A 121,896-nucleotide genomic window follows, 5' to 3' on the forward strand; every position below is an offset into this window, starting at 1 on the left:
CCTTCAGCTTTCTCAGAGATGTCTGTACTAGACTGTTCTGCTGTGACCACTTCTTCCTCAGCGGTGTTCAGCAATGGTATCTCTTCTCTGTCTCTTTCTTTACTACTTGAAGCGCACAGAGAGGAGATGTAAGAGTTCTCCTCCTCCTCCTCCCGGGTAACTTCTTTGTTGTTTACAGTAACCGTAGTCGTCGCTGTCTCGGGTTTGCTCTCCGGTATGAACCTGGCCGTTTCGTTGATGTCGACGGGCAGGAAGTCCCGTTTAGGCCTCTGGCGGATGATCAGACCCAGCAGGAGGTTGGGGCGGTTGTTTTCCAGTCCTGTTAAAGAGCAACACCGATGAAAAGCAGTTTAAAATTTAAATAAAATCATAAAATACATTAAAACTAATTTCATAAATGGAACATTGGTTGGCCACACCCATGTATTATTTAGATCGCCAAATAAGAATCTAATCTGAATGGACTAAGACAACCTAATAACATAAAAGTAGGAAAAGTAAATGTTTTACATTGTGAGGATATTGCACATGTTCCTTCAAAAGGTAAATGGGGTCATGCATCATCATGGGTTGGTTTCCCAGACCCAGATTATTAGCTAGAGCAGGGATGGGCAAATTTTTGGGCTCGAGGGCCACACCGAGATTTCCAAATTCAGAGGGCCGCACATTTTTTGATGGACCAATTTGTCTAAATCTATTTGCAGGCCAGATAAAGGGAAGTTATTTAAAAATAGATAAGTCCATTATAATTTCTACATACTGGCCACATCTAAAACTAGATAAAGGAGTGTTTTTTATTTTACCAAAATATATATATATATATATATATATATATATATATATATATATATATATATATATATATATATATATATATATATATATATATATATATATATATATATATATATATATATATATATGAAAGAATTTCCTCAACTATGTCAGACGGTGTTAGCATTGTCAGAAATGCTACAAAAAAAAGGTAGCACATCGTCAGTTCTTAAATAGACAGAAATAAAAAAAACAGCTGCACCTACAGAGCCTTCAAAAAGTATTGACATGACTTTTCCCACATGTTGTTGTGTCACTGGCCTATACACAACACCCCGTGATGTCAAAGTGGAATTATGATTTTTAAAATGCTGAAATGTCTTGAGTCAACAAGTATTCAAGAGTAAAAATGTCCTTTACAAGTCCCATAATAAGTTGGCTGGACTCACTGTGTGCAATAGTGTTTAACATGATTTTTGAACGACTACCTCATCTCTGTACCCCACACATACAATTATCTGTAACGTCCCTGAGTCAAGCAGTGAATTTCAAAACAGATTCAAAAGACCAAGGCCGTTTTCCAATGCCTCGTAGAGAAGGGCACCTGTTGGTAGATGGTTTAAGCTTGGTAAAATGATTATACACTTTGGATGGTGTATGAATAAACCCAGGTAAAAGCACAGGATAAATCCTAGAGGAAAACCTGGTTCACTCTGCTTTCCACAAGACAATGGGAGATTCATTCACATTTCAGCAGGACAATAATCTAAAACACAAGGCCAAATCTACACTAGAGTTGCTTACCAAGAAGACAGTGAAAGTTCCTAAGAGGCAGAGTTACAGTTTTGACTTAAATCTAACCATGAACGTCAACTAATTCTACTATTGTGTGAGCCATCAGACTAGAAAGAGCTTTGAACAGAGACAAATTGAGCCTGCTTTTCAGTCTAAGAGTAGTCTTGATCTGGGAAACCAGTACCAGATTAATCCAACATATTTTTTTATTAGGATCTCTTTTAGCCAATGAAAGTCTCTTCGCCCAATATACGTAGAGAGTAGTTGGTTGTTACCTGGGCCATCGAAGGGAACCAATTGGTGTGGGACTTTCTCAATAGCACCCAAGGGGATGAGATACATGTCTTTGACTTGTTTCAAGTTGTTGGCGACCACGCCGAAGCGTTTACGGCTACTGAAGTAGGCATAGAGCAGAGTGTAGTGGATCTCATCCTCGTCGGTCTCAGGGGAAAAACGAATCAAACACACCTCCTGAAAAAAGACCAAAATAAAAGGAGGAAAGAAATTCAATTTAACTCCTCAGTTCCTTTAATTTAATACATTTATTTAACCAGGTGGGAAAGTTAATAAATTCTTATTTACAATCATTGACTTAAGTGTCAGGGAACATGTACAAGAAAAACAAATCTCAGACTCCATTTTCTGCATTGTACCCCAAAACATAGCTACTATTCATCTCCAGTTCAGGCACAGATCGTCTTGGAAAGATGAATATACTTTTACTGCCCTCGGCCACCCATATGTAAAATATGTGCACACATGACTACGCTTTGGATAAAAAGTGTCTGCTAAATGGCATAATATTGGTATATCCTACTTGCACATTATGAGTCTTGGCCAGGTTACTGTAAAAGCTCTTTATGACAACTTCTGATGTTTAAATTAATTTATCATATTTCAAGCAGGTCGGCCTACACTTTGACGGTACCTTTGTTCCGGTGGCTCGGATCTTGTCCAGGTAGTCCCATACGATCTGTGGGGAGATCCTCCCACCCATCTGGAAACTCTCCGGCAGATCCTGATAACAGGGATTATCACCATCTCATCCGATTAATTGATTTTATATAAAAAAAGTGTCATATTCCTTTGAGCATGGTGAAGTTATTAATGACACTTTAGATGGTGTATCAATACAAAGATAGGAAGGATGTTTCTAACTCAGTTGCTGGAGAGGAAGGAAACCTCTCAGTCATTTCACGAGGCCAATGGTGACTTAAACAGTTACACGGAACCCAAACCGGCTGCACGCGTGCGCCATTGTGCATACATTTATTTTGCCCCTCCCACACCAAACACGATCACGACACGCAGGTTAAAATATCAAAACAAACTCTGAACCAATGACATTAATTTGGGGACAGGTCAAAAATCATTAAACATGTATAGCTAGTTAGCTAACGTTAATTTGTCCTATTTACTTAGCTTGCTGTTGGTTGCTAGCTAATTTGTCCTGGGATATAAAAGTTAAGTTAGTATTTTACCTGAAATGAACAAGGACCTCTACTCCGACAATTAATCGTTTCTAGTCATCTCTCCTCCTTCCAGGCCTTTTCATCGTTTAACTTATATGGTGATCGCATCTAAACGTTCATTGTATTACCACAACTACCGGCAAAACAGTTTGTCTTTCAGTCACCCACGTGGGTATAACCAATGAGGAGATGGCACGTGGGTACCTGCTTCTATAAACCAATGAGGAGATGGCAGAGGCAGGACTTGCAGCGCGATCTGCGTCAGAAATAGGAATGAGTTCTATTTTAGCCCTTGGTGTCGCAGACGCTCGTGGGTGTAATAATTGAATAACATGGATTTCTAAATTTATTTTGAGACATGTCCGGTCTGGTCAGCATGTTAGAGTTTAGTGGATGTGATATGAAAAACAGAGGGTGGATCAACCAAATTGTAGTTATGCCACAATACTAGCCTAATTGACAGAGTAAAAAATGAGGACGCCTGTACAGAATAAAAATTATTCCAAAACATGAATCCTGTTTGCAATAAGGCACAAAAGTAAACCCGCAAAAAATAAATTGGGTAAATAAATGTACTTTATGTCCTGTATACAAAGCGTTATGTTTGGGGCAAATCCAACACGTCACTGAGTACCACTATTCATATATTCAAGCATGGTGGTGGCTGCATCATGTTATGGGTATGCTTGTCATGGGCAAGGACTAGGGAGATTTTGTTTTAAATAAAAAGAAACAGAAGAGAGCTGCTTTCCAACAGATACTGGGAGACATTCACCTTTCAGTAGGACAACCTTAAAACAATGCCAAATGTACACTGGAGTTGCTTACCAAAACCACATTGATTGTTCCTGGGTGGCCTAGTTACAGTTCACTTGAAAATCTTTGGTAAGAATTGAAAATGGCTGTCTAGCAATGATCAACAACTAGCTTGAAGGATTTAAAAAAATATATATATATTAAATTGCACAATCCAGGTGTGAAAAGCTCATAGTAACCCAGTTTGTTAGAATTTCTCTTCAACTTTGGCAGAGTATTGTGTTGATCGTTGACAAAAAAATCTAATGAAATCAATTTTAATACCACCTTGTTTCAACAACATTTGGAAAACTTTGAAGGCCCTGTATTTCCAAAACGTTGGTATACTTAAATGTAGCTGTGAGCTAGGTGTTGATAGCAACTGGCTGACTCATTTAGTGCTAATGTAACATCAGCAGGCGGGCTAATGTTAGCAGGCTGGTAGGGCTAATGTTAGCAGGAGAGTAGGGCTAATGTTAGCAGGCTGGTAGGGCTAATGTTAGCAGGAGAGTAGGGCTAACGTTAGCAGGCTGGTAGGGCTAATGTTAGCAGGAGAGTAGGGCTAACGTTAGCAGGCTGGTAGGGCTAATGTTAGCAGGAGAGTAGGGCTAACGTTAGCAGCCTACTTGGCTAGCAACCTTGGAAATGGATTTGTAACAATAAATTCCTCAAGTATTTGCTTGTGGTTACGTTTATGCCATCTACCCTTCAATGTGATAGTTTGTTGAGTTGTTAATATAAATGGCATTTAGATAAAGGCATTCCATAACTAGAAAATCTAAATGCTGTGTTGTAACACGATCACTTCCATGAATAAGCATTAGAGGATTTATAAACACATGTACACTATTTAAAGCATTACATTTCATTAAAGCAAAACAAATATATGATGGATGCATTTATATGAATGAATAAACATTTATAGGCACTTATAAATAAATATCTTTGTGCAGTTTTACCTCTGTCAGGTGGTCCAGGACACCAGATACAGGGAAGGCTTTAGTGAGGAGCTTGGCCACAGCAGGCATGTTGACAAGCCCTCTCCATAGAGGCTGCAGGTTGGACAGGAAGGAAGCCTCGCCATCTCTGCCACTCATAGACACTGACCTGGAGGCCAGGAATACAAACAACTTTAGAATAACCCTGCACTTAATTCTGCTTTATTGGTAATTTAATAATAATAATACTAAACAGTACGAGTCAAAGGTTTGGACACACCTACTCATTCAAGGTTTTCTTTATTTGTGCCATGTTCTACATTGTAGAATAATAGTAAAGACATCAAAACTATGAAATAACACATGGAATCATGTAGTCACCCCCCAAAAAATACTAAACAAATCAAAATATATTCAAAGCAGCCACCCTCTTCCTTGACGACAGCTTTGCACCCTCTTGGCATTCTCTCAACCAGCTTCATCAAGTAGTCAGTCACCTGAAATGCATTTCAATTTAACCTTGTTAAAAGTGAATTGGTCTAATTTCTTTCCATCTTAATGCAATTGAGACAATCAGTTGTGTTGTGACAAGGTAGGGGTGGTATACAGTAGATAGCACTATTTGGTAAAATACCAAGTCCATATTATGGCAAGAAAAGCTCAAATATGCAAAGAGAAACGACAGTCCATCATGACTTTAAGACATGAAGGTCAATCAATCCAGAACATTTCAAGATGTCTTTTCTTCAAGTGCAGTTGCAAAAAACATCAAGCGCTATGATGAAACTGGCTCTCATGAGGACCGCCACAGGAAAGGAAGACCGAGTTACCTCTGCTACAGAGGATAAGCTCAGAGTTACCAGCCTCAGATTGCAGCCCAAATAAATGCTTCACAGAGGTCAAGTAACAGACACATCGACTGTGTGAATCAAGCCTTCATGGTCGAATTGCTGCAAAGAAACCACTACTAAATGGACACTAGTCCTTTGGTCTGATGAGTTCAAATTTGAGATGTTTGGTTTCAACCGCCATGTCTTTGTGAGACGCAGAGTCGGTGAACGGATTATCTCCGCATGTGTTGTTCCTACTGTGAAGCATGGAGGAGGTGGTGTAATGGTGTGGGGGTGCTTTGCTGGTGACACAGTCAGTGACTTATTTAGAATTCAAGGCACACTTAACCAGCATGGCTACCACAGCATTCTGCAGCAACACGCCATCCCAACAGGTGCTTAGTGGGACTATCATTTTTTTTCCAACAGGACATTGACCCAACACCTCCAGGCTGCGTAATAGCTACTTGACCAAGAAGGAGAGTGATGGAGTGCTGCATCAGATGGTCTGGCCTCCACAATCACCCGACCTCAACCCGATTGAGATGGTTTGGGATTTTTTTTATTTAACTAGGCAAGTCAGTTAAGGACAAAGTCTTATTTACAATGACGGAACAGTGGGTTAACTGCCTTGTTCAGGGGCAGAACGACATGTTTACTGGTTACTGGCCAGAACTCTCTACCTGTCGCACCACAGGGTCGCACCACAGGGTGAGTTGGACCGCAGAGTTAAGGAAAAGTAGCCAACAAGTGCTCAGCATATGGGGGAACTCCTTCAAGACTGTTGGAAAAGCATTCAAAGGTGAAGCTGGTTGAGAGAATGCCAAGAGTGTGCAGAGCTGTCGTCAAGGCAACTTTGAAGAATCTAAAATCTATTTTGATTAAACACCTTTTTTGGTTATAACATCATTCCATGTGTTATTACATAGTTTGATGTCTTCACTATTGTTATACAATGTAGAAAATAAAAGTGAAACCCTGGAATGAGTAGGTTTGTCCAAACCTGACTGGTACAGTATATTTTCTAAATACATTTAGAATGGCCGTGTAACTAACTCAACACCACTTTACTTTGTATGACAATTACATTGACAGCCTTTGTGATTCTATCACAAGGACGAGAATGCTGAAGTACAATATGGCCACTGTGCTTTGCCTTCTCTTTGGGTTGTAGGCCGTGTTCCTGGAAAATGACTAACATTTGCGGATGTAAACAGGGGTGACTGACTGACTGTTCTGGGTAATTGACTGATTGATCCACATACCTCCCCTTGTAGTTGGAGAAGGTTTTGGCGCTGAGGAGGCTCTCCTCTAGGACTTTGAGGTGAAGGTCGTCGTCCTTAGCAGAGGAGGACGGTGTCTCTCCCTCTGTAGAGGTAGTGGTGGCAGACGGTGTGTTCGTGGTCTGTCCCTCTGTAGTGCTGGAGGTAGTAGACTGTGTGTTCTTGGTCACTGCCTCTGTAGTGCTGGTAGCAGACCGTCTCCTCACTACACTAGTGGCCACTTTCACCACTTTGGTAGGAGCCTCCTCCACAGGTGGAGCCATACGACCTTCACCAATTACAATTCCATTTAGTCCAATACAAAACCACTGCTAAGACTTGACTTAAAGCCACAATCCTGAGTTTGTAGGACTCATTTGGCATGTTCACCTTTTCTCCTCCTAATCCATCTCCCACCTACTTCCATTCTATCTGATCAAGCATAAACACATATCTATAGTACTTCCACTATCCTTCAAAATAAAAGCAGAAACTGAAAGACCAGAATCAGGGCCTACCTGTGCAGATCTTACAGTTGAGGTCAAACAGGTGAGTCTTATGCAGACTGGTTGTATCTTGGAAAATATTGACGCTCTCGGTTGTTGTCGACAACGTCTTCTCTTGGGGAACTTCCACGGGCTCCTCTGTCACTTTGGAAGCAGCCACAGGCTCTGGCTGGAAGAGTTCAAACAACAACAGTGAGAGTTCATAAGAAATGTATGGAGGATAAACTGTATTTCCTTGATTCCTCATTGTCCTATCTGATGCATGTTGAGGAGGCGGCAAGGATAGACCAGTGTGTTAATTTGAGTAAATACAATTGAAATTCACCCAGAAATTCATAAAAAAGGTCTGAACTATTTCTTAGGAAGAGGACATGCTCAACTCTAAATCCTGTAGAACCAATAATTCAGGAGGTCCATAAAGGTGTTAACAGAACATCTGCAGTGTGTGGGCCTGTCTGGTCATGTCCCTTATTAACCCAGCTTCTACGTTTATAAAGACTATGACTAGAGCTGTGGTGGTAACACGGTCACAGTAACAGCATTACCTATGACCACCAACAATTCTAGAACCCAAAATAAATCACAGAAAAATAAAAAAAAGGACCAGCACTCACTTGAACAAGAAGCGTGGTGTTTCTTTACATGAGCTGTGTCTTACCTCGGGCTCTATGGCTTCTGGTGCCTTCCCAGACTCCTGGCTCTCAATCTCTATCTCTCCTTTGTGTGTGATCTTGGTGATGGGTCGCCTCTCCGCCTCTCTCTGCTCCTTCTCAATCATCTCAATCGCCTGGGGGGGGGGGGGGGGGGAACAAGAACATATTGGTGAATGAATCTCACACAGAAAGAGCAATGATCACAGTCCAGTTTGGTAAAAGGTTATTGATAGTTCAGGTCACACAACCCGTTTTAACTTGTCAACACTAAATCAATATGATTTGGTATGATGACTAAGTTTAAGTTACAGGGAGGGAGGTGTGATGAACCAATGAGGTAAGCTACATTCATTCTACAATGCCTTTTCTATACAGTGTTTTTAGGGCAGCTTTACCAGACATAGATGAAGCCTTGTCATGGAATAAAAACATACTCAATAGGGTCTCTCCACTGAAAGTCCTATTTAGTACAGAATTAAGATTAATCTGTCTGGGAAACCTGTCCTTACAGAATTAGTCAAACACTTCGGAGGAGGACAGGCAGGCAGTGCGTTTCAGTGTCGGGGGAGGACAGGCAGGCAGTGCGTTTCAGTGTCGGAGGAGGACAGGCAGGCAGTGCGTTTCAGTGTTCGAGGAGGACAGGCAGGCAGTGTGTTTTAGTGTTCGAGGAGGACAGGCAGGCAGTGTGTTTTAGTGTCGGGGGAGGACAGGCAGGCAGTGTGTTTTAGTGTCGGAGGAGGACAGGCAGGCAGTGTGTTTTAGTGTCGGGGGAGGACAGGCAGGCAGTGTGTTTTAGTGTCGGGGGAGGACAGGCAGGCAGTGTGTTTTAGTGTCGGGGGAGGACAGGCAGGCAGTGTGTTTTAGTGTCGGAGGAGGACAGGCAGGCAGTGTGTTTTAGTGTCGGAGGAGGACAGGCAGGCAGTGCGTTTCAGTGTCGGAGGAGGACAGGCAGGCAGTGCGTTTTAGTGTCGGGGGAGGACAGGCAGGCAGTGTGTTTTAGTGTCGGGGGAGGACAGGCAGGCAGTGTGTTTCAGTGTTGGAGGAGGACAGGCAGGCAGTGTGTTTTAGTGTCGGGGGAGGACAGGCAGGCAGTGTGTTTTAGTGTCGGAGGAGGACAGGCAGGCAGTGTGTTTTAGTGTTGGAGGAGGACAGGCAGGCAGTGTGTTTTAGTGTCGGAGGAGGACAGGCAGGCAGTGTGTTTTAGTGTCGGAGGAGGACAGGCAGGCAGTGCGTTTCAGTGTCGGAGGAGGACAGGCAGGCAGTGCGTTTCAGTGTCGGAGGAGGACAGGCAGTGTGTTTTAGTGTTGGAGGAGGACAGGAGGTGTGTAGGAGGACGGGCAGTGTGTTTTAGTGTTGGAGGAGGACAGGCAGTGTGTATTAGTGTTGCTTACGTGTCGATTCTCTCTCTGTCTCCATGCAGCCAGTTCTTTTGAGGCCAGTTCCTCAGGACTCATCCTTATCAAAGTGCCAGGAGAAATCTCCCCTTTCAGAACCCTCTTGAATAACACCTGAAATACACAAGTTATAAAGTCACATAGCTAGATGAACTGATATCAAAATGTATTTTAGATCATGTTTGCGTTGTATATATACACGTTTCATGTAGTTAACGTTCAAAACACATATCATTTCGAGACCAAGTACCTACTACAAGCTGGGACAAAATACAGTAGAACGTCCATAAAAGGTCAGCATCAAAGAGTCAGTATTGTCTAAAAGAGAATTCATGGCCTCAAATGTGTTAACATAACGACTTACATTGTTTTTGGTGTCTTTGAGGTTGAACATCAAGCTCCGGTACTTGCTCTTGTATTTGCAGTCGGTGTCTCTGTAGAAGGCAAACAGCTCTCTCTCAGTCTTCTTGGCCACCTCAGCAGCCTTCTCTGGTGACGCCTGGAAATCAGACTCCTTCAGCCTGAGACGATGTAGGGCACAATAGAGGATTAACACAGGAGGAAAATAGAGGATCACCACCCTTCTCTACAGGCAGATACACTACATGGCTAAAAGTATGTAGACACCCCTTCAAATTAATGGATTCTGCCATTTCAGCCAAACCTGTTGCTGACAGCCATGCAATCTCCACAGGAAACACTGGCAGCAGAATGGCTTTACTGAAGAGCTCAGTGACCTTCAACATGGGACCGTCAGAGGATGCCACCTTTTCAACAAGATAGTCAAAGTTCTGCCCAGCTAGAGCTGCCTCGGTCAACTGTATGTGCGGTTATTGTGAAGTGGAAACGTCTAGGAGCAACAACGGCTCAGCTGCAAAGTCATAGACCACACAAGCTCACAGAATTGGACCGCCGAGGGCTGAAGCGCGTAGCGTGTAAAAATCGTGTCCTCGGTTGCAACAATCACTACCAAGTCACAAACTGCCTCTGGAATCAACGTCAGCACAAGAACTGTTCGTTGGGAGCTTCATGAAATGAGTTTCCATGGCCGAGCACTACAGCATACAATGACATTCTAGACGATTCTGTGCTTCCAAATTTGTGGCAACAGTTTGGGGAAGGCCCATTCCTGTTTCAGCATGACAATGCCCCCCGTGCACAAAGTGAGGTCCATACACAAATGGTTTGTCGAGATCAGTGTGGTAGAACATGACTAGCCTGCACAGAGCCCTGACCTCAAATCCATCGAACAACTTTGGGATGAATTGGAACGCCGACAGCGAGCCGGGCCTAATCGCCCAACATCAGTGCCCGACCTCTCGAAATCTTTTGTGGCTGAATGGAAGCAAGTCCCCACAGCAATGTTACAACATCTAGTGGAAAGCCTTCCCAGAAGAGTGGAGGCTGTTACAGCAGCAAAAGGGGGGACCCCCCCAACTCCATATTAATGACCATGAGATGTTCGACAAGCAGGTGTCCACATACATTTGGCCATGCAGTGCATCATCAGACTGTTATAATGGTTATTAGTGTTGTTAAGTTACTGTTATAACGTGTTTAATGACCTCTTCAGGAGGATGTCCTTCAGGGCGTCACGGACGCTCCGTCTGATCTGGTCAACAGACACCGGTTTCTTAGAGGAGGGAGACGACACCTTGGGCCTCTTGGTCTCCTGTTTGACTGACACTCCTAACGGGACACAGCCACAGAGAGTAGGAGACGTCGCAGAGTAGGGCACGTTCATTAGGGCACCTTGTAGTACAACATTTTAAAATGTTTTTTTCCCCAATTGAAAACAAACGTTTCTTATTGGACAAATTCATATATTCCCTCCCCTTTTACAGTTTCATGCCTACTGAGCACGACTCCTGTGAGGGACATGGACAGCAGAATGTAGAAGCACACAACACTACAACACACCTGATTTCTGCGTAGAATCTTTGACTTCAGTCGACTGTCTTCTTTCCACAGAGTCCTGTTACAGAGTGAGACACAGCATATCGCCTCCGTGAGATTCTAAATGATCTTACAAGTTCAATGGTATATAAAATGTTTGTTTGTTTATCTTGTTGGGTAGAGGGTTGTGCATCGTGGTGCTGAAAACATAACCACCATTTTAAAATGTCCTTAAGACAGACGTTGAATAGAATCACCGTGGTAACCTAACACCCTTCCATCCATGTGTACACATGCAGGGAATAAAGAGGAAGTGAAAAGAGGTCAACCAACCCTTGAGTAGTGCCAACACTGGCTTTCATACATATCAGCTGAATAAACTGAGGAGGACAACATCTGCACCACTACATGTAGTCAATGGTAGGGCTTGTTGAAGATTATGCGTCTAAAACATTTGGCTGTTGAATTTAAGATTTTGACAACAGATAATATGCATATAAAGGTGTATCATCCAATCTCTTCTCATAGGCTTTAGTATCATAAATATGCACTGATGGTAATCCGATGTTATAGCTCCATTTAAGATTATTATAATATTCTTATCTGGTATTCAGGCCTATATTAAATTGACAAAAAAAAAAAGAATGATAATTAAAGCATGCATTGCAGGCTACTAGCAGAGTGAACCTTACCTTTCTGAAGGGCCTGACTCCCCCGGAGGTGACAGGATGTGTGGACGGCTGTTTCTGCTTTGCGGCCATCTTGTTGTCCTGGGTCTCAGAGGGCTTCTGCTGTCCCTCTGCCCTGGCCTCCCCCTGCACAGCACCGCCTGGCTCCTAATGGGGAGAAGATAAATAACATGAAATGTTAGTAATATATTTAACCACAAGTTAAAATAAACTTTGAGTTAGTGCAACTTAAAAAAATCAATCCATTGACCTTGCAGCACTTCAGAGAAACACACTCCCTTCTCCATTAAGATCTAAACCTATTCCTAGTGCAGTAGAAATCGATGAACAGACCTTGGTGGTGGTGTACTTGTCCTTGGTACAGCACTGCAGACAGACATACTCCTGGTCCCCCCCTTCCATCTGCTTCACCTTGGCCAGGTCCAGACCAACACAGTCGCCATGGAACCAGTCATCACAGTGCCCACAGCCCACCATGAACCTGAATGGGATGCACAAAACCAACCTGTTTAGAAGAACACAAGCTCACTTCCCAGGGAATATTCTACTTGTTCATTGTGGTAATTTAGCCTAAGATGTAACAACTTAGTAATAACAGGTTTACAATGTTGCTTAAGTACTACATGGTATATTCAACTCTAATCACTTTGGTGCAAAGAACACAATTCTTACTTGTTACTATGTGGTTTATTGCACAATCCACAGTTCTTGTTTGGATCCCACACAACGGTCTCACTATTTGCAGGTTCCTTTTCTGGTCCCTTCCCAGATTCTTTAGCCTGTTCTTCTTCACTGGTTTCCTTCTTCGAGACGGCAGGAGCGTTGTCGGGGATGAAGAGCTGTGGTTCCTCCACGGAGATGCTTCTGCTGACGTTCCTGCTTCTCTGTTTCTGAAGACACTTGTCTGGCTTCTTCACTTTAGGCTCGTCTTGCTCCTCCTCCTTCTCCTCCTCCTCCGATGTCTCCTTCTGAGGATTGGCACGTTTACACGGTGTCCAGCCAAACTGGGGTTGTGGTTGGGTGTCGGTCACGTGAGAGTTAGACGGTTGGGTTGTAATCGTCGTCCCTGCGGACATACCAGGAGGACGCTTTCCAGACGGCAGTGTTTTTTTGACCGGACCGCCGCGGCCCACGTCAGGTAACCTCTGCTTTAGTTTCACAGGACGTCCGTCTTGCGTCCTCCGAATCTTAGGGCCGGGTTGAGCTGGGTTGAATTCACCTCGCCTTTTCAAGGACACGATGACTTGTTTGGCTTTCATTTCGTCCATCTTGTGCATGTTGCCTCTCTGGTGGAGCTTCTTCCCCAGGGCTTGTTGTTGGGTTCCTTTGGGCCCCTTACCAGCTAACAGGTGCTTGTTCTTAGCGGAGGACAGTGTTGACTGCTTCAGCTTAGGCTGCTGCTTTTTGGCTGGATTATTAGTGGTAGGAACTTTGCTGTTTGGCAGGTGCTGCTGCGCTTCTTTCTTGATGCTGGCATCTTTCCTCACCACCGCTGGATCATGCTTCTGAGAATCACTTTGGTCGTCGAGTTTGGTCTCGACCAAGCAAGGACTACCTGGAAGCGCCCCGTTGGAGGCCTGAACGTCATTGGGGTTGACGTAAGGTCCTAGCCCTAGGGGCAAGTCATCAGCACAGTACTTCACGAAGAGCTGAGCAGCACCCACGCCCCCTCCACTCCCTGCAGTGGGATTCTGTATGTGTAACGGTTCCTCTTGCACCATAGTGTATTCCATCCCTTCACCGTACAGCGAGCCATCCTCATAACATTCGTCAGTGTTTTCAGCTGATGTGAAAGCGGTAAAGGAGGGTCCCGGGAGAAGCTCGATTTTGAAACCCCCGAAAGTGACCGTCAACCTCTGTAACACAACGACGGGGTTCATCGACGAGCCCAAGTCAAGGTCGTTGATATTCACCCTGCCGTCACCCAGGTGAAGCTCTCTCCTTAATTCATCAGCAGTAGTGATCTTCTCACTCAGAGTGGACTTCTTTCTAGGTCTCCCAGGTTTTCCCGGGGGCTTTTTGTTGTTTGAAGACCCTCTGCCTGCACTTCGCTCTGGAATTTAAAGTCACACTGACATTTCTCATTTGACAATATAAAACGAAGCAATAAGGCAACCAAAGTGAATTCTAAACTAGGCACAACATCAACTTTTCATACTAGGAAAATGAAAGTGTGGGGGGGGACCTTGAATTTGCATGGCTTTGCATTTAGTGTCCTATCTTGTCAATGATAATAGCTGTATTTAGTGTTAATCACAGTAATGCTCCTGGTGTAGTCCTATTGACATAAAATCCTCTCTCCCCACCAGAGGCCAAGGTTCAAACCTCGCTCCAACCCTTCAAACTGTTTCTCCCACCTGCCTGTCTCTCCGCTCCAACTCTTCAAACTGTTTCTCCCACCTGCCTGTCTCCCCGCTCCAACCCTTCAAACTGTTTCTCCCACCTGCCTGTCTCTCCGCTCCAACTCTTCAAACTGCTTCTCCCACCTGCCTGTCTCCCCGCTCCAACCCTTCAAACTGTTTCTCCCACCTGCCTGTGTCTCCGCTCCAACCCTTCAAACTGCTTCTCCCACCTGCCTGTCTCCCCGCTCCAACCCTTCACTGTTTCTCCCACCTGCCTGTCTCTCCGCTCCAACCCTTTAAACGGTTTCTCCCACCTGCCTGTCTCCCCGCTCCAACCCTTCAAACTGCTTCTCCCACCTGCCTGTCTCCCCGCTCCAACCCTTCAAACTGCTTCTCCCACCTGCCTGTCTCCCCGCTCCAACCCTTCAAACTGTTTCAACCACTTGCCTGTCACTACATAACAGCACAAAAATAATATATACATAAAAATACACTCCATTGTAAAAATGGAATTGTTGCTAACCTGGGGTAACTCCTAATGCGTATTTCCTGGGTCTGCCAACAGACCGTTTGACTGGCGGAGTCTCTGTACCAGCCAACCCACCACCAGCGGTACTAAGGATACCCTCTGTTGCACCAACATCAACATCTGCAACTACTGGGGGAGAGAAGATTAGAGATTAAATAATAACTTAGATTTATTTTAGAAGCATTAACAAACATCAGTAGTTACAAATAGTGGTTTCTATAAACACCCGTCAACATAGCTTGTACTGTCAATTGAAGTCGTACAAAAGTAATTCTCACTAAAAAATACCTGTTGCTTCGGCGATCTGGAAGTTGGCGTCTTCATTATCTAAGATATTGAAGTGTGAACTTGCAGATCCAAACATGGGATCTTTATCACTAAGCATGTTCCTCAGTGAGTCTCCCAGCTGGTCGACACCTGTTCCAAAGTCATTACTTGCTTCACATTCCAAGTTCTGCCCTATCAGCATGGAGTCATCCAACTGGTCACTGGGAATCAAATGGTTGAAAGTGTCCACTACATCCATGAATGCTGTTCCCTTCCTGTCAGCTCTGCAGGGATAAGAGGATAGGGTATTAATAACGTAGGCTACAGTACAGACAACAGAGATGGCTCAGATTTAGAACAATCTATTTCAATCTTCAGACACTCCATATCAAATAGGTCCCCTATACAGAAGGAGTCAACAGCCATGTAGACAAGATAGCTAGTACATTAACTATCATGACACTTCTAAAAACAGTTCCCGGGCAGCAAATGCAACATTGACAAGCTAAAGTTAACTAACATTTTTCAATAACAATCCATGGTGGATGACACTGGACATGTGTTGGACATTTGGGGCAGACAATAATGGCTGAAATAGTAGATATCTGCTGAATGAGCAATAACTAATGAGGATCCTAATAAACGAAAAGTATTTCAGAAGAACATCAGTTAACTAGTCAGCCAGCCAGGCTACTTTGCTATATTATTATATGACGCTGCTAGCTAGGTTACGTTAGCTAGCAAATTAATGAGAAATGAACTAATACTTACTGTCAGGACTGACAGCTCCAGATAACTTCATTACAGGACTGCAAACACAATGTGTTTAGCTCCGTTTATAATATCTAGAAAGAGTCTAAAACCAAAAACTTTAATCAGAGTGGCAGGAATCAGATGCAGACTGGTGCACTAGCTCGGGGTCGTTAGCAGCTAGCTACTTCCAGTTAGCATAACAATCCAGCTAGCTAGCGTACCTTAAATACATTTACTGAGGGCGAGGATATACATGTATGCATTTGCGCCAAAACTACTTCATCTTTATGGTTAGCTAATTCATGCTACCAATGGATGCATTTGTGCCATATGAATGACAGCCTTCGTTGTAAAGTTAGCTAGGCTAGTTCTGTAACTGCAGCTAACCAGTTACTGTAGCTAACTTAGCTAGCTGGCAAACAAACTAGTGCAGGCCTGACAGCGACATGATAAGCTTTCCTTAAAAGCACCATTCCCATAACAACATATTTAACTACTTGGTCGTACAACCACAGAATACACGTAGCTAGTTAAGCATGCACAACAAATCATAGCTCATAAAAATGGTCTCGTTTAAACACAAATAGTGAAGCTAGCAATTGTACATGTTAGTTAGTTATCCAGCAGCGAGGAACATGATAGGCCGCGAGTTTGTTTGTAGCCTGCAGCTACCTAGCACCACTGATCACGCCCCCTAATTCGTCTCATTGGACGCCTCCACTGAGGACGTTTCAATATTCACAGCGACATTCGTGTATAATGGCACTTACATTCCTCTACTGTGTCAACACCACTGCATTCCGGAGCGATTCTAGTAGCTTTACAGTGTTTTAGCTAAATCCCCAACACTTCCTCGCTGCGCACCGCCGCCATTCGCCCCTGCCTCCTGCAAGCTACTCCGAAGATTTTAATAACTAACCCAAGATAGACCACCGCGTGTCGTTTCCAATGGGAACTCATGAGTCATAGTGGGCAGAACAAGCAAGGAGGGGGGGCAGAGCCAAGAACGAGCTAAGAAGATACCATTTGCTCGTTCCTGCATGTATTTACATATTTCCGTTGGGGAACGCCTACTCTGTGTAGTGCGCGTGTACAAAAACTAAATTCGCCCGAGCACTCCTTCTGAACAACGCGATTTTAAGAAAACTTTGACAGAGGGTAAAGTTTACACATTCTAGTTTCGAGAACAGAACATTTTATTTAAATGTTTAATCGAAGAGAACATTTCCAGAATATCGGTCAAAATCCATCTTCTCCACTGACGGCCACTGGGCTTCCTTTCTCCACCATAGTTGGTAGTGATTGGAAATGCCAAGCGGATGCTTCACATTTATACATCTGGTGAAATATCTGTCTCGTTGATATGTTTGTGGCTACTCGGGCAAGTGACGTTGGTGTCACATGCCTCGTGTTTACAATGGCCCACGCAACAGGCGTCAACGTTGCGTGGAGTACAGAGTACAGTGTTGATCATCAATCAAGCAACAAAGGCATTTTTACATCAGCAGGAATTACTTTTACAGTAGCCTAATCCCAGTACTCCAAATAGCAAGCAGAAGCACAGTGGCCAGGAACAATTCAGTTAGTACATTGAAACTAAGAGACGAACCAGTGTCAGAGGGGAGGCCCTCCGGTGGTCAACGCATATAGCAGACAATGAAAGCCTTGCAATATTCGATGATTACATTTCTCTAAAACAAGCAATAGGCTACATGTGCACCACCAAGTCAAATCAAATTGTATTTGTCACAGTCGCCGAATACAACTGGTGTAGGTAGACCTTACAGTGAAATGCATAAGTACAAGCCTGTAACCAACAATTGCAGTTTGAAGAAAAATAAGAGTTAAGTATTTACTAAATACAAAAAATAAGAAAATAGAAAAATATCTCTATCTATCCTATATCTCTATCTGTTTTATATCTGTTCTATATCTCTATCTGTTCTATATCTATATATGTTCTATATCTGTTCTATATCTCTGTTTTATATCTGTTCTATATTTCTATCTGTTCGTTATCTCTATCTGTTTTATATCTATTCTATATCTATATCTGTTCTATATTTCTATCAGTTCTACATCTATATCTGTTCTATATCTCTATCTGTTCTATATCTACATCTGTTCTATATCTACATCTGTTCTTTATCTCTATCTGTTTTATTTTAAAAAGTCCACAGACCCACTCCAAAAGGCTTTCGGACCATCATCGACTCAGTGGGTTTTGTCCAACATGTCTCCGGACCTACTCACAAACACAGTCATATTCTGGACCTAGTTTTGTCCCGTGGAATAAATGTTGTGGATCTTGATGTTTTTCCTCATAATCCTGAACTATCGGACCACCATTTTATTATGTTTGCAAATCGCAACAAATAATCTGCTCAAACCCCAACCAAGGATCATCAAAAGTCGTGCTATAAATACTCGGACAACCCAAAGATTCCCAGATGCTCCTCCAGACTCCCTCTGCCTACCCGAGGGCGTCAGAGTAAAAAATCAGTTAACCACCTAACTGAGGAACTCAATTTAACCTTGCGCAATACTCTAGATGCAGTCGCACCCCTAAAAACAAAAAACATTTCTCATAAGAAACTAGCTCCCTGGTATACAGAAAATACCCGAGCTCTGAAGGAAGCTTCCAGAAAATTGGAACAGAAATGGCGCCACACCAAACTGGAAGTCTTGCGACTAGCTTGGAAAGACAGTACCGTGCAGTATCGAAGAGCCCTCACTGCTGCTCGATCATCCTATTTTGCCAATTTAATTGAGGAAAATAAGAACAATCCAAAATGTATTTTTGATATTGTTGCAAAGCTAACTAAAAAGCAGCATTCCCAAAGAGAGAATGGCTTTCACTTCAGCAGTGATAAGTTCACAAACTTCTTTGAGGAAAAGATCATGATTATTAGAAAGCAAATTACGGACTCCTCTTTAAACCTGCATATTCCTCCAACGCTCAGGTGTCCTGAGTCTGCACAACTCTGCCAGGACCTAGGATCAAGGGAGACACTCAAGTGTTTTAGTACTATATCTCTTGACACAATGATGAAAATAATCATGGCCTCTAAACCTTCAAGCTGCATACTGGATGGACCCTATTCCAACTAAACTACTGAAAGAGCTGCTTCCTGTGCTTGGCCCTCCTATGTTGAACATAATAAATGGCTCTCTATCCACCGGATGTGTACCAAACTCACTAAAAGTGGCAGTAATAAAGCCTCTCTTGAAAAAGCCAAACCTTGAGTGCTGCTGTAGTGCTGCTTTTGATACCATCAGTCACTACTTTCTTTTGGAGAGATTGGAAACCCAAATTGGTCTACACAGACAAGTTCTGGCCTGGTTTAGATTTTATCTGTCAGAAAGATATCAGTTTGTCTCTGTAGATGGTTTGTCCTCTGACAAATCAACTGTAAATTTCGATGTTCGTCAAGGCTCCATTTTAGGACCACTATTGTTTTCACTATATATTTTACATCTTAGTGATGTCATTTGGAAATATAATGTTAAGATTCAGCTGTATTTTCGATGAAACATGGTGAAGCCCCAAAATTGCCCTCGCTGGAAGCCTGTGTTTCAGACATATGGAAGTGGATTGCGGCAAATGTTCGGACAAAACAGATATGCTAGTTCTAGGTCCCAAGACACAAAGAGATCTTCTGTTGAATCGGACAATTAATTTTTGATGGTTGTACCGTCGTCTCAAATAAAACTGTGAAGGACCTCGGCGTTACTCTGGACCCTGATCTCTCTTTTGAAGAACATATCAAGACTTTCAAGGACAGCTTTTTTTCATCTACGTAAAATTGCAAAAGTCAGAAACTTTCTGTCCAAAAATGATGCAGAAAAGTTCATCCATGCTTTTGTCATTTCTAGGTTAAACTACTGCAATGCTCTACATTCCGGCTACCCGGATAAAGCACTAAATAAACTTCAGTTAGTGCTAAATACGGCTGCTAGAATATTCACTAGAACTAAAATATTTGATCATATCACTCCAGTGCTAGCCTCCCTACACTGGCTTCCTGTTAAGGCAAGGGCTGATTTCAAGGTTTTCTGCTAACTGTCATGACGTTGGCCTGGGGGTAGGTTTATGACAGTCATAAATACCTCTTCCCCCCCTTTTCCTCTCTCTACCCTACTGATTTGCAATCCCCTTTGGTTAACATAGAGATTCTGGGAACATCAGAAGGTGAGGGGAAATGAACTATATTCTGGTAATTTGAGATTTGGGTTTTCATAAGGTCTGCTCAATCAGTGGCCCACCCCTGTGAAGGGACATGGGCTATAAAACTTTTCAAACACGCCCTCCTCTCCCTTCCTATATAAAGCCTTGACGACAATGTAACCTCCTGTTCCGAGGATGTGAGGACGACGGTCCGATGTCAGAATGGTTCAGATAATAACTACAGAACGAAGCCAACATCAGAGTGAGATTTGGTTGCGAATGGTATGAACTTTGAACTCTTATTCACTACAGAAGTGATACCTCCTAGCCGTTGGGTTAGCAACAGCAGCTGCAAACTCAAGTTGGGAAGGAAAAGACAGTATCCCATCTACCACACAACGACGTTACTACAACGTATACAATTTACAACCAGAGACAATCTTCAAAGGACTAGGTTGGGCAACACGGCCTTCCATCTACCACCAACCTACCGAAGCGCAGCTCAGAGTAAATATTCATTGCATTTTCCTTTTCCAAATGGGCGGTAATTTAGAATGCATCAGATACTGTATTTACTATAGCACAGCTTCTCCCTTTGTTACTGAGTCTTCCCGCTCTTTCACTCAAACCCAGACCCTTTTCTTTTGTGTAACAAGCTGTCATATTTGCTCTGCCCGCTAGGGACGTTTTCCTTTATGACGTAATTTGTAATCAAGTTATGATTAATTATGTGTATGTGTAATTATTTAGGTATTTAGTAAATAAATAATTAAACCCAATTTTGAATTTCTGATTCAACTTGTTAGCCAGGGTTCGTGCAGATAACCAAGAATTTACAACTTTCAGATGAGACTGAATTAAGATGCCGATTAATATTGACTGCTATTGATGTAAAATATTACAAGGTCTTTAAGAGTTTGTTCTAAATCTATATCTGTACTATATCTGTTTTTTTAAATCTCTGTCTGTTCTTTATCTCTATCTGTTTTATATCTGTTCTATGTCTATATCTGTTCTATATCTCTATCAGTTCTATATCTGTTCTAAATCTGTCTGTACTATATCTATTCTATATCTGGTTTTTTTTATCTATATCTGTTCTTCATCTCTATCTGTTTTATATCTGTTCAATGTCTAAATCTGTTCTATATCTTTTTTTATTTTGATCTCTGTCTGTTCTTAATCTCTATCTGTTTTGTATCCGTTCTAAATCTATATCTGTTCTATATCTCTATCTGTTTTACATCTGTTCTATATCTGTCTGTTCTATATCTATATCTGTTCTTTATCTCAGTTATATTTCTCTATCTAATCTATATCCTACCTGTGTATTTCTCTATCTGTTCTATATCTCTATCTAATCTATATCCTACCTGTTTATATCTATCAGTTCTATATCTATATCTGTTCTATATCTCTTATCTCTGTCCTACCTGTGTATATCTCAATTTGTTCTATATCTCTATCTGTTCTATATCCTACCTGTGTAAATCTATGTGTTCTATGTGGTTGATGTTCTATGTGGTTCTATGTGTTGATGGTTTTATGTCTTTGACATAGTGCTCTTGAATGCTGGACACATTTCCTGTAAAAGGCCTAATAAATGAACTGACCTGATTATGGGGCTTAACACTGAGCCAACCATCTGTAGTAGGCTTTGCAACATTAAACAAGGTACAACGAGACTTGTAGCTGTTGTGGTCCATTTTAGCTAAATTGGAAGAGCATAGAGCTTGTACCACCAGGGTAGTGGGTTTGATTCCCGGGACCACCCACATATAATATGCATGCAGCAGGACTGTTAGTCTCTTTGGAATAAAGCATCTGCTAAATGGCATATAGTATTATATTATACAGTGCCTTCAGAACATATTCACACCACCTGACTTTTTCAAAATGTTGTGTTACATGGTGGGATTAAAATGGATTGAATGTCATTTTTTGTCAACGATCTACACAAAACACTCTGTAATGTCATAGTGGAAGAACAATTAACATTTATTAAAAATGTATAACACACCCCACTAATATTCAGTTTTTCTGGGTAAGTCTCTAAAAGATTTGCACACCCGGAGTGTACAATATTTGCACATTATTCTTTAGCTTTTCAAGCTGATTTAAGTCAAAACTGTAACTAGACCACTATATCTCTATCTGTTTTATATCTCTGTTCTATATCTCTATCTGTTCTATCTCTATCTGTTCTATATCTCTATCTGTTTTATATCTCTATCTGTTCTATATCTCTATCTGTTCTATATCTCTATCTGTTTTATATCTCTCTGTTCTATATCGTTATCTGTTCTATATCGTTATCTGTTCTATATCTCTATCTGTTCTATATCGTTATCTGTTCTATATCTCTATCTGTTCTATATCGTTATCTGTTCTATATCTCTCTGTTCTATATCTCTATCTGTTCTATATCGTTATCTGTTCTATATCGTTATCTGTTCTATATCGTTGTCTGTTCTATATCGTTATCTGTTCTATATCTCTATCTGTTCTATATCGTTATCTGTTCTATATCTCTCTGTTCTATATCTCTATCTGTTCTATATCGTTATCTGTTCTATATCTCTATCTGTTCTATATCGTTATCTGTTCTATATCGTTATCTGTTCTATATCGTTGTCTGTTCTATATCGTTATCTGTTCTATATCTCTATCTGTTCTATATCGTTATCTGTTCTATATCGTTATCTGTTCTATAACTAGACCACTCAGGAACATTCAATGTCATCTCCATTGTTGATTTGGCCTTGTGTTTTAGATTTGGCCTTGTATTTTAGGTTATTGTCCTTCTGAAAGGTGAATTTGTATCCCAGAGTTTGTATCCCAGATTTTTCTCTAGGATTTTGTCTGTGCTTAGCTCTATTCCTTTTCTTTTTATTCTAAAAAAACTCCCCAGTCCTTGCCGATGACAAGCATACCCATAACATGCCACCACCATGCTTGAAAATATGAAGAGTGGTGCTCAGTGATGTGTTGTTGGATTTGCCCCAAACGTAACGCTTTGTATTCAGGACATAAAGTACATTTCTTTGCAACATTTTCTTATTGTTACTTTAGTTCCTTATTGCAAACATGATGCATGTTTGGAATATTTTTATTCTGTACAGGCTTCCTTCTTTTCACTTTGTCGTTTAGGTTAATATTGTGGAGTAGCTACAATGTTGTTGATCCATCCTCAGTTATCTCCTGTCACAGCCATTAAACTCTAACTGTTTTAAAGTCACCATTGGCCTCATGGTGAAATCCGAGCGGTTTCCTTCCTCTCCAGCAAGTGAATTAGCAAGGACGTCTGTATTCTTGTAGTGACTGGGTGTATTGATACACCATCCAAAGTGTAATATATTCACCATGCTAATATTCAATGTCTGCTTGAAAATGTTTACCCATCTACCAATAGGAACCCTTCTTTGCGAGGCATTGGAAAACCTCCCTGGTCTTGTGGTTGAATCTGTGTTTGAAATTCACTGCTCGACTGAGGTACCTTACAGATAATTGTATGTGTGGGGTACAGAGATGAGGTAGGTATTCAAAAATCATGTTAAACACTATTACTGTACACAGAGTGAGTCCATGCAACTTACACTACATATTTTCATCCAAGCCTCATTGGGGCACATAACGCCACCTATACTCTAGTCTAGTCTAGACAGACAGGTTGCCTTCCACAATGTACCAATGTTCCAGCATAGGTCTGGGATTTCCAAGACTCACCTATAGGCCCACCTAAACATGTATTTATTACATATTTGACATGGGTACACCTCTAACCTCATCTCCAGTCTGATTCTGGTAAACCAACAGACTAGGCTACTATTCAGACAATCAGCAAAACACCAGCAAATCATCTCTGTTGCGTGAAACACATGTATATTTAACGTTAAAAGACAGAGACAAGTAAAAGAGACAGCTGTGTTACAAAGATAGACGTCATCATTGCACATGAAACAACGTAGTTATTCCTGTTGGTCAAAATACCATAAAACAAAATGGAGGACATACTTTATAGGCTGCGTGCCAGATCTGTTTGTGCTACCATGTCATGCCACTCATTGTCATGCCAACAGATTGTCTTGACAATTACATCGATGGAGTTGGCAAGAGCACAACCAGAGCTGGACCAGGCTACATACTTTAGGCTATTAGAAAAGTAGTTCCCCAGCAGAGAAAGGCGTTAGGAACAGATTTGGCAACTAGAAATTGAGAGAAAATACCTAAATCGCATTTCAAAAATAGAAATTATGCAAAATGTTAACACAATTAGAATAAATAAAAAATTCCTTCATATAGTTTATTCAAGTACATATCTGCGATTGTTCCAGATTATTTCAACATATTCTCACGAATACTTTCAATTCGGTCAGCTTCGGGGTAAAAGATTTAAAAGTCATTATAAAAGTAAAGGGTTGTTCGATTGAAAGAGGATCATGTTAATTAGAGAAAGAATATTTAAACTTAATAAGCTCCTTCTCACAACCAGTTTCTGCTTTCCAAAAAATACATCATTCACTGTCAAACTATGTAGAGCCTCAGTATTCCAATGACAGATTGGCAACCTTTTCACATTTTTAAGGACATTATAGTTTAGAGACAATATATTCCCAAAGATCCTGACAAATCAGGGTGCATACAGTTTTGTATAAAACAGTTAATAACATATAATTGTCCTTTCTAGAGGGACAACCTTCCATTTCCAACATCTAAAAACTGCTTCAACAAACAATTAGTCTGAGTAGAAGTGGAATTGTGGAACAGAGTTGATACATTAGTGAGTTAGTACAACATAATTCCCCCCCATAAATCAGAGTAAATCATTTCCAGCAAACAGCAATAGTGATTCATTACAAAGAAAAAAAGAAATACATTTGACCAGATAGATAAACGAGGCCACATTGGCCCATTTAGGATCAAATTAAATTAAAACGCTGTACTATCAAATGCCTGCTCCATTCTCATGTCAGAACTCAAAACATTGAGCCACGCCACCACTAGGTGGCAGCAGAAGCAATACGCCACACCACCACTGGGTGGCAGCAGAACCACTACACCACACCGCCACTAGGTGGAAGCAGAACCACTACGCCACACCACCACTAGGTGGCAGCAGAACCACTACAGCACGCCACCAATAGGTGGCAGCAGAACAACTACACAACGCCACCACTAGGTGGCAGCAGAACCACTGCAGTAATATGATAATTATTTTGTCAATTTGAACATTTTAGTCATTTGGAAAACATACACGTATCCCATAGACTGTATAAGATGCAACAGGAAAAGGCTGCTCTAACAACTTTGGCAGTTTCCTACATGTCCAAGGATTTCGATAAATACTATTCCGAGTCAATAATGAGAGCATGCCTTTATCAATGCCATGTGTCGTCCCAAATGGCTATCTATTCCTTACATAATGTCATGCTTTTAACCAGAGCCCTATGGGGCAGAATGTAGTGCACTATATAGGGAACAGGGTGCTGGGCTCAGGTTAAAATAAGTGCACTATATAGGGAACAGGCTACCATTTGTAACATAGCCCGTCTGACCATGCTTCCTCTCAATTCAAAAATAAAAAGTTCCAAAGAACATATGGTTGGTTTGGTTTCTTCAGTAAATGAAACCCATAGTAGCAAGGGTCTGGGACATCACTGATGGAGGCAACATCTATTCTCACAGCAATAGAAGGATAGTAGAAGGATAGTTGGCCTCGGTCTGCACTTTAACAGTTTAGTAAATGGAGTCTGCTCACCACCATATTTCTAACGTCCATTTAAGGCAAATGTCCACTTAGTCACGCATTGATGTCAATCTGAGACAAAGTGAAAATCTAATTTAAGTAGAAGTTAGGATTTGCTCTAATTGAACCTGCACTATATATCGACACAGATCCTTATGGTCCTGAATCCAATATTAGATACAGGCACCGTAGTAGGCCATTGGGTCAGTAGGTTCCCAGTACATAAACAGAAAGTTAACTGTGGCTCTTCCTCAATATTTACCCCAAATATTTGAGAGACTTTTGTCATTCGAGGGGTTAATGTTTCACGTTCTGGGTTGACTATCGACAGAAAACTCCAGGTCAGTTAGTAAATGATTCTCCTTCCCATCTGCCTTGTGAGGTCACAGCCATGTCACGGTTAGGAGAGATTCCCCTTTTTAGATTCAGACCACTCTCACCCAAAACCAGAAAGCAGCCTGGATTCATTCTAAAGGGCGAGGCTAACCTTCCTGTGGCTTTTACATACACTTATAGAATACTCCAAATAGGAAGTACCACTATATAAAACAAACTTTATCTAGGGCACTTTTTTCAGAGAAGTGAAATGACTCATGAACTGTTTTAAGAGGTATGGTAAAGGTGATCAGAGACGATTCGGGTTGACTCGGTCGTGTCACGAGTAGCAGCAGCAGCATCGTAACCTTAGACACCAGAGGGGGCTGGTGAGGGGAGGACGGCTAATAATAATGTCTGGAATGGAGTGAATGTAATTACATCAAACACGAAGAAAACCATATCATTGATGTGTTTTGATACCGTTCAATTCATTTCGTTCCAGCCCTTGCTATGAGCCCGTCCTCCGAATTGAAGTGCCACCAGCCACCACTGATTGTAACCATAGAGACAGAATTCACAGTTGTTTTACAACTGTTCACAGGACAGACTCAATGGCTTCCGCGGTCTCCCTGGGGGATTGGTCGCCTGCTGAACCCAGGGTTTGGTGCGTGACGAGCGGGGAGGTCTCCTCGTCAGCCTGGGTGTTTGCCACCGCTTCCACCAGGACCTCCGCTAGCTCCTCCCCCAGGTGTTGTTTCTTCATCTCCTGTTGGTTGATGTGGTGGAGGATCCCTGCCCCCAGGGCGTCTCCCTCCACGTTCACTACGGTGGTGGTGCGGTCCCTGAAAACACACACGCACATAAGTACACGCACATGTACATACGCACACACCCAAACACACACACAATTTATTAGGATACTTTATGTCAGAAGCTAAGCAGTATATCAAGCCTGCTAAGATGAATCAGGAGCTCTATTTAACTGTTAGCATACATCTAATGTAACATAACCACAGTGGATATGATGAATCAGGAGCTCTATTTAACTGTTAGCATACATCTAATGTAACATAACCACAGTGGATATGATGAATCAGGAGCTCTATTTAACTGTTAGCATACATCTAATGTAACATAACCACAGTGGATATGATGAATCAGGAGCTCTATTTAACTGTTAGCATACATCTAATGTAACATAACCACAGTGGATATGATGAATCAGGAGCTCTATTTAACTGTTAGCATACATCTAATGTAACATAACCACAGTGGATATGATGAATCAGGAGCTCTATTTAACTGTTAGCATACATTTAATGTAACATAACCAGTAACCAACAAGTTGATATGCAGAACACATCTATTTCTGTACAGGTCTACTGTCTACTGTACAGGTCTACTGTCTACTGTACAGGTCTACTGTCTACTGTACAGATCTACTGTCTACTGTACAGGTCTACTGAACAGGTCTACTGTCTACTGTACAGGTCTACTGTCTACTGTACAGGTCTACTGTCTACTGTACAGGTCTACTGTCTACTGAACAGATCTACTGTCTACTGTCTACTGTACAGGTCTACTGTCTACTGTACAGATCTACTGTCTACTGTACAGGTCTACTGTCTACTGTACAGATCTACTGTCTACTGTACAGGTCTACTGTACAGGTCTACTGTCTACTGTACAGGTCTACTGTACAGGTCTACTGTCTACTGTACAGGTCTACTGTCTACTGTACAGGTCTACTGTACAGGTCTACTGTCTACTGTACAGGTCTACTGTACAGGTCTACTGTCTACTGTACAGGTCTACTGTCTACTGTACAGGTCTACTGTACAGGTCTACTGTCTACTGTACAGGTCTACTGTCTACTGTCTACTGTCTACTGTACAGGTCTACTGTACAGGTCTACTGTACAGGTCTACTGTCTACTGTACAGGTCTACTGTACAGGTCTACTGTCTACTGTACAGGTCTACTGTCTACTGTACAGGTCTACTGTCTACTGTACAGATCTACTGTCTACTGTACAGGTCTACTGAACATATCTACTGTCTACTGTACAGGTCTACTGTACAGGTCTACTGTCTACTGTACAGGTCTACTGTACAGGTCTACTGTCTACTGTACAGGTCTACTGTCTACTGTACAGATCTACTGAACAGGTCTACTGTCTACTGTACAGGTCTACTGTCTACTGAACAGATCTACTGTCTACTGAACAGATCTACTGTCTACTGTACAGGTCTACTGTCTACTGTACAGGTCTACTGTCTACTGTACAGATCTACTGTCTACTGTACAGATCTACTGTCTACTGAACAGATCTACTGTCTACTGTACAGGTCTACTGTCTACTGTACAGGTCTACTGTCTACTGAACAGATCTACTGTCTACTGTACAGGTCTACTGTCTACTGTACAGGTCTACTGTCTACTGAACAGGTCTACTGTCTACTGTCTACTGTACAGGTCTACTGTCTACTGAACAGATCTACTGTCTATTGTCTACTGTCTACTGTACAGATCTACTGTCTACTGTACAGGTCTACTGTCTACTGTACAGATCTACTGTCTACTGTACAGGTCTACTGTCTACTGTACAGGTCTACTGTCTACTGAACAGATCTACTGTCTACTGTCTACTGTACAGGTCTACTGTCTACTGAACAGATCTACTGTCTATTGTCTACTGTACAGGTCTACTGTCTACTGAACAGATCTACTGTCTATTGTCTACTGTACAGGTCTACTGTCTACTGTACAGGTCTACTGTCTACTGTACAGATCTACTGTCTACTGTACAGATCTACTGTCTACTGAACAGATCTACTGTCTACTGTACAGGTCTACTGTCTACTGTACAGGTCTACTGTCTACTGAACAGATCTACTGTCTACTGTACAGGTCTACTGTCTACTGTACAGGTCTACTGTCTACTGTACAGGTCTACTGTCTACTGTCTACTGTACAGGTCTACTGTCTACTGAACAGATCTACTGTCTATTGTCTACTGTCTACTGTACAGATCTACTGTCTACTGTACAGGTCTACTGTCTACTGTACAGATCTACTGTCTACTGTACAGGTCTACTGTCTACTGTACAGGTCTACTGTCTACTGAACAGATCTACTGTCTACTGTCTACTGTACAGGTCTACTGTCTACTGAACAGATCTACTGTCTATTGTCTACTGTACAGGTCTACTGTCTACTGAACAGATCTACTGTCTATTGTCTACTGTACAGGTCTACTGTCTACTGAACAGATCTACTGTCTACTGTACAGGTCTACTGTCTACTGTACATATCTACTGTCTACTGTACAGGTCTACTGTCTACTGTCTACTGAACATATCTACTGTCTACTGTACAGGTCTACTGTCTACTGTCTACTGTACATATCTACTGTCTACTGTACAGGTCTACTGTCTACTGTACAGGTCTACTGTCTACTGTACAGGTCTACTGTCTACTGTACAGATCTACTGTCTACTGTACAGGTCTACTGTCTACTGAACATATCTACTGTCTACTGAACAGATCTACTGTCTATTGTCTACTGTACAGATCTACTGTCTACTGTACAGGTCTACTGTCTACTGAACATATCTACTGTCTACTGAACAGATCTACTGAACAGGTCTACTGTCTACTGTACAGGTCTACTGTCTACTGTACAGGTCTACTGTCTACTGTACAGGTCTACTGTCTACTGAACAGATCTACTGTCTATTGTCTACTGTACAGGTCTACTGTCTACTGAACAGATCTACTGTCTATTGTACAGGTCTACTGTCTACTGTACAGGTCTACTGTCTACTGTACATATCTACTGTCTACTGTACAGGTCTACTGTACAGGTCTACTGTCTACTGAACAGATCTACTGTACAGGTCTACTGTCTACTGAACAGATCTACTGTCTATTGTCTACTGTACAGATCTACTGTCTACTGTACAGGTCTACTGTCTACTGTCTACTGTACAGGTCTACTGTCTACTGTACAGGTCTACTGTCTACTGTACAGGTCTACTGTCTACTGTCTACTGTACAGGTCTACTGTACAGGTCTACTGTCTACTGTACAGGTCTACTGTATCTTACTGGAAATAACACCTGATATTTTGATATAGCAGCTGTCCAAAATGAGTGAGTACATTAAGAGTGTGTCTATGCGTGTGTGTTTCTACATATGTGCGCATGTCCATGCAAATGTACATAAATGTGTCTGTCCATGTGTGTGTGTGTATGCTTGTCTGTGTATGTGTGTGTGTGTGCTTGTCTGTGTATGTGTGTCTGTGTGTGTGTGTCTGTGTATGTGTGTCTGTGTGTGTGTGTCTGTGTATGTGTGTCTGTGTGTGTGCTTGTCTGTGTATGTGTGTGTGTGCTTGTCTGTATATGTGTGTCTGTGTGTGTGTGTGTATGCTTGTCTGTGTGTGTGTGTGTGTGCTTGTCTGTGTATGTGTGTGTGTGTGCTTGTCTGTGTACGTGTGTCTGTGTACGTGTGTGTGTGTGTGTGTGTGTGTGTGTGTGTGTGTGTGTGTGTGTGTGTGTGTGTGTGTGTGTGTGTGTGTGTGTGTGTGTGTGTGTGTGTGTGTGTGTGCGTGTGTTTGCTGTATTGGTTCTCTATACTGTACATGTGTTACTCACACGATCCAGTCGACGGCCAGCATGAGTGACAGGTCGTTGGTGGGCAGGCCGATAGCCTCCAGGATGATGGCGATGGTGATGATGCCCCCGGCTGGGATGCCCGCTGCACCCACACTGGACGCTGTGGCTGTCACACTGTGGGGACAGAGCCACAGCAGAGCATCAGACACAGGGTTTCAAAATTCCAACCCACCCTTCCTTCTGTCCCCACCCACCATTCCTTCTGACCCCACCCACCCTTCCTTCTGTCCCCACCCACCCTTCCTTCTGTCCCCACCCACCCTTCCTTCTGTCCCCACCCACCATTCCTTCTGACCCCACCCACCCTTCCTTCTGTCCCCACCCACCCTTCCTTCTGACCCCACCCACCCTTCCTTCTGTCCCCACCCACCCTTCCTTCTGACCCCACCCACCATTCCTTCTGACCCCACCCACCCTTCCTTCTGTCCCCACCCACCCTTCCTTCTGACCCCACCCACCCTTCTGTCCCCACCCACCCTTCCTTCTGACCCCACCCACCCTTCCTTCTGTCCCCACCCACCATTCCTTCTGACCCCACCAACCATTCCTTCTGACCCCACCCACCATTCTACCATTCCTTCTGTCCCCACCCACCATTCCTTCTGACCCCACCCACCATTCCTTCTGAACCCAACCACCATTCCTTCTGACCCCACCCCACTCACAGGATGGTGAAGATCTGACCGGCGTTGAGCTCTATGTTGTTGAGCTGAGCGATGAAGACAGCCGCGACGCACTGGAAGATGGCCGCCCCGTCCATGTTGACGGTGGCTCCGATGGGAAGGATGAAACGACTGATCCGCTTGTCCACTCCGTTGTTCTCCTCGACACACTTCATCATGGAGGGCAGGGTCGCCGAGCTGAGGAGAGAGATACAGGACACAGTGGTTAAATTACAGCATATTAATCTAGAACATTTGACTGTACTTTACTAGCAACTACTTTACTAGCAACTTCAGTTCCTCTGCTTTGACAATATTTGCAAGTAAAGATGTATTGAATAGCAAGAGAAGGAAGGGGAGAGAAATAGAGGGAGAATGAGAGAGAGAGAGAGAGACCTGAAAAACGTATTGTAGTGTAACTTGAACCAAAACCTTTCCATACAGAGAGAGGGTAAGGACCACAGAACTAAAATGAATAGAAGTCAGGTTACAAGCCATTCTACTCATTCTATTTCTATAGTAAAGACCCTCCAAATCAAATAAAATACAATTTTATTTATATAGCCCTTTGTACATCAGCTGATATCTCAAAGTGCTGTACAGAAACCCAGCCTTAAACCCCAAACAGCAAGCAATGTGTAGCAGGTGTAGAAGCACGGAATGTCCTGGCTCCCCATGGATTAGATAGAGAGGTGGTGGGGTCCAGAGTCTGAAGATTGAGGTTGGAACAACTCAGCCAAAGGTTTAGGTTACTTACAGCAGGTTACTTACAGCAGAGGATACTTGGAGACGATGAGTGTGTCCCAAATGGCACTACTTTTGACCAGAGCCCAGGTGTATGTTCAGGCTCTAGTCAAAAGTAGTGCACTATAGAGGGAATAGGGTGGGGTGTAGCCTTGGAGATAAAGCCTGCTAGCAATGCACTGCTAATGGACTGTGTTCATAGAGGTGGAGGGATTTACTGGGTAATCAGGTCACACTGGGTTAACAGAAGTGGAGGGATTTACTGGGTAATCAGGTCACACTGGGATAACAGAAGTGGAGAGATTTACTGGGTAATCAGGTCACACTGGGTTAACAGAAGTGGAGGGATTTACTGGGTAATCAGGTCACACTGGGTTAACAGAAGTGGAGGGATTTACTGGGTAATCAGGTCACACTGGGTTAACAGAAGTGGAGAGATTTACTGGGTAATCAGGTCACACTGGGTTAACAGAAGTGGAGGGATTTACTGGGTAATCAGGTCACACTGGGTTAACAGAAGTGGAGAGATTTACTGGATAACCAGGTCACACTGGGTTCACAGAAGTGGAGAGATTTACTGGATAACCAGGTCACACTGGGTTCACAGAAGTGGAGGGATTTACTGGGTAATCAGGTCACACTGGGTTCACAGAAGTGGAGGGATTTACTGGGTAATCAGGTCACACTGGTTTGTTCATGTTTATTAATGTGTGTACGCTGATTGGCTGCTTTGTGTGTTTGAGCTGATCTGAATCCTATGCAAAAAGCTCTTAAATGATGTGGAATGATAATTATTTTCCTGACACTGGTCAAAGACCCAAACAAGATTACTTTGAAGACAGCCAAAGGGAGCATGATGAGATAATTGTTGAGCAGTTGAAAAAGCATTTGATTGAAATGGATAACACGATTGAAGAGAGTACCTGGACTGGTGGAGGGATAGTACCTGGACTGGTGGAGGGATAGTACCTGGACTGGTGGAGGGATAGTACCTGGACTGGTGGAGGGATAGTACCTGGACTGGTGGAGGGATAGTACCTGGACTGGTGGAGGGATAGTACCTGGACTGGTGGAGGGATAGTACCTGGACTGGTGGAGGGATAGTACCTGGACTGGTGGAGGGATAGTACCTGGACTGGTGGAGGGATAGTACCTGGACTGGTGGAGGGATAGTACCTGGACTGGTGGAGGGATAGTACCTGGACTGGTGGAGGGATAGTACCTGGACTAGTGGAGGGATAGTACCTGGACTGGTGGAGGGATAGTACCTGGACTGGTGGAGGGATAGTACCTGGACTGGTGGAGGGATAGTACCTGGACTAGTGGAGGGTTAGTACCTGGACTGGTGGAGGGATAGTACCTGGACTGGTGGAGGGTTAGTATCTGGACTGGTGGAGGGATAGTACCTGGACTGGTGGAGGGATAGTACCTGGACTGGTGGAGAGATAGTACCTGGACTGGTGGAGGGATAGTACCTGGACTAGTGGAGGGATAGTACCTGGACTGGTGGAGGGATAGTACCTGGACTGGTGGAGGGATAGTACCTGGACTGGTGGAGGGATAGTACCTGGACTAGTGGAGGGTTAGTACCTGGACTGGTGGAGGGATAGTACCTGGACTGGTGGAGAGATAGTACCTGGACTGGTGGAGGGATAGTACCTGGACTGGTGGAGGGATAGTACCTGGACTGGTGGAGGGATAGTACCTGGACTAGTGGAGGGTTAGTATCTGGACTGGTGGAGGGATAGTACCTGGACTGGTGGAGGGATAGTACCTGGACTGGTGGAGGGATAGTACCTGGACTGGTGGAGAGATAGTACCTGGACTGGTGGAGGGATAGTACCTGGACTGGTGGAGAGATAGTACCTGGACTGGTGGAGGGATAGTACCTGGACTGGTGGAGGGATAGTACCTGGACTGGTGGAGGGATAGTACCTGGACTGGTGGAGGGATAGTACCTGGACTGGTGGAGGGATAGTACCCAGACTAGTGGAGGGATAGTATCTGGACTGGTGGAGGGATAGTACCTGGACTGGTGGAGGGATAGTACCTGGACTGGTGGAGAGATAGTACCTGGACTGGTGGAGGGATACAGTAACAGAGGCCTACCTGGAGCAGGTGGCGAAGGCGGTGGTGAAGGGCGTGATGAGGCCGGACAGGAAGCTGAAGGGGTTCTTGCGTGTGAACCCAAAGTAGATGAGAGGCAGGATGACCCCCCCGTGGATGATATGACCCAGGACGGAGGCAAATATGTATTTCCCCAGACTGGTCACCAACAGAACCACATCCTCCATCTCCACTATCTTACTACCCACCAGGAACATGATGCCGAACGGGACGTACCTGAGGTAGGAGAAATATAGAATATATACAATTTGGTGAGGTGATGACTTAACAGAATATCTATTTTTGCTGCAGATTTATTTGAAAGGAAAAGCTAAAACATTTATCAGAAATGTAATTAAATGTTTCATTTGATTCTACATAAGTAGGCAGCTTCCCAGTCAAAAAGTAGCTTCTCATTTCAGTGTCAAATGCATAGCGTCAGCAGCCTACAACACCTCCTGCAGTTCTTAAGGAATAAACAGTACAGACTTTATCTAGTGAGCCATCAGAAGCTCCTCTTGTTTTCCCGTTGGGAATAGTCTTGGGAACCAGGAGAGGCTAATCACATGATCTGGGTTGTTTAAGGTCACTCACCACATGATCCAGGACACCAGCACCATGGTGGCTTCATTGAAAGCGTTGAAGAAGCGTATGAGCTCCTCCCCCTCCTCTCCCAGCTTCCTCAGTGCCACACCGAACACCATGGCAAAGAGAACCAGGCCCAAGATGTTCATACCATCTGGTTCTGTGCCCACAGGAACCTACATAGAACACATAACACAGTTTTGTTTATGTATGGTTGTTAGTTTTTAAAAAATATATTTAAAAAACACAGATCATAACATTTGAACACAGAAAATTACAACACATAAAATAGAACATTAGAACATAGAACATCAGAACACAGAACATGATAACATCAGAACATAGAACATGATAACATCAGAACATAGAACATCAGAACATCATAACATCTGAACACAGAATATCAGAACACATAAAATAGAACATTAGAACATCATAACATTAGAACATCATAACACAGAACATCATAACACAGAACATCTGAACATCTGAACATAGCCTTTCAGTTTATTTTATTCAGTAGGCTACTATTTATATAGTCTCCTCAAATGATATTCAGAACATAAAACATAGGACATCAGAACACAGAACATTAGAACATCTGAACATAGGACATCAGAACATAGGACATCAGAACACAGAACATAGGACATCAGAACATAGAACATCAGAACATAGAACATCAGAACATAGAACATCAGAACATAGGCCATCAGAACACATAACATAGAAGATCTGAACATAGCCTTTCAGTTTATTTGATTCAGTAGACTACCATTTATATAGTCTCCTCAAATGATATTCAGAACAGAGAAAAGAGCTATGCTCCTATTGACCCCTTCAGGGGGAACCACCATTATTGGCACTGGTCAGAGGAGGGTCTACCGTGTCTGTTCATCAGTACCCCTCATAGACTGGTAATTCTCTGCCAATGAATGAGCCAAGCATTTCTATGGGAGCGTCCCAAATGGTACCATAATCCCTATAAAGCGCCATATGGCCCTGGTTAAAAGTAGTGCACTATATAGGTAATAGAGTGGCATTTGGGACGCATACCCTTGTCAGTCTGACAGCTGGGTACAAGGGGGCGATTCAGAAAACTACCCAGCTGAGTGACGACATGGCTGGGCTTCCTTCCAGCCTCGCTTGGAGGTCAGGCCAACAAGTCAGAAACATTGTCACGTTCCAAGCCGACTACAGTGCAGTCGAGCTGCGCACATTAACCATTGCATGGTGGTCATCTGTGTATTTTATTCCATGTTCATGGTGAACCGACATGTCACGTTTGTTGGCGTTTCGTTTCTTTGGAACACCATCCCCTGTGAAGCGCTGTGCCTACATGTTTTCACCTCATGAAGCTCTCTGGGATCAAAACGTTGTCAACAGAGGTGATAGTTGGCAGCATCTGCAGGAGCAGGGTGTGCAGGCCTTTCTGTTCTTTTTACACCTGTAGGCTTTTAAAATGGTAGACTACTGAATCTTCCTCAGACAGGTGGGTGGGAGCTCATATCATCTGTGCTGACTGGACCATGACATAAGTATCTTGGTGATACAGAATTTGTTCTCTTTTTTTCTTTTTTTCAAAAGTCTTCTGAAATTCACACAGAAAAGAAAACAGAGAAAAAATTGTGTCACCACGTTTTCCTGTAGCGACGGTTGACCTTCTCACCCCAGCTCTGTACACATGCACACATACACACAAACACTCTGCAATGCCAACCAGCCACTACATCTGAGTGTATCTGGACAAAGGTCGCTCCAGGAATATATCCTTGCCAGGAATCCATCCTCGGACTGTGCCAGACCAGTGTTCCCTGTTTGGACTCTCTCTCTCTTAAAGGCAGAGTCGTTGGTCAAACTAACATGCTAGTGGGCCAGCAGTCCGGGCCTGCCTGGCTACATAAGGGCTGAATATGACACTTGGCATAACTGAACAAACACAGGACAGTGACTGACATTGACGTCACAACAGAGTAGCTTGGTCTGATCAGACTTAAGGATGTGGATGAATACTGATCACATTTTAAAGAAAGAACTGTTAAACTTGTATTGAGTCCTTTCTGTTTGTTACCAGGCTCCAGGGATATTGGTATGTGTGTTGCTATGGAAGCGGCTGGTCACTTGCGTAGCGTATCGTGACAAGTGTCTTCAACATTGGACAGTGAATCATAGAACAGTGTGAGTGTGTCCAGTACGTTGTCCAGTACGTTGTCCTCCCACTGGTCTCTCATAGCTGTTTGGGACGTACCCCCAATACCAGACCCGGGGCTGTTTGGGACGTACCCCCAATACCAGACCCAGGGCTGTTTGGGATGTACCCTCAATACCAGACCCAGGGCTGTTTGGGATGTACCCTCAATACCAGACCCAGAGCTGTTTGGGACTAACCCCCAATACCAGACCCAGAGCTGTTTGGGATGTACCCTCAATACCAGACCCAGAGCTGTTTGGGATGTACCCTCAATACCAGACCCAGGGCTGTTTGGGATGTACCCTCAATACCAGACCCAGAGCTGTTTGGGATGTACCCTCAATACCAGACCCAGGGCTGTTTGGGATGTACCCTCAATACCAGACCCAGAGCTGTTTGGGACTAACCCCCAATACCAGACAAAGAGCTGTTTGGGACTAACCCCCAATACCAGACCCAGAGCTGTTTGGGATGTACCCTCAATACCAGACCCAGAGCTGTTTGGGATGTACCCTCAATACCAGACCCAGGGCTGTTTGGGATTAACCCCCAATACCAGACCCAGGGCTGTTTGGGATGTACCCTCAATACCAGACCCAGGGCTGTTTGGGATGTACCCTCAATACCAGACCCACGGCTGTTTGGGATGTACCCTCAATACCAGACCCAGAGCTGTTTGGGATGTACCCTCAATACCAGACACAGGGCTGTTTGGGATTAACCCCCAATACCAGACCCAGGGCTGTTTGGGATGTACCCTCAATACCAGACCCAGAGCTGTTTGGGATGTACCCTCAATACCAGACCCAGGGCTGTTTGGGATGTACCCTCAATACCAGACCCAGAGCTGTTTGGGACTAACCCCCAATACCAGACCCAGAGCTGTTTGGGATGTACCCTCAATAACAGACCCAGAGCTGTTTGGGATGTACCCTCAATACCAGACCCAGGGCTGTTTGGGATGTACCCTCAATAACACACGCAGAATATGGTGACTAGGATCTTCACTCCATTTCCACTTTCTTCCTGTCGGTTTCGTTATTTGCCCTGTCTGTGGACCAGATCCCTCCTGTCTGTGGACCAGATCCCTCCTGTCTGTGGACCAGATCCCTCCTGTCTGTGGACCAGATCCCTCCTGTCTGTGGACCAGATCCCTCCTGTCTGTGGACCAGCCCCCTCCTGTCTGTGGACCAGATCCCTCCTGGCTGTGGAACAGCCCCCTCCTGTCTGTGGACCAGATCCCTCCTGTCTGTGGACCAGCCCCCTCCTGTCTGTGGACCAGATCCCTCCTGTCTGTGGACCAGCCCCCTCCTGTCTGTGGACCAGATCCCTCCTGTCTGTGGACCAGATCCCTCCTGTCTGTGGACCAGCCCCCTCCTGTCTGTGGACCAGATCCCTCCTGTCTGTGGACCAGCCCCCTCCTGTCTGTGGACCAGATCCCTCCTGTCTGTGGACCAGATCCCTCCTGTCTGTGGACCAGATCCCTCCTGTCTGTGGACCAGATCCCTCCTGTCTGTGGACCAGGCCCCCTCCTGTCTGTGGACCAGCCCCCTCCTGTCTGTGGACCAGCCCCCTCCTGTCTGTGGAACAGATCCCTCCTGTCTGTGGACCAGATCCCTCCTGTCTATGGACCAGGCCCCCTCCTGTCTGTGGACCAGCCCCCTCCTGTCTGTGGACCAGGCCCCCTCCTGTCTGTGGACCAGCCCCCTCCTGTCTGTGGACCAGCCCCCTCCTGTCTGTGGACCAGCCCCCTCCTGTCTGTGGAACAGATCCCTCCTGTCTATGGACCAGATCCCTCCTGTCTGTGGACCAGATCCCTCCTGTCTGTGGACCAGGCCCCCTCCTGTCTGTGGACCAGCCCCCTCCTGTCTGTGGACCAGCCCCCTCCTGTCTGTGGACCAGCCCCCTCCTGTCTGTGGAACAGATCCCTCCTGTCTGTGGAACAGCCCCCTCCTGTCTGTGGAACAGCCCCCTCCTGTCTGTGGACCAGCCCCCTCCTGTCTGTGGACCAGCCCCCTCCTGTCTGTGGACCAGCCCCCTCCTGTCTGTGGAACAGATCCCTCCTGTCTGTGGAACAGCCCCCTCCTGTCTGTGGAACAGCCCCCTCCTGTCTGTGGACCAGATCCCTCCTGTCTGTGGACCAGATCCCTCCTGTCTGTGGACCAGATCCCTCCTGTCTGTGGACCAGATCCCTCCTGTCTGTGGACCAGATCCCTCCTGGCTGTGGAACAGCCCCCTCCTGTCTGTGGAACAGCCCCCTCCTGTCTGTGGACCAGATCCCTCCTGTCTGTGGACCAGATCCCTCCTGTCTGTGGACCAGATCCCTCCTGTCTGTGGACCAGATCCCTCCTGGCTGTGGAACAGCCCCCTCCTGTCTGTGGAACAGCCCCCTCCTGTCTGTGGACCAGATCCCTCCTGTCTGTGGACCAGCCCCCTCCTGTCTGTGGACCAGCCCCCTCAATCTCCAACACAGACACCTGTTATTTTATAGTGTATGTTTCCAATGTGTCTTTGTTCTTACTGTACTGTGGTTGTAATTCCACTTCCTTAAGTTGTCATTCGTTTGGTATTTCGGTCTTTCTTGGACGAATAGCCTATGACAGGCTAAATGAGACCCTAACAAACAATCAAACAAACAAACCAACAAATATGAGGGATGTCATAATAAGCACCTTCTGGTAGAGGATGGTTCCATTGGTGTCGTTTCCCACGGCGACCATCTTGTAATCAGTGGCATACTGTGACACGGAGGAAGAGACAGAGAAAACATCAATAGAATATTTTTTTTAAATTATAACTTTATTTAAACAACAATTATTTGGAAGTACATGTATGTTAACAAAGCCATTCATAAACAAGTAACTAGCTAAATTAAAGTACTTAGGATCAAGTATTTATTGTCAGATGTATTAAGTGTTTACACCTGTGCAAGGTTTGCTCCAATGTTCTTCAGATCAGGTGGGAATGAAAGCTAAAACCATGAGTCATTTTTACATTCTAGCTCTATGATTGTGATCCTTCTGAACTCTACGTGTTATACCCTTCAATAAATAACAGGGTAGCACCAGTACATGCAAACACTAAGCAGACGAGACCCTGTTTCAGATGTGTCTTTAGTTCCTGTGCTGATGATTGCCTGTTTCAGAAACGTGTCTTTAGTTCCTGTGCTGATGAATACCTGTTTCAGAGATGTGTCTTTAGTTCCTGTGCTGCTGAATGCCTGTTTCAGAGATGTATTTAGTTCCTGTGCTGATGAATGTCTGTTTCAGAGATGTGTCTTTAGTTCCTGTGCTGATGAATGTCTGTTTCAGAGATGTATTTAGTTCCTGTGCTGATGAATGCCTGTTTCAGAGATGTGTCTTTAGTTCCTGTGCTGATGAATGCCTGTTTCAGAGATGTGTCTTTAGTTCCTGTGCTGCTGAATGCCTGTTTCAGAGATGTATTTAGTTCCTGTGCTGATGAATGTCTGTTTCAGAGATGTGTCTTTAGTTCCTGTGCTGATGAATGTCTGTTTCAGAGATGTATTTAGTTCCTGTGCTGATGAATGCCTGTTTCAGAGATGTGTCTTTAGTTCCTGTGCTGATGAATGCCTGTTTCAGATATGTTTCTTTAGTTCCTGTGCTGATGAATGCCTGTTTCAGATATGTTTTTTTTTAGTTCCTGTGCTGATGAATGCCTGTTTCAGAGATGTGTCTTTAGTTCCTGTGCTGATGAATGCCTGTTTCAGAGATGTGTCTTTAGTTCCTGTGCTGATGAATGCCTGTTTCAGAGATGTCTTTAGTTCATGTGCTGATGAATGCCCTTTTCAGATATGTATTTAGTTTCTGATAAAAAAAAAAGTTTTAAAAATAAGATTTTAGTAAGAACTGACTGTTCTTTATGGGGCCAGAGATCAGCAGAGCCACAAAGCAGCTTCAGAGCTGTGGTGGAGAGGACCTGGCAGGACCTGGCAACCAGAGACCAGCAGAGACACAAAGCAGCTTCAGAGCTGTGGTGGAGAGGACCTGGCAGGACCTGGCAACCAGAGACCAGCAGACAATGGCAGAGACCCCTCTCCCTGTTCTCACACACACTCCTTTTTCCTCTCTGTCCATTGAGGCCCTGCGCTCTGAAAGATCTGGACCCCCACTGCTGTTCAGCTGGCCCCCTACCATTCGCCAAAACAACACACACACACCTTTTCCTCTCTGTCGATTGAGGCCCTGCACTCTGAAAGATCTGGACCCCCACTGCTGTTCAGCTGGCCCCCTACCATTCGCCCAAACACACACACACACACACCAATAGCACTGATGCCACTAGCCAGCCCAAACTGGTGAATATTAATGTTTATTTTAATGGCATAGAATGATCTTCTTGATTTATCTCTGAGCTAATTTACCGCCATGCGAAAGATACTTTTGTATATATAGTGTATCTATATATAGTGTATGTGGACACCCCTTCAAATTAGTGGATTCGGCTATTTCAGCCACACCCATTGCTGACAGGTGTATAAAATCTAACACACAGACCTGCAATCTCCATAGACAAATATTGGCAGTAGAATGGCCTTACTGAAGAGCTCAGTGACTTTCAACGTGGCATCGTCATAGGATGCCACCTTTCCAACAAGTCAATTCTTCAAATTTCTGCCCTGCTAGAACTGCCCCAGTCAACTGTAAGTGCTGTGGTGAAGTGGAAACGTCTAGGAGCAACAACAGCTCAGCGACGAAGTGGTAGGCCACAAGCTCACAGAATGGGACCACCAAGTGCTGAAGCTCGCAGAGAGTAAAAATTGTCTGTCCTCGATTGCAACACTTACTTCCGAGTTCCAAGCGGCCTCTTGAAGCAACGTCAGCACAAGAACTGTTCGTCGAGAGCTTCATGAAATGGGTTTCCATGGCCGAGCAGCCGCACACAAGCCTAAGATTACCATGTGCAATGTCAAGCGGCTGGAGTGGTGTAAAGCTCACCGCCATTGGACTCTGGAGCAGTGGAAACACGTTCTCTGGAGTGATGAATCGCGCTTTACCATCTGGCAGTCAGACTAATCTGAGTTTGGCGGATGCCAAGAGAACACTACCTGCCCCAATGCATAGTGCCAACTGTAAAGTTTGGTGGAGGAGGAATAATGGTCTGGGGCTGTTTTTCATGGTTCGGGCTAGGCCCCTTAGTTCCAGTGAAGAGAAATCTTAACGCTACAGCATACAATGACATTCTAGATTCTGTACTTCCAACTTTGTGGCAACAGTTTGGGGAATGCCCTTTCCTGTTTCAGCACGACAATGCCCTCATGCACAAAGCAAATTCAATAAAGAAATGGTTTGTTGAGATCGGTGTGGAAGAACTTGACTGGCCTGCACAGAGCCCTGACCTCAACCCCATCGAATGCCTTTGGGATGAATTGGAATGCTGACTGCGAGCCAGGCCTATTCGCCCAACATCAGTGCCCAACCTCACTAATGCTCTTGTGGCTGAATGGAAGCAAGTCCCCACACCAATTTTCCAACAACTAGTGGAAAGCATTCCCAGAAGAGTGCAGGCTGTTATAGCAGAAAAGGGGGGATCAACTCCATATTAATGCCTATGATTTTGGAATGAGATGTTTGACGAGCAGGTGTCCACATACTTTTGGTCGTGTAGTTTTTGGTGTTTTCTAAAAGAACTGTGTCCAAGTAGAATTTGTATTTATAATCCTGATTTCCTTACCTCTCTTGGAATATCATTATATTTGTTTTCTTTAGGTTAACGGTCAGAGCCCAGGTCTGACAGAACCTGTGATTAACGGTCAGAGCCCAGGTCTAACAGAACCTGTGATTAACGGTCAGAGCCCAGGTCTGACAGAACCTGTGATTAACTGTCAGAGCCCAGGTCTAACAGAACCTGTGATTAACGGTCAGAGCCCAGGTCTGACAGAACCTGTGATTAACGGTCAGAGCCCAGGTCTGACAGAACCTGTGATTAACTGTCAGAGCCCAGGTCTAACAGAACCTGTGATTAACGGTCAGAGCCCAGGTCTGACAGAACCTGTGATTAACGGTCAGAGCCCAGGTCTGACAGAACCTGTGATTAACGGTCAGAGCCCAGGTCTGACAGAACCGTCTGACAGAACCTGTGATTAACGGTCAGAGCCCAGGTCTGACAGAACCTGTGATTAACGGTCAGAGCCCAGGTCTGACAGAACCTGTGATTAACGGTCAGAGCCCAGGTCTGATTAACGGTCAGAGCCCAGGTCTGACAAAACCTGTGATTAACGGTCAGAGCCCAGGTCTGACAGAACCTGTGATTAACGGTCAGAGCCCAGGTCTGATTAACGGTCGGAGCCCAGGTCTGACAAAACCTGTGATTAACGGTCAGAGCCCAGGTCCACCTCTCTGTTACCCCCCCCCCCCCCCCCCCCCTTACTCCACCACATCCCATCTGCCTGACGCTACTTTGGGGGTCTAATTCTCTGGGTAGTCAGTCTGCCTCCTTAGCCTGTCACTCCGGCGGTTTGTCCTATGTTGGCTGACATAGTTTGTGGAAGTGGGGGCCTCCAGACTTAATTTAATTAAGTCTATCCCACACCAAAAGAGAGGGGAGTTGGTTTAACCATGATGTAGTACTACAGTAGATGACAACAGGTTTAACCATGATGTAATACTACAGTAGATGGTGACAACAGGTTTAACCATGATGCAATACTACAGTAGATGACAACAGGTTTAACCATGATGTAATACTACAGTAGATGACAACAGGTTTTACCATGATGTAATACTACAGTAGATGACAACAGGTTTAACCATGATGTAATACTACAGTAGATGGTGACAACAGGTTTAACCATGATGCAATACTACAGTAGATGACAACAGGTTTAACCATGATGTAATACTACAGTAGATGACAACAGGTTTTACCATGATGTAATACTACAGTAGATGACAACAGGTTTAACCATGATGTAATACTACAGTAGATGACAACAGGTTTAACCATGATGTAGTACTACAGTAGATGGTGACAACAGGTTTAACCATGATGTAATACTACAGTAGATGGTGACAACAGGTTTAACCATGATGTAGTACTACAGTAGATGACAACAGGGTTTATCATGATGTAATACTACAGTAGATGGTGACAACAGGTTTAACCATGATGTAATACTACAGTAGATGACAACAGGTTTAACCATGATGTAATACTACAGTAGATGACAACAGGTTTAACCATGATGTAATACTACAGTAGATGGTGACAACAGGTTTAACCATGATGTAATCCTACAGTAGATGACAACAGGTTTAACCATGATGTAGTACTACAGTAGATGACAACAGGTTTAACCATGATGTAATACTACAGTAGATGACAATAGGTTTAACCATGATGTAATACTACAGTAGATGACAACGGGTTTAACCATGATGTAGTACTATAGTAGATGGTGACAACAGGGTTTATCATGATGTAATACTACAGTAGATGGTGACAACAGGTTTAACCATGATGTAGTACTACAGTAGATGACAACAGATTTAACCATGATGTAGTACTACAGTAGATGACAACAGGTTTAACCATGATGTAATACTACAGTAGGTGACAACAGGTTTACCATGATGTAATACTACAGTAGGTGACAACAGGTTTAACCATGATGTAATACTACAGTAGATGACAACAGGTTTAACCATGATGTAATACTACAGTAGATGACAACAGGTTTTACCATGATGTAATACTACAGTAGATGACAACAGGTTTAACCATGATGTAATACTACAGTAGATGACAACAGGTTTAACCATGACGTAATACTACAGTAGATGACAACAGGTTTAACCATGATGTAGTACTACAGTAGATGACAACAGGTTTAACCATGATGTAATACTACAGTAGATGACAACAGGTTTAACCATGATGTAATACTACAGTAGATGACAACAGGTTTAACCATGATGTAATACTACAGTAGATGACAACAGGTTTTACCATGATGTAATACTACAGTAGATGACAACAGGTTTAACCATGATGTAATACTATAGTAGGTGACAACAGGTTTAACCATGATGTAGTACTACAGTAGATGGTGACAACAGGTTTAACCATGATGTAATACTACAGTAGATGACAACAGGTTTAACCATGATGTAATACTACAGTAGATGACAACAGGTTTAACCATGATGTAATACTACAGTAGATGACAACAGGGTTTACCATGATGTAATACTACAGTAGATGACAACAGGTTTAACCATGATGTAATACTACAGTAGATGACAACAGGTTTAACCATGATGTAATACTACAGTAGATGACAACAGGTTTAACCATGATGTAGTACTACAGTAGATGACAACAGGTTTAACCATGATGTAGTACTACAGTAGATGACAACAGGTTTTACCATGATGTAATACTATAGTAGATGACAACAGGTTTAACCATGATGTAATACTACAGTAGATGATGACAGGTTTAACCATGATGTAATACTACAGTAGATGACAACAGGTTTAACCATGATGTAGTACTACAGTAGATGATGACAACAGGTTTAACCATGATGTAATACTACAGTAGATGGTGACAACAGGTTTACCATGATGTAATACTACAGTAGATGATGACAGGTTTAACCATGATGTAGTACTACAGTAGATGACAACAGGGTTTAACCATGATGTAATACTACAGTAGATGACAACAGGTTTAACCATGATGTAATACTACAGTAGATGACAACAGGTTTAACCATGATGTAATACTACAGTAGATGACAACAGGTTTAACCATGATGTAATACTACAGTAGATGACAACAGGTTTAACCATGATGTAATACTACAGTAGATGACAACAACAGGTTTAACCATGATGTAATACTACATTAGATGACAACAGGTTTAACCATGATGTAATACTACAGTAGATGACAACAGGTTTAACCATGATGTAGTACTACAGTAGATGACAACAGGTTTAACCATGATGTAATACTACAGTAGATGGTGACAACAGGTTTAACCATGATGTAATACTACAGTAGATGGTGACAACAGGTTTAACCATGATGTAATACTACAGTAGATGACAACAGGTTTAACCATGATGTAATACTACAGTAGATGACAACAGGTTTAACCATGATGTAATACTACAGTAGATGACAACAGGTTTAACCATGATGTAATACTACAGTAGATGACAACAGGTTTAACCATGATGTAGTACTACAGTAGATGACAACAGGTTTAACCATGATGTAATACTACAGTAGATGACAACAAGTTTAACCATGATGTAATACTACAGTAGATGACAACAGGTTTTACCATGATGTAATACTACAGTAGGTGGTGACAACAGGTTTAACCATGATGTAATACTACAGTAGATGACAACAGGTTTAACCATGATGTAATACTACAGTAGATGACAACAGGTTTAACCATGATGTAATACTACAGTAGATGACAACAGGTTTAACCATGATGTAATACTACAGTAGATGACAACAGGTTTAACCATGATGTAATACTACAGTAGATGACAACAGGTTTTACCATGATGTAATACTACAATAGATGACAACAGGTTTAACCATGATGTAATACTACAGTAGATGGTGACAACAGGTTTAACCATGATGTAATACTACAGTAGATGGTGACAACAGGTTTAACCATGATGTAATACTACAGTAGATGACAACAGGTTTAACCATGATGTAATACTACAGTAGATGACAACAGGTTTAACCATGATGTAATACTACAGTAGATGACAACAGGTTTAACCATGATGTAATACTACAGTAGATGACAACAGGTTTTACCATGATGTAATACTACAGTAGGTGGTGACAACAGGTTTAACCATGATGTAATACTACAGTAGATGACAACAGGTTTAACCATGATGTAATACTACAGTAGATGACAACAGGGTTTACCATGATGTAATACTACAGTAGATGACAACAGGTTTAACCATGATGTAATACTACAGTAGATGACAACAGGTTTAAGCATGATGTAATACTACAGTAGATGACAACAGGTTTTACCATGATGTAATACTACAGTAGATGACAACAGGTTTAACCATGATGTAATACTACAGTAGATGACAACAGGTTTAACCATGATGTAATACTACAGTAGATGGTGACAACAGGTTTAACCATGATGTAATACTACAGTAGATGACAACAGGTTTAACCATGATGTAATACTACAGTAGATGACAACAGGCTTAACCATGATGTAATACTACAGTAGATGACAACAGGTTTAACCATGATGTAATACTACAGTAGATGACAACAGGTTTAACCATGATGTAATACTACAGTAGATGACAACAGGTTTAACCATGATGTAATACTACAATAGATGACAACAGGTTTAACCATGATGTAATACTACAGTAGATGGTGACAACAGGTTTAACCATGATGTAATACTACAGTAGATGACAACAGGTTTAACCATGATGTAATACTACAGTAGATGACAACAGATTTAACCATGATGTAATACTACAGTAGATGACAACAGGTTTAACCATGATGTAATACTACAGTAGATGACAACAGGTTTTACCATGATGTAATACTACAATAGATGACAACAGGTTTAACCATGATGTAATACTACAGTAGATGGTGACAACAGGTTTAACCATGATGTAATACTACAGTAGATGGTGACAACAGGTTTAACCATGATGTAATACTACAGTAGATGACAACAGGTTTAACCATGATGTAATACTACAGTAGATGACAACAGGTTTAACCATGATGTAATACTACAGTAGATGACAACAGGTTTAACCATGATGTAATACTACAGTAGATGACAACAGGTTTTACCATGATGTAATACTACAGTAGGTGGTGACAACAGGTTTAACCATGATGTAATACTACAGTAGATGACAACAGGTTTAACCATGATGTAATACTACAGTAGATGACAACAGGTTTAAGCATGATGTAATACTACAGTAGATGACAACAGGTTTTACCATGATGTAATACTACAGTAGATGACAACAGGTTTAACCATGATGTAATACTACAGTAGGTGGTGACAACAGGTTTAACCATGATGTAATACTACAGTAGATGACAACAGGTTTAACCATGATGTAATACTACAGTAGATGACAACAGGTTTAACCATGATGTAATACTACAATAGATGACAACAGGTTTAACCATGATGTAATACTACAGTAGATGGTGACAACAGGTTTAACCATGATGTAATACTACAGTAGATGACAACAGGTTTAACCATGATGTAATACTACAGTAGGTGACAACAGGTTTAACCATGATGTAATACTACAGTAGGTGGTGACAACAGGTTTAACCATGATGTAATACTACAGTAGATGACAACAGGTTTAACCATGATGTAATACTACAGTAGATGACAACAGGTTTAACCATGATGTAATACTACAGTAGATGACAACAGGTTTAACCATGATGTAATACTACAGTAGATGACAACAGGTTTAACCATGATGTAATACTACAGTAGATGATGACAACAGGTTTTACCATGATGTAATACTACAGTAGGTGGTGACAACAGGTTTAACCATGATGTAATACTACAGTAGATGACAACAGGTTTAACCATGATGTAATACTACAGTAGATGACAACAGGGTTTACCATGATGTAATACTACAGTAGATGACAACAGGTTTAACCATGATGTAATACTACAGTAGATGACAACAGGTTTAAGCATGATGTAATACTATAGTAGATGACAACAGGTTTTACCATGATGTAATACTACAGTAGATGGTGACAACAGGTTTAACCATGATGTAATACTACAGTAGATGACAACAGGTTTAACCATGATGTAATACTACAGTAGATGACAACAGGTTTAACCATGATGTAATACTACAGTAGATGACAACAGGTTTAACCATGATGTAATACTACAGTAGATGACAACAGGTTTTACCATGATGTAATACTACAGTAGGTGGTGACAACAGGTTTAACCATGATGTAATACTACAGTAGATGACAACAGGTTTAACCATGATGTAATACTACAGTAGATGACAACAGGTTTAAGCATGATGTAATACTACAGTAGATGACAACAGGTTTTACCATGATGTAATACTACAGTAGATGACAACAGGTTTAACCATGATGTAATACTACAGTAGGTGGTGACAACAGGTTTAACCATGATGTAATACTACAGTAGATGACAACAGGTTTAACCATGATGTAATACTACAGTAGATGACAACAGGTTTAACCATGATGTAATACTACAATAGATGACAACAGGTTTAACCATGATGTAATACTACAGTAGATGGTGACAACAGGTTTAACCATGATGTAATACTACAGTAGATGACAACAGGTTTAACCATGATGTAATACTACAGTAGGTGACAACAGGTTTAACCATGATGTAATACTACAGTAGGTGGTGACAACAGATTTAACCATGATGTAATACTACAGTAGATGACAACAGGTTTAACCATGATGTAATACTACAGTAGATGACAACAGGTTTAACCATGATGTAATACTACAGTAGATGACAACAGGTTTTACCATGATGTAATACTACAGTAGGTGGTGACAACAGGTTTAACCATGATGTAATACTACAGTAGATGACAACAGGTTTAACCATGATGTAATACTACAGTAGATGACAACAGGTTTAACCATGATGTAATACTACAGTAGATGACAACAGGTTTAAGCATGATGTAATACTATAGTAGATGACAACAGGTTTTACCATGATGTAATACTACAGTAGGTGGTGACAACAGGTTTAACCATGATGTAATACTACAGTAGATGACAACAGGTTTAACCATGATGTAATACTACAGTAGATGACAACAGGTTTAACCATGATGTAATACTACAATAGATGACAACAGGTTTAACCATGATGTAATACTACAGTAGATGACAACAGGTTTAACCATGATGTAATACTACAGTAGGTGGTGACAACAGGTTTAACCATGATGTAATACTACAGTAGATGACAACAGGTTTAACCATGATGTAATACTACAGTAGATGACAACAGGTTTAACCATGATGTAATACTACAATAGATGACAACAGGTTTAACCATGATGTAATACTACAGTAGATGGTGACAACAGGTTTAACCATGATGTAATACTACAGTAGATGGTGACAACAGGTTTAACCATGATGTAATACTACAGTAGATGACAACAGGTTTAACCATGATGTAATACTACAGTAGATGACAACAGGTTTAACCATGATGTAATACTACAGTAGGTGGTGACAACAGGTTTAACCATGATGTAATACTACAGTAGGTGGTGACAACAGGTTTAACCATGATGTAATACTACAGTAGGTGGTGACAACAGGTTTAACCATGATGTAATACTACAGTAGGTGGTGACAACAGGTTTAACCATGATGTAATACTACAGTAGATGACAACAGGTTTAACCATGATGTAATACTACAGTAGGTGGTGACAACATGTTTAACCATGATGTAATACTACAGTAGATGACAACAGGTTTAACCATGATGTAATACTACAGTAGGTGGTGACAACAGGTTTAACCATGATGTAATACTACAGTAGATGGTGACAACAGGTTTAACCATGATGTAATACTACAGTAGGTGGTGACAACAGGTTTAACCATGATGTAATACTACAGTAGGTGGTGACAACAGGTTTAACCATGATGTAATACTACAGTAGATGACAACAGGTTTAACCATGATGTAATACTACAGTAGATGACAACAGGGTTTACCATGATGTAATACTACAGTAGATGACAACAGGTTTAACCATGATGTAATACTACAGTAGATGACAACAGGTTTAACCATGATGTAATACTACAGTAGGTGACAACAGGTTTAACCATGATGTAATACTACAGTAGATGACAACAGGTTTAACCATGATGTAATACTACAGTAGGTGGTGACAACAGGTTTTACCATGATGTAATACTACAGTAGATGACAACAGGTTTAACCATAATGTAATACTACAGTAGGTGGTGACAACAGGTTTAACCATGATGTAATACTACAGTAGATGACAACAGGTTTAACCATGATGTAATACTACAGTAGATGACAACAGGTTTAACCATGATGTAATACTACAGTAGATGGTGACAACAGGTTTAACCATGATGTAATACTACAGTAGGTGGTGACAACAGGTTTAACCATGATGTAGTACTACAGTAGATGACAACAGGTTTAACCATGATGTAATACTACAGTAGATGACAACAGGTTTAACCATGATGTAATACTAAAGTAGGTGGTGACAACAGGTTTAACCATGATGTAGTACTACAGTAGATGACAACAGGTTTAACCATGATGTAATACTACAGTAGATGACAACAGGTTTAACCATGATGTAATACTACAGTAGATGGTGACAACAGGTTTAACCATGATGTAATACTACAGTAGATGACAACAGGTTTAACCATGATGTAGTACTACAGTAGATGACAACAGGTTTAACCATGATGTAATACTACAGTAGATGACAACAGGTTTTACCATGATGTAATACTACAGTAGGTGACAACAGGTTTAACCATGATGTAATACTACAGTAGATGGTGACAACAGGTTTTACCATGATGTAATACTACAGTAGATGACAACAGGTTTAACCATGATGTAATACTACAGTAGGTGGTGACAACAGGTTTTACCATGATGTAATACTACAGTAGGTGGTGACAACAGGTTTTACCATGATGTAATACTACAGTAGATGACAACAGGTTTAACCATGATGTAATACTACAGTAGGTGGTGACAACAGGTTTTACCATGATGTAGTACTACAGTAGGTGACAACAGGTTTAACCATGATGTAGTACTACAGTAGATGACAACAGGTTTAACCATGATGTAATACTACAGTAGATGGTGACAACAGGTTTACCATGATGTAATACTACAGTAGATGACAACAGGTTTAACCATGATGTAGTACTACAGTAGATGACAACAGGTTTAACCATGATGTAATACTACAGTAGATGACAACAGGTTTTACCATGATGTAATACTACAGTAGGTGACAACAGGTTTAACCATGATGTAATACTACAGTAGATGACAACAGGTTTAACCATGATGTAATACTACAGTAGGTGGTGACAACAGGTTTAACCATGATGTAATACTACAGTAGATGACAACAGGTTTAACCATGATGTAATACTACAGTAGATGACAACAGGTTTAACCATGATGTAGTACTACAGTAGATGACAACAGGTTTAACCATGATGTAATACTACAGTAGATGACAACAGGTTTTACCATGATGTAATACTACAGTAGGTGACAACAGGTTTAAACATGATGTAATACTACAGTAGATGACAACAGGTTTAACCATGATGTAATACTACAGTAGATGACAACAGGTTTAACCATGATGTAATACTACAGTAGATGACAACAGGTTTAACCATGATGTAGTACTACAGTAGATGACAACAGGTTTAACCATGATGTAATACTACAGTAGATGACAACAGGTTTTACCATGATGTAATACTACAGTAGATAACAACAGGTTTAACCATGATGTAATACTACAGTAGATGACAACAGGTTTAACCATGATGTAATACTACAGTAGATGACAACAGGTTTTACCATGATGTAATACTACAGTAGGTGACAACAGGTTTAACCATGATGTAATACTACAGTAGATGACAACAGGTTTAACCATGATGTAGTACTACAGTAGATGACAACAGGTTTAACCATGATGTAGTACTACAGTAGATGACAACAGGTTTAACCATGATGTAATACTACAGTAGATGACAACAGGTTTAACCATGATGTAATACTACAGTAGATGACAACAGGTTTAACCATGATGTAGTACTACAGTAGATGACAACAGGTTTAACCATGATGTAGTACTACAGTAGATGACAATAGGTTTAACCATGATGTAGTACTACAGTAGATGACAATAGGTTTAACCATGATGTAGTACTACAGTAGATGACAACAGGTTTAACCATGATGTAATACTACAGTAGATGACAACAGGTTTAACCATGATGTAGTACTACAGTAGATGACAACAGGTTTAACCATGATGTAATACTACAGTAGATGACAACAGGTTTAACCATGATGTAATACTACAGTAGATGACAACAGGTTTAACCATGATGTAATACTACAGTAGATGACAACAGGTTTAACCATGATGTAATACTACAGTAGATGACAACAGGTTTAACCATGATGTAATACTACAGTAGATGACAATAGGTTTAACCATGATGTAATACTACAGTAGATGACAACAGGTTTAACCATGATGTAATACTACAGTAGATGACAACAGGTTTAACCATGATGTAATACTACAGTAGATGACAATAGGTTTAACCATGATGTAATACTACAGTAGATGACAACAGGTTTAACCATGATGTAATACTACAGTAGATGACAATAGGTTTAACCATGATGTAGTACTACAGTAGATGACAACAGGTTTAACCATGATGTAATACTACAGTAGATGACAACAGGTTTAACCATGATGTAATACTACAGTAGATGACAACAGGTTTAACCATGATGTAATACTACAGTAGATGACAATAGGTTTAACCATGATGTAATACTACAGTAGATGACAACAGGTTTAACCATGATGTAATACTACAGTAGATGACAATAGGTTTAACCATGATGTAATACTACAGTAGATGACAATAGGTTTAACCATGATGTAGTACTACAGTAGATGACAACAGGTTTAACCATGATGTAGTACTACAGTAGATGACAACAGGTTTAACCATGATGTAATACTACAGTAGATGGTGACAACAGGTTTAACCATGATGCAATACTACAGTAGATGACAACAGGTTTAACCATGATGTAATACTACAGTAGATGACAACAGGTTTTACCATGATGTAATACTACAGTAGATGACAACAGGTTTAACCATGATGTAATACTACAGTAGATGACAACAGGTTTAACCATGATGTAGTACTACAGTAGATGGTGACAACAGGTTTAACCATGATGTAATACTACAGTAGATGGTGACAACAGGTTTAACCATGATGTAGTACTACAGTAGATGACAACAGGGTTTATCATGATGTAATACTACAGTAGATGGTGACAACAGGTTTAACCATGATGTAATACTACAGTAGGTGACAACAGGTTTAACCATGATGTAATACTACAGTAGATGACAACAGGTTTAACCATGATGTAATACTACAGTAGATGACAACAGGTTTAACCATGATGTAATACTACAGTAGATGGTGACAACAGGTTTAACCATGATGTAATACTACAGTAGATGACAACAGGTTTTACCATGATGTAATACTACAGTAGATGACAACAGGTTTAACCATGATGTAATACTACAGTAGGTGGTGACAACAGGTTTAACCATGATGTAATACTACAGTAGATGACAACAGGTTTAACCATGATGTAATACTACAGTAGATGACAACAGGTTTAACCATGATGTAATACTACAATAGATGACAACAGGTTTAACCATGATGTAATACTACAGTAGATGGTGACAACAGGTTTAACCATGATGTAATACTACAGTAGATGACAACAGGTTTAACCATGATGTAATACTACAGTAGGTGACAACAGGTTTAACCATGATGTAATACTACAGTAGGTGGTGACAACAGGTTTAACCATGATGTAATACTACAGTAGATGACAACAGGTTTAACCATGATGTAATACTACAGTAGATGACAACAGGTTTAACCATGATGTAATACTACAGTAGATGACAACAGGTTTAACCATGATGTAATACTACAGTAGATGACAACAGGTTTAACCATGATGTAATACTACAGTAGATGATGACAACAGGTTTTACCATGATGTAATACTACAGTAGGTGGTGACAACAGGTTTAACCATGATGTAATACTACAGTAGATGACAACAGGTTTAACCATGATGTAATACTACAGTAGATGACAACAGGGTTTACCATGATGTAATACTACAGTAGATGACAACAGGTTTAACCATGATGTAATACTACAGTAGATGACAACAGGTTTAAGCATGATGTAATACTATAGTAGATGACAACAGGTTTTACCATGATGTAATACTACAGTAGATGGTGACAACAGGTTTAACCATGATGTAATACTACAGTAGATGACAACAGGTTTAACCATGATGTAATACTACAGTAGATGACAACAGGTTTAACCATGATGTAATACTACAGTAGATGACAACAGGTTTAACCATGATGTAATACTACAGTAGATGACAACAGGTTTTACCATGATGTAATACTACAGTAGGTGGTGACAACAGGTTTAACCATGATGTAATACTACAGTAGATGACAACAGGTTTAACCATGATGTAATACTACAGTAGATGACAACAGGTTTAAGCATGATGTAATACTACAGTAGATGACAACAGGTTTTACCATGATGTAATACTACAGTAGATGACAACAGGTTTAACCATGATGTAATACTACAGTAGGTGGTGACAACAGGTTTAACCATGATGTAATACTACAGTAGATGACAACAGGTTTAACCATGATGTAATACTACAGTAGATGACAACAGGTTTAACCATGATGTAATACTACAATAGATGACAACAGGTTTAACCATGATGTAATACTACAGTAGATGGTGACAACAGGTTTAACCATGATGTAATACTACAGTAGATGACAACAGGTTTAACCATGATGTAATACTACAGTAGGTGACAACAGGTTTAACCATGATGTAATACTACAGTAGGTGGTGACAACAGATTTAACCATGATGTAATACTACAGTAGATGACAACAGGTTTAACCATGATGTAATACTACAGTAGATGACAACAGGTTTAACCATGATGTAATACTACAGTAGATGACAACAGGTTTTACCATGATGTAATACTACAGTAGGTGGTGACAACAGGTTTAACCATGATGTAATACTACAGTAGATGACAACAGGTTTAACCATGATGTAATACTACAGTAGATGACAACAGGTTTAACCATGATGTAATACTACAGTAGATGACAACAGGTTTAAGCATGATGTAATACTATAGTAGATGACAACAGGTTTTACCATGATGTAATACTACAGTAGGTGGTGACAACAGGTTTAACCATGATGTAATACTACAGTAGATGACAACAGGTTTAACCATGATGTAATACTACAGTAGATGACAACAGGTTTAACCATGATGTAATACTACAATAGATGACAACAGGTTTAACCATGATGTAATACTACAGTAGATGACAACAGGTTTAACCATGATGTAATACTACAGTAGGTGGTGACAACAGGTTTAACCATGATGTAATACTACAGTAGATGACAACAGGTTTAACCATGATGTAATACTACAGTAGATGACAACAGGTTTAACCATGATGTAATACTACAGTAGATGACAACAGGTTTAACCATGATGTAGTACTACAGTAGATGACAACAGGTTTAACCATGATGTAATACTACAGTAGATGACAACAGGTTTAACCATGATGTAATACTACAGTAGATGACAACAGGTTTAACCATGATGTAATACTACAGTAGATGACAACAGGTTTAACCATGATGTAATACTACAGTAGATGACAACAGGTTTAACCATGATGTAATACTACAGTAGATGACAATAGGTTTAACCATGATGTAATACTACAGTAGATGACAACAGGTTTAACCATGATGTAATACTACAGTAGATGACAACAGGTTTAACCATGATGTAATACTACAGTAGATGACAATAGGTTTAACCATGATGTAATACTACAGTAGATGACAACAGGTTTAACCATGATGTAATACTACAGTAGATGACAATAGGTTTAACCATGATGTAGTACTACAGTAGATGACAACAGGTTTAACCATGATGTAATACTACAGTAGATGACAACAGGTTTAACCATGATGTAATACTACAGTAGATGACAACAGGTTTAACCATGATGTAATACTACAGTAGATGACAATAGGTTTAACCATGATGTAATACTACAGTAGATGACAACAGGTTTAACCATGATGTAATACTACAGTAGATGACAATAGGTTTAACCATGATGTAATACTACAGTAGATGACAATAGGTTTAACCATGATGTAGTACTACAGTAGATGACAACAGGTTTAACCATGATGTAGTACTACAGTAGATGACAACAGGTTTAACCATGATGTAATACTACAGTAGATGGTGACAACAGGTTTAACCATGATGCAATACTACAGTAGATGACAACAGGTTTAACCATGATGTAATACTACAGTAGATGACAACAGGTTTTACCATGATGTAATACTACAGTAGATGACAACAGGTTTAACCATGATGTAATACTACAGTAGATGACAACAGGTTTAACCATGATGTAGTACTACAGTAGATGGTGACAACAGGTTTAACCATGATGTAATACTACAGTAGATGGTGACAACAGGTTTAACCATGATGTAGTACTACAGTAGATGACAACAGGGTTTACCATGATGTAATACTACAGTAGATGACAACAGGTTTAACCATGATGTAATACTACAGTAGGTGGTGACAACAGGTTTAACCATGATGTAATACTACAGTAGATGACAACAGGTTTAACCATGATGTAATACTACAGTAGATGACAACAGGTTTAACCATGATGTAATACTACAATAGATGACAACAGGTTTAACCATGATGTAATACTACAGTAGATGGTGACAACAGGTTTAACCATGATGTAATACTACAGTAGATGACAACAGGTTTAACCATGATGTAATACTACAGTAGGTGACAACAGGTTTAACCATGATGTAATACTACAGTAGGTGGTGACAACAGGTTTAACCATGATGTAATACTACAGTAGATGACAACAGGTTTAACCATGATGTAATACTACAGTAGATGACAACAGGTTTAACCATGATGTAATACTACAGTAGATGACAACAGGTTTAACCATGATGTAATACTACAGTAGATGACAACAGGTTTAACCATGATGTAATACTACAGTAGATGATGACAACAGGTTTTACCATGATGTAATACTACAGTAGGTGGTGACAACAGGTTTAACCATGATGTAATACTACAGTAGATGACAACAGGTTTAACCATGATGTAATACTACAGTAGATGACAACAGGGTTTACCATGATGTAATACTACAGTAGATGACAACAGGTTTAACCATGATGTAATACTACAGTAGATGACAACAGGTTTAAGCATGATGTAATACTATAGTAGATGACAACAGGTTTTACCATGATGTAATACTACAGTAGATGGTGACAACAGGTTTAACCATGATGTAATACTACAGTAGATGACAACAGGTTTAACCATGATGTAATACTACAGTAGATGACAACAGGTTTAACCATGATGTAATACTACAGTAGATGACAACAGGTTTAACCATGATGTAATACTACAGTAGATGACAACAGGTTTTACCATGATGTAATACTACAGTAGGTGGTGACAACAGGTTTAACCATGATGTAATACTACAGTAGATGACAACAGGTTTAACCATGATGTAATACTACAGTAGATGACAACAGGTTTAAGCATGATGTAATACTACAGTAGATGACAACAGGTTTTACCATGATGTAATACTACAGTAGATGACAACAGGTTTAACCATGATGTAATACTACAGTAGGTGGTGACAACAGGTTTAACCATGATGTAATACTACAGTAGATGACAACAGGTTTAACCATGATGTAATACTACAGTAGATGACAACAGGTTTAACCATGATGTAATACTACAATAGATGACAACAGGTTTAACCATGATGTAATACTACAGTAGATGGTGACAACAGGTTTAACCATGATGTAATACTACAGTAGATGACAACAGGTTTAACCATGATGTAATACTACAGTAGGTGACAACAGGTTTAACCATGATGTAATACTACAGTAGGTGGTGACAACAGATTTAACCATGATGTAATACTACAGTAGATGACAACAGGTTTAACCATGATGTAATACTACAGTAGATGACAACAGGTTTAACCATGATGTAATACTACAGTAGATGACAACAGGTTTTACCATGATGTAATACTACAGTAGGTGGTGACAACAGGTTTAACCATGATGTAATACTACAGTAGATGACAACAGGTTTAACCATGATGTAATACTACAGTAGATGACAACAGGTTTAACCATGATGTAATACTACAGTAGATGACAACAGGTTTAAGCATGATGTAATACTATAGTAGATGACAACAGGTTTTACCATGATGTAATACTACAGTAGGTGGTGACAACAGGTTTAACCATGATGTAATACTACAGTAGATGACAACAGGTTTAACCATGATGTAATACTACAGTAGATGACAACAGGTTTAACCATGATGTAATACTACAATAGATGACAACAGGTTTAACCATGATGTAATACTACAGTAGATGACAACAGGTTTAACCATGATGTAATACTACAGTAGGTGGTGACAACAGGTTTAACCATGATGTAATACTACAGTAGATGACAACAGGTTTAACCATGATGTAATACTACAGTAGATGACAACAGGTTTAACCATGATGTAATACTACAATAGATGACAACAGGTTTAACCATGATGTAATACTACAGTAGATGGTGACAACAGGTTTAACCATGATGTAATACTACAGTAGATGGTGACAACAGGTTTAACCATGATGTAATACTACAGTAGATGACAACAGGTTTAACCATGATGTAATACTACAGTAGATGACAACAGGTTTAACCATGATGTAATACTACAGTAGGTGGTGACAACAGGTTTAACCATGATGTAATACTACAGTAGGTGGTGACAACAGGTTTAACCATGATGTAATACTACAGTAGGTGGTGACAACAGGTTTAACCATGATGTAATACTACAGTAGGTGGTGACAACAGGTTTAACCATGATGTAATACTACAGTAGATGACAACAGGTTTAACCATGATGTAATACTACAGTAGGTGGTGACAACATGTTTAACCATGATGTAATACTACAGTAGATGACAACAGGTTTAACCATGATGTAATACTACAGTAGGTGGTGACAACAGGTTTAACCATGATGTAATACTACAGTAGATGGTGACAACAGGTTTAACCATGATGTAATACTACAGTAGGTGGTGACAACAGGTTTAACCATGATGTAATACTACAGTAGGTGGTGACAACAGGTTTAACCATGATGTAATACTACAGTAGATGACAACAGGTTTAACCATGATGTAATACTACAGTAGATGACAACAGGGTTTACCATGATGTAATACTACAGTAGATGACAACAGGTTTAACCATGATGTAATACTACAGTAGATGACAACAGGTTTAACCATGATGTAATACTACAGTAGGTGACAACAGGTTTAACCATGATGTAATACTACAGTAGATGACAACAGGTTTAACCATGATGTAATACTACAGTAGGTGGTGACAACAGGTTTTACCATGATGTAATACTACAGTAGATGACAACAGGTTTAACCATAATGTAATACTACAGTAGGTGGTGACAACAGGTTTAACCATGATGTAATACTACAGTAGATGACAACAGGTTTAACCATGATGTAATACTACAGTAGATGACAACAGGTTTAACCATGATGTAATACTACAGTAGATGGTGACAACAGGTTTAACCATGATGTAATACTACAGTAGGTGGTGACAACAGGTTTAACCATGATGTAGTACTACAGTAGATGACAACAGGTTTAACCATGATGTAATACTACAGTAGATGACAACAGGTTTAACCATGATGTAATACTAAAGTAGGTGGTGACAACAGGTTTAACCATGATGTAGTACTACAGTAGATGACAACAGGTTTAACCATGATGTAATACTACAGTAGATGACAACAGGTTTAACCATGATGTAATACTACAGTAGATGGTGACAACAGGTTTAACCATGATGTAATACTACAGTAGATGACAACAGGTTTAACCATGATGTAGTACTACAGTAGATGACAACAGGTTTAACCATGATGTAATACTACAGTAGATGACAACAGGTTTTACCATGATGTAATACTACAGTAGGTGACAACAGGTTTAACCATGATGTAATACTACAGTAGATGGTGACAACAGGTTTTACCATGATGTAATACTACAGTAGATGACAACAGGTTTAACCATGATGTAATACTACAGTAGGTGGTGACAACAGGTTTTACCATGATGTAATACTACAGTAGGTGGTGACAACAGGTTTTACCATGATGTAATACTACAGTAGATGACAACAGGTTTAACCATGATGTAATACTACAGTAGGTGGTGACAACAGGTTTTACCATGATGTAGTAATACAGTAGGTGACAACAGGTTTAACCATGATGTAGTACTACAGTAGATGACAACAGGTTTAACCATGATGTAATACTACAGTAGATGGTGACAACAGGTTTACCATGATGTAATACTACAGTAGATGACAACAGGTTTAACCATGATGTAGTACTACAGTAGATGACAACAGGTTTAACCATGATGTAATACTACAGTAGATGGTGACAACAGGTTTTACCATGATGTAATACTACAGTAGGTGACAACAGGTTTAACCATGATGTAATACTACAGTAGATGACAACAGGTTTAACCATGATGTAATACTACAGTAGGTGGTGACAACAGGTTTAACCATGATGTAATACTACAGTAGATGACAACAGGTTTAACCATGATGTAATACTACAGTAGATGACAACAGGTTTAACCATGATGTAGTACTACAGTAGATGACAACAGGTTTAACCATGATGTAATACTACAGTAGATGACAACAGGTTTTACCATGATGTAATACTACAGTAGGTGACAACAGGTTTAAACATGATGTAATACTACAGTAGATGACAACAGGTTTAACCATGATGTAATACTACAGTAGATGACAACAGGTTTAACCATGATGTAATACTACAGTAGATGACAACAGGTTTAACCATGATGTAGTACTACAGTAGATGACAACAGGTTTAACCATGATGTAATACTACAGTAGATGACAACAGGTTTTACCATGATGTAATACTACAGTAGATAACAACAGGTTTAACCATGATGTAATACTACAGTAGATGACAACAGGTTTAACCATGATGTAATACTACAGTAGATGACAACAGGTTTTACCATGATGTAATACTACAGTAGGTGACAACAGGTTTAACCATGATGTAATACTACAGTAGATGACAACAGGTTTAACCATGATGTAGTACTACAGTAGATGACAACAGGTTTAACCATGATGTAGTACTACAGTAGATGACAACAGGTTTAACCATGATGTAATACTACAGTAGATGACAACAGGTTTAACCATGATGTAATACTACAGTAGATGACAACAGGTTTAACCATGATGTAGTACTACAGTAGATGACAACAGGTTTAACCATGATGTAGTACTACAGTAGATGACAACAGGTTTAACCATGATGTAATACTACAGTAGATGACAATAGGTTTAACCATGATGTAGTACTACAGTAGATGACAATAGGTTTAACCATGATGTAGTACTACAGTAGATGACAACAGGTTTAACCATGATGTAATACTACAGTAGATGACAACAGGTTTAACCATGATGTAGTACTACAGTAGATGACAACAGGTTTAACCATGATGTAATACTACAGTAGATGACAACAGGTTTAACCATGATGTAATACTACAGTAGATGACAACAGGTTTAACCATGATGTAATACTACAGTAGATGACAACAGGTTTAACCATGATGTAATACTACAGTAGATGACAACAGGTTTAACCATGATGTAATACTACAGTAGATGACAATAGGTTTAACCATGATGTAATACTACAGTAGATGACAACAGGTTTAACCATGATGTAATACTACAGTAGATGACAACAGGTTTAACCATGATGTAATACTACAGTAGATGACAATAGGTTTAACCATGATGTAATACTACAGTAGATGACAACAGGTTTAACCATGATGTAATACTACAGTAGATGACAATAGGTTTAACCATGATGTAGTACTACAGTAGATGACAACAGGTTTAACCATGATGTAATACTACAGTAGATGACAACAGGTTTAACCATGATGTAATACTACAGTAGATGACAACAGGTTTAACCATGATGTAATACTACAGTAGATGACAATAGGTTTAACCATGATGTAATACTACAGTAGATGACAACAGGTTTAACCATGATGTAATACTACAGTAGATGACAATAGGTTTAACCATGATGTAATACTACAGTAGATGACAATAGGTTTAACCATGATGTAGTACTACAGTAGATGACAACAGGTTTAACCATGATGTAGTACTACAGTAGATGACAACAGGTTTAACCATGATGTAATACTACAGTAGATGGTGACAACAGGTTTAACCATGATGCAATACTACAGTAGATGACAACAGGTTTAACCATGATGTAATACTACAGTAGATGACAACAGGTTTTACCATGATGTAATACTACAGTAGATGACAACAGGTTTAACCATGATGTAATACTACAGTAGATGACAACAGGTTTAACCATGATGTAGTACTACAGTAGATGGTGACAACAGGTTTAACCATGATGTAATACTACAGTAGATGGTGACAACAGGTTTAACCATGATGTAGTACTACAGTAGATGACAACAGGGTTTATCATGATGTAATACTACAGTAGATGGTGACAACAGGTTTAACCATGATGTAATACTACAGTAGGTGACAACAGGTTTAACCATGATGTAATACTACAGTAGATGACAACAGGTTTAACCATGATGTAATACTACAGTAGATGACAACAGGTTTAACCATGATGTAATACTACAGTAGATGGTGACAACAGGTTTAACCATGATGTAATCCTACAGTAGATGACAACAGGTTTAACCATGATGTAGTACTACAGTAGATGACAACAGGTTTAACCATGATGTAATACTACAGTAGGTGACAACAGGTTTAACCATGATGTAATACTACAGTAGATGACAACAGGTTTAACCATGATGTAATACTACAGTAGATGACAACAGGTTTTACCATGATGTAATACTACAGTAGATGACAACAGGTTTAACCATGATGTAATACTACAGTAGATGACAACAGGTTTAACCATGACGTAATACTACAGTAGATGACAACAGGTTTAACCATGATGTAGTACTACAGTAGATGACAACAGGTTTAACCATGATGTAATACTACAGTAGATGACAACAGGTTTAACCATGATGTAATACTACAGTAGATGACAACAGGTTTAACCATGATGTAATACTACAGTAGATGACAACAGGTTTTACCATGATGTAATACTACAGTAGATGACAACAGGTTTAACCATGATGTAATACTATAGTAGGTGACAACAGGTTTAACCATGATGTAGTACTACAGTAGATGGTGACAACAGGTTTAACCATGATGTAATACTACAGTAGATGACAACAGGTTTAACCATGATGTAATACTACAGTAGATGACAACAGGTTTAACCATGATGTAATACTACAGTAGATGACAACAGGGTTTACCATGATGTAATACTACAGTAGATGACAACAGGTTTAACCATGATGTAATACTACAGTAGATGACAACAGGTTTAACCATGATGTAATACTACAGTAGATGGTGACAACAGGTTTAACCATGATGCAATACTACAGTAGATGACAACAGGTTTAACCATGATGTAATACTACAGTAGATGACAACAGGTTTTACCATGATGTAATACTACAGTAGATGACAACAGGTTTAACCATGATGTAATACTACAGTAGATGACAACAGGTTTAACCATGATGTAGTACTACAGTAGATGGTGACAACAGGTTTAACCATGATGTAATACTACAGTAGATGGTGACAACAGGTTTAACCATGATGTAGTACTACAGTAGATGACAACAGGGTTTATCATGATGTAATACTACAGTAGATGGTGACAACAGGTTTAACCATGATGTAATACTACAGTAGGTGACAACAGGTTTAACCATGATGTAATACTACAGTAGATGACAACAGGTTTAACCATGATGTAATACTACAGTAGATGACAACAGGTTTAACCATGATGTAATACTACAGTAGATGGTGACAACAGGTTTAACCATGATGTAATCCTACAGTAGATGACAACAGGTTTAACCATGATGTAGTACTACAGTAGATGACAACAGGTTTAACCATGATGTAATACTACAGTAGGTGACAACAGGTTTAACCATGATGTAATACTACAGTAGATGACAACAGGTTTAACCATGATGTAATACTACAGTAGATGACAACAGGTTTTACCATGATGTAATACTACAGTAGATGACAACAGGTTTAACCATGATGTAATACTACAGTAGATGACAACAGGTTTAACCATGACGTAATACTACAGTAGATGACAACAGGTTTAACCATGATGTAGTACTACAGTAGATGACAACAGGTTTAACCATGATGTAATACTACAGTAGATGACAACAGGTTTAACCATGATGTAATACTACAGTAGATGACAACAGGTTTAACCATGATGTAATACTACAGTAGATGACAACAGGTTTTACCATGATGTAATACTACAGTAGATGACAACAGGTTTAACCATGATGTAATACTATAGTAGGTGACAACAGGTTTAACCATGATGTAGTACTACAGTAGATGGTGACAACAGGTTTAACCATGATGTAATACTACAGTAGATGACAACAGGTTTAACCATGATGTAATACTACAGTAGATGACAACAGGTTTAACCATGATGTAATACTACAGTAGATGACAACAGGTTTAACCATGATGTAATACTACAGTAGATGGTGACAACAGGTTTAACCATGATGTAATACTACAGTAGGTGACAACAGGTTTAACCATGATGTAATACTACAGTAGATGACAACAGGTTTAACCATGATGTAATACTACAGTAGATGACAACAGGTTTAACCATGATGTAATACTACAGTAGATGGTGACAACAGGTTTAACCATGATGTAATCCTACAGTAGATGACAACAGGTTTAACCATGATGTAGTACTACAGTAGATGACAACAGGTTTAACCATGATGTAATACTACAGTAGGTGACAACAGGTTTAACCATGATGTAATACTACAGTAGATGACAACAGGTTTAACCATGATGTAATACTACAGTAGATGACAACAGGTTTTACCATGATGTAATACTACAGTAGATGACAACAGGTTTAACCATGATGTAATACTACAGTAGATGACAACAGGTTTAACCATGACGTAATACTACAGTAGATGACAACAGGTTTAACCATGATGTAGTACTACAGTAGATGACAACAGGTTTAACCATGATGTAATACTACAGTAGATGACAACAGGTTTAACCATGATGTAATACTACAGTAGATGACAACAGGTTTAACCATGATGTAATACTACAGTAGATGGTGACAGGTTTAACCATGATGTAATACTACAGTAGATGACAACAGGTTTAACCATGATGTAATACTACAGTAGATGACAACAGGTTTAACCATGATGTAATACTACAGTAGATGACAACAGGTTTAACCATGATGTAATACTACAGTAGATGACAACAGGTTTAACCATGATGTAATACTACAGTAGATGACAACAGGTTTAACCATGATGTAATACTACAGTAGATGACAACAGGTTTAACCATGATGTAATACTACAGTAGATGACAACAGGTTTAACCATGATGTAATACTACAGTAGATGACAACAGGTTTAACCATGATGTAATACTACAGTAGATGACAATAGGTTTAACCATGATGTAATACTACAGTAGATGACAACAGGTTTAACCATGATGTAATACTACAGTAGATGACAACAGGTTTAACCATGACGTAATACTACAGTAGATGACAACAGGTTTAACCATGATGTAGTACTACAGTAGATGACAACAGGTTTAACCATGATGTAATACTACAGTAGATGACAACAGGTTTAACCATGATGTAATACTACAGTAGATGACAACAGGTTTAACCATGATGTAATACTACAGTAGATGACAACAGGTTTTACCATGATGTAATACTACAGTAGATGACAACAGGTTTAACCATGATGTAATACTATAGTAGGTGACAACAGGTTTAACCATGATGTAGTACTACAGTAGATGGTGACAACAGGTTTAACCATGATGTAATACTACAGTAGATGACAACAGGTTTAACCATGATGTAATACTACAGTAGATGACAACAGGTTTAACCATGATGTAATACTACAGTAGATGACAACAGGGTTTACCATGATGTAATACTACAGTAGATGACAACAGGTTTAACCATGATGTAATACTACAGTAGATGACAACAGGTTTAACCATGATGTAATACTACAGTAGATGACAACAGGTTTAACCATGATGTAATACTACAGTAGATGACAACAGGTTTAACCATGATGTAGTACTACAGTAGATGACAACAGGTTTAACCATGATGTAGTACTACAGTAGATGACAACAGGTTTAACCATGATGTAATACTACAGTAGATGACAATAGGTTTAACCATGATGTAGTACTACAGTAGATGACAATAGGTTTAACCATGATGTAGTACTACAGTAGATGACAACAGGTTTAACCATGATGTAATACTACAGTAGATGACAACAGGTTTAACCATGATGTAGTACTACAGTAGATGACAACAGGTTTAACCATGATGTAATACTACAGTAGATGACAACAGGTTTAACCATGATGTAATACTACAGTAGATGACAACAGGTTTAACCATGATGTAATACTACAGTAGATGACAACAGGTTTAACCATGATGTAATACTACAGTAGATGACAACAGGTTTAACCATGATGTAATACTACAGTAGATGACAATAGGTTTAACCATGATGTAATACTACAGTAGATGACAACAGGTTTAACCATGATGTAATACTACAGTAGATGACAACAGGTTTAACCATGATGTAATACTACAGTAGATGACAATAGGTTTAACCATGATGTAATACTACAGTAGATGACAACAGGTTTAACCATGATGTAATACTACAGTAGATGACAATAGGTTTAACCATGATGTAGTACTACAGTAGATGACAACAGGTTTAACCATGATGTAATACTACAGTAGATGACAACAGGTTTAACCATGATGTAATACTACAGTAGATGACAACAGGTTTAACCATGATGTAATACTACAGTAGATGACAATAGGTTTAACCATGATGTAATACTACAGTAGATGACAACAGGTTTAACCATGATGTAATACTACAGTAGATGACAATAGGTTTAACCATGATGTAATACTACAGTAGATGACAATAGGTTTAACCATGATGTAGTACTACAGTAGATGACAACAGGTTTAACCATGATGTAGTACTACAGTAGATGACAACAGGTTTAACCATGATGTAATACTACAGTAGATGGTGACAACAGGTTTAACCATGATGCAATACTACAGTAGATGACAACAGGTTTAACCATGATGTAATACTACAGTAGATGACAACAGGTTTTACCATGATGTAATACTACAGTAGATGACAACAGGTTTAACCATGATGTAATACTACAGTAGATGACAACAGGTTTAACCATGATGTAGTACTACAGTAGATGGTGACAACAGGTTTAACCATGATGTAATACTACAGTAGATGGTGACAACAGGTTTAACCATGATGTAGTACTACAGTAGATGACAACAGGGTTTATCATGATGTAATACTACAGTAGATGGTGACAACAGGTTTAACCATGATGTAATACTACAGTAGGTGACAACAGGTTTAACCATGATGTAATACTACAGTAGGTGACAACAGGTTTAACCATGATGTAATACTACAGTAGATGACAACAGGTTTAACCATGATGTAATACTACAGTAGATGACAACAGGTTTAACCATGATGTAATACTACAGTAGATGGTGACAACAGGTTTAACCATGATGTAATCCTACAGTAGATGACAACAGGTTTAACCATGATGTAGTACTACAGTAGATGACAACAGGTTTAACCATGATGTAATACTACAGTAGGTGACAACAGGTTTAACCATGATGTAATACTACAGTAGATGACAACAGGTTTAACCATGATGTAATACTACAGTAGATGACAACAGGTTTTACCATGATGTAATACTACAGTAGATGACAACAGGTTTAACCATGATGTAATACTACAGTAGATGACAACAGGTTTAACCATGACGTAATACTACAGTAGATGACAACAGGTTTAACCATGATGTAGTACTACAGTAGATGACAACAGGTTTAACCATGATGTAATACTACAGTAGATGACAACAGGTTTAACCATGATGTAATACTACAGTAGATGACAACAGGTTTAACCATGATGTAATACTACAGTAGATGACAACAGGTTTTACCATGATGTAATACTACAGTAGATGACAACAGGTTTAACCATGATGTAATACTATAGTAGGTGACAACAGGTTTAACCATGATGTAGTACTACAGTAGATGGTGACAACAGGTTTAACCATGATGTAATACTACAGTAGATGACAACAGGTTTAACCATGATGTAATACTACAGTAGATGACAACAGGTTTAACCATGATGTAATACTACAGTAGATGACAACAGGGTTTACCATGATGTAATACTACAGTAGATGACAACAGGTTTAACCATGATGTAATACTACAGTAGATGACAACAGGTTTAACCATGATGTAATACTACAGTAGATGACAACAGGTTTAACCATGATGTAATACTACAGTAGATGACAACAGGTTTAACCATGATGTAGTACTACAGTAGATGACAACAGGTTTAACCATGATGTAGTACTACAGTAGATGACAACAGGTTTTACCATGATGTAATACTATAGTAGATGACAACAGGTTTAACCATGATGTAATACTACAGTAGATGATGACAGGTTTAACCATGATGTAATACTACAGTAGATGACAACAGGTTTAACCATGATGTAGTACTACAGTAGATGATGACAACAGGTTTAACCATGATGTAATACTACAGTAGATGGTGACAACAGGTTTACCATGATGTAATACTACAGTAGATGATGACAGGTTTAACCATGATGTAGTACTACAGTAGATGACAACAGGGTTTAACCATGATGTAATACTACAGTAGATGACAACAGGTTTAACCATGATGTAATACTACAGTAGATGACAACAGGTTTAACCATGATGTAATACTACAGTAGATGACAACAGGTTTAACCATGATGTAATACTACAGTAGATGACAACAGGTTTAACCATGATGTAATACTACAGTAGATGACAACAACAGGTTTAACCATGATGTAATACTACATTAGATGACAACAGGTTTAACCATGATGTAATACTACAGTAGATGACAACAGGTTTAACCATGATGTAGTACTACAGTAGATGACAACAGGTTTAACCATGATGTAATACTACAGTAGATGGTGACAACAGGTTTAACCATGATGTAATACTACAGTAGATGGTGACAACAGGTTTAACCATGATGTAATACTACAGTAGATGACAACAGGTTTAACCATGATGTAATACTACAGTAGATGACAACAGGTTTAACCATGATGTAATACTACAGTAGATGACAACAGGTTTAACCATGATGTAATACTACAGTAGATGACAACAGGTTTAACCATGATGTAGTACTACAGTAGATGACAACAGGTTTAACCATGATGTAATACTACAGTAGATGACAACAAGTTTAACCATGATGTAATACTACAGTAGATGACAACAGGTTTTACCATGATGTAATACTACAGTAGGTGGTGACAACAGGTTTAACCATGATGTAATACTACAGTAGATGACAACAGGTTTAACCATGATGTAATACTACAGTAGATGACAACAGGTTTAACCATGATGTAATACTACAGTAGATGACAACAGGTTTAACCATGATGTAATACTACAGTAGATGACAACAGGTTTAACCATGATGTAATACTACAGTAGATGACAACAGGTTTTACCATGATGTAATACTACAATAGATGACAACAGGTTTAACCATGATGTAATACTACAGTAGATGGTGACAACAGGTTTAACCATGATGTAATACTACAGTAGATGGTGACAACAGGTTTAACCATGATGTAATACTACAGTAGATGACAACAGGTTTAACCATGATGTAATACTACAGTAGATGACAACAGGTTTAACCATGATGTAATACTACAGTAGATGACAACAGGTTTAACCATGATGTAATACTACAGTAGATGACAACAGGTTTTACCATGATGTAATACTACAGTAGGTGGTGACAACAGGTTTAACCATGATGTAATACTACAGTAGATGACAACAGGTTTAACCATGATGTAATACTACAGTAGATGACAACAGGGTTTACCATGATGTAATACTACAGTAGATGACAACAGGTTTAACCATGATGTAATACTACAGTAGATGACAACAGGTTTAAGCATGATGTAATACTACAGTAGATGACAACAGGTTTTACCATGATGTAATACTACAGTAGATGACAACAGGTTTAACCATGATGTAATACTACAGTAGATGACAACAGGTTTAACCATGATGTAATACTACAGTAGATGGTGACAACAGGTTTAACCATGATGTAATACTACAGTAGATGACAACAGGTTTAACCATGATGTAATACTACAGTAGATGACAACAGGCTTAACCATGATGTAATACTACAGTAGATGACAACAGGTTTAACCATGATGTAATACTACAGTAGATGACAACAGGTTTAACCATGATGTAATACTACAGTAGATGACAACAGGTTTAACCATGATGTAATACTACAATAGATGACAACAGGTTTAACCATGATGTAATACTACAGTAGATGGTGACAACAGGTTTAACCATGATGTAATACTACAGTAGATGACAACAGGTTTAACCATGATGTAATACTACAGTAGATGACAACAGGTTTAACCATGATGTAATACTACAGTAGATGACAACAGGTTTAACCATGATGTAATACTACAGTAGATGACAACAGGTTTTACCATGATGTAATACTACAATAGATGACAACAGGTTTAACCATGATGTAATACTACAGTAGATGGTGACAACAGGTTTAACCATGATGTAATACTACAGTAGATGGTGACAACAGGTTTAACCATGATGTAATACTACAGTAGATGACAACAGGTTTAACCATGATGTAATACTACAGTAGATGACAACAGGTTTAACCATGATGTAATACTACAGTAGATGACAACAGGTTTAACCATGATGTAATACTACAGTAGATGACAACAGGTTTTACCATGATGTAATACTACAGTAGGTGGTGACAACAGGTTTAACCATGATGTAATACTACAGTAGATGACAACAGGTTTAACCATGATGTAATACTACAGTAGATGACAACAGGGTTTACCATGATGTAATACTACAGTAGATGACAACAGGTTTAACCATGATGTAATACTACAGTAGATGACAACAGGTTTAAGCATGATGTAATACTACAGTAGATGACAACAGGTTTTACCATGATGTAATACTACAGTAGATGACAACAGGTTTAACCATGATGTAATACTACAGTAGGTGGTGACAACAGGTTTAACCATGATGTAATACTACAGTAGATGACAACAGGTTTAACCATGATGTAATACTACAGTAGATGACAACAGGTTTAACCATGATGTAATACTACAATAGATGACAACAGGTTTAACCATGATGTAATACTACAGTAGATGGTGACAACAGGTTTAACCATGATGTAATACTACAGTAGATGACAACAGGTTTAACCATGATGTAATACTACAGTAGGTGACAACAGGTTTAACCATGATGTAATACTACAGTAGGTGGTGACAACAGGTTTAACCATGATGTAATACTACAGTAGATGACAACAGGTTTAACCATGATGTAATACTACAGTAGATGACAACAGGTTTAACCATGATGTAATACTACAGTAGATGACAACAGGTTTAACCATGATGTAATACTACAGTAGATGATGACAACAGGTTTTACCATGATGTAATACTACAGTAGGTGGTGACAACAGGTTTAACCATGATGTAATACTACAGTAGATGACAACAGGTTTAACCATGATGTAATACTACAGTAGATGACAACAGGGTTTACCATGATGTAATACTACAGTAGATGACAACAGGTTTAACCATGATGTAATACTACAGTAGATGACAACAGGTTTAAGCATGATGTAATACTATAGTAGATGACAACAGGTTTTACCATGATGTAATACTACAGTAGATGGTGACAACAGGTTTAACCATGATGTAATACTACAGTAGATGACAACAGGTTTAACCATGATGTAATACTACAGTAGATGACAACAGGTTTAACCATGATGTAATACTACAGTAGATGACAACAGGTTTAACCATGATGTAATACTACAGTAGATGACAACAGGTTTTACCATGATGTAATACTACAGTAGGTGGTGACAACAGGTTTAACCATGATGTAATACTACAGTAGATGACAACAGGTTTAACCATGATGTAATACTACAGTAGATGACAACAGGTTTAAGCATGATGTAATACTACAGTAGATGACAACAGGTTTTACCATGATGTAATACTACAGTAGATGACAACAGGTTTAACCATGATGTAATACTACAGTAGGTGGTGACAACAGGTTTAACCATGATGTAATACTACAGTAGATGACAACAGGTTTAACCATGATGTAATACTACAGTAGATGACAACAGGTTTAACCATGATGTAATACTACAATAGATGACAACAGGTTTAACCATGATGTAATACTACAGTAGATGGTGACAACAGGTTTAACCATGATGTAATACTACAGTAGATGACAACAGGTTTAACCATGATGTAATTCTACAGTAGGTGACAACAGGTTTAACCATGATGTAATACTACAGTAGGTGGTGACAACAGATTTAACCATGATGTAATACTACAGTAGATGACAACAGGTTTAACCATGATGTAATACTACAGTAGATGACAACAGGTTTAACCATGATGTAATACTACAGTAGATGACAACAGGTTTTACCATGATGTAATACTACAGTAGGTGGTGACAACAGGTTTAACCATGATGTAATACTACAGTAGATGACAACAGGTTTAACCATGATGTAATACTACAGTAGATGACAACAGGTTTAACCATGATGTAATACTACAGTAGATGACAACAGGTTTAAGCATGATGTAATACTATAGTAGATGACAACAGGTTTTACCATGATGTAATACTACAGTAGGTGGTGACAACAGGTTTAACCATGATGTAATACTACAGTAGATGACAACAGGTTTAACCATGATGTAATACTACAGTAGATGACAACAGGTTTAACCATGATGTAATACTACAATAGATGACAACAGGTTTAACCATGATGTAATACTACAGTAGATGACAACAGGTTTAACCATGATGTAATACTACAGTAGGTGGTGACAACAGGTTTAACCATGATGTAATACTACAGTAGATGACAACAGGTTTAACCATGATGTAATACTACAGTAGATGACAACAGGTTTAACCATGATGTAATACTACAATAGATGACAACAGGTTTAACCATGATGTAATACTACAGTAGATGGTGACAACAGGTTTAACCATGATGTAATACTACAGTAGATGGTGACAACAGGTTTAACCATGATGTAATACTACAGTAGATGACAACAGGTTTAACCATGATGTAATACTACAGTAGATGACAACAGGTTTAACCATGATGTAATACTACAGTAGGTGGTGACAACAGGTTTAACCATGATGTAATACTACAGTAGGTGGTGACAACAGGTTTAACCATGATGTAATACTACAGTAGGTGGTGACAACAGGTTTAACCATGATGTAATACTACAGTAGGTGGTGACAACAGGTTTAACCATGATGTAATACTACAGTAGATGACAACAGGTTTAACCATGATGTAATACTACAGTAGGTGGTGACAACATGTTTAACCATGATGTAATACTACAGTAGATGACAACAGGTTTAACCATGATGTAATACTACAGTAGGTGGTGACAACAGGTTTAACCATGATGTAATACTACAGTAGATGACAACAGGTTTAACCATGATGTAATACTACAGTAGATGACAACAGGTTTAACCATGATGTAATACTACAGTAGATGGTGACAACAGGTTTAACCATGATGTAATACTACAGTAGGTGGTGACAACAGGTTTAACCATGATGTAGTACTACAGTAGATGACAACAGGTTTAACCATGATGTAATACTACAGTAGATGACAACAGGTTTAACCATGATGTAATACTAAAGTAGGTGGTGACAACAGGTTTAACCATGATGTAGTACTACAGTACATGACAACAGGTTTAACCATGATGTAATACTACAGTAGATGACAACAGGTTTAACCATGATGTAATACTACAGTAGATGGTGACAACAGGTTTAACCATGATGTAATACTACAGTAGATGACAACAGGTTTAACCATGATGTAATACTACAATAGATGACAACAGGTTTAACCATGATGTAATACTACAGTAGATGGTGACAACAGGTTTAACCATGATGTAATACTACAGTAGATGGTGACAACAGGTTTAACCATGATGTAATACTACAGTAGATGACAACAGGTTTAACCATGATGTAATACTACAGTAGATGACAACAGGTTTAACCATGATGTAATACTACAGTAGGTGGTGACAACAGGTTTAACCATGATGTAATACTACAGTAGGTGGTGACAACAGGTTTAACCATGATGTAATACTACAGTAGGTGGTGACAACAGGTTTAACCATGATGTAATACTACAGTAGGTGGTGACAACAGGTTTAACCATGATGTAATACTACAGTAGATGACAACAGGTTTAACCATGATGTAATACTACAGTAGGTGGTGACAACATGTTTAACCATGATGTAATACTACAGTAGATGACAACAGGTTTAACCATGATGTAATACTACAGTAGGTGGTGACAACAGGTTTAACCATGATGTAGTACTACAGTAGATGACAACAGGTTTAACCATGATGTAATACTACAGTAGATGACAACAGGTTTAACCATGATGTAATACTAAAGTAGGTGGTGACAACAGGTTTAACCATGATGTAGTACTACAGTAGATGACAACAGGTTTAACCATGATGTAATACTACAGTAGATGGTGACAACAGGTTTAACCATGATGTAATACTACAGTAGATGACAACAGGTTTAACCATGATGTAGTACTACAGTAGATGACAACAGGTTTAACCATGATGTAATACTACAGTAGATGACAACAGGTTTTACCATGATGTAATACTACAGTAGGTGACAACAGGTTTAACCATGATGTAATACTACAGTAGATGGTGACAACAGGTTTTACCATGATGTAATACTACAGTAGATGACAACAGGTTTAACCATGATGTAATACTACAGTAGGTGGTGACAACAGGTTTTACCATGATGTAATACTACAGTAGGTGGTGACAACAGGTTTTACCATGATGTAATACTACAGTAGATGACAACAGGTTTAACCATGATGTAATACTACAGTAGGTGGTGACAACAGGTTTTACCATGATGTAGTACTACAGTAGATGACAACAGGTTTAACCATGATGTAATACTACAGTAGATGACAACAGGTTTTACCATGATGTAATACTACAGTAGGTGGTGACAACAGGTTTAACCATGATGTAATACTACAGTAGATGACAACAGGTTTAACCATGATGTAATACTACAGTAGATGACAACAGGTTTAAGCATGATGTAATACTACAGTAGATGACAACAGGTTTTACCATGATGTAATACTACAGTAGATGACAACAGGTTTAACCATGATGTAATACTACAGTAGGTGGTGACAACAGGTTTAACCATGATGTAATACTACAGTAGATGACAACAGGTTTAACCATGATGTAATACTACAGTAGATGACAACAGGTTTAACCATGATGTAATACTACAATAGATGACAACAGGTTTAACCATGATGTAATACTACAGTAGATGGTGACAACAGGTTTAACCATGATGTAATACTACAGTAGATGACAACAGGTTTAACCATGATGTAATTCTACAGTAGGTGACAACAGGTTTAACCATGATGTAATACTACAGTAGGTGGTGACAACAGATTTAACCATGATGTAATACTACAGTAGATGACAACAGGTTTAACCATGATGTAATACTACAGTAGATGACAACAGGTTTAACCATGATGTAATACTACAGTAGATGACAACAGGTTTTACCATGATGTAATACTACAGTAGGTGGTGACAACAGGTTTAACCATGATGTAATACTACAGTAGATGACAACAGGTTTAACCATGATGTAATACTACAGTAGATGACAACAGGTTTAACCATGATGTAATACTACAGTAGATGACAACAGGTTTAAGCATGATGTAATACTATAGTAGATGACAACAGGTTTTACCATGATGTAATACTACAGTAGGTGGTGACAACAGGTTTAACCATGATGTAATACTACAGTAGATGACAACAGGTTTAACCATGATGTAATACTACAGTAGATGACAACAGGTTTAACCATGATGTAATACTACAATAGATGACAACAGGTTTAACCATGATGTAATACTACAGTAGATGACAACAGGTTTAACCATGATGTAATACTACAGTAGGTGGTGACAACAGGTTTAACCATGATGTAATACTACAGTAGATGACAACAGGTTTAACCATGATGTAATACTACAGTAGATGACAACAGGTTTAACCATGATGTAATACTACAATAGATGACAACAGGTTTAACCATGATGTAATACTACAGTAGATGGTGACAACAGGTTTAACCATGATGTAATACTACAGTAGATGGTGACAACAGGTTTAACCATGATGTAATACTACAGTAGATGACAACAGGTTTAACCATGATGTAATACTACAGTAGATGACAACAGGTTTAACCATGATGTAATACTACAGTAGGTGGTGACAACAGGTTTAACCATGATGTAATACTACAGTAGGTGGTGACAACAGGTTTAACCATGATGTAATACTACAGTAGGTGGTGACAACAGGTTTAACCATGATGTAATACTACAGTAGGTGGTGACAACAGGTTTAACCATGATGTAATACTACAGTAGATGACAACAGGTTTAACCATGATGTAATACTACAGTAGGTGGTGACAACATGTTTAACCATGATGTAATACTACAGTAGATGACAACAGGTTTAACCATGATGTAATACTACAGTAGGTGGTGACAACAGGTTTAACCATGATGTAATACTACAGTAGATGACAACAGGTTTAACCATGATGTAATACTACAGTAGATGACAACAGGTTTAACCATGATGTAATACTACAGTAGATGGTGACAACAGGTTTAACCATGATGTAATACTACAGTAGGTGGTGACAACAGGTTTAACCATGATGTAGTACTACAGTAGATGACAACAGGTTTAACCATGATGTAATACTACAGTAGATGACAACAGGTTTAACCATGATGTAATACTAAAGTAGGTGGTGACAACAGGTTTAACCATGATGTAGTACTACAGTACATGACAACAGGTTTAACCATGATGTAATACTACAGTAGATGACAACAGGTTTAACCATGATGTAATACTACAGTAGATGGTGACAACAGGTTTAACCATGATGTAATACTACAGTAGATGACAACAGGTTTAACCATGATGTAATACTACAATAGATGACAACAGAGTTAACCATGATGTAATACTACAGTAGATGGTGACAACAGGTTTAACCATGATGTAATACTACAGTAGATGGTGACAACAGGTTTAACCATGATGTAATACTACAGTAGATGACAACAGGTTTAACCATGATGTAATACTACAGTAGATGACAACAGGTTTAACCATGATGTAATACTACAGTAGGTGGTGACAACAGGTTTAACCATGATGTAATACTACAGTAGGTGGTGACAACAGGTTTAACCATGATGTAATACTACAGTAGGTGGTGACAACAGGTTTAACCATGATGTAATACTACAGTAGGTGGTGACAACAGGTTTAACCATGATGTAATACTACAGTAGATGACAACAGGTTTAACCATGATGTAATACTACAGTAGGTGGTGACAACATGTTTAACCATGATGTAATACTACAGTAGATGACAACAGGTTTAACCATGATGTAATACTACAGTAGGTGGTGACAACAGGTTTAACCATGATGTAGTACTACAGTAGATGACAACAGGTTTAACCATGATGTAATACTACAGTAGATGACAACAGGTTTAACCATGATGTAATACTAAAGTAGGTGGTGACAACAGGTTTAACCATGATGTAGTACTACAGTAGATGACAACAGGTTTAACCATGATGTAATACTACAGTAGATGACAACAGGTTTAACCATGATGTAATACTACAGTAGATGGTGACAACAGGTTTAACCATGATGTAATACTACAGTAGATGACAACAGGTTTTACCATGATGTAATACTACAGTAGGTGACAACAGGTTTAACCATGATGTAATACTACAGTAGATGGTGACAACAGGTTTTACCATGATGTAATACTACAGTAGATGGTGACAACAGGTTTTACCATGATGTAATACTACAGTAGATGACAACAGGTTTAACCATGATGTAATACTACAGTAGGTGGTGACAACAGGTTTTACCATGATGTAATACTACAGTAGGTGGTGACAACAGGTTTTACCATGATGTAATACTACAGTAGATGACAACAGGTTTAACCATGATGTAATACTACAGTAGGTGGTGACAACAGGTTTTACCATGATGTAGTACTACAGTAGGTGACAACAGGTTTAACCATGATGTAGTACTACAGTAGATGACAACAGGTTTAACCATGATGTAATACTACAGTAGATGGTGACAACAGGTTTACCATGATGTAATACTACAGTAGATGACAACAGGTTTAACCATGATGTAGTACTACAGTAGATGACAACAGGTTTAACCATGATGTAATACTACAGTAGATGACAACAGGTTTTACCATGATGTAATACTACAGTAGGTGACAACAGGTTTAACCATGATGTAATACTACAGTAGATGACAACAGGTTTAACCATGATGTAATACTACAGTAGGTGGTGACAACAGGTTTAACCATGATGTAATACTACAGTAGATGACAACAGGTTTAACCATGATGTAATACTACAGTAGATGACAACAGGTTTAACCATGATGTAGTACTACAGTAGATGACAACAGGTTTAACCATGATGTAATACTACAGTAGATGACAACAGGTTTTACCATGATGTAATACTACAGTAGGTGACAACAGGTTTAACCATGATGTAATACTACAGTAGATGACAACAGGTTTAACCATGATGTAATACTACAGTAGATGACAACAGGTTTAACCATGATGTAATACTACAGTAGATGACAATAGGTTTAACCATGATGTAGTACTACAGTAGATGACAACAGGTTTAACCATGATGTAATACTACAGTAGATGACAACAGGTTTTACCATGATGTAATACTACAGTAGATAACAACAGGTTTAACCATGATGTAATACTACAGTAGATGACAACAGGTTTAACCATGATGTAATACTACAGTAGATGACAACAGGTTTTACCATGATGTAATACTACAGTAGGTGACAACAGGTTTAACCATGATGTAATACTACAGTAGATGACAACAGGTTTAACCATGATGTAGTACTACAGTAGATGACAACAGGTTTAACCATGATGTAGTACTACAGTAGATGACAACAGGTTTAACCATGATGTAATACTACAGTAGATGACAACAGGTTTAACCATGATGTAATACTACAGTAGATGACAACAGGTTTAACCATGATGTAGTACTACAGTAGATGACAACAGGTTTAACCATGATGTAGTACTACAGTAGATGACAACAGGTTTAACCATGATGTAATACTACAGTAGATGACAATAGGTTTAACCATGATGTAGTACTACAGTAGATGACAATAGGTTTAACCATGATGTAGTACTACAGTAGATGACAACAGGTTTAACCATGATGTAATACTACAGTAGATGACAACAGGTTTAACCATGATGTAGTACTACAGTAGATGACAACAGGTTTAACCATGATGTAATACTACAGTAGATGACAACAGGTTTAACCATGATGTAATACTACAGTAGATGACAACAGGTTTAACCATGATGTAATACTACAGTAGATGACAACAGGTTTAACCATGATGTAATACTACAGTAGATGACAACAGGTTTAACCATGATGTAATACTACAGTAGATGACAATAGGTTTAACCATGATGTAATACTACAGTAGATGACAACAGGTTTAACCATGATGTAATACTACAGTAGATGACAACAGGTTTAACCATGATGTAATACTACAGTAGATGACAATAGGTTTAACCATGATGTAATACTACAGTAGATGACAACAGGTTTAACCATGATGTAATACTACAGTAGATGACAATAGGTTTAACCATGATGTAGTACTACAGTAGATGACAACAGGTTTAACCATGATGTAATACTACAGTAGATGACAACAGGTTTAACCATGATGTAATACTACAGTAGATGACAACAGGTTTAACCATGATGTAATACTACAGTAGATGACAATAGGTTTAACCATGATGTAATACTACAGTAGATGACAACAGGTTTAACCATGATGTAATACTACAGTAGATGACAATAGGTTTAACCATGATGTAATACTACAGTAGATGACAATAGGTTTAACCATGATGTAGTACTACAGTAGATGACAACAGGTTTAACCATGATGTAGTACTACAGTAGATGACAACAGGTTTAACCATGATGTAGTACTACAGTAGATGGTGACAACAGGTTTAACCATGATGTAATACTACAGTAGATGACAACAACAGGTTTAACCATGATGTAATACTACAGTAGATGACAACAGGTTTAACCATGATGTAGTACTACAGTAGATGACAACAGGTTTAACCATGATGTAGTACTACAGTAGATGGTGACAACAGGTTTAACCATGATGTAATACTACAGTAGATGACAACAGGTTTAACCATGATGTAATACTACAGTAGATGACAACAGGTTTTACCATGATGTAATACTACAGTAGATGACAACAGGTTTAACCATGATGTAATACTACAGTAGGTGACAACAGGTTTAACCATGATGTAGTACTACAGTAGATGACAACAGGTTTAACCATGATGTAATACTACAGTAGATGACAACAGGTTTTACCATGATGTAATACTACAGTAGATGACAACAGGTTTAACCATGATGTAATACTACAGTAGATGACAACAGGTTTAACCATGATGTAGTACTACAGTAGATGACAACAGGTTTAACCATGATGTAGTACTACAGTAGATGACAACAGGTTTAACCATGATGTAATACTACAGTAGATGACAACAGGTTTAACCATGATGTAGTACTACAGTAGATGACAACAGGTTTTACCATGATGTAATACTACAGTAGATGACAACAGGTTTAACCATGATGTAATACTACAGTAGATGATGACAGGTTTAACCATGATGTAATACTACAGTAGATGACAACAGGTTTAACCATGATGTAATACTACAGTAGATGACAACAGGGTTTACCATGATGTAATACTACAGTAGATGACAACAGGTTTAACCATGATGTAATACTACAGTAGATGACAACAGGTTTAACCATGATGTAATACTACAGTAGATGACAACAGGTTTAACCATGATGTAATACTACAGTAGATGACAACAGGGTTTACCATGATGTAATACTACAGTAGATGACAACAGGTTTAACCATGATGTAGTACTACAGTAGATGACAACAGGTTTAACCATGATGTAATACTACAGTAGATGACAACAGGTTTAACCATGATGTAGTACTACAGTAGATGACAACAGGTTTTACCATGATGTAATACTACAGTAGATGACAACAGGGTTTACCATGATGTAATACTACAGTAGATGACAACAACAGGTTTAACCATGATGTAATACTACAGTAGATGACAACAACAGGTTTAACCATGATGTAATACTACAGTAGATGACAACAGGTTTAACCATGATGTAATACTACAGTAGATGACAACAGGTTTAACCATGATGTAGTACTACAGTAGATGACAACAGGTTTTACCATGATGTAGTACTACAGTAGATGGTGACAGGTTTAACCATGATGTAATACTACAGTAGATGACAACAGGTTTAACCATGATGTAGTACTACAGTAGATGACAACAGGTTTAACCATGATGTAATACTACAGTAGATGACAACAGGTTTAACCATGATGTAGTACTACAGTAGATGACAACAACAGGTTTAACCATGATGTAGTACTACAGTAGATGACAACAGGTTTAACCATGATGTAATACTACAGTAGATGACAACAGGTTTAACCATGATGTAGTACTACAGTAGATGACAACAGGTTTAACCATGATGTAATACTACAGTAGATGACAACAGGTTTAACCATGATGTAGTACTACAGTAGATGACAACAGGTTTAACCATGATGTAATACTATAGTAGGTGACAACAGGTTTAACCATGATGTAATACTACAGTAGATGGTGACAGGTTTAACCATGATGTAATACTACAGTAGATGACAACAGGTTTAACCATGATGTAATACTACAGTAGATGACAACAGGTTTAACCATGATGTAGTACTACAGTAGATGACAACAGGTTTAACCATGATGTAATACTACAGTAGATGACAACAGGTTTAACCATGATGTAATACTACAGTAGATGACAACAGGTTTAACCATGATGTAATACTACAGTAGATGGTGACAACAGGTTTAACCATGATGTAATACTACAGTAGATGACAACAGGTTTAACCATGATGTAATACTACAGTAGGTGACAACAGGTTTAACCATGATGTAATACTACAGTAGATGACAACAGGTTTAACCATGATGTAATACTACAGTAGATGGTGACAACAGGTTTAACCATGATGTAATACTACAGTAGGTGACAACAGGTTTAACCATGATGTAATACTACAGTAGATGACAACAGGTTTTACCATGATGTAATACTACAGTAGATGGTGACAGGTTTAACCATGATGTAATACTACAGTAGATGACAACAGGTTTAACCATGATGTAATACTACAGTAGATGACAACAGGTTTTACCATGATGTAATACTACAGTAGATGACAACAGGTTTAACCATGATGTAATACTACAGTAGATGACAACAGGTTTTACCATGATGTAATACTACAGTAGATGACAACAGGTTTTACCATGATGTAATACTACAGTAGATGGTGACAGGTTTAACCATGATGTAGTACTACAGTAGATGACAACAACAGGTTTTACCATGATGTAATACTACAGTAGATGACAACAACAGGTTTTACCATGATGTAATACTACAGTAGGTGACAACAGGTTTAACCATGATGTAGTACTACAGTAGATGACAACAACAGGTTTAACCATGATGTAATACTACAGTAGATGACAACAGGTTTAACCATGATGTAGTACTACAGTAGATGACAACAGGTTTAACCATGATGTAATACTACAGTAGATGGTGACAACAGGTTTAACCATGATGTAATACTACAGTAGGTGACAACAGGTTTAACCATGATGTAATACTACAGTAGATGACAACAGGTTTTACCATGATGTAATACTACAGTAGATGGTGACAGGTTTAACCATGATGTAATACTACAGTAGATGACAACAGGTTTAACCATGATGTAATACTACAGTAGATGACAACAGGTTTTACCATGATGTAATACTACAGTAGATGACAACAGGTTTAACCATGATGTAATACTACAGTAGATGACAACAGGTTTTACCATGATGTAATACTACAGTAGATGACAACAGGTTTTACCATGATGTAATACTACAGTAGATGGTGACAGGTTTAACCATGATGTAGTACTACAGTAGATGACAACAACAGGTTTTACCATGATGTAATACTACAGTAGATGGTGACAGGTTTAACCATGATGTAGTACTACAGTAGATGACAACAACAGGTTTTACCATGACGTAATACTACAGTAGATGGTGACAGGTTTAACCATGATGTAGTACTACAGTAGATGACAACAACAGGTTTTACCATGATGTAATACTACAGTAGATGGTGACAGGTTTAACCATGATGTAGTACTACAGTAGATGACAACAACAGGTTTTACCATGATGTAATACTACAGTAGATGACAACAGGTTTAACCATGATGTAATACTACAGTAGATGACAACAGGTTTTACCATGATGTAATACTACAGTAGATGGTGACAACAGGTTTAACCATGATGTAATACTACAGTAGATGACAACGGGTTTTACCATGATGTAATACTACAGTAGATGACAACAGGTTTAACCATGATGTAATACTACAGTAGATGACAACAGGTTTAACCATGATGTAATACTACAGTAGATGACAACAGGTTTAACCATGATGTAATACTACAGTAGATGACAACAGGTTTAACCATGATGTAATACTACAGTAGATGACAACAGGTTTAACCATGATGTAGTACTACAGTAGATGACAACAGGTTTAACCATGATGTAATACTACAGTAGATGACAACAGGTTTAACCATGATGTAATACTACAGTAGATGACAACAGGTTTAACCATGATGTAATACTACAGTAGATGACAACAGGTTTAACCATGATGTAGTACTACAGTAGATGACAACAGGTTTAACCATGATGTAATACTACAGTAGATGACAACAGGTTTTACCATGATGTAATACTACAGTAGATGACAACAGGTTTAACCATGATGTAATACTATAGTAGATGACAACAGGTTTAACCATGATGTAGTACTACAGTAGATGGTGACAACAGGTTTAACCATGATGTAATACTACAGTAGGTGACAACAGGTTTAACCATGATGTAGTACTACAGTAGATGGTGACAACAGGTTTAACCATGATGTAATACTACAGTAGATGACAACAGGTTTAACCATGATGTAATACTACAGTAGATGACAACAGGTTTAACCATGATGTAGTACTACAGTAGATGACAACAGGTTTAACCATGATGTAATACTACAGTAGATGACAACAGGTTTTACCATGATGTAATACTACAGTAGATGACAACAGGTTTAACCATGATGTAATACTACAGTAGATGACAACAGGTTTAACCATGATGTAGTACTACAGTAGATGACAACAGGTTTAACCATGATGTAGTACTACAGTAGATGACAACAGGTTTAACCATGATGTAATACTACAGTAGATGACAATAGGTTTAACCATGATGTAGTACTACAGTAGATGACAATAGGTTTAACCATGATGTAGTACTACAGTAGATGACATCAGGTTTAACCATGATGTAATACTACAGTAGATGACAACAGGTTTAACCATGATGTAGTACTACAGTAGATGACAACAGGTTTAACCATGATGTAATACTACAGTAGATGACAACAGGTTTAACCATGATGTAATACTACAGTAGATGACAACAGGTTTAACCATGATGTAATACTACAGTAGATGACAACAGGTTTAACCATGATGTAATACTACAGTAGATGACAACAGGTTTAACCATGATGTAATACTACAGTAGATGACAACAGGTTTAACCATGATGTAATACTACAGTAGATGACAATAGGTTTAACCATGATGTAATACTACAGTAGATGACAACAGGTTTAACCATGATGTAATACTACAGTAGATGACAATAGGTTTAACCATGATGTAATACTACAGTAGATGACAATAGGTTTAACCATGATGTAGTACTACAGTAGATGACAACAGGTTTAACCATGATGTAGTACTACAGTAGATGACAACAGGTTTAACCATGATGTAGTACTACAGTAGATGGTGACAACAGGTTTAACCATGATGTAATACTACAGTAGATGACAACAACAGGTTTAACCATGATGTAATACTACAGTAGATGACAACAGGTTTAACCATGATGTAGTACTACAGTAGATGACAACAGGTTTAACCATGATGTAGTACTACAGTAGATGGTGACAACAGGTTTAACCATGATGTAATACTACAGTAGATGACAACAGGTTTAACCATGATGTAATACTACAGTAGATGACAACAGGTTTTACCATGATGTAATACTACAGTAGATGACAACAGGTTTAACCATGATGTAATACTACAGTAGGTGACAACAGGTTTAACCATGATGTAGTACTACAGTAGATGACAACAGGTTTAACCATGATGTAATACTACAGTAGATGACAACAGGTTTTACCATGATGTAATACTACAGTAGATGACAACAGGTTTAACCATGATGTAATACTACAGTAGATGACAACAGGTTTAACCATGATGTAGTACTACAGTAGATGACAACAGGTTTAACCATGATGTAGTACTACAGTAGATGACAACAGGTTTAACCATGATGTAATACTACAGTAGATGACAACAGGTTTAACCATGATGTAGTACTACAGTAGATGACAACAGGTTTTACCATGATGTAATACTACAGTAGATGACAACAGGTTTAACCATGATGTAATACTACAGTAGATGACAACAGGTTTAACCATGATGTAATACTACAGTAGATGACAACAGGGTTTACCATGATGTAATACTACAGTAGATGACAACAGGTTTAACCATGATGTAATACTACAGTAGATGACAACAGGTTTAACCATGATGTAATACTACAGTAGATGACAACAGGTTTAACCATGATGTAATACTACAGTAGATGACAACAGGGTTTACCATGATGTAATACTACAGTAGATGACAACAGGTTTAACCATGATGTAGTACTACAGTAGATGACAACAGGTTTAACCATGATGTAATACTACAGTAGATGACAACAGGTTTAACCATGATGTAGTACTACAGTAGATGACAACAGGTTTTACCATGATGTAATACTACAGTAGATGACAACAGGGTTTACCATGATGTAATACTACAGTAGATGACAACAACAGGTTTAACCATGATGTAATACTACAGTAGATGACAACAACAGGTTTAACCATGATGTAATACTACAGTAGATGACAACAGGTTTAACCATGATGTAATACTACAGTAGATGACAACAGGTTTAACCATGATGTAGTACTACAGTAGATGACAACAGGTTTTACCATGATGTAGTACTACAGTAGATGGTGACAGGTTTAACCATGATGTAATACTACAGTAGATGACAACAGGTTTAACCATGATGTAGTACTACAGTAGATGACAACAGGTTTAACCATGATGTAATACTACAGTAGATGACAACAGGTTTAACCATGATGTAGTACTACAGTAGATGACAACAACAGGTTTAACCATGATGTAGTACTACAGTAGATGACAACAGGTTTAACCATGATGTAATACTACAGTAGATGACAACAGGTTTAACCATGATGTAGTACTACAGTAGATGACAACAGGTTTAACCATGATGTAATACTACAGTAGATGACAACAGGTTTAACCATGATGTAGTACTACAGTAGATGACAACAGGTTTAACCATGATGTAATACTATAGTAGGTGACAACAGGTTTAACCATGATGTAATACTACAGTAGATGGTGACAGGTTTAACCATGATGTAATACTACAGTAGATGACAACAGGTTTAACCATGATGTAATACTACAGTAGATGACAACAGGTTTAACCATGATGTAGTACTACAGTAGATGACAACAGGTTTAACCATGATGTAATACTACAGTAGATGACAACAGGTTTAACCATGATGTAATACTACAGTAGATGACAACAGGTTTAACCATGATGTAATACTACAGTAGATGGTGACAACAGGTTTAACCATGATGTAATACTACAGTAGATGACAACAGGTTTAACCATGATGTAATACTACAGTAGGTGACAACAGGTTTAACCATGATGTAATACTACAGTAGATGACAACAGGTTTAACCATGATGTAATACTACAGTAGATGGTGACAACAGGTTTAACCATGATGTAATACTACAGTAGGTGACAACAGGTTTAACCATGATGTAATACTACAGTAGATGACAACAGGTTTTACCATGATGTAATACTACAGTAGATGGTGACAGGTTTAACCATGATGTAATACTACAGTAGATGACAACAGGTTTAACCATGATGTAATACTACAGTAGATGACAACAGGTTTTACCATGATGTAATACTACAGTAGATGACAACAGGTTTAACCATGATGTAATACTACAGTAGATGACAACAGGTTTTACCATGATGTAATACTACAGTAGATGACAACAGGTTTTACCATGATGTAATACTACAGCAGATGGTGACAGGTTTAACCATGATGTAGTACTACAGTAGATGACAACAACAGGTTTTACCATGATGTAATACTACAGTAGATGACAACAACAGGTTTTACCATGATGTAATACTACAGTAGGTGACAACAGGTTTAACCATGATGTAGTACTACAGTAGATGACAACAACAGGTTTTACCATGATGTAATACTACAGTAGATGACAACAGGTTTAACCATGATGTAATACTACAGTAGATGACAACAGGTTTAACCATGATGTAGTACTACAGTAGATGACAACAGGTTTAACCATGATGTAATACTACAGTAGATGGTGACAACAGGTTTAACCATGATGTAATACTACAGTAGGTGACAACAGGTTTAACCATGATGTAATACTACAGTAGATGACAACAGGTTTTACCATGATGTAATACTACAGTAGATGGTGACAGGTTTAACCATGATGTAATACTACAGTAGATGACAACAGGTTTAACCATGATGTAATACTACAGTAGATGACAACAGGTTTTACCATGATGTAATACTACAGTAGATGACAACAGGTTTAACCATGATGTAATACTACAGTAGATGACAACAGGTTTTACCATGATGTAATACTACAGTAGATGACAACAGGTTTTACCATGATGTAATACTACAGTAGATGGTGACAGGTTTAACCATGATGTAGTACTACAGTAGATGACAACAACAGGTTTTACCATGATGTAATACTACAGTAGATGGTGACAGGTTTAACCATGATGTAGTACTACAGTAGATGACAACAACAGGTTTTACCATGATGTAATACTACAGTAGATGGTGACAGGTTTAACCATGATGTAGTACTACAGTAGATGACAACAACAGGTTTTACCATGATGTAATACTACAGTAGATGGTGACAGGTTTAACCATGATGTAGTACTACAGTAGATGACAACAACAGGTTTTACCATGATGTAATACTACAGTAGATGACAACAGGTTTAACCATGATGTAATACTACAGTAGATGACAACAGGTTTAACCATGATGTAATACTACAGTAGATGACAACAGGTTTAACCATGATGTAATACTACAGTAGATGACAACAGGTTTAACCATGATGTAGTACTACAGTAGATGACAACAGGTTTTACCATGATGTAATACTACAGTAGATGACAACAGGTTTTACCATGATGTAATACTACAGTAGATGGTGACAACAGGTTTAACCATGATGTAATACTACAGTAGATGACAACGGGTTTAACCATGATGTAATACTACAGTAGATGACAACAGGTTTTACCATGATGTAATACTACAGTAGATGACAACAGGTTTAACCATGATGTAATACTACAGTAGATGACAACAGGTTTAACCATGATGTAATACTACAGTAGATGACAACAGGTTTAACCATGATGTAGTACTACAGTAGATGACAACAGGTTTAACCATGATGTAATACTACAGTAGATGACAACAGGTTTAACCATGATGTAATACTACAGTAGATGACAACAGGTTTAACCATGATGTAATACTACAGTAGATGACAACAGGTTTAACCATGATGTAGTACTACAGTAGATGACAACAGGTTTAACCATGATGTAATACTACAGTAGATGACAACAGGTTTTACCATGATGTAATACTACAGTAGATGACAACAGGTTTAACCATGATGTAATACTATAGTAGATGACAACAGGTTTAACCATGATGTAGTACTACAGTAGATGGTGACAACAGGTTTAACCATGATGTAATACTACAGTAGGTGACAACAGGTTTAACCATGATGTAGTACTACAGTAGATGGTGACAACAGGTTTAACCATGATGTAATACTACAGTAGGTGACAACAGGTTTAACCATGATGTAATACTACAGTAGATGACAACAGGTTTTACCATGATGTAGTACTACAGTAGATGACAACAGGTTTAACCATGATGTAATACTACAGTAGATGACAACAGGTTTAACCATGATGTAATACTACAGTAGATGACAACAGGTTTAACCATGATGTAATACTACAGTAGGTGACAACAGGTTTAACCATGATGTAATACTACAGTAGATGGTGACAACAGGTTTAACCATGATGTAATACTACAGTAGATGACAACAGGTTTAACCATGATGTAATACTACAGTAGATGACAACAGGTTTAACCATGATGTAGTACTACAGTAGATGACAACAGGTTTAACCATGATGTAATACTACAGTAGATGACAACAGGTTTTACCATGATGTAATACTACAGTAGATGACAACAGGTTTAACCATGATGTAATACTATAGTAGATGACAACAGGTTTAACCATGATGTAGTACTACAGTAGATGGTGACAACAGGTTTAACCATGATGTAATACTACAGTAGGTGACAACAGGTTTAACCATGATGTAGTACTACAGTAGATGGTGACAACAGGTTTAACCATGATGTAATACTACAGTAGGTGACAACAGGTTTAACCATGATGTAATACTACAGTAGATGACAACAGGTTTTACCATGATGTAGTACTACAGTAGATGACAACAGGTTTAACCATGATGTAATACTACAGTAGATGACAACAGGTTTAACCATGATGTAATACTACAGTAGATGACAACAGGTTTAACCATGATGTAATACTACAGTAGGTGACAACAGGTTTAACCATGATGTAATACTACAGTAGATGGTGACAACAGGTTTAACCATGATGTAATACTACAGTAGATGACAACGGGTTTAACCATGATGTAATACTACAGTAGATGACAACAGGTTTAACCATGATGTAATACTACAATAGATGACAACAGGTTTAACCATGATGTAATACTACAGTAGATGACAACAGGTTTAACCATGATGTAATACTACAGTAGATGACAACAGGTTTAACCATGATGTAATACTACAGTAGATGACAACAGGTTTAACCATGATGTAATACTACAGTAGATGACAACAGGTTTAACCATGATGTAGTACTACAGTAGATGACAACAGGTTTAACCATGATGTAATACTACAGTAGATGACAACAACAGGTTTAACCATGATGTAATACTACAGTAGATGACAACAGGTTTAACCATGATGTAATACTACAGTAGATGACAACAGGTTTAACCATGATGTAATACTACAGTAGATGACAACAGGTTTAACCATGATGTAATACTACAGTAGATGACAACAGGTTTAACCATGATGTAATACTACAGTAGATGACAACAGGTTTTACCATGATGTAATACTACAGTAGATGACAACAGGTTTAACCATGATGTAATACTACAGTAGATGACAACAGGTTTAACCATGATGTAATACTACAGTAGATGATGACAGGTTTAACCATGATGTAATACTACAGTAGATGGTGACAACAGGTTTAACCATGATGTAATACTACAGTAGATGACAACAGGTTTTACCATGATGTAATACTACAGTAGGTGGTGACAACAGGTTTAACCATGATGTAATACTACAGTAGATGACAACAGGTTTAACCATGATGTAGTACTACAGTAGATGACAACAGGTTTAACCATGATGTAATACTACAGTAGATGACAACAGGTTTAACCATGATGTAATACTACAGTAGATGACAACAGGTTTAACCATGATGTAATACTACAGTAGATGACAACAGGTTTAACCATGATGTAATACTACAGTAGATGACAACAGGTTTAACCATGATGTAATACTACAGTAGATGACAACAGGTTTAACCATGATGTAATACTACAGTAGATGGTGACAACAGGTTTAACCATGATGTAATACTACAGTAGATGACAACAGGTTTTACCATGATGTAATACTACAGTAGATGGTGACAACAGGTTTAACCATGATGTAATACTACAATAGATGACAACAGGTTTAACCATGATGTAATACTACAGTAGATGACAACAGGTTTAACCATGATGTAATACTACAGTAGATGACAACAGGTTTAACCATGATGTAATACTACAGTAGATGACAACAGGTTTAACCATGATGTAATACTACAGTAGATGACAACAGGTTTAACCATGATGTAATACTACAGTAGGTGACAACAGGTTTAACCATGATGTAATACTACAGTAGGTGACAACAGGTTTAACCATGATGTAATACTACAGTAGGTGACAACAGGTTTAACCATGATGTAACACTACAGTAGATGACAACAGGTTTAACCATGATGTAGTACTACAGTAGATGACAACAGGTTTAACCATGATGTAATACTACAGTAGATGACAACAGGTTTAACCATGATGTAATACTACAGTAGATGGTGACAACAGGTTTAACCATGATGTAATACTACAGTAGATGACAACAGGTTTAACCATGATGTAATACTACAGTAGATGGTGACAACAGGTTTTACCATGATGTAATACTACAGTAGGTGGTGACAACAGGTTTAACCATGATGTAATACTACAGTAGATGACAACAGGTTTAACCATGATGTAATACTACAGTAGATGACAACAGGTTTAACCATGATGTAATACTACAGTAGATGACAACAGGTTTAACCATGATGTAATACTACAGTAGATGACAACAGGTTTTACCATGATGTAATACTACAGTAGGTGGTGACAACAGGTTTAACCATGATGTAATACTACAGTAGATGACAACAGGTTTAACCATGATGTAATACTACAGTAGATGGTGACAACAGGTTTAACCATGATGTAATACTACAGTAGATGGTGACAACAGGTTTAACCATGATGTAATACTACAGTAGATGACAACAGGTTTTACCATGATGTAACACTACAGTAGATGGTGACAACAGGTTTAACCATGATGTAATACTACAGTAGGTGACAACAGGTTTAACCATGATGTAATACTACAGTAGATGACAACAGGTTTAACCATGATGTAATACTACAGTAGGTGACAACAGGTTTAACCATGATGTAATACTACAGTAGATGACAACAGGTTTTACCATGATGTAATACTACAGTAGATGACAACAACAGGTTTAACCATGATGTAATACTACAGTAGATGACAACAGGTTTAACCATGATGTAGTACTACAGTAGATGACAACAGGTTTAACCATGATGTAATACTACAGTAGATGGTGACAACAGGTTTAACCATGATGTAATACTACAGTAGATGACAACAGGTTTTACCATGATGTAATACTACAGTAGATGGTGACAACAGGTTTAACCATGATGTAATACTACAATAGATGACAACAGGTTTAACCATGATGTAATACTACAGTAGATGACAACAGGTTTAACCATGATGTAATACTACAGTAGATGACAACAGGTTTAACCATGATGTAACACTACAGTAGATGACAACAGGTTTAACCATGATGTAATACTACAGTAGATGACAACAGGTTTAACCATGATGTAATACTACAGTAGATGACAATAGGTTTAACCATGATGTAATACTACAGTAGATGACAACAGGTTTAACCATGATGTAATACTACAGTAGATGGTGACAACAGGTTTTACCATGATGTAATACTACAGTAGGTGGTGACAACAGGTTTAACCATGATGTAATACTACAGTAGATGACAACAGGTTTAACCATGATGTAATACTACAGTAGATGACAACAGGTTTAACCATGATGTAATACTACAGTAGATGACAACAGGTTTAACCATGATGTAATACTACAGTAGATGACAACAGGTTTTACCATGATGTAATACTACAGTAGGTGGTGACAACAGGTTTAACCATGATGTAATACTACAGTAGATGACAACAGGTTTAACCATGATGTAATACTACAGTAGATGGTGACAACAGGTTTAACCATGATGTAATACTACAGTAGATGGTGACAACAGGTTTAACCATGATGTAATACTACAGTAGATGACAACAGGTTTTACCATGATGTAACACTACAGTAGATGGTGACAACAGGTTTAACCATGATGTAATACTACAGTAGATGACAACAGGTTTTACCATGATGTAATACTACAGTAGATGACAACAACAGGTTTAACCATGATGTAATACTACAGTAGATGACAACAGGTTTAACCATGATGTAATACTACAGTAGATGATGACAACAGGTTTAACCATGATGTAGTACTACAGTAGATGACAACAGGTTTAACCATGATGTAATACTACAGTAGATGATGACAACAGGTTTAACCATGATGTAATACTATAGTAGATGACAACAGGTTTAACCATGATGTAATACTACAGTAGATGACAACAGGTTTTACCATGATGTAATACTACAGTAGATGACAACAGGTTTAACCATGATGTAATACTACAGTAGATGACAACAGGTTTAACCATGATGTAGTACTACAGTAGATGACAACAGGTTTAACCATGATGTAATACTACAGTAGATGATGACAACAGGTTTAACCATGATGTAGTACTACAGTAGATGACAACAGGTTTAACCATGATGTAGTACTACAGTAGATGACAACAGGTTTTACCATGATGTAATACTACAGTAGATGACAACAGGTTTAACCATGATGTAATACTACAGTAGATGACAACAGGTTTATTAAAACTGAATTATAGTAATGATTAATTGTTCTTGGTGTTGTTTTGTTAATGTTTGGTATCAGTATTATAAATGAAAAGGCATTACATGGCTGTAATTTCTCATTCCTGGCCTGCTGATGATTATTATTCAGCTCTCTGTGTGTGTGTGTGTGTGTGTGTGTGTGTGTGTGTGTGTGTGTGTGTGTGTGTGTGTGTGTGTGTGTGTGTGTGTGTGTGTGTGTGTGTGTGTGTTTTTGTCTTGTTCATCTCTATCCTCGTGGGGACCTGAAATCCGTAAATGTCCCCATGAGAACATGGATAAAAGGACACATTTGCGTGTGTGTGTGTTCCTCCCCAAAAATTGAACCCTCCTGACCCTCTTTTAGCCTTAATAGACAGACACTCACACAGTTCCAGGAAATGGTACCGGGCAGCCACTGGGCACATTAAAGAGCAACGAGGCGAGACAGGTTGCTAGGCTGTTTGGAATGGAATCACCTCACTATGGTAACGGTTGGTGAAAGGAAGATGAGAGGTGCTAAGACGAGAGGGAGAGCAGAACTCTCTTTATTCTGAGTCTCTTCCTTAATGACCTTATATAGACTTTCAACGCTAAGAAAAGGATTTATGGTATATATATGAAGAGGTGAGCATAGGACACTATGTGTGAGTGAGAGAGAGAGAGAGAGAGAGAGATGAAGAGAGAAAGAAAGTTAGAGAAAGAGATGAAGAGAGGGGAGAGAGACTGATAGGTAGAGAGAGAGAGGAGAGAAAGATGACGAGGGGTGAAGAGAGAGATAGATATACTTACAGAACGGAATGCTGCAGCCACAAGGTTAGCTGGGAACAAATTCCTGCAGAGGAAGACAAGATAAACAGTTGAGGTTTCATTAATGTGTTAGGCTTGAACCAGGGGTACATCATAATAATATCCCCTTTCTCCTGAAGTGTGCACTTGTTCACTACTTCCCACAAATCTTGAAGCATTGGATTGGTGGAGGCATAGATAAGTGGGAGTTACCTTCATATTTCTTAAACCAGTAATCTCCTTGTGAATGATTTTTTAAATGTTTTTATTTAACCTTTATTTAACTAGGCAAGTCAAGTTAAGAACCAATTCGTATTTACAATGACGGCTTACCGGGGAACTGTGGGTTAAATGCCTTGTTCGGGGGCAGAACGACAGATTTTTACCTTGTCAGCTCGGGGATTCTATCCAGCAACCTTTCGGTTACTAGTCCAACGCTCTAACCAGTAGTGGTTAGAAGTGAACAAATGAACACTTTGAGGCAGGAGACATACTTGGGACAAAGCCCCTCTCTCTGGTTCATCAGTAACACAACAGAAAACTGTTTAACCACTACAAAGCAAGCCTTACACGATGAATAACCACAGAATCTGCGTGAATTCACGACTTCAATCCCGTTTTTCTCTGATTACATAATATTAATGAAAGCAGAGGTTAAGAAACACATTCAATGTTTAAATCAATTGTTCAATGAGGCCATGGAATTTATTGACCAATGGCATTTATTGAACTTATAAACCAACATCTCTTAAAGGAGAAGTTGACCAAAATCCAGGGACTCCCAAGTGATTCCATAGATTGAAACTAGTTCAGTGGAGTTGGCCCTCTCCCCCTCCCCCTCTCTCCCTCTACTGGAGAACTGAAACAGCTGCGGGTCACGTGACTAGTGACGTTGCTGGCTCTGGTCCGTTGTCAATGAATGCATAAATACGAAAACTATGGACAAATTCATTATTTTATTGAAAGTGTACACATTAGCTAATTTTGTCAAAATTACTAGCGGTTTTGAATCAGGAAATGTGTACTTTTCTACCTAAGTGATTATTTTAGATAATATTTTATGTAGCCGACTGCCATAGCAGACTGAGATACGTAACGACTGACAACAGAGCAGAGTGAGGCCGGCATCCAGCATGACCCGTTTCTGCAGCTGTCTCAGTTCTGCACTCCAGGGGAGACAGAGGAGGAAAGGGCAAACTTCACTGAACTACAGAGGTTTCAATGTATGGAATCACTTGGCAGTTCCTGGATTTTTTGTGAACTTCTCCTTTAATTTACCCACATAGTTAAACTACATAATGCTGGGGTGCAACACTACCCACATAGTTAAACTACATAATGCTGGGGTGCAGCACTATCCACATAGTTAAACTACATAATGCTGGGGTGCATCACTACCCACATTGTTAAACTACATAATGCTGGGGTGCATCACTACCCACATTGTTAAACTACATAATGCTGGGGTGCAGCACTACCCACATAGTTAAACTACATAATGCTGGGGTGGTTCACTACCCACATAGTTAAAACTACATAATGCTGGGGTGCATCACTACCCACATAGTTAAACTACATAATGCTGGGGTGGTTCACTACCCACATAGTTAAAACTACATAATGCTGGGGTGCATCACTACCCACATAGTTAAACTACATAATGCTGGGGTGCATCACTACCCACATAGTTAAACTACATAATGCTGGGGTGCAGCACTACCCACATAGTTAAACTACATTATGCTGGGGTGCAGCACTACCCACATAGTTAAACTACATAATGCTGGGGTGCAGCACTACCCACATAGTTAAACTACATAATGCTGGGGTGGTTCACTACCCACATAGTTAAACTACATAATGCTGGGGTGGTCCACTACCCACATAGTTAAACTACATAATGCTGGGGTTCAGCACTACCCACATAGTTAAACTACATAATGCTGGGGTGGTCCACTACCCACATAGTTAAACTACATAATGCTGGGGTGCAGCACTACCCACATAGTTAAACTACATTATGCTGGGGTGCAACACTACCCACATAGTTAAACTACATAATGCTGGGGTGCAGCACTACCCACATAGTTAAACAACATTATGCTGGGGTGCAACACTACCCACATAGTTAAACTACATAATGCTGGGGTGCAGCACTACCCACATAGTTAAACTACATAATGCTGGGGTGCAGCACTACCCACATAGTTAAACTACATTATGCTGGGGTGGTTCACTACCCACATAGTTAAACTACATTATGCTGGGGTGCAGCACTACCCACATAGTTAAACTACATTATGCTGGGGTGCATCACTACCCACATAGTTAAACTACATTATGCTGGGGTGCATCACATAGTTAAACTACATAATGCTGGGGTGCAGCACTACCCACATAGTTAAACTACATTATGCTGGGGTGCATCACTACCCACATAGTTAAACTACATTATGCTGGGGTGCAGCACTACCCACATAGTTAAACACTTCAGGACAGGTGGATTCTTGTCCCAGACAGGACAGGTGAATTCTTGTCCCAGACACTTTGTAATAGACCACTAATACTTCAGGACAGGTGGATTCTTGTCCCAGACAGTTTGTAATAGACCACTAATACTTCAGGACAGGTGAATTCTTGTCCCAGACACTTTGTAATAGACCACTAATACTTCAGGACAGGTGGATTCTTGTTCCAGACAGTTTGTAATAGACCACTAATACTTCAGGACAGGTGAATTCTTGTCCCAGACACTTTGTAATAGACCACTAATACTTCAGGACAGGTAGATTCTTGTCCCAGACAGGACAGGTGAGTTCTTGTCCCAGACACTTTGTAATAGACCACTAATACTTCAGGACAGGTGGATTCTTGTCCCAGACAGTTTGTAATAGACCACTAATACTTCAGGACAGGTGGATTCTTGTCCCAGACAGTTTGTAATAGACCACTAATACTTCAGGACAGGTGGATTCTTGTCCCAGACAGTTTGTAATAGACCACTAATACTTCAGGACAGGTGAATTCTTGTCCCAGACAGTTTGTAATAGACCACTAATACTTCAGGACAGGTGGATTCTTGTCCCAGACAGTTTGTAATAGACCACTAACACTTCAGGACAGGTGATTCTTGTCCCAGACAGTTTGTAATAGACCACTAATACTTCAGGACAGGTGAATTCTTGTCCCAGACAGTTTGTAATAGACCACTAATACTTCAGGACAGGTGAATTCTTGTCCCAGACAGGACAGGTGAATTCTTGTCCCAGACACTTTGTAATAGACCACTAATACTTCAGGACAGGTGGATTCTTGTCCCAGACAGTTTGTAATAGACCACTAATACTTCAGGACAGGTGGATTCTTGTCCCAGACAGGACAGGTGAATTCTTGTCCCAGACAGTTTGTAATAGACCACTAATACTTCAGGACAGGTGAATTCTTGTCCCAGACAGGACAGGTGAATTCTTGTCCCAGACACTTTGTAATAGACCACTAATACTTCAGGACAGGTGGATTCTTGTCCCAGACAGTTTGTAATAGACCACTAATACTTCAGGACAGGTGATTCTTGTCGCAGACAGTTTGTAATAGACCACTAATACTTCAGGACAGGTGGATTCTTGTCCCAGACAGTTTGTAATAGACCACTAATACTTCAGGACAGGTGAATTCTTGTCCCAGACAGTTTGTAATAGACCACTAATACTTCAGGACAGGTGGATTCTTGTCCCAGACAGTTTGTAATAGACCACTAATACTTCAGGACAGGTGGATTCTTGTCCCAGACAGTTTGTAATAGACCACTAATACTTCAGGACAGGTGATTCTTGTCCCAGACAGTCTGTAATAGACCACTAATACTTCAGGACAGGTGAATTCTTGTCCCAGACAGTTTGTAATAGACCACTAATACTTCAGGACAGGTGAATTCTTGTCCCAGACAGTTTGTAATAGACCACTAATACTTCAGGACAGGTGATTCTTGTCCCAGACAGTTTGTAATAGACCACTAATACTTCAGGACAGGTGGATTCTTGTCCCAGACAGTTTGTAATAGACCACTAATACTTCAGGACAGGTGGATTCTTGTCCCAGACAGTTTGTAATAGACCACTAATACTTCAGGACAGGTGGATTCTTGTCCCAGACAGTTTGTAATAGACCACTAATACTTCAGGACAGGTGAATTCTTGTCCCAGACAGTTTGTAATAGACCACTAATACTTCAGGACAGGTGATTCTTGTCCCAGACAGTTTGTAATAGACCACTAATACTTCAGGACAGGTATATTCTTGTCCCAGACAGGACAGGTGAATTCTTGTCCCAGACAGTTTGTAATAGACCACTAATACTTCAGGACAGGTGATTCTTGTCCCAGACAGTTTGTAATAGACCACTAATACTTCAGGACAGGTATATTCTTGTCCCAGACAGGACAGGTGAATTCTTGTCCCAGACAGTTTGTAATAGACCACTAATACTTCAGGACAGGTAGATTCTTGTCCCAGACAGTTTGTAATAGACCACTAATACTTCAGGACAGGTATATTCTTGTCCCAGACAGTTTGTAATAGACCACTAATACTTCAGGACAGGTGAATTCTTGTCCCAGACAGTTTGTAATAGACCACTAATACTTCAGGACAGGTGTATTCTTGTCCCAGACAGTTTGTAATAGACCACTAATACTTCAGGACAGGTGAATTCTTGTCCCAGACAGTTTGTAATAGACCACTAATACTTCAGGACAGGTGAATTCTTGTCCCAGACAGTTTGTAATAGACCACTACTACTTCAGGACAGGTGATTCTTGTCCCAGACAGTTTGTAATAGACCACTAACACTTCAGGACAGGTGATTCTTGTCCCAGACAGTTTGTAATAGACCACTAACACTTCAGGACAGGTGGATTCTTGTCCCAGACAGTTTGTAATAGACCACTAACACTTCAGGACAGGTGGATTCTTGTCCCAGACAGTTTGTAATAGACCACTACTACTTCAGGACAGGTGGATTCTTGTCCCAGACAGTTTGTAATAGACCACTAATACTTCAGGACAGGTGGATTCTTGTCCCAGACAGTTTGTAATAGACCACTAATACTTCAGGACAGGTGGATTCTTGTCCCAGACAGTTTGTAATAGACCACTAATACTTCAGGACAGCTGATTCTTGTCCCAGACAGTTTGTAATAGACCACTAATACTTCAGGACAGGTGAATTCTTGTCCCAGACAGTTTGTAATAGACCACTAATACTTCAGGACAGGTGAATTCTTGTCCCAGACAGTTTGTAATAGACCACTAACACTTCAGGACAGGTGATTCTTGTCCCAGACAGTTTGTAATAGACCACTAACACTTCAGGACAGGTGGATTCTTGTCCCAGACAGTTTGTAATAGACCACTAACACTTCAGGACAGGTGGATTCTTGTCCCAGACAGTTTGTAATAGACCACTAATACTTCAGGACAGGTTATTCTTGTCCCAGACAGTTTGTAATAGACCACTAATACTTCAGGACAGGTGGATTCTTGTCCCAGACAGTTTGTAATAGACCACTAATACTTCAGGACAGGTGATTTCTTGTCCCAGACAGTTTGTAATAGACCACTAATACTTCAGGACAGGTGATTCTTGTCCCAGACAGTTTGTAATAGACCACTAATACTTCAGGACAGGTGATTCTTGTCCCAGACAGGACAGGTGAATTCTTGTCCCAGACACTTTGTAATAGACCACTAATACTTCAGGACAGGTGGATTATTGTCCCAGACAGTTTGTAATAGACCACTAATACTTCAGGACAGGTGGATTCTTGTCCCAGACAGTTTGTAATAGACCACTAATACTTCAGGACAGGTGATTCTTGTCCCAGACAGTTTGTAATAGACCACTAATACTTCAGGACAGGTGATTCTTGTCCCAGACAGTCTGCACTGATACCTGATGCTGTGTTTTATGATAAGAGGCACAAGTGTTTTCAGTCATGCACCAACAGTGGCATGTATAGAGTATTGGAATACATGTACAGCCATACAGGGATATATGGCTGTGATATATGGCTGTGATATATGGCTGTGATATATGGCTGTGATATATGGCTGTGCTATATGGCTGTGCTATATGGCTGTGATATATGGCTGTGATATATGGCTGTGCTATATGGCTGTGATATATGGCTGTGCTATATGGCTGTGATATATGGCTGTGCTATATGGCTGTGATATATGGCTGTGATATATGGCTGTGATATATGGCTGTGATATATGGCTGTGATATATGGCTGTGCTATATGGCTGTGATATATGGCTGTGCTATATGGCTGTGATATATGGCTGTGCTATATGGCTGTGATATATGGCTGTGATATATGGCTGTGATATATGGCTGTGATATATGGCTGTGATATATGGCTGTGCTATATGGCTGTGATATATGGCTGTGCTATATGGCTGTGATATATGGCTGTGATATATGGCTGTGATATATGGCTGTGCTATATGGCTGTGATATATGGCTGTGCTATATGGCTGTGCTATATGGTTGTGAGCATGCCTGTGTAGTTGACATACGCCAGCTGTGGCATATCTTGGGCTTCCCTACAGATAACTTTTCTTTGTGCAGAACAGAATCCTGGGTTTAACAGCTGTCAGCTTTCCCTCAGATGCAGACAGACAGATGGACAGGCAGGTAGACACAGACAGGAAGGCAGACAGATAGGAGGGCAGGCCCAGCGTTTGACGGGCAGATAGTTGGACACATAGACCGACTGACAGACACACAGACAGTCATTCAGGTAGAGAGGGAGTTATAGGTAGGCAGACACACAGACGGGCAGACAGGCAGACACCCAATGACACACTGTGTGAGAACCTTTGTCTCATGGGAATGCTATAGTTATTTTATGTTGTTTGTTTGCTGTGATTCTTCCTGTCAGGGTCTGTTTTGTTTTTCTTACTGCTTTATATTGTACCATTATGCATAAACAAATCACGTAAATGAAAAACATATGTTAACTAATTCCCCCCAAAATATTGACCAATGACCATCTATATCCATGCCTAGGTCTCTTGATTTCTGAGTGCCATGTAATTCCATGTAAGGTACTGGAACAAGCATGCGCCTTGGCTCTCATCTGTGTAACCTATATAGGCTACAGTATTGCGGCCGGGGGAATTAGTGGAGCACGCATTTACTCTACTACTACCCGCCCCCCAGTCATCTCACCCCCTCAGGCATGCTAGCTTATTTCCTCTCAAGAAACACTCTTTAACATAATACATGTATTAGCCTATTGAAACAATAACCTCATCCCCGCAACCGTTACCTTGCAAGATCTAAAAACGAATCCGTGGTCTCCTTGTTGGTATTGACGCTCTCGAGACCTAGATTATTTGTGTTCAGAGCCCCGGCACCGACTCCCGGTTTGATAATGAAGGCGAGGGACACACCAATTCCCGATGCGATGAGTGTGGTCACCAGGAAGTAGGAGACCGCGATGCCTCCTAGTTTCCCCAAGGAGCGCGTGTCCAGGCTGGCGGCGCCGGAGATCAGGCTGCACACGACCAGAGGAAGGATAATCATCTTCAGCATCCTCAGAAGCATCTCACCGGGGAAAGCAAAATAAGTCATCTGCGCCCGGGTTAGGTTCATATTCCGAACCATCATTCCGAGGCCGACGCCTACTAGAACTCCAGACACCGTCATTATCACTAACATATTCCTATTCAAAAATCTCATCAACTTGTCTTTACAGCTTGTCTTCTTCTTTCCATTCTTCTCCAAGATGTCGTCGGTGGAGACCGAATCGGTCATTGTGTGTCCGTTTTTCTTCTCCATGTTGATGGAAATTGTGGGGCAGAACACTGAATAACGGTAAATTCGTGAGAAAATTGAATGTTCCTGGAGCAGCGTGGGAGAACACACTCTCAGACGAGTAGCATTTGCGAGTAGACTGATGCAAGCGTAATTAGTCCTGTCAAACGCAACGTGTTTCTCCACCAATGGTGAGAGAGGGGCTACACACTAAAAAAAAGAGGACATGCGCACTTCCTTCTTTTGCTCAATATTAAGACCATCTGATGCAACAGTGGGAGAAATTGCCTGGGTCTGCAACTGTGCATTTGTATTGATACATGTTGTGACTGGAAATTAGAGAAAAATGTCAACATTTCAAAGATAATATTTGATTTAGTGTACCTCTAGTTGTGTCATTATTTTACACTAGTCATTATCTGCAGATTAAATAACTTAGGCCTGTATAGCGAATTACTTGATTGAACATTCTGAGTGAGACAAACTCTCCATGAATGACATCATGCCTATAGGTTATTAATTAATGAAACATATGAGTGAGACCAACTCTCCACGAATGACATCATGCCTATAGGTTATTAATTAATGAAACATATGAGTGAGACCAACTCTCCATGAAGGACATCATGCCTATAGGTTATTAATTAATGAAACATATGAGTGAGACAAACTCTCCATGAATGACATCATGCCTATAGGTTATTTAAGCAATAAGCCCCAAGGAGGTGTGGTGTATGGCCAATATACCACGGCTAAGGGCTCTTCTTATGCACAACGCAATGCAGAGTGCCTGGATACAGCACTTAGCCGTGGTATATTGGCCATATACCACAAACCCCTGAGGCGCCATATTGATATTATAAACTGGTTACTAAAGTAATTCAAAATAAATGTTTTATCATTCCCGTGGTGTACGGTCTGATATACCACTGCTGTAAGCCAATCAGCATTCATGGCTCGAACCACCCAGTTTATAATAATCAGTGAGACAAACTCTCCATGAATGACATGTACTTTATGCAGTACTGTTTGGTGATGGTGGGTCTGAATGGGGGGGTGAACCATGCCTATGGGGCGCTGGTAATGTGCACGCTGTTGGGATGGAGCCTACAGAGCCTAACCTTTTAACTTTTTTACACATTCTGCTGTTTTACAGCCTGGATTAAATTGAGATGTTATGTCACTGGCCTACACACAATACAATACCCAAATTCATTCAAATTAAAAGCTGTAATGTTGTGAGTCAATAAGTTTTCCATCCCTTTGTTATGGGAAGCCTAAATAAATTCAGGGGTAAAAATGTGCTTAACAAGTCAAATAATGGATCAACAACATTGTAGTTACTCCACAATAGTAACCTAAATGACAGAGTGAAAACAAGGACGCCTGTACAGAACAAAAATATTCCAAAACATGCATCATGTTTGCAATAAGGCACTAAAGTAAAACTGCACAAAATGTGGCAAAGAAATTAACTTTTATGTCCTGAATACAAAGCGTTACGTTTGGGGCAAATCCAACACAGCACATCACTGAGTACCACTCTTCATATTTTCAAGCATGGTGGTGGCTGCATCATGTTATGAGTATGCTTGTCATTGGCAAGGACTAGGGAGTTTTTTTAAATAAAAAAAATGGAAAAGAGCTAAGCACAGGCAAAATCCTAGAGGAAAACTTGATTCAGTCTGCTTTCCAACAGACACTGGGAGACAAATGCACCTTTCAGCAGGACAATAACCTAAAACACAGGGCCAAATCTACACTGGAGTTGCTTACCAAGGTGACATTTAATGTTCCTGAGTGGCCTAGTTACAGTTTTGATTTAAATGGGCTTGAAAATCTATGGCAAGACTTGAGAATGTCTGTCTAGCAATGATCAACAACCAAACGTGACAGAGCTAGAAGAAAAGAATAATGTGCAAGTATTGTACAATCCAGGTGTGCAAAGCTCTTAGAGACTTACCCAGAAAGACTCACAGCTGTAATCACTGCCACACATAATTCTAACATGTATTGACTTAGCGGTGTCAATACATATGTAAAATAAAATATTTCTGTATTTTGCAAAAATGTCTAAAAACATGTTTCCCATTTGTTGTTATGGGGTAGTGTGTGTAGATGTGTGAGAAAATAAATACATTATAATCCATGTTGAATTCAGGCTATAACACAACATGTGGAATAAATCAAGTGGATTGAATACTTTCCGAAGGCACTGTATATGCTAGGAGCTAGTCCTATTGGCTATAGGCTAGGCTACATTTATTAATCATATAGCCTATCTTGGATACAATTAGGTGCTCTTAAAATCCGTGCATCGATGCGTACTGTCAGACCATTCTCTCATAACTCCTATGTGCTTCATGTTGTCATTGAGACCGAAATACTTTGTTCCCGATCCCAAAATAACACATGCAGTTGCCAAAGAAGACGAGGGGCGGGTTTACCGCCCGGCCCTGCTAATAATCCATTCAACATTGTACGCGAGCGGACAGGCCTTTTAGGGGTCTGCGTAGATCTCAGTCAGTCCTACATCTTCAGATATTATGTAATGTCAGTTATCCTATAAGATTGAAAATTGCAGCAATGTTATTTTATAGGCTGTACATGAATAAAGTGTAGGCTACAAATCAATCTCTGGTGATCTTGTGTTGTGTCATGGTGTAGCTTATAGGCTCTCAACATCATTATAATATATAGTATTATTATTATTTAACTAGGCAAGTCAGTTAAGAACAAATTCTTATTTTCAATGACAGTGTGTTAACTGCCTGTTCAGGGGCAGAACGACAGATCGGCTCGGGGGCTTTGAACTCGCAACCTTCCGGTTACTAGTCCAACGCTCTAACCACTAGGCTACCCTGCCGCCCCTATGTGAATATGGCACAGTGCAATGATAGGCCTAATGCATGATAACAGAAATAGGTTAGGCCAAATAGCCTGCAGTAACTTCATTTCCTATAGGCTTTGTGTGAATGATTGATTATTCAGAGGTTTTTTTATCTGGACTTCTGCCTACTTTGAGTGACACGGAGGCAGACTGTCATCACTCCTAGAATCCAATTAGATGACACCATAATAAAGGTTATTTCCCACTCAGAGATTCCTGTCCTCCTCCCAATAGGCCTACTGCCAGTTTGAACATATCTAAAACATGCTGCAGCTTTCTAATAAGAAGGCCTAATTTACTGTCACTTATAAAATAAAAAGTCATTTTGTTACCAAATCTGTCAGTTAGCTAAATGGCTAGGGTGGTAGGCCTAAGTTACTTACATTAATGAACAAACTTAATAGGTCATTTTGATAAGTATATGCTATATATTTCATATGAGACGGTCATCTTGTCTGTTAATCAGGTTCCAGATTTATATATAGATGATCTTGATCAGCTGATCAGCTGTCCCTGTCTGATGTTGATTTTTGATGTAACAGTGATTTTGTTATTTCCACTTTAGATTGAATATTCATAAAACTGTAAATGGTTTATATTCCATTGTGAAATCTCTGCCCACATCTAGGCCACCGGCGAGCTAACACTAAATCACCCTTGTAGACTAGTAGGGATGGATGTTGGAATCTACAGTTTGAACTTGTGCACTAAACCAAATCTACAGGCTACCATACTGTACAGTCTTTGAGACTACATTACATCTAGGCCTTGGTCATGACTCTCAGTTCCATTAAATTACACACAGGAGTCATAAGAGTCTCAGGTCCATTACATTACACATAAGAGTCATTGGAAGAAGGCCTCTTCTGTAGGTGGGAGTACTACAGCTTCTTCAGGATCAGTGTCCCGTCCTCGGGACAGTTGTGCTAACGTAGGCTAATGTGATTAGCATGAGGTTGTAAGAAACAAAAAATAAATCCAGTACATAGACATATCTGATATGGGCAGAAAGCTTCAATTCTTGTTAATCTAACTGCACTGTCCAATTTACAGTAGCTATTACATGGTATTATAATACCATGCTATTGTTTGAGGAGTGTGCACAAATGTATGAATAAACCAATTAGGCACATTTGGGCAGTCTTGATACAACATTTTTAATAGATATGCCATAGTTCATTACTTCACTCTAAAACTTTGCACATACAGTGCTGCCATCTAGTGGCAAAAGTCTAAATTGCGCCTGGGCTAGGAATAGTTTTTTTTCTTTGTATTATCTTTTATCAGATCTAATGTGTTGAATTCTCCTACATTTGTTTCACATTTCCACAAACTTCAAAGTGTTTCCTTTCAAATGGTATCAAGAAAATGCATATCCTTGCTTCAGGTCCTGAGCTACAGGCAGTTAGATTTGGTTATGTCATTTTAGGCGAAAATTGAAAAAAAGGGGCGGATCCTTAAGACGTTCCATGATGCTCTGTTTAACATGCATCACTTGGGTTACGGTTTTAAAAGCATAAGGATTATCTTTCATATCAGTGAGAAATAATTGTCAAAAAACAAAGGGTTAAATTGGTACACACCTTGATAGGATGAGGGTTAGTGTTCCCACTGGGCCATATCTCCATGTTACAGCACATGTTTATGGATTACAGATGGAAGACAGAGGTTCCACCTGTGCTAATTAGCTGTCTAGCATGCTTCAAACACCTGTGTGTAATGGAAGATGGCTGCCAGAAACATGTTGTCACTGAAAAATACTGTCCACAGCAACTGTGATAAAGCCAGTTAAAACCTTGTACAGTAAGGGTATATTTTGCATTTGTGTAATGATTTTAATATGACATGAAAGTCAAGGGCTTTATGATTCTAGAACCATATTGCAATTAAGAATCTACTCACTTTTAGACAGAGTATTTGGCTGTTTTGGCTGCCACAGTCAGTATACCGCTGAAAATAACATTTACTGAACAAAAATATGAATACAAAATGTAATGTGTTGGTCCCATGTTTCATGAGCTGAAATTAAAGATCCCTGAAATGTTCCATAATGCACAAAACATGTACAGTATTTCTCTCAAATTTAGTGCACAATTTTTGTTTACATCCCTGTTAGTGAGCATTTCTCCTTTGCTAAAATAATCCCATCCACCTGAAAGGTGTGACATATCAGGAAGCTGATGAAACAGCATGATCATAACACAGGTGCACCTTGTGCTGGGGACAATATAACGGCGCTCTAAAATGTGCAGTTTTGTCACACAACACAATGTCACAGATGTCTCAAGTTTTGAGGGAGCGTGCAATTGACATGCTGACTGCAGGAATGTCCACCAGAGCTGTTGCCAGATAATTGAATGTTAATATCTCTACCATGGGCCGCCTCCCACATCGTTTTAGACAATTTGGCAGTACTCCAACCGACCTCACAACTGCAGACCATGTGTAACTATGCCAGTCCAGGACCTCCATATCCGGCTTCTTCACCTGCGGGATCGTCTGAGACCAGCCACCCGGACAGCTGATGAAGCTAAGGAGTATTTCTGTCTCTAATAAAGCCCCTTTGTGTGGGAAATCTCATTCTGATTGGCTGGGCCTGGCTCCCCAGTCATTGGGCCTGGCTCCCAAGTGGGTGGGCCTATGCCCTCCCAGGCCCACCCATGGTTATGCCCCTGCCCAGTTATGTGAAATCCATAAATTAGGGTCAAATTGATTTATTTTAATTGACTGATTACCTTACATGAACTGTAACTCAGTAAAACCTTTGAAATTGTTGCATATTGCGTTTATATTTTTGTTCAGTATATAAAGATCATTGGACCTTAAAGAGTAACAGTAGGCTGCTTTAGAGTCATACATCTGGGCTACGTTACAACCAACGGTCTACAGCCAAGGCTACTTTCGGTTTCGCACTTCTCTAACGTCAAATCCTAATTGAGTTCCACCACCTAAATGAGTCCAGGGTAATGGGTAATATTTGGTTGAGACGTTGATCAATGAGATTACAACCTACAGTATATTCACCCACTCAAAAAGACAGCCAAAAGTTAGTTGAATTTCCAATTTCCACAGTTGAGATTACATAAAAAGTACATGGAGCAAGTAATGAATGTCATTCTAGTTCTGACAGATTATAACAGCAATGGTGAAGATCTCCACAGACCTGTGATGACCGATGCATGTTATCTAGAACATAAACACTTTATATGATTACATAAGAAGAAATGCATCAACATTTAAAGGAGATGTTTCTACTGCTTGGATAGTTCCATCTGAGACACTGGCTTAATCCCATTCTTTAATTTATATTTTTGGGCGATTTGGGGACACAAATTCATCATCTAATTTGTCAAGAAGTTAGTAGGCTGTCTATTGTATTTTAAAAGTGATATTGAATTGTGTTTGGTTGGCAACGCAACCAAAAATCAACATTTGAAGGAGATGTGTATCCTGCAAGTATAGTTCGATCTGTGCCACTGATTTAGTCTAGCATTAATTCCAGTTTTTCTACAAATTAATATGTTGGATTCACATCTCCATCTCAACCAAAAATATAAGGTATAGAAAGGATTATATCAAATCGAACTTGAAATACATTCTGATTTGATTTAGTCATATTCTTTAACTTAGATGTTTGGTTGAGATGGAGACGTGAATCCAACAACAAACGGGGTGTATCATCCTGTAATATGATTCTGGCCTGCGATGGCAAAAATATGTTCTAATGTGGCCCTCCATGGAAAATAATTGCCCAGGCCTGTTCTACAGTCATCCCAGAGAGTTCTTGGACCTAGCTCATACATACATGTTTATACAACGAATGGGTCTAATCCTGATTGCTGATTGGTTAAAACCGCATTCCAGCCGTAGTCTACTCCACAAGTTGCCACAGGCTAAATCTATGATATTAAAATACCTATTTACTCTGTTCCATCGGACTGAGCAATCCACTGTCTCATCAGCCCAGCTAGGCAGTGTCGTTGGCTAGCTCCTCTGAACAACATTGTCCTGACAAGTGAGTATGTTTTCTATGCCAGGCGAAATCGAGCCTTTTAAAAAATATATATATTTCACCTTTATTAAACCAGGTAGGCTAGTTGAGAACAAGTTCTCATTTGCAACTGCAACCTGGCCAAGATAAAGCATAGCAATTCGACACATACAACAACACAGAGTTACACATGGAATAAACAAAACATACAGTCAATAATACAGTAGAACAAAAGAAAACAAAAAGTCTAAATACAGTGCCTTGCGAAAGTATTCGGCCCCCTTGAACTTTGCGACCTTTTGCGACATTTCAGGCTTCAAACATAAAGATATAAAACTGTATTTTTTTGTGAAGAATCAACAACAAGTGGGACACAATCATGAAGGGGAACGACATTTATTGGATATTTCAAACTTTTTTAACAATTCAAAACCTGAAAAATTGGGCATGCAAAATTATTCAGCCCCCTTAAGTTAATACTTTGTAGCGCCACCTTTTGCTGCGATTACAGCTGTAAGTCGCTTGGGGTATGTCTCTATCAGTTTTGCACATCGAGAGACTGACATTTTTTCCCATTCCTCCTTGCAAAACAGCTCGAGCTCAGTGAGGTTGGATGGAGAGCATTTGTGAACAGCAGTTTTCAGTTCTTTCCACAGATTCTCGATTGGATTCAGGTCTGGACTTTGACTTGGCCATTCTAACACCTGGATATGTTTATTTTTTAACCATTCCATTGTAGATTTTGCTTTATGTTTTGGATCATTGTCTTGTTGGAAGACAAATCTCCATCCCAGTCTCAGGTCTTTTGCAGACTCCATCAGGTTTTCTTCCAGAATGGTCCTGTATTTGGCTCCATCCATCTTCCCATCAATTTTAACCATCTTCCCTGTCCCTGCTGAAGAAAAGCAGGCCCAAACCATGATGCTGCCACCACCATGTTTGACAGTGGGGATGTTGTGTTCAGGGTGATGAGCTGTGTTGCTTTTACGCCAAACATAACGTTTTGCATTGTTGCCAAAAAGTTCAATTTTGGTTTCATCTGACCAGAGCACCTTCTTCCACATGTTTGGTGTGTCTCCCAGGTGGCTTGTGGCAAAATTTAAACAACACTTTTTTTATGGATGTCTTTAAGAAATGGCTTTCTTCTTGCCACTCTTCCATAAAGGCCAGATTTGTGCAATATACGACTGATTGTTGTCCTATGGACAGAGTCTCCCACCTCAGCTGTAGATCTCTGCAGTTCATCCAGAGTGATCATGGGCCTCTTGCCTGCATCTCTGATCAGTCTTCTCCTCGTATGAGCTGAAAGTTTAGAGGGACGGCCAGGTCTTGGTAGATTTGCAGTGGTCTGATACTCCTTCCATTTCAATATTATCGCTTGCACAGTGCTCCTTGGGATGTTTAAAGCTTGGGAAATCTTTTTGTATCCAAATCCGGCTTTAAACTTCTTCACAACAGTATCTCGGACCTGCCTGGTGTGTTCCTTGTTCTTCATAATGCTCTCTGCACTTTTAACGGACCTCTGAGACTATCACAGTGCAGGTGCATTTATACGGAGACTTGATTAGACACAGGTGGATTGTATTTATCATCATTAGTCATTTAGGTCAACATTGGATCATTCAGAGATCCTCACTGAACTTCTGGAGAGAGTTTGCTGCACTGAAAGTAAAGGGTCTGAATAATTTTGCACGCCCAATTTTTCAGTTTTTGATGTGTTAAAAAAGTTTGAAATATCTAATAAATGTCGTTCCACTTCATGATTGTGTCCCACTTGTTGTTGATTCTTCACAAAAAAATACAGTTTTATATCTCTATGTTTGAAGCCTGAAATGTGGCAAAAGGTCGCAAAGTTCAAGGTGGCCGAATACTTTCGCAAGGCACTGTACAGTTAAGTACAAATGAGGTAAGATAAGGGAGTTAAGGCAATAAATAGGTCATGGTGGCGAAGTAATTAAACACTGGAATGGTGGATGTGCAGAAGATGAATGTGCAAGTATAGATACTGGGGTGTAAAGGAGCAAGATAAATAAATACAGTATGGAAATGAGGTAGATAGATGGGCTGTTTACAGATGGGTTATGTACAGGTGCAGTGATCTGTGAGCTGCTCTGACAGCTGGTGCTTAAAGCTAGTGAGGGAGATATGAGTCTCAAGCCTCATTAGCTCACTGTTATGGACGTTTCCAAATAAATGTCACTAGAAAACAGCTTAAACAATTGCAAATGCAGCTACTTTACTGTTATTCTGGCTGCACTTTTTTGACATGACTGTAAGTTAGTCATAGTTGGCTAGCTAGCAAGCAAGGGATAAGAACTTTGACAGCCAGTATGGTAATGGAACATTTAGAAAGAATGACTGTGTCGAGTCCATAGATACAGAACAAAAAGACTGAACGACTGGGTCGAGTCCATAGATACAGAACAAAGGTTTGTGTTGGGACTATATCTTGTAGAAGGATAAAATAGTATGAATAAATTCATCCAAATAACATTTTTAATGAAAATATGTCAATTATTATTTGAATATGTTTGTAACCCATTGTTCAAAAGTGCCCTTGAAGCCAGTGTTTGGAGGACATATTGGCACGGTTTGCCGGATCTCGACTTCGTCTCGGGCCTAACAACACACATGCAATATATCCTCCAACTACCGTTGGGCATTACCACTTAAATATTGCATAGTTATAACCCTTAACCTCTGAAGGATTAGCCTTTTTCTTTCAATTCTCGCCTAGAATGACGTACCCAAATCTAACTGCCTGTAGCTCTGGCCCTGAAACAAGGATATGCATATTCTTGGTATCATTTGAAAGGAAACACTTTGATGTTTATGGAACTGTAAAATGAATGTAGTAGAATATAACACAATAGATCTGGTAAAAGATAATACCAAGAAAAACCAAACATGCTTTAGATTTTTTTGTACCATCATCTTTGAAATGCAAGAGAAAGTCCATAATGTATTATTCCAGCCCAGGTGCAATTTAGATTTTGGCCACAACATGGCATCAGTGTATGTGCAATGTTTTTGACTGATCCAATTAACCATTGCATTTCTGTTCAACATTTTGTATCAAGACTGCCCAAATGTGCCTAATTTGTTTATGAATTACTTTTCATGTTCAAAATTGTGCACTCTCCTCAAACAACAGCATGGTATTATTTCACTGTAATAGCTACTGTAAATTGGACAGTGCAGTTAGATGAACAGTAATTTAAGCTTTCTTCCAGATATGTCTATGTCCTGGGAAATTCTTGTTACTTACAACGTCATGCTAATCGCATTAGCCTACGGTAGCTCAGCCGTCACATGGAAGGGACACCGATCCCGAAGAAGTTTTAATTAATACTGTTTACATATATTTGTTTTATAGAACCACAACAATAAGATTCCAAGTCATTCAGGTTACCAGAATCATATAAACATCCTCAAATGGAAACAGCGGTGTCTGTGTGTGTGTGTGTGTTGTGGTGACTATCAAGAGTATAGTGATGGACCTCAACATCATGTTCTAACTGGTCAGCACTATAGAGGGCAGAACCAAACTAATCAGTTATAAGTATACTGCGGGTGAGGGCATTCACAGCCGATCTCTCAGACGGGTGAGGGCATTCACAGCCGATCTCTCAGACGGGTGAGGGCATTCACAGCCGATCTCTCAGACGGGTGAGGGCATTCACAGCCGATCTCTCAGACGGGTGAGGGCATTCACAGCCGATCTCTCAGACGGGTGAGGGCATTCACAGCCGATCTCTCAGACGGGTGAGGGCATTCACAGCCGATCTCTCAGACGGGTGAGGGCATTCACAGCCGACCTCTCAGACGGGTGAGGCCATACCAGCCAACCATTTTTACATGGTCCTTCTAGACGGATTTAGTGACAAACAGTTTTTTTTTTACATAGTCCGTCATTTCTAAGGATTTAGCAACCAATATTTCTTACAGGTAGTCTCTGAAGAACTGGTTTATATACAAAAAGTAGCCAATGCTGGGTCCTTCTAGTAGTCAGAGACTCCAAGCCAACAGAGCTATACCAATTCAAAAAAGTGCTATACAGAAACCCAGCCTAAAACCCCAAGCAATGCAGATGTAGAAGCATGGTGGCTAGGAAAAACTCCCTAGAAAACAAGGAACCTAGGAAGAAACCTAGAGAGGAACCAGGCTCTGAGGGTTGGCCAGTCTTCTTCTGGCTGCGCTGGGTGGAGATTATAACAGTAAATGGCCAAGATGTTGAAACGTTCATAGAGGTTGAAGAGGGTGCAAAGGTCGGCACCTCAGGAGTAAATGTCAGTTTGCTTTTCATAGCCGACCATTCAGAGTTAGAGACAGCAGGTGCGTTAGAGAGAGAGTCGAAAACAGCAGTTCCGGGACAAGGTAGCATGTCCGGTGAACAAGTCAGGGTTCCATAGCCGCAGGCAGAACAGTTGAAACTGGAGCAGCAGCACGACCAGGTGGACTGGGGACAGCAAGGAGTCATTAGATCAGGTAGTCCTGAGGCATGGTCCTAGGGCTCAGGTCCTCAGAGAGAAAGAGAGAAAAAAATAGATAATTAGAGGGAGCAGCATACTTATATTCACACAGGACACCGGATAAGACAGGGGAAATACTCTAGATATAACAGACTGACCCTAGCCCCAACATAAACTATTGCAGCATAAATACTGGAGACTGAGACAGGAGGGGTCGGGAGACATTGTGGCCCCGTCCGACAATACCCCCGGACAACTTACTACCCTGAGACAAGGATGAGTATAGCCCACGAAGATCTCCCTCACGGCACGAACCCGAGGGGTGCGCCAACCCAGACAGGAAGATCACGTCAGTGACTCAACCCACTCAAGTGAGGCACCCTTCCTAGAGATGGCATGGAAGAGCACCAGTAAGTAAGCCAGTGACTCAGTCCCAGAAATTGGGTTAGAGGCTGGGAATCCCAGTGGAGAGAGGGGAAGCGGCCAGGCAGAAACAGCAAGGGCGGATTGTCGCTCCAGTGCATTTCCGTTCACCTTCACACCCCTACACTCAATCATAGGACAAAATTAAGAGATGAGTCTTCAATAAAGACATAAATGTTGAGACCGAGTCTGCGTCTCTCACATGGATAGGCAGACCATTCAATAAAAATGTAGCTCTATAGGAGAAAGCCCTGCCTCCAGCTGTTTGCTTACAAATTCTAACGACAATAAGGAGGCCTGCGTCATGTGACCGCAGCGTACGTGTAGGTATGTATGGCAGGACCAAAATTAGAAAGATAGGTAGGAGCAAGGCCATGTAATGTTTTGTAGGTTAGCAGTAAAACCTTGAAATCAGCCCTAGCCTTAACAGAAAGCCAGTGGTAGAGATGCTAGCACTGGAGTAATATGATCACATTTTTGGGTGCTAGTCAAGATTCTAGCAGCCTTGTTTAGCACTACATGAAGTTTATTTAGTACTTTATCCATGTGTCCAGAAAGTAGAGCATTGCAGTAGTCTAATCTAGAAGTGACAAAAGCATAGATACATTTTTCTGCATAATTTTTGGACAGAAAGGTTCTGATTTTTGTAATGTTATGTAGATGGAAAATAGCTGTCCTTGAAACAGTCTTGATATGTTCTTCAAAAGAGAGATCAGGGTCCAGAGTAATGCCAAGGTCTTTCACAGTTTTATTTGCGACGACTGTACAACCATCAAGATTAATTGTCAGATCCAACAGAAGATCTCTTTGTTTCTTGGTACCTAGAACTAGCATCTCTGTTTGGTCCGAGTTTAAAAGTTTTAAAAAATGCCGCCATCCACTTCCTTATGTCTGAAACACAGGCTTCCAGGGAGAGCAACTTTGGGGCTTTATCATTTTTCATCGGAACCTTGAGGAACACCGAAATGCACAATTGATTTGTCAGAGGACAAACCATCTACAGAGACAAACTGATATCTTTCCAGCAGATAAGATCTAAACCAGGCCAGAACTCTGTGTCGACCAATTTGGGATTCCAATCTCTCCGAAATAATGTGGTGATCGATGGTATCAAAAGCAGCACTAAGGTCTAGGGGCACGAGGACAGATGCTGCGCAACAACTTTCTAAAAGATTTTTGAGAGGAATGGGAGATTTGATATAGGCAAATTCGTAATTTATATTTTCTGGGTCAAGGTTTGAATCCCGGCTCTTGTCTCATACAACCGAAGGAACACCTGGGGCCAATCAGAAGTTGAAACGATAACAAAACGTAATCCCAGCCACTGTTGTTTTGGTAAAAAGCTGAGGGAGGGGCTGGAGAAATAATATCACTCTCAAATTCATAGACAAAATTATGGATGCAAGGACTGACCACCCATGATGCTATATCAACATTATAGTTTTAAATATGTTTTAGACTGTATTGTGTTTGCTTACATTTACTTTGTTTACAAGCATTGAGATAAAACAAGGTTATATTTTGAGTTCTGATGGGATACGACAGTTAAACTAAGCTCTTTAATCATTAATAAGTTATATTCTTCAAGAAGCAATGGGTACATGTAATTCATGTATAAGTCTGTATAAGAAACACAGATCACATGGGCTTCGAAAAAACGGAAGGGAGGGAGGTGCGGCAGATGCCGCTTCTCCTACGAATGCTGTTATTTTGTCTAAAATATCAGGTGTACGCCGTCCCCAGCTAAGTAACATGCAAAGATTTAAAGCGCAATGATGTGTTTTATCTCCAGTACATTGCCATGATTGTCAGTTATGTAGCTGCTCTACTGATAATCTCATCCCTTGCTGGGATGACACAAACAGTCTACTGCCGGAGAATATCAACACCAAACACATTGGTTCACCGTTCCACGGAAGCGGACAGTACACAGCATACCATAATGTTCTGAATAATGGCCAAGTCTACCTCGCTCCCTATTCCACTGAACCGCTTAGGCGTAACAAACACAAGTCCAACATTTATCGGAAACTGTTAAACTACCTGTTCACTACCCTCCTGCTCTCTGGGGATGTGTAACTCAATCCTGGGCCTAATATCACCGAGCCAGCGATACTCACCGCAGTGGATGGCCTCGTCCACTGATCGTCGCCGCTGCGGAAGTGGGTGAGTGCTATGGTCCCATGGTTTCTCTAGACTCACCCGGCTCCAAGATGGAATTTGACTCTGCAAACATATCCAAGTTTCTATATGCAATCCCTGACTCTGCTTCTGGTACGCAAGCTGTTTTAATTAGTTCCCCGCATCCAGTGCAGGCGGGAGGGTTTGTTAAATGCGCTACCGAACCTCCCCTAATCAAAACGAAACAAAACGGCATAACCCATCCGTCAGAAAATGTAACTTTTTTCAATGTGTCAATCACTCTCGAGTCATCTGGGACCCACAAGCTAAACCCAAGGGACTACTAGGGGGGCACTTGAACATTTGTAGTGTCATTCCAAAAAGTGATCAAATTCAACATCTACTCACAGACTCCAACCTTGACTTCCTCTGCCTCTCAGAGACATGGCTCCATAAAACCTCTCCATATGCTGCTCTGATTGTGATTGGCTACAATGTTTTCAGGAGAGACAGGATTGAAGGAAGAGGAGGAGGTGTAATGATTTACATTAAAGAACATATCCCATGTAAACAAATTGAGTGGTCATGTGATAATGAACTAGAATGTATTGGCCTGAACGTTACACTGTCTCCCCAAATGTCTTTTACCCTTTTTGGAATGTATAGACCACCTTCCACCAAAAGTGTGTTTTTTGATCAGTTGAATAACATGCTTAGGGAATGTGATTTTGGGAAAGAAGTCATCTTAATGTGAGATTTTAACATGAATTATGAAGACAAGTCTTGTAGGAAAACTCTCAAATGGACCACTAAAACCTTTGACCTCACACAGCTAGTTAAAGGGCCCACCAGGGTGACTTGTTGCTCTAAAACACAGATTGATTTGGTGATCAGTAATAAACCAGAGAGACTAAATCATTCAATATGGTTACTGGGCTATCTGATCATAATCTGACACTTATAGCCAGAAAGCTGTCTAAGAACAGGTTTAACCTCTCTACCTTTAGAAAGCCCAATCAACTAAGAATACCTAAGAGTGAATTAAATAATTCTGAAAATGCAATTAAGGGAATTTACTGGAATGGTCTCTTGTCCTATGTCACGTTCTGACCTTAGTTCTTTTGTTATGTCTTTGTTTTAGTATGGTCAGGGCGTGAGTTGGGTGGGTTGTCTATGTTAGTTTTTCTATGATTTGCTATTTCTGTGTTTGGCCTGGTATGGTTCTCAATCAGAGGCAGCTGTCAATCGTTTTTAGGATCATATTTAGGGAGCCTGTTTTCTATTGTGTTTCGTGGGTGATTATTTTCTGTTGTCTGTTGTGTGTCTGCACCAGCCAGAACGGTTTTCGAGCGGTTCTCTTTGTTATTTTGGTTATTTCTGTGTTCATTCAAATAAATATGGACACATACCACGCCGCACCTCGGTCCGATCTCTCTTACTCCTCATCAGAGGAAGACGACGAACGTTACATCCTATACAGATGTGGAAGCTGATAGTCAGGTTTTTCTATCCACAATCCAGACTACAATAAATAGCTTCCTAAAGAAAATCAAATCCAAACCTGGCCAAAAGAGCCCTCTTCCTTGGCTAAATGGAGAAATCTGGAAATAGATGAAAGAATGAGATTATGCTCTAAAAACAGCCATAGAATCCAAATTAGAGCATGACAGACGTGTGTTTACCATGTTGAGAAATAAGGTAATGAAAGAAATCAGACAGGCCAAGGAAAACTTTTTTATTAACATAATTGGTGAAGCAAAGGGAAATTCTAAATTGATCTGGGAGAATCTAAAAAAGTTAACTAGGAAAGACCATAGTAACTGTCACGTCCTGACCTTAGTTTCCTTTTTTATGTCTCTATTTTAGTTTGGTCAGGGTGTGAGTTGGGGTGGGCATTCTATGTGTTCTATGTTTTTGTATTTCTGTGTTTGGCCTGGTATGGTTCCCAATCAGAGGCAGCTGTTTATCGTTGTCTCTGATTGAGAACCGTACTTAGGCAGCCTGTTTTCCCACTATGGGTTGTGGGTAGTTGTTTTCTGTTTTGTGTTGCTGCACCTTACAGGACAGTTTTGTGTTCGTTTCACTCTCTTTGTTATTTTGTTCAGTGTTTCTGTTCCAATAAAATAATATGAACACTTTACCACGCTGCGCATTGGTCTGATCCTTCATACTCCTCGTCAGAAGAGGAAAACCGTCACAGTAACACTGCAAAAAAGACTAGAAATCATGGTGAATAACAATCTAACACAGGATGCAGTCGAAATAGCAATACCCTTCAATTCCTACTTAATTGAATCTGTCATGGTACTGTCACAGAACCCTTCCACTGATTTCTTGGGCTCAGTGCTAGTGAATGACGCTCAACCTGTCTTCATAAGGGAGGTTTCTGGTGAACAAGGTGATTATAGCTCACTAAAGAACTCTAAAGCCAAAGATGTGTTTTGGCTGGACTCTGCCTATCTTAAAAACTACAAATAGACATTCATTGGCCCCATTACTAAGGTCACCAACACATCTATTGGTCAGGGGTGTTTCCAATGGTATGGAAGTCAGCCATAATAACGTCCATCTTTAAATCGGGTGACCCTGCTGACGTGAGTAACTACAGGCCCATTAGTATACTACCTGTGGTGTCGAAGGTTGTTGAAAAGTGTGTAGCAGAACAACTGATTGCCCACCTCAGCAACAGCCCCTTCACATTACACCCCATGCAGTTTGGCTTCAGAGCAAAACACTCCACAGAAACAGCCAACTGCTTTCTTCTGGAAAATGTGAAGTCCAAGATGGACAAAGGGGGTGTTGTTGGGGCTGTTTGCATGTTCTTCACAAAGAGGGCAACAGATGCTACTGAGCCAGATGTCTAT

The 121,896-nt window shown here is 39.7% G+C and overlaps 2 protein-coding genes across 8 annotated transcripts in view; both read right to left on the reverse strand.

The window, feature by feature from the left end:
• Positions 1 to 17,238, reverse strand: part of LOC110516875 (PHD finger protein 3) — a 19,838-nt gene extending 2,600 nt beyond the window's left edge. Inside the window, exons 1-18 of one of the 6 annotated variants that reach the window (XM_090181687.1) lie at positions 16,666 to 17,238; positions 15,914 to 15,998; positions 15,164 to 15,426; positions 14,870 to 15,004; positions 12,677 to 14,057; positions 12,338 to 12,485; positions 12,008 to 12,151; positions 11,340 to 11,394; positions 10,985 to 11,108; positions 9,784 to 9,940; positions 9,417 to 9,533; positions 8,031 to 8,159; positions 7,385 to 7,541; positions 6,870 to 7,155; positions 4,796 to 4,943; positions 2,498 to 2,587; positions 1,845 to 2,040; positions 1 to 319 (exon numbers count right to left, since the gene is read on the reverse strand). The exon at positions 1 to 319 is cut by the window's left edge and continues 95 nt beyond it. In XM_090181687.1, coding sequence (XP_090037813.1) covers positions 1 to 319; positions 1,845 to 2,040; positions 2,498 to 2,587; positions 4,796 to 4,943; positions 6,870 to 7,155; positions 7,385 to 7,541; positions 8,031 to 8,159; positions 9,417 to 9,533; positions 9,784 to 9,940; positions 10,985 to 11,108; positions 11,340 to 11,394; positions 12,008 to 12,151; positions 12,338 to 12,485; positions 12,677 to 14,057; positions 14,870 to 15,004; positions 15,164 to 15,401 — 3,824 coding nt within the window. In that variant the 5' untranslated portion in view covers positions 15,402 to 15,426; positions 15,914 to 15,998; positions 16,666 to 17,238. Of the gene's footprint in view, positions 320 to 1,844; positions 2,041 to 2,497; positions 2,588 to 4,795; positions 4,944 to 6,869; positions 7,156 to 7,384; positions 7,542 to 8,030; positions 8,160 to 9,416; positions 9,534 to 9,783; positions 9,941 to 10,984; positions 11,109 to 11,339; positions 11,395 to 12,007; positions 12,152 to 12,337; positions 12,486 to 12,676; positions 14,058 to 14,869; positions 15,005 to 15,163; positions 15,427 to 15,913; positions 15,999 to 16,500; positions 16,602 to 16,665 lie in introns of those variants that run through there. The other 5 variants (XM_090181701.1, XM_090181711.1, XM_090181693.1 and 2 more) reach the window with 5 other exon arrangements.
• A 6,688-nt stretch (positions 17,239 to 23,926) lies between these two features.
• On the reverse strand, positions 23,927 to 119,218 carry LOC149985681 (neutral amino acid transporter A-like). 2 transcript variants are annotated; one of them, XM_090181749.1, is made up of 8 exons: positions 119,032 to 119,218; positions 97,317 to 97,359; positions 39,763 to 39,828; positions 34,909 to 35,075; positions 34,318 to 34,551; positions 31,468 to 31,662; positions 30,782 to 30,916; positions 23,927 to 26,969 (listed from the first exon to the last, which is right to left on the reverse strand). In XM_090181749.1, exons 3-8 carry the CDS (start codon positions 39,808 to 39,810, stop codon positions 26,723 to 26,725), a joined length of 1,026 nt encoding a protein of 341 aa, XP_090037875.1. In that variant the 5' UTR covers positions 39,811 to 39,828; positions 97,317 to 97,359; positions 119,032 to 119,218; the 3' UTR covers positions 23,927 to 26,722. The 2 variants fall into 2 exon arrangements, with proteins under 2 accessions (XP_090037875.1, XP_090037865.1); XM_090181739.1 differs by lacking the exon at positions 119,032 to 119,218 and adding an exon at positions 104,648 to 105,325.
• Positions 119,219 to 121,896: the final 2,678 nt, after the last annotated feature.

The sequence above is a fragment of the Oncorhynchus mykiss genome, chromosome 1, assembly GCF_057628025.1.
Source record: "Oncorhynchus mykiss isolate SJ-2025 chromosome 1, ASM5762802v1, whole genome shotgun sequence".
Classification (NCBI taxonomy): Eukaryota; Metazoa; Chordata; class Actinopteri; order Salmoniformes; family Salmonidae; genus Oncorhynchus; species Oncorhynchus mykiss.

What these genes read in the sequence shown, in the direction of transcription:
- LOC149985681 (XM_090181739.1), bottom strand. Translation starts at nt 105,159, where the DNA reads ATGGAGAAGAAAAACGGACACACAATGACCGATTCGGTCTCCACCGAC. An exon ending in GAACCATCCTCTACCAGAAG is followed by an intron (nt 35,076 to 39,762) that starts GTGCTTATTATG and finishes TGTTCTATGTAG; the next exon opens with GTTCCTGTGGGCACAGAACC. An exon ending in CTGGTGTCCTGGATCATGTG is followed by an intron (nt 34,552 to 34,908) that starts GTGAGTGACCTT and finishes CTCCTACCTCAG; the next exon opens with GTACGTCCCGTTCGGCATCA.